Consider the following 119,159-nt stretch of genomic DNA (forward strand, 5'->3'; position numbering starts at 1 on the left):
AAGATGAACGGTCATGATTTACCTCTCTTTGGTGGACCCATCACCCATGTTTCCTTATGCAAGTCCAAACCCGTATAATAAGGAATTCAAATGGATCCGGTTTTGGATATAAGTCCCCTTAAACCAAAACCAATTCAAAGGGACCATCTTCTTCTTATAAATACCACGGCGTCTCTGTCTCTCTTTCTCTCTCTGTGAGAGAAACAACCTAGCAAGAAACAAATGCCTCCCCAACAAGAGTGTAACTCTTCTTCTTCCTCAGAATCAGAAGAAGAAGAAGAAGAAGAGAGTGGAAATGCTTCCACGATAATGACTTCCCTGCCTAAACCCTCATCGTCGTTGGAAGAAGAAGAAGATGACAATGAAGAGGAAGAAGAAGAGTCCGAGGATGAGGCTGAACCAGTGAAAGCTAAACCGGACCCTCTGGACGAATTACAGAGCGCTTCGCAGTCGAAAGCAGCTGCCTCGGGGCGGTCCTCTGTCGAACCCTCGAATTCGAAGCTTATGGACGGGAAGAACTCGAAACCCTCGGCCGCTGCCTTGAGGCCGAGGCCGAAGCGTCCCGCAGGCGACGATCGAGCGGGCAGCAGTAAGAAAAAGAAGAAAGATCGGGATGATAAGGTGGTGGGTTTGGCAGCAGACAACGAAGCGGACCAAGAGAAGCGAACTGGTAATGGCAAAACGGGGAAAGATCAGAAGCAGTTATTTCAGAGGGTTTGGGGGGACGAAGATGAGACGGAGCTCCTTAAGTTGCTTCTGGAATTCTCGCAGAAGAAGGGAGGGGCTTGGAACGACAGTGATGGCTTCTTTAAGTTCTCAAGGGAGAAGATGGGGAAATTCACCAAGAGGCAGATTTCTGACAAGGTCCGGAGGTTGAGGGGTAGGTTCCAGAGCAATGCTGGGAAGGTACGTGAGGGGAAGACACCTACCTTTAAGACACCCCATGAACGAGAGGTGTTTTTGATCTCAAAGGAGATTTGGGGAAAGAAGAAGGAGAAGGGAGTAAAAGGGGAGGGTAGCTACGAGAAGGAGAAAGGGGCGGTATCCGGTCGGAAGTCGGAGGTTCGTCCTCTGAAGGGTAAATCTGAGAGTGGTAATGGAGAAGCAAAATCGTTGAAAAACAAGACCAAGAACCCAGATCAGAAGCCAGATGAACCTGTTGTTTCTGTTCCGAAGGATGAGAATCATGTCGGAATCTTGAAAAAGTCTGAAACCAGGTTAGGAATCACAAGATCATGGCGATTACCGGATGAATTAGGGTGTACGTTGTTGGGTCTCGATGAGGTGATTGAGAAGGGGCTCAGGTTGGCGGAGCAGTTGAAAGTGAATGAATTTAAAGAGAAACGGAGGAAATTGGAAGCCATGATGTCAGAGGTTCATTTGGGATGCCTGGAACTTGATTTTGAAAGGGCTAAGCTTGCATTGGAAGTGTTCAAGATGGCTAAATCAGGAGATGGGAAACAATGATACTGAGAGCGTTTGATGGATGATGGATTTTGTAGATTGAAACTCTTCTTTTCTGGGGTAATTCTCATCCTCGCTAATTAGATTCATTCTCAAGCATTCTTCCCTTAGGCTCGGACATTGGTCTACCTCTTCCAAAAGGTCCTTGCAAAATAAAACTGCTCAGCATCCATTCGATGAGCAGCATTTTGTATCCTTATCCTTTATAGCTCTAGCCACCCATACAAAATGCTGGCAACATTCCAGGTAAATGAGATAAGCACTGGCCATGTGTTCCTCCAAAAATAAATGAATGATTCCCAAGGTCCGGTTGAATTCTCTTTTTCAAAGCCTTTAGTGACTAGATCTTGATCTGGATTTCCTTCAAGTATGACTCATCCCGTTATCATGGCCAACTATTCAAGTCATACTTTGGCTTTAAAACTTTGCCTTTTTCATGACAGAAGTTGCCAAGCAGTGCAGGATATCAGTGTTTTATACGTTACCAATCTTCTAATGCCTAATCCTCCAAGGTTCATAGGTAGTACTGCTGTTTCAATGCTACTAGTTTCTACCTTTTCCATTGCCATTTCTTTGCTACGTGTAACTGAAAATTAATTCTCAGGCCGTTTCCTCCATTTTCTTTGAAGTTATGAAAAACAGAAGATAGGGGGCTTAGTACCTATCACATGCTTAATCAAAGTCAGCTTTTCTGCCATCAATGGATACATTGTCTTCCAAGTCTTTAGTTTCTGTTATCTTGTTCTCTATTGCCAACCAATATGAAAAAACCCCTAATGTTTCATTGTGATTTCCTATTTCACACCCAAAGGTACCCTCTGTAATGGCCTCTGAATGCAATTGTATATCTTGTTGTTTCTATCTTAGCCTGCTGCTTGCTACCACAGCTCCATGTAAGAGAAGTCACTCTTGTATCATGCTTAGTCTGCTTATTCATGGGGGTGCCTAGGAAAGCCACAACCCAGTCAATCAGTTGGCATGGCAATAAATAGTTGATAGTAGGTTTTTTTCTAGGGTCTTTTTAGTCGAAATAGGTCCACCAAAGTGCAAGAATGGCTTCAGGTTTGTTTGCAGTTCTATTCAAGAGCAATGATACATAAAGGAATGGGGAAAACATTTTACTTCATTTGCATCAAAATAAGCAAGCAAAAGAGAAGTTGCTATTTTTTCTCAGCTTTGAAACCTCAGCATTTAGGGTTTCTCTTGGTAGGTCATTGCTTTCTTTTAGCACTTCCAAGTTAAAGGAAGCATACTACAAGAGTCCACTGAGATGATCCTTTTCCACATTTCAACTTGTTAAAGAAGCAGTAGTAGCATCTGAAGGGAGAAGAAAAAGAGGCCGTCTCAACATTTAGGGTTTCTCTTGGTAGGTTATTGCTTTCTTTCACCTTCTTTTAGCACTTCCAAGTTAAATGAAGCATACTACAAGAGTCCACTGAGATGACCCTTTTCCACATTTCAACTTGTTAAAAAAGCAGTAGTAGCATCTGAAGGGAGAAGGCAATGTCAAAGCTATAGCTTTTGAAGAAGAAAAAGAGGCCGTCTCAACATTTAGGGTTTCTCTTGGTAGGTTATTGCTTTCTTTCACCTTCTTTTAGCACTTCCAGGTTAAAGGAAGCATGCTACAAGAGTCCACTGAGATGACCCTTTTCCACATTTCAACTTGTTAAAGAAGCAGTAGTAGCATCTGAAGGGAGAAGACAAAGTCAAAACTATAGCTTTTGAAGAAGAAAAAGAAGCCGTCTCAACATTTAGGGTTTCTCTTGGTAGGTTATTGCTTTCTTTCACCTTCTTTTAGCACTTCCAAGTTAAAGGAAGCATGCTACAAGAGTCCACTGAGATGACCCTTTTCCACATTTCAACTTGTTAAAGAAGCAGTAGTAGCATCTGAAGGGAGAAGACAAAGTCAAAACTATAGCTTTTGAAGAAGAAAAAGAAGCCGTCTCAACATTTAGGGTTTCTCTTGGTAGGTTATTGCTTTCTTTCACCTTCTTTTAGCACTTCCAAGTTAAAGGAAGCATACTACAAGAGTCCACTGAGATGACCCTTTTCCACATTTCAACTTGTTAAAGAAGCAGTTAGTAGCATATGAAGGGAGAAGGCAAAGTCAAAGCTATAGCTTTTGAAGAAGAAAAAGAGGTTGTGGGCTCAGAAGAAGACTATTTGGATGATGATGTTGGACTTGCATTGAGGCTCTGTTTGGGAGCCTTGAATCAGCGGTTTGTTGTGGTTTCCCCAGGTTCTCACACTCCACTGTTTGGGAGCAGTGGTGTTGCCAAAACACTGCGTTGGGAATGAAGTTGACAGCCCCAAAATCATTTGCAAGAGGATGTTTTTGGCAACTCCATCATCAATATCACAACGACAACACATACAAATGGTGTTTCACATCTCAATGCAAGGCTCCCAAACAGAGCCGAAGTGGCGGTGGTGCTTCTCTTGAGTGCGCGATTAGTGATGGCTATAGATATTTTGTACTCTTCCATTGGGGTTGTACAATTTTTTCTCAAGTGCAGTTTTTGTTATTAAGTAATATTGTTGTAATAATTGTTACTTTATGCTTACAATGATTTTTGCTTTATATTAAGTAGGCTATAGTGAGAAAACATAATCACAAATGTCGGCCGTTTTTTTGAAAATCTCATGATCATGAGAATTTCAAAAAACTGATATAAATCCTGGAAAGCTCTTATACTTAAAAAATTGCTTATTTTTAAGATATCACATTTGCGTCATCATATTATTGTGTTATTAGCATGATATTTATATTTTATATATTCTAATGTCTTTCTGATTTAAATATATCGATATTTTCCCAATTTATTGTGATTTTTTTTGTCAAGGAAATCCTGATAACAAGATTTGCTGAGATGATGTGGAAGGATGACATAAAGATGCAGCCATTGTAAATAAAAGGACATTAATTGTCTTTTCCTTTTTTTTACTACTTTTTTAATTTTAAGCTTGTTAGGTAGTAAGAAATATATTTTACATTTTTTTTATAATTTTATTTCTTCCAGCTCTAAAACAATGTATTTTTTCTATAGACAAGCCAGCTTGAACTCAGCTCATTTAACTCGGGCTGATTACGAGCTTGATCTTGGCTTGGCTCGTCACAAGAATGTGCCAAGCTTGAACACTTAAGCTCCTCTTGTTCAACTCGTTTACCAGCCTTAAATTTGGTGTATGTTAAAATTGAAATCTGCATAGGATGTTTATGGAAGTAGTGACATTGTGGGGATTAAGTCTGACGATTGAGAGTTTGGGAAAATAAGCAGTTTACTTGTAGCAGAGTTGCCAAGAGTTGGTGTAATTTGCTCTATTAACTATAGTAGCCAAACGGCAGGCCCATATGTCAACTTTTATTAAGTCAATTATTTGAATATCGTGATTAATGAACTATACGGTAAATCGTGAATAAGCAACTGAATAATTGTTATATTTTATATATAAACAACACCAACCACATGGGCTATGTCTGACCTCACATCAAACTTTTTACTGTTGAGACTTATGAAACTCTTCCCATATCTTCCTTCTCCTTATTTGTAAAAAGGCTTTGCTTTGTGCTTAACTTATGGTGTGTAGCAAGATGAGAGCTAACCACCTTAGCTTTGTTTATATTGATCCTTTCGAGTATTTTTCTAATGTACAACTCCTGTGACATATACAACTTCTTGACTATTTTTGTCTCGATAAATTTGGATGCCAAGAGTTTGCTATGCTGGCCTTAAATCCTTAATAGCAAAGGATTTATTCAACTGCTTTTTCAACATGTTAATTCTTGAAGAATTTGTGTCAATAATCATGTCATCAATATAATGTAATAATATAATAAAAATCATCAGCAGAGAATTTTTGCAAAAAAACACAATGGTCATAAGTTGTTTTTTGATAGCCTTGCTCCTCCATAACTTACTCAAACTTTGTGTATCACTATCTAGGTGCTTGCCTCAAACCATAAAAGCTTTTCTTCAACTTGCACATAATTTTTTTTCTTTTTATTTTAAAACCCTCAGATTGCTCCATATAAATTTCTTTGTCTAAGTTACCATGAAGGAAAGCAGCCTTCACATAAATCTCCTCAACCTACAAATCAAGACTAGTTGTTAAACTCATAGCCATATGAATGGATAACATCTTAACAACCGGAGAAAATTTTTTATCAAAATCAATACCTTTCTTTTTTACTGAATTCCTTTACAATCATTCTAGCTTTGTATCATAGTTGTGAAGTGTATTCATCTTACTTCACTTTATATACCCACTTGTTTTTCAAAGCTCTTTTACCTTTAGGCAACTTCACCAACTCAAAAGTGTGATTCTCATGCCATGACTTCATCTCATCGTGCATAGCATCAACCTACTCATTTTCGTGTTCATCTTCCATGGCTTCTACATAACATTTGGGCTCTCCCCCGTTAGTCAATAACACATGCTCATCAACAAGATACTATGTGGAAGGTCGTCGGTCTCTGGTAGACCTCCTAAGTGGAACATTTGGTGAAACCTTTGGTATTGGCAGTTGCTCATGGATATTATCATTTATACCCTTTAGGCCAGCCTGAACTTCATCCTCAACTTATGTCGACACGTGTCAAATGAACTGGATTCAAGTTAATCAAATCGTCACTACATTGTGGCATTGACTCATCTGTTTTCTCAATACCTTGTATGGTCTGATTTTTCATAAACACAACATCTCGATTTCTCACAAGTTTCTTCTATGACGAATCATAAAACCTATAGCCGAACTCATCCTGACCATAACCAAGGAATACACACTACCTCGTCTTGACATCAAGCTTAGACCTCTCATCTTTGAAAATATGTATAAAAGCCCTGCACCCAACGCAAGTGATCATAGGAAACTTCCTTTCCTAACCAAACCCTATTTGGAAGATCGAGATCTAAAGGAACACATGGTGTGAGATTCAACACATTTACAACTGGACTCAAAGCCTCACCCCAAAAAGAAGTTGGCAAATAAGCCTATGAGAGCAAACATCTCACCCTTTCAATTAGTGTCTTTTTCATCCTCTCAGCTAGCCCATTCAACTGAGGTGTCTTTGGAAGTGTCTTTTGATGTTGAATCCCCTATTGTCTACAATACTCATTAAAAGGTTCAGAATATTCACCCCCATTATTAGTCCTGATGCATAAACTCATCTAACACTTGTCTTTTGTCTTCAAGGTATAAACCCACTAACTTTCTTGAATGATCATCTATAAAAGTCACAAAATAGAGAGAAACACCAAGTGTTTTTGTTTTTTAGGACTATAATCATCATAATACACTAAATCAAGTATATCCGACTTTCTTGAAGGAGGAGAGGTCTTGAATGCAACTCTGGTTTGTTTTTCTGCCAAGCAATGAGTATACTTTTTGAATGATGTACTATTCATTCTCGAAAGAAGATTCTTTTTTGCCAAAACCATCGAGCCCTTCTCACTTATATGACTAAGTTTGTTGTGTCATAACTCTATTGTATGTTCATTTTTCACTGCATTAATAATGCCCTTAAAGATTTTTATTAAAGATTTTTATTTGCATGAAGTACAAAGAACACTTTTTATCCCTAGCAGATTTCATAAAACCTTTAGTGAGCTTCCATTGACCATCACTAAAAGTGTTACAAAACCCTTCCTCATCAAGCTTACCTTAAGAAATCTTATTCAGGCGAATATCAAGAATATGTTTAATATTTTTAAGAACCAACGTTGTGTCGTTATTGGTCTCCAAGCACACATCTCATATGCCAATGGTTTTAACAGTCATTATTTTTCATCTTAACATTCTCAAAGTCACCAGATGTATATGATGTAAAGAAATTCTTTCCAGATGTAACATGAACGGAGGCATAGCTATCAATCACCTAGTTGGCCTCATAGCATGCACGGTTCACAACATCATCATCATACACAATAAGAAGGATGTTACTTGTGACGATAGCAACTTTGTCATGAAAATTGTCATCATCATTTTTTTTTCCTTCCCATTATTTTTGTTGTCTTGTGCTTCTTTATATGCCTCTTTAGACCACAGTGATAGCACTCAATATTTGCAAACCTGTTGAACTTACTTTTATTTCTATCTTTGTTTTTTTGACCTTTGCTCTTACTCTTTTGTCTCTTTTTTGTGACTAAGACATCTGATTGTAAAGAAAACCTAATGATTCTTCTCATAATACTACTCTTAACCAAATCCATTGTCATGATGCCATCTTCCATGAGTGTACCAAGAAGTCACAATCCTTGTACCACATCTTCAAACTTACAGCTGGCTAATTAATAATTCTTTAGAATGCATTCAAGTGATCTATTAGAGAAATTCTATCCTGATATTTCAAAGCCATCAGCTTTATTAAAAACACTTTATTATTCTCAGTCTTTTAAGCATATAACTGCTCAAGCTGGTTTCACAAAGAATGTGTGTCTCTTTGCATACATGGTCCAAAACATTAATATCATCTACCTACTTATGATATACCCACACACACTTGAGGGTGAAATAAAGTTCGATCTTTCATTTTTTCTTTTCAAACATGGTAATTTGAACCAGTCGGAATGAACAATTCTACTTGTATTAGTTTTTATTGTTCAACACAAGACACAATATTAATTATTCTGGTATCACTTTGAACTAAACTGGTTATCCCCTCTTGTGTTAACCTAGTAGGAATCAAAACAAACAAATAAAGCAACAATTTGGGAAAAATTATAAAACCCTAAATTGGGCAATCAAATCACATCAACCACAAGCACAAAAATAACAAGCAAAAAAAACTCCTCTAAGTGAAGAGTAAAAACCAGCAATTTTAACTTGAAAAACCTCTTCAAAGTGGAGTAAAAATCATGGGACCTTAGTGTTAGAGTCACCCACGTATAAGGACTCTCCTAAAGGTGTCCTTATCGGATAAACCTTACCATTTAGAGGGAACAATTATCTTAATTGTTTCCTAATAAAGGTTAATGCTATAAAAGAAGTATTGATGAGAAAACCATGTGCAGAAAATAATCAATACAGTTGATTGCTCTGGGATTGGGATCCTGCTCATCGTTGTTGGAGGGTTTGCGCTCATCAAGGGTTGCGATCGGCTGAGGAGACAAACACCTCAGAGACGATAGATCTGGTTCACTCATCGACCATTATCAGACGAACATGACTGCTTCAGGTATTTTTCGTCTCATTTTTGCGCAGGCACCAACATTGGGTTATGGGTCACGGTGCCTGAAAGGGGTTAAAAACCCTATTTCTTTCCCTGTGTTTCCTCTGCCACCGGGTCAATAATGTTTTCACCGATCGCTGGCGGGCGACGTGGGTCGTCGGCAAGCGATGAGGGTCATTGGTCGACAGTGACTATCACCGTGGGGCGACTACTATTTTCGGCAGCCCTATGTCGGTGGCGCTTGCAGCCCTGGCGACCCTCTGTATAAAAAAATAGAGGATCGAGGGTTTGACCTGTGGTCGTAGGGCTGTAGGGGAATATGCTTGCATCGTCACCTCGACACGTCGTCGGTAAAGGGGTGTGGTCGCCGGGTTGCAGGTAACTGACCGATCATCGCCGTGGAGCGATGTGGTTCATCGGTTACCAGCCGATCATCGTTGGAATCATTAAACCCTTTTACCCCTCTTCTCAATTTTCCTTTGTCATTGGGCAACGAGGTTCTTCGTCGTCGGTGAATGGCGACAGCGAAGTCACCATGGGGCGACAGACATCGACAGGCGACGATGGTCGCCATAAGGTGTCTCACATCCTCAGTGGCAGATCAGATCAAAAAATAAATAAATAAATAAGAGGGGTTTTACCTACGACATTGGGTTGCAGGGAGGCTGACCGACACCGGGATCGTCACCTGGAGCATTGTCGTAGATGGGAAGTAGGCGACCCTTTCGTCGGTCATTTTCCCTCAATCGTCGAGCTCGATGGGGGTCTGTTGTCACTGGAGAGACTGAGGGTTGGTGGGGGTCTTTGACACCTGCTACTTTTTGGCCTGTCACCGATGCTGGTAACCGCTGGTGGCGGCAGTCGTCGTGGGGCGACGTGGGTCACCTAAATGACAACGTGGATCGTCATGGGTTCAGATGGGTGGTCGTCGGTCGTTGTCTGTTTCGCCAGCGCTGTTGTCAAGTGGACGAACGCCGGCTCACGGCCGCACTGGCAACGTCTGCTGACGAGCAACGGCCATGGCTCCATGGTGCCTTGTCGGAGGTTGCTGACTCCGGTGAGGTTCTTCAGAACCCCCTAATGCGAGTGGCGATTTTCGATTTTTTGATTTTTTTTTCAAAAACCGAAAATCGCTTCAGTGTTTTGTTTTAACCCTAATGGGTCTGCCAATGCATTTTTCGGGTCGGTCCTCACCCAGGACCGAACCCAGACCCATTTAGAATCCAGGTCTGAGTCTGATCCGTTGGGTCAGGACCAACAAGTCTGACCGACCCGGATCCGGTTTAGGATCGGGTCCAAACCCAGGTCCTATTCGGATCGGGTTTGACTCGGGTCTTGGTTGGATCCAGATTCATTTGGGGTTCGGCTCAGTGATCGGATCCAACCCGGTTGGATCAGAACTGGACCCATTTGGTTCTAGATCTGGTCCGATCATGTTGGATCGAGTTATGATCCGGACCCATCAGGTATTCGGGTCTGGATCTAATCCGAAGGACTCGAATCCCATTTGGATCAGGTCAGGCCCAAATCCTCTTTGGATCTGGTCAAACTTAGATCCTATTTGAATCCATAACAGGGTCCAGATAGCATTTGCACCTGAACTAGATCAGGAACCGATACGGCCCTTTCCGGGACCGGTTTGGAGCCGTTTTTGATCGGTTCCTTCCAGTTTTTCATCGGTTCTGAGATGTTAAGACCCTATTTTCATAAATATAGGAAGATACAAGGATTTTGACATACAATTATAGGGTTTTATGAACTTTTGTTCATACTTGGCACCGGTTCATAAGGTTTAGAACCGGTTCAACCCCTTTGATGATCGGTTTGGGGCCATTTCAGATCGGTTTTAGCTTGAGGACCCTAGGTTTTACCCATTTGAGCTTGTTTTTGTTATTTTTCATGCATTTTATTTATGATTATGCATGCATTATGTATGACTAATATTAGAATCAAGGATAGTTAGATAACTTAGTGAATTCGTGTTACCAAAGTAACTGGATGCATGTATGTTGTCAATTTTTATTTCTATCATACAGTTTTATTCAATATTAATGTTGTACTTAAATTCATGAAATGATGAAGTAACCCAAAGTGAGTTTCATCATGTTTAAAATTTAAGTAGGATAAAATAAAGCAAGTGTGTTTAGATACATTGCACATGTGTATCCAAAGGTGTCATGTGTTGATGGTCTAGCTTCACATGAACTTTAGTTTTACCAACTATGGTCGGTAGGCGTAGTGATTATGCGTGTCGTAGCTCTTACAAAAGTAGGACTCCGGTGACCCCTACACTCACCCAAAAATAAGCATATCAAGGGCCTTTTATTTATTATTTTTTTCCATCAGGTTTGTCTCGTATATGCTTCCTTTTGATACATGTCTTTTGCCATGCAGTTTCTGGTTTTGTGATTTTAGATGGCTCGAGTACTATCCATTTTCTTGATGGATATAATTTTAGTAATTAGAAAGAAATTGTCATTTTCACGTTAGGGTATATGGATTTGGATTCGACCTTAAGAATGGATGTGCCTGCTGGCCTGACAGATCAAAGCACTACTAAACAAAAAAAGTATTTTTGAGAAGTGGGAGCACTCAGATAGACTTAGCATGTTGCTTTTGCAATCTAAGGTGGCTAAGAATATTCGTAGTGTTATCCCACAATGCAGGATAGTGAAGGAATTTCTGAGTGTCATTGAAGCACAATTTGTCAGTTCGAATAAGGTCAGGGTAAGTACCCTAATGTCAAAACTCACATATATGAAGTATTCTAGAGGGGGTAATATTCGCCATCACATTTTGAAAATGAGGAGCATAGCGTTTCAGCTGAATAACATGAAGTTCACAATTTCTGACTTATTCTTAGTGCATTTAATTTTGGCATTCCTACCTATGGAATATGGTCCTTTTAAGATCTCTTACAACACACATAATGATGAATGAATGTTCAATGAACTTATGTCCAAGTGTGTTGAGGAAGAAGAAAGATTGAAATGAGAGAATGTGCAAAGTGCACGTATGGCTTCTCATAGATCCAAGGTAAGACCAGAGAAAAATGCATTTAAGAAGTCAGCAGAAGAAAAGTCATCTCAGAGCAAGCAACCCGATTTTGCTCTCATAAAGTGCTTCTTTTGCAAGAAGAAGGGACACAGGAAGACAGATTGCATAAAGTACAAGAAATAGTTAGAAAAGAAAGGTAATTTATCGTTTGTTTCTTATGAATGTAATTTATTACATATTCCTGAAAATAGCTGGTGGGTTGATTCTGGTGCTATTGTTCATATTGTCAACTATTTACAGTCGTTTCTAAACAGAAAGAAACCAACAATGCATGAGAAGAGCATCTATTCGAAGAACAAGATGTATCAACATGTGAAGGGTGTTGGGACCTGCAGGATCACTTTAGATACTGGCGTAGATTTGGATCTTCGTGATATTTTTTATGTTTCATCATATAATAGAAATTTAATTTCAATTTCAAGGTTGGATATTGTTTTAAATTTGAAAACTCCAAGTTATTCATATACAAAAATTCAATTGAAATTGATTCTGCTTTTGTTTATGATGGTTTGTACAAATTAAACATGAAGATCCAAACTCAGGAGTCTTTGACTTTTGAATATGCATTGGTTGAGAATAAACGTAGCATGATTAATGATAAGTACTACATGCTTTGACATCGAAGATTGGGTCATATCTCTGAAAAAAGAATAAAGAGACTCGTAAATGAAGAGATTTTGAAATTCCTGGATTTTACTGACAATGACCTGTGTGTTGATTGTATAAAGGCTAAGCAAATAAACATATATAAAAAGGGTGTCAAACATAGTAGTGAGATATTGGAAATAGTTCATATGAATGTATATGGACCATTTATCCCCTGTTACACATGCAAAAGATATTTTATCATATTTATTGATGACTATTCTCAGTATATGTTTCTCTACTTGATTTATGAAAAATATGATATTTTTTAAATGTTTAAAGAATTTAAGAAAGAAGTAGCGAAACAAACTGATGAAGTTATTAAGATAGTCAGGTCTGATAGAGGTGACAAATATTATGTTAGGTTTACTGAGATGTGGCAAAGGGAATGACCATTAGCGTGATTTCTCAAAGAGAAAGGCATTGTGCCTCAGTATACCATGTCTGGTAGTGCCTACCAAAATGGTGTAGCTGAGAGAAGAAATTGTACGCTCAAAGAAATAGTCAGGGTCATGTTGAATTATTAAACACTTCCTATTAAGTTGTGGGGTGAAACCTTAATGATTGTTGTGCATATTTTGAATAAGGCTCCTACGAAATTTGTGCCTAAAATTCCGTACGAATTGTGGACAGGTAGGAAACCATCGCTATCATATATGCACATATGAGAATGTCCTACAAAGGCTAAGTTGTATAACCCCCACATTAAAGCATTTGATCCAAGAACAACCAACAAATATTTCATTGGTTATCCAAAGAGATCAAAAGGATACATGTTTTATTGTTCATCTCATTTACAACAGATTGTTAAAACGGATAAGGCAAAATTCTTTGAAGATGGTTCAGTCGGATTAAGTGCACTTCAAAATCTTGGTTTTGAGGAAATACAGGATTCAGTCCCACTATCTGTTGAGAAAAACACCGAGAGATACCATATTGTTATTTCTAATAATGATGTGTTTGATCACCCGGTTGTTGATGCACAAATCCAAAATGAACCTATTATAGATAATGTAGAAGAATATGAACAGGATGAACATGTTCAATCTGAACCTGTAGAACGACATGTTTGGAGATTCACAAGAGTTAAGAAATCTGCCATACATCCTGATTATGCGGTATACCTTCAGGAGCCTGTTGATTTCATAGATATAGATGATGACCCGCTGATTTTTATGGAAATTGTTAAAAGCAAATAATCTTCGCACTGGATAAAAGTTATGAAAGAAGAGTTGGACTTTATGACTAAGAATCAAGTGTGAGATCTTGTCAAGTTACCTAAAGGAGTAAAACTCATAGGGTGTAAATGGGTCTTTAAGACCAAAAGAGACTCCAAAGGTGACATAGAGAGACATAATACAAGATTGGTTGCTAAATGATTCACTGAGATGAAGGGCATTAACTATAATAAGACATTCTCTCATGTCTCAACTAAGGAGTCAATGAGGATAATTATGGCCATCGTAGCTTATTATGACTTAGTGCTATATCAGATGGATGTGAAAACAATGTTTCTTAATGGGGATCTGAATGAAGAGGTATACATGGATCAACCTCTTAGTTTCTCTGAAGATGATCATTTGGTTTGCAAGCTTAACAAATCAATATATAGACTTAAACAGACCTCCCAACAGTGGTATATTAAATTCTCCCATGTCATCGTGACTTTTGGGTTTACAGAAAACATCATTGATCGATGTATATACCTTAAGGAAAGTGGGAGTAAGTTTATTATATTGATGTTTTATGTAGATGATATACTACTTGCAACCAACAATATAAAGTTACTTGCAGAGACAAAACAATTTCTTATATTACATTTTGATATGAAAGATATGAGTGAGGCTGCTTATGTACTTGGCATAGAGATCTACCGAGATAGAGCAAAAGGTTTTCTATGTCTCTCCCAAATATCCTACATAAATAAAATATTAAAGCGATATGGGATGGAGAATGGTTATCCTGATGCATCACCCATATCAAAAGGTGATAAACTGAGTCTAAAGGATTGTTCACAAAACGATATTGACAAAGCACAGATGAGTGCTTATCCATATGTATCAATTGTTGGTAGCTTTAAATACGCACAGACTTGTTTACATTCACATATTTTTTTCGTAGTAGGGATGCTTGGTAGATTTTAGTCTAACCCAGGCATATCTCATTGGAAGGCTGCTAAGAAAGTCATGTGGTATTTGCAAAAGACAAAAGATATATATGTTGACGTATCATATGGTTGATCACCTCGAGTTCATTTGCTACTCAGATGCGAACTTAGGAGGGTGCTTTAACAGTAGAAAGTCTACTACTGGGTATGTCTTCCTACTTACGGGGGGTGCGATCTCTTGGACGAGTCAGAAGCAGATGACCATTGTTGCTCACACCATGGAGACAAAGTTTATAGCATTGTACGAGACTACTTCGCAGGTCATTTGGTTGAAGAACTTTATATCACAGTTAAAGGTGGTTGATTCCATCGAGAAGTCACTAAAGGTCTACTTTGATAATGAAGTTGCAGTGTCATTTTCAAATAACAATAAAAGTACTACATCATGTAAGCATATGAAATTAAAGTATTTTGTTGTTAAAGAAATGACAGAAAATCAGCTAGTGCATATTGTTAATATTGGTACCAAAGATATTATTGTTGGTCCTCTTACTAAAGGGCTAGCACCTGGATTGTATTCTGAACATGTATTGAGGATGAGTTTGTTAAACTCTTTTTGACATATGCATATGAATAAAATGATCACATACCGTTTGATTCTCATTATGATCATTTTTTGTAATCTCATAAGGATTAGAGATTCAACTAAGGATCCGTAGAATATATTTTAAAGGGCAATCTATTCATCAAGTCATTCTCATAAGGTATTCAGTTAAGGGTTTATCACTCGGAAAAGTAGGAGAATGTTGGAGTCACCCACGTATAAGGACTCTCCTAGAGGTATCCCTATCGGATAAACCTTACCATTGGAGGAAAACAATTATCTTAAGTGTTTCCTAATAAAGGTTAATGCTATAAAAAGGGTATTGATAAGATACCCCTATATAAAAAATAATCGACATAATTGATTGCTCTGGGATTGGGATCCTGCTCACCGTCGTTGGAGGGCCTGCGCTCATCAAGGCCTGCGATCGGCTGAGGAGACGAACGTCTCAAAGAGGTTAGATTGGGTTCACTCATCGACCATTATCAGACGAACATGACCGCTTCAGGTATTTTTTGTCTCATTTTTGCGCAAGCGGCAACACTTAGTTAATCCAAAAACTCCACCATCACACCTTAATGGGTATACAAAAGTTCTCCCTATCTAAAAGTAGAGACTTACAACCACAACTATCTCAAGACTGAATAATCTTGGAAAACAAACAGCTTCTACAAGAAGATTAGAGAGAGTTTGAGTGATCTCACCAAAATAGTGGCTCGAGAAACAACCCCAGAAATTTGTTGACAGATTGCCTCAAAAACAATCTCCACCGGTCAGATTGAAGAGTTGTGCATGCATCATACACGCGCTGATCAAGATTCAGCTCAATCGGACCGCAGATCAATCTCCAAACAGTCTCTTGATCAGTAACTAGCAGCACCTCGCAGTTTCTCTCTCTCTCTCTCTCTCTTCTGATTCTCTCTTTTGTCTTGCCCAAAGAGACGATGTTGCGTCTTATCCCAAGGGCCTCACTCAGATGGTTGCACGAAGTGGGGCAGTTACTCGGGAGTAACTGCTCGTGCAGCGTTGTAGGGGACATCGCCGGATTGACGGTCGGCCGGTGAGGCAGGTCACCGTCCGGTGACTTGGATTTCTGCAATTCTGGGCTGTGAGGAGCGTCATGACGCTCTTCTCCTTCCGGGAGGGGAAACACTCTCCATCGTGCAGACTTCCAGTTAAATAAAACATAATAAGATGAAAATATACAACTTTTTATCAGTTTAAATCATTTTTATTTTCATTTAAAATGAGTTAAAATAATATGTGACTCGTCTCAAATCAAAATCGAGTTTAGACGGATTGCAAACAAGTCGGATACGGGTTGGTTGAGGGTGGACCCGACTTTCAATGAGTGGTTCTGGTTTGGGATACAGATCCAACTCAGAACACATGGTAGATTCTTGATCCATTTATGGTCCGACCCTCTTTATTAATACTGGATTATGCGAAAAGCTGGTCAAGTATATTGGCTTTCATGTGAAATAGATAATATGCATCGGGATAGATCCAGTTGTAACTCAGATCCACACCTATTTATTTATCGAATTCTGACCTGAATCCGACTGAACCAACGTTATTTGTTTGAATCCCATCCAGATTTGAATGTGAACTATATCGATCTAATAATATAAAGCTTTGATCCGTTTGCACCACCTCTACTGATTCGACCTTAAGTCATAATGCGTCCGATACAGGGTTGGGTTTTGAAATCTTACTAAATTTTACTCAACCTGAATAAGGGTATAACTGTGTCAGGTATACCTGACCTGACATGACATCCCAAACTGATTATACCCGACCCAACCTGATTTTAGTAGACCCATGACTTCAGATCAGGTCCAAAATGTAACTATGTAGCAAAAACAAATTGGGTCTTGGGTATTGTAAATGAAGACCCAAACTCATTTAGACCTGACCCGTGTTTTATACCCGACCCAAATGGTTCCACATAATGTAAAACTGAACCAACCTGAACTTGACCCGATTATATATCCTATCTCGTTTTATTCTTGAACCAACCCGAACCTGAACTCGCTTTGTACCCGAACTGGACCCATTGAAGCCCCCACCCAATATTAGAAGCCAAACACGTTTTTGAATATGATATAGAATTGATGTATTTTTATTTGAACTTCAAATGATTGGGTTTGGTATCACGATATTCTTTTTATATTTAAATTTTGGCATTAAGTCCTCATTTGTTAGCATATAATCTTCTTAATAAATAGTTGTCTATCTAAAATACCAATCATGTCAAGACGAGCTGAAACCTGATTAATACCTAAACCTTTTTAACCATAAGGGTTTACATTTTTCTGCCATACACAGACCCGAACCAAAATGGGTCAGATTTGTGTCTAGTTCTTAGACCCAATTAAAAAGCAGTCTATTGAAGACCCAACCTGATAAATACCCAAACATGTTAACTTATACTGGTCCACAATTTTCAATTGTACCCAATCCGAATTAGATTGGGCCAGGTTTAGGTCTAATTTTTATACCCAATTCAAATTTAAGTCTGATAAGTCTCGACCAAACCCAACCGGTTTACACCCCTAAAGATGAAGCTTTGTGGGTGTAGCCTCAATCCAAACCAAACCCGACCCTACCCATTTTTTTTCATGAACGGAGAAACCACCCATGGAGTATCATACTCAAAAGTCAATAGATAACCTTGTACCCAAATGGTTGTCTTGGGTTGGACCCAAATGGTTGGATTGGGTCATCTTACAAACATTTTAAACGGGGACTTTCCGCCATGAAAATATCGTGGCGTTGTTAAAATGTTTTGTTTTTCTCACTTCTTTATGGGAAAATCATATATAGTCAGGATACATTCGTCTAAGCAATGATATCTTGTTATTTTAAAAATATCACGATACATTGACTGTAGTAGACTGCTGCCAAGATATTGCATTATTTTCACAATATTTTTCAAAATATTGCCCATATTTGTCTTACTTGTCAGCCACATCAAAATGCGCACTTGAATATTATTTGGGTCCACTACAACTAGGGCCGAAGCGCCCACCCTGACCCGCTGAAATCCCTTAAAAGGGATATGGGTCACCCTGACCCGCAGATAGCATGGGCAGTGCCCACCCTGACCGGGTCCTGGTGGCCACTGGTGCCCAACCCAAAAGGGGCTGACCCCGTTTGGTTATACATTTTCCCCAATCCTGCATTCCCTCCCCTGATTTTGATCTCTCTCTCTCTCTCTCTCTCTCTCTCTCTCTCTCTCTCTCTCTCTCTACGGTCCTCCGCCCTCCCTGCAAGGTTATGTCGACTCGTGGTCCCCTCCTCTCTCTTTCTCCAGTCGTTCGCCCCTGCTAGGGTTTTCTATGTGTGAGTTTTTTTTTTTAATTGGCATTAAGCATAAATAATGAATGCTTGATTTTTGTTAGAATATTAAAGTTTTTATTTGTTCTTTTCAATTAGCATAAATCTATTATTTCTTCTAGAATTTTAGGTATTGATTTGTTTTTTTAAAATTGCATGATTATACAACGAAGGTTTTATAGTTTTTTTATCTAGTATTTTCTTTTTAATTACCATTAGGCATGATTCCATTAATAAATGCTTGATTTTGGTATCAAACCCTTAAATCTTTGTTTTTTTTAAGGATTTATGTCTTCTATTTTGGTTTTTTAAATTACATAAATATTTAATTAAGGTTTTATTTTTTTAATTAGCATATCTATAATGTGATGTTTGTTAGGATTTATGGTTTTTATTTGCTTTTTTTTTTAATGAAGTAAATGTTTAGTTTATGTTTTTAAGGTGTGCATGTGTCTATAATTATCATTAGTCATAATATGATTTGATTTTGGTTAGAATATTAAAGTTTTTTTTATTAATTAATCATAACCATAATTTACAATGTTTGTAGGGATTAGGATTTTTTTTAATGATATAAATGTTTAATTACGGTTTAAGGGTTTTTCTGTGCTTTTTTTTTCAATTATCAAGATGTGATTTTGGTTAGAATATTAGTGTTTTTTTATTACTCGGATAACTTATGTTGTTTATAATGATTAGTTTTGAATTATTTTTTAAGAATGATGTAAATGTTTAGTTTATAGTTTTAAGGTTTTTGTGTTTTTTTAATTACCATTCAACATGAATATGTGAATATTGTGTGATTTTATTTTGGTTAGAATATTAGAGTTTTATCTAGCATAAATGAACCATTTATAGTGATTGTAGAAAATAAGGTTTTGATTTGGCTTTTTGCAACATTAATAATTTTCTCTAAAAAACATATTGTTAGTAATTATTTTGTTTTTACTTTATATTTGTGCCCACCCTAGGTTAGAACCCTGGCTCCGACCCTATCTAGAACCCGACCCAAGTAATATGCAGGTTGGCATTTTGGATATCCAACACGACCTGGCATGCTCGAGTATTTTATGTATTTTTGGTGAAAATAAATTATTTAAATTATATGAATTTGGGTTTGAAATTTCATTTATATTGTTTTGGGAAAACACAAACCTGAACAGGAATGAGACAACTGGTTAGGGATGTCAATGGATCAGATTTTATCTTATACCCAACCGAATTTCATTCTGTTTAGTGGCATTTGGTAAGCCAAAACCATATCCTTGGATGCAGATATGGAATTGATTTTTTTGCTATTGAATCCAAAAAATATTCGAATATTTTTACATGTAAAAAGTGAATCTGGCATGAGCTTTTCACAATCCAAATCCAAATTCAGATTTGAATTTATTTAGGCCGATTAGTTGAATATGGTATTGGTCACATCCAATCCAAATCCAAACTGTTTGCATCCATACTATTGACAGCCCTACCAAAACCCCAACTTTTATTTGATGTGTACAATTACGGGTGTCAACGGGTTGAATCTGGTTTGGATCTGGTAGGTTCAAACCCGGATTTAACTTTGAAGTACTGGTACCGGAACGGGACATGGATCTAATCGGGTTTATCATAGGAAAAACCATACTTGGATCCTATAAGGATTACATGAACGATACCTGGTCCAGGTCCAAAAGAATAATATTTTTTTAATAATTTTTACATTAAAAAATCACGGATCTTAATCAAAACTCAGGTGGACATAGGTTTGGTATGAAATTTCAAAAACCATACCCGGATGGGGTCCGACCCGGATTCGCTTTCTTCTTTATTACCAAACCCTAAACCTATAAGATTTGGTAGGGGTCGGATCAGAATCAAACCCGATCCATCGATAACACCGTACGATGGGATATACCAAAACCCTGAGCAAAGGATAAACATCAACAAAGATGTTAAGAGAGCAACTAAAGAGGAAGAGAGCCGCTGAGCAAAGATGGGGAAGTACAAGGCTCCACTGCCAAACAGCCTCCGGGAGAAGAGAGCGGCCATTCAAGAGTTCAAACGCAAGGCCCATGGAGACCCCAACTCTCGCAAACTGAAGATCAAGAACGCCCCTCTCTCCATTTCGGGCAAGCGCAAACGGAAACTCTTCAATCGGATGTGGAAAGTGAGCAATCTTCTGTTCTTATTCTTTTCTTTTGTGGGTATGAGTTTTTCTTTCTGATACAGGAAAACGAGTGACACCCCTTAATGAATTTTCCGTTTTTTGGGTGTCTTTGGAGATTTTAGGAGCACAAGGATGCGGTGCTTAAGGGTTTGGAGACGATGAACGAGATGGAGATGGTGCCCGTCGACGCCGAAGGTATCGTTTCTTGTTGGTTTAGTGTTTTTTAGGGTTGTTTTTAGTTTGTGATTTCTTGAAGTGGGTGTGGAACGGATATCGAAACTTCGGTGGTGATGTTTCATGATTTTCGAGTGTTACTTTGTGATTGTGGTAATTTGATCAAAAGTCTATGCGTCAGGAGGTGAGAATCAGGTAGCTTTCTTCTCGTGGCTGTATGCGTAGACCTTCTTTTTTAGATTGTATGAAAGCGGAGCGAGAGTAAAAGTTGGAGATTCTTGGATTATTTAGTATTTATAATGTACATGAGGGCTTGCGGTTTTTCATTCATGTGATATGATTTTATCTATGTAGTCAAAAGCGCTAAGCCATGCCTAGTCGGTAGACCCCTAAAAAGATTACCGGACTGGTGGGTACCCCTATTAAAATATAAAAGAATACACAAAATATACATAAAAATATATTTAATTCTTTTACTAATAAGATGTTTTCATTACACAAGTACAAAATTACACATGCTTTCATAAGATATATTAATATACATAACCACAATATACATATATATAATTGTACACACACAAATATATATATATATAGAGAGAGAGAGAGATAGATAGATATAATTTATTCAGCATAATCAACAAAATATATTTTCAACCTTTCACAGAAACACAATAGCACATACATATATAAATAACATATTACATAATTCATAATACTAAACATGCTTTCAGGATTTTATAGAAAAAATTATCAGAAACAAACATACACATATAAAAAAACATAATCAATTAAAATGAACTGTGCATGCTTTCAATGTTTCAAAAAAAAATCCCAAAAGCAAAGTAACACACACACACACACACACACACACACACACACACACACACACACACACACACACACATATATATATATATATATATATAATAACTAAGCATTTTTTCATGATTTCACAGAACAAATCACACAAAGACACACACATATATAGAATTATATATAAAAAAATAACAACATATAAGAATAATAAATGGATAAACTGCCCTCGTGCCTAGGCGGAGGCAGCTTAGTCGCCGACTAGGCACTTTAGTCGGTTCCTAGTCAGCAAAATTGGTACCTTTTAAGGTACCCACCTAAGAATTGCAAAGCCTAGGCATTTTACTTACGTCTGACTGACTAGGCAGACTAGTCGATGCCTAGTCGGGGCTTTTGACTACATAGGATTTCATTTTGATGTTTCAGTTAATCTTTAATGGAATTAGTTTCCCTTAATGTGTTGCAATGAAGTAAATTTCATCATACCTATTATCAATGTTGTGAAAAGCGTTAAGGTGTAACGAGGCGCTCCACAAAAAACTGAGGCAAGCCGTAAGCCTCAAAAAAAAATTTTGAAAACTTAAAAAAAACTATAAAAAATTTATTTAAAAATACAAATCAATAAAAAATGCTTTATTGATGAAGCAACAACTAACAAAGAATAGAAAATCTCAAATAAATACTAAAAAATATGAGATTAACATGTAAAAGTAACTAAGAAACTGATTATAACAAGATTAACAACAAAATATAATGTCCTAACGTGTATATATATTTATTTTCTACACAAATACACACAAATTTATATAATTGTTTAAATATATAACATATATAATTTAAAAACTTCTTCTTTTTCTTCTTCTTCTCAATTAATTAAATATATAATAAGAAATAGAAAATCTCAAATAAATACTACAAAATCTGAGATTAACATGTAAAAGTAACTAAGAAACTGATTATAACAGGGTTAACAACAAAATATAATGTCCTAACGTCTCCGTATATCTGTTTTCTACACAAATACACACAAATTTATATAATTAATTAAATATATAACTTATATAATTGAGAAAGAGAAACTTCTTCTTCTTCTCGCCTTAGGTTGGCGCCTCAAGGTGCGCTTTTAACAACACTGCTTATTATTCACCATCAAGAACCCCAACGTAAGGGTCTGCACTCACCATTTTGCTCTAGGTTAGTGTCACAAAAATATTGCCATGTTTTACCATGTTTTTTTATTCTGTTGATTGGGTTTGTGGTGTGATTTGATTGTGGTCACATGAACCACAAATAGATTGGTCGATTCTTCTCAAAAGATAGATTGATGTGGTAGGTTGTGTTTCATGAAAAGAAAAAGAAAAGAAGGAAATATAGATTGATATGAAAAGTATGATCTTGAGCATATGCACTCTAGCAGTACTGATGGAAGTGGTATTTATCCTTTAAAAAATACATTGGATGTATAGTACCATTTTCTCGTTTCATTTTGGTATAATTGCCTTTGACCAAATAGTTTGGTTATGATGATCTGTTCCTTATGAAAGTGGTGTTAGGGCAATCTAGATACTGTCTGTTCTGCTCTTCTATGAAGGAATATTGTGGCATCCAACTTGTAGTACCTGATAAAATTCAGATTTGGGGTATGGGGATGATTAGTGTGCTAAAGTAGCCTTGATCTTAAAATGATGATTGCCAATACAACAACAACAACAACAACAACTACGCCTTCATCCCAAAACAATTGGGGTCGGCTATATGAACCAAAAAAGAAAATCATTCTGGGTCTTCCACATGAATCCTTCTCCTCCAATCATTTCTATCCAATGCCATGTCCTCGGTGAGGTTCAAAGCATTCATATCCTTTTCTATCACCTCCATCCATGTCTTCCTAGGCCTACCCCGACCTCTTTTAACTAATATATTTTCTCATTTCTCCATCCTTCTAACTGGAGCATCATTAGGCCTTCGCTGAATATGTCCAAACCACCTTAAACGATTCTCTCTCATCTTATTTTCAATGGGTGCAACGCCTACCTTCTTACGTATCTCCTCGTTCCGAATCTTATCTTTTATTGTATTTCCACACATCCATCTCAGCATACGCATCTCAGCTACACTCATTTTTTGAATATGATGTCTCTTGGCAGCCCAACATTCCGTACCATATAGTAAAGCGGGCCTAATAGTTGGTGTATCTAGCCTTGAAGGAGAAATCAGTATCTTGGGCTTATGTACTGGACAGTATATTTCTAAATGCAAATGTGATTTCACCATTTGGAGGAATAAGATAGTGGAGACTTGGACACATACAAATGCCTGAAGTTTGTGTCAAATTCAGCCTTCCATTTCAAATTTCTGTATTTATAAAATTTATTTGTCTCCAATTCCAAGTATTCATGTCTAATGAGCCATAGCAATTGCACCAACTAATTCTATCATCTTCCGTGTCAAATATCTGAGCGTTCAGCACAGGGTGGCAAATTTATGGTATCCTTGACTTGACCTTATAACTTAATTGGTTTAAACTACCTGTAAAGGTACATTTCACTTTTCTGGTTGTTTGAGTTCAAATAAGCATTTGTACAGCTATGTTACATGGACACTTCTCCTAGGCTGAAGTGTCTGTGTCAGACACTTCTCGACACCGGTACTCCTGGACACGGCACCAACACGTCGTTTTTTAAAATCAAGAGTGTCCAAAAATTTTGACACGTGTGTCGAGTGTCTGACACCTTAAAATCTTACATACTTATATTATGTCATAGACATTTGTGTAAATCATCAAGGATCAGATTACAAATGAGAAAGGAATGTGCATTTTATATTTTATGGTTTTGTTTGCATAATTCTTTAAATCTCTCTTTTTTCTTTATATATATATATATATATATATATATATATATATATATATGAAGACCCGCCATGTCTGACACTTCTTTCCGTGTTCTGACACCGATACCCATGTCATTGTCCAATTAACATAGCATTCAAGTGATGAACTTTCATAAAAGGATTTCTTCTCCACTTGATACTGTCCATTCTGATGCTCGGGTTCCTTTTGCAAGTTTTTGATTCTTCATGTAAATAGTAGTTTTTCTTGAGCATAAGCCAGGTGATTCTCATGTCATATCACCAACCTTTATACCTGATGGTGCTCAATTCAAAGCATTGTTGAGTGAGTCCCATGTCATATTACAAACTTTTATATCTGATGGTGGGGAAGAGCATTCTGTCAACTGTATCTGGTTTACTGTCTCATCTAATACATATGAGGGGATGCTGTTAGAACTTAGAAGCGTCACATCAACAGCTGATTTTAGTTTATGTATTTGACCTGTTTTGTCATGTTGTACATTTAGTACAACTTCATGTTTCATAAGAGGCTAGGGTTAAAGGTCTGATTGCCCATACTTTATGTAACATGAACTCTTCTATCAGGGCACCGCACCCGCACCCGCACGACACTTGGACATGGATTCCTTTGTGTCAAGTGAAGTCAACCACACTGAGGTCTATTTCTGTCCAAAAGTAGATTCAGTTAACCCTAACCAAGTCTAATTTTATCTATATTATATATATAAATACATAAATGCACACACATACACATAGTGTTAACTTAAAAACTGTTAAAATATATATATATATATATATATATATATATATATATACACACACACCCGCATCCGCACACACAAGTTTTTTTAAAGTGCCATATCCACACCCGCACCAATGTGACATAGCCCATACTCATTTAATGAAGAGGAGATATGCATATTAGAGTGCAAAAGAGATCCCAGCATGTAAGGTGATCTAACAATGCATCCTCTGGAGGTTACCCTTTATTCCCATCTCTTTTTTTGAGAAAATTTTCCTGCACTTTGGCTGCTTTAGTTAGTGTGTGACATTAACGAAAGCTTACCTGCAGGTGCTTCTCATGCAAACAACTAATGCCCCTATTTTTTATGACGGTGATGTATATTCCTTTCTGGTTTATGCAGTCCAGGTGTTGCTACTAAAGAATTCTTCAATGCAGCATTTTTTCATTTGATTTTATATCCATTTCTTTTTTGCATACAGCTGCTAAGAAGTGTTTTCTATTTTAGATTCCAATCCAATATTGCTTGTAACTATTAAATTAGCAAAACTTTTGAGTGGTCTGCACCAGAGTTACCAGAAGCGCCTAGGCATGTGGGGAAGCGCGCTTCCCCGAAGCGCGTTTCGGAAGCGCGAAACGGCACGCTTTCGAAACGTGCAGCGTCTTTTTTGTGGAAGTGTGCTTCCCTCTTTTTTTCATTTTTTTTCCCTCTTTTTTCGCTTCTCCCTCACTTCCGAGACGGTTCGTGATTAGCTTCTAAGTCGTCCCCCGCTTTCCGCTTCCTAAAATTTTGAAAGTGCCTCGCTTCCCGATCCCGCTTCCTCAACTGGCAACCATGGTCTGCACATTGTTGCTTTTCAAGTGTTCAAACTTCAAATTCGTTTAGCATGTGTTTCAAACCCCCGTGTTCCAGATGTATGAACTGGTTTCTGATTTGTGAGGCAGGTTTCAATAAATATGTTTCAGATGGAGATTTGTTTATCGATGATCAACTGCAGACCTGCAGCATGAAATGTTCGACATAAAAATTTAACCTTAAACTTGATGAACTTGTGTCACAGGGACTTCTCAAGATACCAACAAATCTTCAATGAAGATTCTCATGAAGAAGAATGTGAAACTTAAGCTTAAGAAGAAAAGGGGAAAAGGTAAATAATCCTATCCTCTGTTAGCACTTGACTTTATCAGAGTGGAATTGGCATATACTTTTCTTTCCTGAAATAAATGTGCAGGTAAGGTCCTAATGGAGGACTCAGAACCAACTGTTGATGCCATGGAAGAATAACCTGCAACTAGATGCTTCTGGAGAGTCCGTGTAGGACTACTGACGTTTAACAAACCTTTGGGAGAAAAAAGGTGTGGGTTGGTTAGTTCATTCCTTGTGCATGTACCTAGAACATTTGACCAAGGGTTGTTTCTTTTTTGTAAATGTAAAGAACGAAACTAGTTTTGTTTTGTGACCTCTAATGTGGCCTGAAAATGCGGTTGATGTGGCAATATTGGTTAATGTTGATTCAAGACTTTTTCCTCTTCTTTCTTTCAAAAGCTAGCCCTTGAATGTGTTTTTCCTTTCATTTCTACTCCCTTTTCTTTCTTTTCTTTTGTTCTTCAGTAGCACTTCATTTTTTCGGTCATACGCTTCTCTGTCATGATACACCATGGAAATGCTTTTTAGATATAAAGTTGGACAATCAAATATGTGCATAACCTTGCTTGCAAACAAGCTTTAGGAGTAATATTTCCTTTTCTCCCTTACATATTTGGCTGGCATTCTCTTTTAGTATTGTCTCTCTTGCTTGATATCGATCATGAAATTATGGTAGTTTTGTTAGCACAGGAGTTGCTACCTGAGGTTTTATGTGTGGTATACGGCCTCATTTGGAGCTTGTAATTCAAATTGCTATTTCATATATATGATGACTAGAGCGTGAACCGAGACTTTTATGTTTCTTTTTCCCTTAAATCTGACGGTAAGGATGTGATCTACAGCTTGGTCTAAAAGGGACCGGCTCCTGAATCATTTGACTGCGAACTTTTTAAGGCTAGAGAGTCAGGATTTTCGTAAATATTTAAGCATCCAATAAATAATGTTTTTTTGTCAAAAAAACATGATGCCACAATTGATTATTAGCAAATTGACCATATTGTACACATCTGCAAAGTCATATTTGCAAAAAAAGTATAAAAATGCTTAGTTAACAATCTAGGATCATATTAAACACATCTGCAGGGTCAAATTTACAAAAAAAAGTATTAAAATCTAGTTCTCAAATTCTAGTGCATATATATATATATAGGAAAATGGGAATTTACACGATGCCATCCATGCCCGACCTAGCTTCCCACTGCTCTCTCTCTCTCTCTCTCTCTCTCTCTCTCTCTCTCTCTATATATATATATATATATATATATATATATATATATATAAAAGTAATGCTAGGTGCTCTTGGAGTACCTACTCCCACGTACTATAAATCATGGTTGTAGGTTGTATCTTCTCAATTAAACCTTGTGGATGTACTCAACATAGTTTATTTGATAGGAAGCATGCTTTGGATCATGTTTTTTTGGACATAAAAGTATGATTTTAAGTTATGAATTTTTAAGTTATAAAAAAATTGATACATTGTGAGCCATTGATTTTAAAGATCATAAAAAACATACATATATGCTATAATCACATGATCCAAAACTTGTTTTCTACTAAATAATACTTATAGATCATATATTAGGGTCTAATCAACTAAAAAAGTTCATTTGACAATCTAAAGCTTCTATTAGGTGGGAGGAGGTACTCCTAAGCACCTTATCATTACTCTATATATATAGTCACTAGAATAAGAGAATTGAAAATATGAGGAACCATGATTATCATGGATTGCTTGGTCTTTTCTCTTGAATCTAATCTTACGAGAACCCGCTCTTGAATCATCCAATTTTATGCATAAACATGATTTTTTTAAGGCTTTAAAATCATGGCTCATAATCTTCATAAATATTCAAGCATTCAAAATTCATATTTTTTCATCAAAAATACACAATCCAATGGTTGATTCCTAGCAAATTCACCATGCCAAGCACATTCACATAGTTGGATTTGCAAAAAAAAGTGTTGAAAATACACATATTTTTAGTTCTCATATTCTGATGACTATATATATATATATATATATGTGTGTGTGTGTATGTATCAGATTTTTCATGATTTTTTTTTATAAAATTTTACCGTAAGGATGTGATCTAGATGCATAGTTTTATAAAAACAGACTCTTAGATCATCCAATTACAATGCATAAAAAGATCTTTTAAGGTTTGAAAATCAACAACTCAAAAGTTTTATAAATATTCAATCATCCAAAAATCACATTTTTTTGTTGAATTCATCTGCAGGGTTGGATTTGCCAAAAAGTGTCAAAATGCCTAGTTCATAATTTGGTTTTCGTATTTTTAGTTAACATTTTCTAGTGACCCATATATATATATATATATACTAAATGACCTATTCAGGATTTTTTAATTTTATTTTTAAATTCTAACCATATAGATTTGATCTATGTACTTGATTTTAAAGGGATCAGATCTTGGAGTGTTCAATTCCACGTGGGTGAGATTTTGGTGAGGTTTAAAAGATCAGTAGTCCAAAATCTTTGTAAATTTTCTAAGCTCCAAATATATATAAAATAGAAAACACGTTATTCATATGTCAATTTCTCATATGACAAATTCTAATAAATTGACCATCAATGTTATGCATTCATGTGCTTTTAGTAGGATTATCAAGGCATTGCATATTCCACTAACCAGACGCAGTACAAGAGAACATTCATTATCATAAGGAAAGTCATCTTACCTCTGCGGGCAAATTTTACAAGTGAAATGTGAAGAAAGAGACCGGAACAGGTAAAACGTTTTACGTAAAACATCTAACATGAAGGACGAAAGTGGGTGGGTCGGGCGAACCTCAAGGTTTTTTTTTTACCAATCAGAGTCCTGTCAGCGCGCGGTTGTAAAATAACATTTTACAAGTTGTTTTCCTTAACCTAACCAGTGATGTGGGACCCACAGATACTTTTTGAGTATCAAACTGTACAGATGTCAGTTTTTGTGTTGGCGCTACATTAATGTTGTAATCCACCGTTTTACACGATCTGCTCTGGTGAAGTGCGCCTGTCTCTTAGTCGAGTAGTTGAGCTAATCATTTTGATCCATGTTGTCAGTAAGGTTGTGAATTGGTACATTAGTATCGTGAGCTGATTGGACATATTTTTTAATATTTTTAAAATAGCTTAAATAAATTATTTATTTTTAATATTGTTTTAATATTTTATTGACACATGTTTAGGGATGGCAGTGGACCGGGGGAAAGCAGGGCCCCGCCCCGCCTCGCCCCGTTTGGACCGGGTATGAAACGGGGATGGAGGCGGGGACGAAGGTTAAAATCCATCCCCGTCCGGGGGTGGAGGCAGGGATGGAAGTGCACTTTTCCCCGCCCCGCCTCATCCCCGTTTGAACCGGGGATGGAGGACATGAAACGGGGATGAAGGCAGGGGTGGAGGATAAAATCCATCCCCGCCGGGGATGGAGGCGGGGGTGGAGGATAAAATCTTGAGGCGGGGCGGGGGTGGAGCCATCCCTACACGTGTCATCTGCTGATTAAAAATCGGCCGTATTCAGCTCTTGTGGTTCAGATTTCTAATTAGCCGATTCTTTGATTTGTTTTGAAAATCGATTCAAGCCCGATACCGATTCTGATAACATGTCACCTTTCATTACTTCTTACCAAAAATAAATTGTTATGTATCTGAAATGCCAATGCAAAGCATGAAAAATATCATGTCATTGTTAGATTCATGTGGAGATAGTAAAGGATTTTATTAAAAAATGATACTGAAAGATGATACATTTTTTTTTTAAAGGCAAGTTGGGGTTAGGCAGACCCCCACCAGTTAACTATACCATTGGGTTTTGAACGTGCAACGTCCCAACACAAGGTGACGTGCACTAGCTGCTCCTACCAAACAAGGGGAGCTCCTGTTGGTATGATTACATGTTTCTTATGACTGAAAGAAAATTAATAGTTTTTAAAAAATTTAATGCTGCATAAAGAAAATTTTAAATTTATTTTTAATGTCGCATAAAGGGAAAATTTAATGTCCATGAGATCTGAGCCATAACTTTCTCGTATTTACTAAAGTTTAATTTCACCAAATCAACCAATTTATAAGTAGATCAAAGTAGCCCCAAAGGGGTTTGGCATAGTGGGATAGGGCCTAGGCTGCTAGGCAGGTGTTCAAATCTCATGGGTGTCACCCCTTACGCAAGCCGAAGTGTGATGACTCCCTTAGGGTAAGGAATAAGCCCATGGAGTTTTAAGCTGACAGGACAGTGACCAGGCAGGCAGAGCCAGCACAGTTAGGTCTCTGATCTTGGGTGGTTTCTTCGCGCGCATGTGTATATATATATATATATATATATATATATATATATATATATATATATATATATATATATATATATATATATATATATATATATATATATATATATATATATATATATAGGTATATCGAAGTGAATGATGTGTTTTTAGCAAACTGTCATTAGTTGAGCATTTTAAAAAAAAACATTAGTATTACACTACACAACTCTAAGGCTTCATTATCTCCCCATGGTTTGGATTCTATTTAACCTTACAATATTGCAAAGACCGGGGCAAGATATGGACTTTGAGGATGATTAAAAATTCGTCTACTTTTATTTGGTATTTTGAGTTATAGCTTCTTTTGGTCCTTGATACTCAATCAAACCTTTTTATTTTTTTATTGAATCAACTTCTATGGTGCTATATTTGGCAATTTCCAAACTGCTTTGAGGGAAATTTGTGAAAACACACTTAAAGAATTGGTGATAACAAAAAACACACTTTAAGTTTTTTATATATAAAATCCACACCCATTTTTTTCTTATGTTGATAAAAAACACACTTTGGTCAATTTAACTTGAGTTATTATTAACCCAAAGTTGACTTAATAGGATAAAGTTGTTGATTTACACACAAAAAAATTGAAAATATCGAAAAAAACACCTAACTTTTAGTAATTATAGCAAACATTTAATGAAAACTTTGACGTAATTAAATCCTGAGTTTTTTATTAAACATTAAAAAGTTTAAGTGTCTTTAATATTAGTAAAAACTTAAGTGTGTTTTTTATCATCTCTTAAAATATAGGTGTAACTTTGAGAATTTCTCATGCCTTTTTTATTAAAGGAAACATGGACTTTTGTTCACACTTGGAAGTTCATCAAGGGCAAAAACTTGTGTGTTTTTATCTTTTTTTTATATTTACACGGAGAAACCATCCCCTATCAGAGACCTAACCGTGCTGGCTTTGTCTGCCGCACTCACAGTCGTTGTCCTGGCAGCCTAAAACTCTGTGAGCTTACCCTTTAATAAACTTTTCAAAAATTCTTATATTCTAACTTTCTGTTGTTAATAAACCTCCTAGCATGCTAAAGATAAATCTAAGGAACATATCCCATGAAAACTTGGGTTTCATAACATCTATTTTATAAGATCAACATAAAAATAGAAAGTATAATATATGAAATTTATTCTAGTACCAATATGCTATAGCATATGGTGTATATGTTACAACTGTAAGGGAATGTAAATTTGATAAGAGTATTCAGCAACTTCTTGCATTTTTTAGCTTTTTACTGATGAACTAAATTCAGATTCTCTTAAGCTGTGAAATAATCTTTTAAGTGCATCTTTGACCATTAGATCTAATGTGGTACTTTTTTTTTTATTTACATAGGCAAACCGGCTCCCAAGATCAGAGACCTAGCTGTCTAGGCTCTGCCTACAGTACTTAGGGGTTGCTGTTCTAGCAGCTTAAAACTCTTTGAGCTTACCCACTTGCCCCAAGAGAGTCGTCATGCTTAGGCTTGCCAAAGAGGTGATGACAATGGAATTTGAACCTAGATAGGTTCCATTCCACTAGGCCAAACCCTTTTGGGGCGTGCTCCTTGTCACTTGAAAACACAAATCAACTTGTAACGGTAACCAAGCCCTTTTCAATATTGAACCCATATTTCTAGCATATCCCAAATGTTTGATCATTTGAGTTTATAGAAAGTTCCAAATGGTAGTGGAGTAGTACCATAGTGACAAATATAGCAAGATTTAAGAAAAATCTCCAAATTGCCTGAAAGCAATGGAAATTTTTTGCAAGATTTTCAAAATATCATGAGGTTTATGAAAAAACATAAATACCATAATTTAAACATGATATTTACTCTTTAAACAGCTATTTATCATGAAAAATCCATATATTTTTTATTTTTTAATAGTTTTTATTAATATTTTTTTATAAAAAATATTTTTTAAATTTTTTAAGTTTTTTTTATTGCCCAGATTTTGCGAACAAAAATGCAAGATTTATGAAAAATTTTCAAATTCTCGCAAGTTTTTGAAAAATGAGGTTTTGCCGTTTTTAACGTTTGTCACTATGAGTAACACCAACCAAATCCCCAATGTAGCCACTGCTGTCCCATTATCAGCATTCCCTTGTTTGAATTATATGGCTTGGAGTTGCAATATTTTGTTGTACCATTAATTCCAATGAAAAAGCTGAGTCTTACCATATCATGACACTCCTCTTTATCTTTCAACCTACCAAGGGTTTATTTTCATCCCACTTTCTTAGAATCTTCTATTGATAGACTTCATTTTCGCGTGAGACATTCAAATCGCACGGATACGAATACGAATGCAACACTTTCATGAAAATAGGGATGGATTTACATGTATTTTTAATATTTATTTTAAAATATTTATAGTATCATTGTTTGTATATACGAAAATATTTTGGATAAGAATATAACACAAGACACCAAATTGTGATAGAACAATACGGTATTATTCATATTTATTTTCAAATTGTCATTGATAAGATTTTTATAAATAAAATTACTTAAGTTATTAGATAACTTCCATTTTAAAGCTACATATACAAATCCCAGCTAAACTCAAAATTCTTATATCATAAAATTTATAAAATTGCAAAAATAACTTGAGAATATACACATGGTGTCTGGCCGGTCGCGTGTCATGTGGTGTCAATGTAGCCATAATAACTATGGGGATTTTTTTTTCTAAAGAGAAAGAGGGACTGAACAAAGATGGTAAATTTATGATACCGGCAAACATTTCTGACATTTTATGAATGGAAAAATTGGAATCAAACCAACCCAAGTGTCCTATCCGTGGGTCCCATCCCAAAAATTATAAGCAGATCTTCCGAGTCCCTTCCCCCACCTAAAGTCAAATCTTTTTGTAAAGGAGTGTGGAAACATAAAAGAATCCTTGGAGAGAGAGAGAGAGAGAGGCGCCCACGATTGAAATTTCAGTCTTCAAATCCTCTTACCAGATTTTGGAAGCAACCAGAAGGGGTTTCTCGATTGGAGGTAGGCTTCTGCAGCTCAGATCTGAAGTAATTTCTATGAATTCTCACTTGGGTCGTCTTGAAAAGTTCTTGTTTCTCCGCACTACTCTCCATACCCGTCTTCAGTAATCATTCGGGTGGTCTAAAAGAGTAGGGTTTCTGTTGATGGGTATCGGTAAAAGATCGGGCTTTGAACAAGTTAGCAACTTATTTCTAGGTTTGGCTTTTTCTTAATCCAAATTTTCTCCTCTAGTGGATCATGTGGGCACGCTAAAAATGGGACCCTGTTGGCGTTTCTTGTGCAGGATAGCAAGGCGGGACCGAAAGGATAGCTTTCATTATTGGCAATGAAGACGATGGTGGGGGCTTTCCTGTTGGTAGTTTTCATTTTGTCTGGTCTAAGAGTTGAAGCAGACGGGTCAGATCATAAGTACAAGGAGAATGATGATGTTCCCTTGTATGTCAACAAAGTTGGTCCTTTCCATAATCCAAGGTAATTGTAAATCTCACTCTTTAGTCAACAATGTTGGTCCTTTCCATAATATCCAAGGTAATTGCAAATCTCACTCTTTAGTCAACAATGTTGGTTCTTTACATAATCCAAGGTAATTGCAAATCTCACTCTTTAGTCAACAATGTTGGTCCTTTCCATAATCCAAGGTAATTGCAAATCTCACTCTTTAGTGGTCCTTTCCATAATCCAAAGTAATTTCAAATCTCACTCTTTAGTGTTATCATTTCTGGAAATTATGGATCTTGTTAGCTTGTTTTCTTATCTGTCCTCTTTTTGGTGTTTTTTTGAATTTCTGTAGCTAATTGTATGTAGATCCTCGTTTGCTTGTGTGGTATGTTCCATTCTCAAATTTGGGCACGCTGGACAGGACCTGTTTCAAGTTATTTGCCTTTCAAGATAAAGGACAATCGTCATGGATTTTTCTTTTTCATGATTGTTCTGTGTGCAACTTGCTGTCCCTGCTTTGGTTACCATCAATTCTATAGCACTCATAAGTAGTACTCCGATGAGTTGCAGACCATTGTGTGCAGTTGCAGGACTGTAATCTGTATCTTGCGCTGTCTTGGCTTGTTCGTTAAAATGTTCTATTACGATGAATTTCTAAGAGGAAATGTAGTTTTTCTTAGTAAATTCACAATTCAATCCCCAATCGACCATGGTTTCAATGTTATTTGCAAGCGGCTTGGCAGCTATTGGCTGGTGGGGCTGGTAATCAAGTGCTCGTGGCAGTTAATTGGAAATTTTGAAGCAGCATCCTTTCATAGTATCTCCTTGTGTATGGGACATATTACTTCCGATATATTTACGACAAGCCAAGGTCTTATAGGATCTTGCCATGAAAATCCATTTATGGATGCGTTTGACTAATTGAGTATCCAAAATTAGGTTACCCAAGAGAACTTCACTTGATAGATCCTCCTGTTTGGAGGTTTCTTGTTGATAACCTGATGGATCTCAATATATTGGTGGCGTTGATTCTTGACTTTTTCATGCTTTAACTAGTTTAAATATCAATCTGAAGCAAGCTTATAGCATGCGTGACTGCCCGTCATAGTTTAACGGCCCTTTTCATGGACATGATTCCTACATGTCAAACTGTTTCTTTTTCTTTTTTTGCTGCTCTCATTAGTGTTGCATATAAGTGTTGAGGACCATGACTTTCACTGAGCTCGTTTAGTTTTTCTTCATTGAGTGCCCACAGCAAGTGAAACATAATAGTATTCTTATTCCTTGACAGTGATTAAGTAAATGGTTATTTTATTATTGGGTTGTTTTCTCTCTAGTTTTGTCATTGTAAATGTTCTGTATCAGCTGTGATAAATATTATTTTATTTCTGATATCTGCAGTGAAACATACCGCTATTATGATCTGCCATTCTGTGTACCAGGTTTGCTTTAGATTTTCCTCATTCAGAGTGATTTTTTGATAATTCGTTGTTTGCAGAGATGGTGCTTTGGTAGATCTACCATCTAAGGTTTCTTTTAACAAAATTGCAGAGAACGTGAATGAGAAAAAGGAAGATCTTGGTGAAGTTCTGAATGGTGATCGTTTAGTTGATGCACCATATCAGATGAACTTTCGAGTGGACAAAGAATCAGAAGTCGTTTGTAAGAAGAAGTTCACAAAAGAAGATGTTGCAAAGTTTAAAGACGCTATCCTAAAGGACTACTACTTCGAGATGTACTATGATGATTTGCCTATTTGGGGATTCATAGGGAAGGTGGACAGAGATGAAAAAAACAACCCGAGCAAGTTCAAGTATTTACTTTTCAAACATATCCACTTCGACATTTCCTACAACAAGGATCGTGTGATAGATGTTAATGTTGAGACAGATCTCAATTTGGCTGTTGACATATCAGAGGAGAAGGAAATGGAAGTGGACTTCTTATATTCAGTGAAGTGGAAAGAAACTGATATCCCATTTGAGAAAAGGATGGATAAGTACTCAAAGTCTTCTTCATCACCTCAACACTTGGAAATTCATTGGTTCTCTATAATAAATTCATGTGTGACAGTCCTTCTCCTAACTGGATTCCTTGCAACTATTCTCATGCGTGTGCTTAAGAATGACTTTATCAAGTATGATCCATCTCAATTTTCAGTCATGAATACCTTTTTCAAATTCCTGTCTTTCTTTTGCTGATGTCTTATTTTCAATGCTTTCCCCAAAGATACTCCCATGATGAGGAAGCAGCTGATGATCAAGAAGAGACAGGGTGGAAATATATCCATGGGGACGTGTTTCGATTCCCCAAGCACAAATCATTATTTGCTGCAGTTCTTGGATCAGGAACTCAGCTCTTTGCTCTGTATGTATCAATCACTAATGTATACCCTTTTGTCTTGGTGAATAGTGCAGATTTCAGGTTATCAAAGAACATCCCACTAATACTCATGCTATGTGTTAAACAGAGCAATTTTCATCTTTATCCTTGCATTAGTTGGGGTCTTTTATCCATACAACCGAGGAGCATTATTTACAGCATTAGTTGTTATATATGCCCTTACCTCTGGAATCGCAGGTTACACAGCAACCTCCACTTACATGCAACTAGAAGGAACAAACTGGGTACTTGTTTAAGCTTTTCTTAAGGTGTAGTCCTCTGGAGCTCCGATATTATACTATTGGTATAATTGTTTTTTTTCTTTCTTTTCAGGTTAGAAATTTATTGCTGACAGGATGCTTGTTCTGTGGACCTCTCTGCTTAACCTTCTGTTTCCTTAACACTGTAGCTATTGTATATAGTGCAACTGCAGCTTTACCATTCGGCACAATCCTGGTGATTCTTCTTATATGGACACTGGTGACTTCTCCATTGCTTGTATTAGGAGGGATTGCTGGTAAGAATAGCAAGACTGAGTTCCAAGCTCCTTGTCGTACAAAGAAGTATCCAAGAGAAATACCTCCATTGCCATGGTACAGGGGAACCATTCCTCAGATGGCCATGGCTGGGTTCCTTCCTTTCAGCGCTATCTATATTGAGCTGTATTACATATTTGCAAGTGTATGGGGGCACAAAAGCTATACCATTTACAGCATTCTATTTATAGTCTTCATTATTCTCATCATTGTCACCGCATTCATCACGGTGTCATTGACATACTTCCAGCTTGCAGCTGAGGACCATGAGTGGTGGTGGAGGTAAGATTTATCGTCTTTTTATGGAAAAGTATATAAACTCATCTTCTTATGCATCGATTGGTGTCCAATGTCCATCCTTAATTAGATAGCTCAGTGTTATCTTCTAAAAGTTTTACCTTGGAACCATCTGTTTATGATGATCACCAGAAATACCTCTATGAGTCTATTGTTAAAATGTAATATAGATATATATAATAATATATTATTAATATATATATATATTATTTTTATTTTTTATTTTTTATTTTCTTTTAATTTATTGTACAATAAATATTATCTAGTTCGTATCGAACTAGATAATATCTAGTTTGGTTAAGTTCCACTTGGAACTTAACCAAATACTAGCTGTTGGAACTAGTCCAATAGCTAGATTTGTAGCCGTTGGACTAGTCCAACAACTAGAAGGGAGAGCTCTTTATGAGCTCTCCCATTAGCTCTTGTATAAATAGGGGTGCAGCCCCCTTGTAAACTTCACTTCTTGTAATGCTTTTCAAGCATCCTTTTTACATAAATAAAATTATTTATTTATGTGTGTGTTGTTCCTATTTTACCCTTTTTAAGGGCTTTGCTTAAAGTGGCCTATAGACACTTCGTTCGATCATTCCAAGGGTGTTCGTGGAAGACCACCATTTCATTACATGGTATCGGAGCTACGGGAATATTAGATCTTGGAGAAAAGCTGCCTCGGTTTCCGTGCCCTTTGCAAAAGTTTTTGTCGCTTGAAGGGAAGTGTTTTATCACTTCATTTGAAGAGCTCCCACATCTTGTATCCCTTTCCTTTTTCATTCTTTTATTGTTCTTCTCTTTTATCCCTATTCTTTCTCTCCCCTTGTAATCGATGGATGACAATGATAAAGTCACCATCATTCCCATGAAGTTAAGTGATACGAACTATGTAACATAGGCTTCTATCATGAAGCACCATATATGGGGAAAAGGTTTATGGGGGATTGTGGATGGTTCCGATTCAGAACCTAAACTATCTCTTACCAAAAAAGCGAGAGATAAAGTGGTTTCTCTATCGGAAGAAGAGAAAATCATGGTAGTAGCCGCTTATGAAAAAAAATGGAAAGAGTGGAGAATGGCTCATGCAAAAATAATGTCATGGCTTATTAATAGCATTGACATTAAAAAATGTTCAAGCCTTGCCAAATTTGATCATGCCGATAAGGCATGAGAATACCTTAAAAATATGTATTCCCTTAAAGATATTGCACATGTGTGCAACCTCCAAAAAAATGTTCGAATAATGATTCAAGGTGATCAAACGATTCGTGAATATTACAATGAGTTGTCGGAACTTTGGGAGGAACTTTGTCTCTTAGAACCAAAGTGGCATTGTGCCGAAGACATTGAGCTTCGCCAAAAGCAACTTGATGCTGAACACTTTTACCAATTTATAACTGGGTTAAGGCCGGAATTTGAAACCACCAAATCGGCCCTCCTTCACCGGGGAAAGATTCTCTCTATTGTTGAAACTATTGAAGAACTAACAATGGAGGAAAATCGTCTCCGAAAAGGTTCCTCTAAAACTGATGATGATTCGGTCCTAGCTATATCTAGACCTGGGAATCACACTCGCACTTACAAGCTATTAGAATGTGGAATATTTATTGGATATGGATCCGATATCGGATCCATATCCATCCACGAGTTTTGCTTTAAGTTGTATCATAATGTAACATGTGTTACTTATAAGGGGCAATGTTGTCCTTGTAAAAGATTTTTGTAACCCTATACTAATGAAGGACTAGCGCAGCAACCGAGACAGATTGGGCTGCCGATTTCACAAGAAAGGTTCTCTCTTTCTCTTTCTCTCTCTCTCTCACGTGTTTTCACATGGTATCAGAGCACGCTGTATTCCTGGGTAGAAAAAAGGATCTTCCTCAGGGACGTGAACAGCCAAGCAATAGCCGAGTTCTCCCTCAGGGACGTGAACAGCCAAGCAAAAGCCGAGTTCTCCTTGTTTTTTTGAAGTTGTGAATCTGGTCCTCCTCAGCAACGTGAATTTGTTCACGTGAATCAGGTTCTCTCCCCTCTCTATCAACGTGTTCTTCTTGTTTCTTTCAGAAGTCGTGAATCTGGTCCTCCTCAGCAACGTGAATTTGTTCACGTGAATCAGGTTCTCTCCCCTCTCTGTTAACGTCTGCTACCTAATTTGTCTTCTTCAATTTTCCTTTTCCAGCAATTGGTATTTCACCTTCCTTTCTCATAGTTTTTCTTATTGATTTCACCTTCTTTTCTTATAGTTTTCCTTATTCCTCTTTATTCACACACAACAACTGGTAGTTTTTTTTTTATCCACACACAGCCTGCTGCAGTTTTTTTTTATTATTCCTCTTAATCCACACACAGCCTGCTGCAGTTTTTTATTCCTCTTAATCCACACACAGCCTGCTGTTTTTTTTTTATCCACACACAACAACTTGTCATAACTGGGTTAGTTGTTGCACTTCTTTTTCTTAATTTACCCACAGCAACTGCAGGTCATTTTTTCTTCTTCATTCATTCTCAGTTTACACAAAAAGGCTGAATTCGTTTCTTCTGGTACCTATTTCTGTCATAAGCTGCGTCACTCTATTCTTTGTTTTCAGTCACATTTCTGTCATAAGCCTACAAATGGATTCTTCAGGCAATTCTAGTCTTTCCTCCAACTTCGTGGGGCAGCTGGTTTCGGAAAAATTGAATACAAATAACTATTTGACTTGGAAAAGGCAGATTACCCCTTTTATTCGCAGTCAAGATCTTTCAGGTCACTTGGATGGCTCCACTCAAATACCTTCGGAATTGTCACCACCGAAGAAAAAGGGGATGGAGCAATGTCAAGCACCATTCACAATCCTGTATTTACTGCTTAGATGAAACGTGATCAGGCTCTCGTTGCATATATCACTTTCACACTGTCGCAAGAAGTTTTGGTTTCTATCCCTGATGATTGCACATCTAAAGTATTGTGGGAAACTTTAGCTCAAACCTACTCTCAGATATCAGAGGCTAAGGTGTTGTTTCTCAAGCGTGAATTTCAGCTTTTAAAGAAGGGAGCAATGACCATTATTGAATTTTTAAATCAAGTCAAAAGCATCACAGATCAATTAGCCCTTGTTGGATATCCAGTGTCCGACAAAGAAAAGGTGCAACAAACACTGAATGCCATGGGATCAGAGTATCATGTACTTGTCACTTCTTTATTATGCTTGCCTTCGTTGCCCAGTTTTGAGGAATTACGTGCTAAACTCTTCCAATACGAGATGTCATTGAAAAGCATATCTGACGCCTCAGCAGGGCAACCATCTACGCATGAGATTCTTGTCACAGGGACGTTTGCTGATCGTACACGGGGAGGGCGTGGCAGAGGCAAGGGAAATCCAATCCAGGGTGGACGTGGGTTACTACCTACACCAAATTCTAATGCCAATTTTTCAAAGAATGTTCCCACATGCTATCAGTGCAACAAGCGAGGTCATATGAAGGCCAACTGTTGATTCAACCCACAAAATCGGAATAGAATGCAAAACACCAGAAATGTTGGTACATCAGGAACTGCAGGTATGTTCCGAGTCAGTGAAGATGCTAAGGATCTCCTTCTATCTGTTATGGCCAACTTGAATCTGAAGCAAAATGATGATGGAATATGGTATGTTGACTCTGGGGCAGCAACCCGTGTCACTGGTAATGCAGGTAAGTTCTCTACTCTGACTCCCTATTTTGGAAAATCTAATATTGTAACCGGAGATGGGACTCACCACCCTATTTCGAACATAGGCAATGTCGTCATTCCTTTGTCTAAGTCATCTATTCCTTTATCTGATGTTGTTCATGCACCAAATATAAAGAAAAATATTGTATCTGTTTTCAAGCTTGTTGATTCTACCAATTCTTCTGTGGAATTTACTCCTACTTCTGTCTTTGTCAAGGATCTTCAAACGAAGGAGATGTTCGCTAAAGGAGAGCGACGTGGAGACATGTATGTCTTTAATGAAGATCCAACTTCCAGTGTCCTGAAGCCCCAGTCTGATCTCGTCTCCAAAAGTGTCCTAAGTACATCCAAATGTAATAAGTCAGATCTCTGGCATTCTCGTGTTTTTTGCTTAAATGTTCAGAAATTGGAAACGAAATTGTGGCACAAAAGACTTGGCCATCCTCATATGTCTAAAATCCAATATTTTCCAAATTTGGGAAAGTTTTGTAAATCTGAAAATTTTGCTTGTAAAGACTGCATTCTTGTAAAAATGAAAAGATTACCTTTCTCTATTAGAACTTTTGTCTCTTCAAAACCACTTGAGTTAATGCATTCGGATGTTTGGGGACCCGCACCAGTAATTTTTAAAGGTGGTTTTGCATATTATGTCATCTTTATAGATGATTTTACTAGACATACTTGGATTTATTTTCTTAAACATAAATCCAAAGTTTTTACTCATTTTCAAATATTTCATAAAATGGTCACAAACAAATTTCAAAGTAATGTCTCCATTTTTCGCACTGATTCAGGGGGAGAATTTATGTCTAGAGAGTTTAAAAACTATCTTATTTCATATGACATTATTCATCAACGATCTTGCCCAAACACTCCGCAACAGAATGGTCTTGCAGAGCGCAAACATCGTCACAATATGGAGACCACTCGGACTTTGCTAATAGCAAGCCAAGTGCCAAAAGGATTTTGGGCAGAAACAACTTTAACTGCTACTTATCTCATAAAGCGAATGCCATCTTCTTCTTTAGAAAACATATCTCCGGTTGAAAAACTTTATACCTTAGCTCCAGACTAAGAGTATTTGGTTGCAAATGTTTTGTATTTACAAATAAAAACGATAAATTCTCCCCTCGTGCAATCCCATGTGCCTTTTTAGGATATGTCGAAAACCAAAAAGGGTACAGATATTACGATGTTCAAAATAATAAATTATATGTGTCAAGGAATGTGACATTTTTTGAAAAGGAGATTTTTTTTGAAAGTGAAAAACACAAGGATATTACTGAATATTCCTTTTTAATTGACTTAACTTCTAAATTCGATGAGGATTTTGAATGTAGTTTTGACAATGACCAAAGCCCTACTAGCTTTGATCTTGATACTGAAGATCAAACTAGTAGGGATGTTAGTCTTCAGTATTCAAGACGAAGAATTGGAGAGCAACGCCCTCCATGCTTGTTAGAAAGATTTTCTGAAGTTCCTCCTCGTAGGACTTTTAGAATCTCTAGACCCCCCGGGAAGTTTGTGTCCTATGAATCTTTTTCACCCTTATATAGGGCAACTCTTGCTTTAATTCAATCCTATGTTGAACCTTCCTCATATTTTGAAGCAAAAAATCTTGCAGAATGGATTGAAGCTATGAAATTAGATCTAGATGCTTTAGAAAAAGTCAATACTTGGTCCATCCAAGACCTACCTCTTGGAAAGAAACCTATAGGTTGTCGATGAGTCTATAAAGTCAAAACCAAAAGTGATGGGACCCTAGAAAGATACAAGGCACGTCTTGTAGCCAAAGGCTACGCTCAAGAGTATGACATTGATTACGAGGAAAGCTTTGCTCCTGTAGCTCGAATGACCACAGTTCGAACTTTAATTTCCTTAGCCTCTATTAAAAAATTGCCTATATTTCAAATGGACGTTAAAAACGCATTCTTAAATGGGAGCCTTGTTGAAGAAGTATAAATGGAAGCTCCTCCTGGTATTAGTATTCCTAAGGGTAAAATTCTTCGTCTTGAGAAAGCGCTTTATGGTCTTAAACAGGCACCAAAAGCCTGGTATGACAGGTTTAGTCATGTTATGACTAATATTGGTTTTCGTTCTTGTTTGACTGACGCTGCCTTGTTTATTAAGCAATCTGATGCATGTATCATTATCCTTCTTCTTTATGTGAATGATATGATCATCACTGGAAGTGACAAACAGGGAGTTGCTAATATCAAAACTCTTCTTAAAACTCATTTTGAGATGTCTGACCTAGGACTATTACGATATTTCCTAGGCATAGAAGTTGCTTATTCCCCTAAAGGGTATTTGATTTCTCAAACTAAATTTGCTTTTGACATTGTTTGCAGGTCTGACATCTCAGATGAAAAGAAAGTAGATACTTTAATATGAAAATTGATGATGGAGAACGACTTGAAGATCCTACTCCATTTAGACAACTTGTTGGAGCTCTTTCCTACCTTTCTATTACTCGGCCAGATATTGCACATGCTGTCCACACAGCTAGTCAATTTCAACATGCTCCCACCTCTGTTCACATGAGAGCAGTCTTACGCATTATTAGATATTTAAAGAGTTCTCTTTCATGAGAACTTTTCTTGTCTGCATCATCTTTTTTAGATTTAATTGCTTATACTGATGCTGACTGGGGAGGTGATCCTAATGATAGACACTCAACTATTGGTTTTTGTGTGTTCTTAGGTGAATCTCTCATATCGTGGAAGTGCAAAAAGCAGCAAAAGGTCTCTCTTTCCTCCACTGAAGCCGAATATAGAGCCATGACAACCACCATAATGAAAATTGTTTGGCTCCGAAGATTGTTAGCTGACATGGGAGTTGAAGCAACACAGGCCTCGCGCATGTGCTGTGACAATAAGAGTGCAATCTACATCACAAGCAACCAGACCTTTCATGAACGCACCAAACACATAGAGATGGATTGTTACTATGTTCGAGAGGAGTATCTACACGGCACCATTGATCTGCCATATGTTACATCTGAGTACCAACTATCAGATTTCTTCACCAAACCTCTTGCGGCTCCCAGATTTCACTTCCTCTTAAACAAACTTTCGCTCATTAAACCGTAAGTTTGAGGGGGAGTGTTAAAATGTAATATATATATAATAATATATTATTCTCATTATATATATCTATTATTTTTATTTTTTTATTTTTTTATTTTCTTTTAATTTATTGTACAATAAATATTATCTAGTTTGTATCGAACTAGATAATATCTAGTTTGGTTAAGTTCCACTTGGAACTTAACCAAATACTAGCTGTTGAAACTAGTCCAACAGCTAGATTTCTAGCCGTTGGACTAGTCCAACAGCTAGAAGGGAGAGCTCTTTATGAGCTCTCCCATTAGCTCTTGTATAAATAGGGGTGCAGCCCCCTTGTAAATTTCACTTCTTGTAATGATTTTCAAGCATCCTTTTTACATAAATAAAATTATTTATTTATGTGTGTGTTGTTCCTATTTTACCCTTTTTAAGGGCTTTGCTTAAAGTGTCTTTTAGACACTTCGTTCGATCATTCCAAGGGCGTTCTTGGAAGACCACCATTTCATTACATCTATGACATGATCTGTTCAGCATTTGTTATTGTTTCATTTACAAGTTTCCATTTGTAAACTACTGAAAATGCATCTTTGTTTCAGTCAGCCTTCCATGATATTTGAGAATGGGAAATTTTGAAATCTATTCAAGATTATTGCCCATATCTGTCTGCTGTTGTCTCACTATTAAAATCTCCATACTTTCATTTGTGATCAAATGGTTTCTTCTAATACTAGCTGCTGCTTCGATTCATCCAGACTGTTGACTTCATTTTGCTGCTTTGATTCATCCAAACTGGTGACTTCATTTTCCATGAACAAATAAATGATTAAAGATGTTTTTGGTTGTCTGCGATTGTAACACGCGCTGCTATAAGTCATTTTTGAAATCTTAAGATCTCCAGTGAGGTTATAAAATCTGAAATGAAAAACTGGAAGTTGAATACACGACTATAATTCCAAACAAGATATCATTCTTATTTTTAAAGTGCAAAAGAAAGAAAGAAGAAAAACTTAAATACATTACTATAATGTATGATACACATCAAATAACAAAAGGAGTCTTAATGTTGTTTATCACTTTCAAGAGAAAGCAAGCCTCCCCTTCTTCTCCCTCTTATGTTGGTTCTTGCATATGCACTGAGTTAGGGAAAAAGTTCTTTAATTTCCATTTATGAATATGGTCAATAATAACTCAGTAAATAATTATTGTATTTAATTTAGAAATAGAAAGAAAATTCAAAAAGTTTCTTGATCCAAATACCAACAGAGTACCATGTGTCTCATGATGTGGCTTCTGTTTACATATGATATGTTAAGGTCATATTGTATGATACAGCATGATACACAGAGTATCATGTGATATGAAAGCTCAATTTTACAATAGATCATATAGTATCATATGATGATTTTTGTACTTTGACTAAAGCTTTGATATTAATTTGCATCTTTTGTCAGCATAGCATCAGTCTCTAGAGTTTTCATTATCCAAATCTGGAATCTGTACTTGCATAAAGTTCTCTTAGTTTCCTGTCTGGGCAAACTCCCAATTTTATTTGGCTACATTGCAGTGTACATGCATAAGAAATAAAGCCCCCTTCTTGACCAGTCCCTACCAGATATCATTTTTATGGTCAAATTTTGAAAATCTTGTCTTGGCCTTGTCTATCTGATGCAAATGAGATTCTTGCTGTCGTTGAGGTTCATCTTACACGTTTCACAAACCATTATCATATTTAGGTTCACGATTCTGAGATAAAGAACTGTTTATTGAACACTTGTTCACAACATTCCAAGAAGCTTCTATGAACAAATATTATTGAAAACTGAAGTATCATGGCATTTAGTTCTTCATGGAACTTCAGTTTGGCAGCAGAGTAATGTTCAATTAGTTTGACTAAACTATTTCAAGGGAGTAATGTTTGTTATTAATTATGGGCAGTTGTGGTACGATTTGTGTATTGGCACCTATTTACCTTTATACAGAATTAAAAGAAATTATGTCAATTATTAATTCCAAAATTGAGTGTACATTTGTATAACGTGTGTAATACTGTAATACCTTCTTGCTTGGCATGAAAATTCTCTCTTTGATACATAACTAGAACATGTCTGTTAGTAGGCCATCAACATTTTCTAGAGAAATTCTGATGCTTTTTTGTATGGGCTGTTGCATTTTTCTGAAACAAAATGTTGAACAGTTGCATTTGAGGTCTTTTCCTCTAGCATTTGGAAGCATTACCACTTCAAATCCAGCATGTCAAACACTATTTGGTCATTTTGTGTCACACGACATTAGGTGTATTTAATGTGAAAATCTCATTAGGGTTGTAGCCTGTATCGGGTCTAAAAGTAAGACCCAAACCCAACCCAATCTCATTCGGGTTCAAGTACACCTAAAAACTGTGGACCCATATGGGTTAATAGGTTCGGGTTGTAATGAAATAGCACAGAACCCAAGACATTCCAAATTGTAGTCCAAATGCCAATCAAAATGTATTTCGATACTAACAATACACAAACTTGATACAAGTTATATGAATAAATGATTTCATTTATAATGAATAGTAAAATACATAAAAGAAATAAATACATAAGAGCCTCACTACAATACACTCTGAAAACACACAAGAAACCTAAAACTACTCATCACTCTCTCAACTCTCTCTCTCTCACACACACACACATTTATAGAGAGAGGAGGAGAGAAGAGGGAATAAAGAGGAGTCCCTTCTAGCCATTGGAGAGGGTCCAACTGGTAGAAACCTAGCGTTGGACTAGCCTCCAACGGCTAGAAGTAGTCAACCTAGGATGACTTTATAGTGACTCACTGTAAGTTTGCAAATACAAAGGGAATCTCATTTACACAGGATATCATCATGTTCTTATATAATACAAATTCTTTAAGGGGTTTCTAGATCTTCCTTGATATGCTCGAAAGGTCTCTAAGATCATCAATAACGCCAATACTTTGAGAACCTGTTTAATAGACCAAAAGAGCAATCCAACTAGAAATATATATATATATATATTGGAGGCAAGATGGTCAAGCATGCCAAAAGTATCAATATATATAGAACATTCTTTATAAGTCACTTTAACATTAATCATTAATTTTTCAAACACAATAGACATTGAGAGACTTACCTCAATAGATAATTTTTAAGAAATCATAGTTCTTAATTCATAAGAGAACATAATTGCATACTATGTCACAGGGATTCGGCTAGCATGGTGCCGCACCCGCATCGATGCGACTCGACGCGGGTGCGGGTGCGGCACCGAGTGCGATCAACCCGACCCTGGGTGCATTGACCGCACCCAGGGTCATTTGTGTCCAACTTTTTTATTAAAAAAAATTTGTGTCCAATCTGCAGAGTGAGGGAGCTGAGGCGGCCGAAGGACTCGATCATGACGCCGGAGTAGGACGTGGACGAGCCGGAGTCGGTGAAGCGCAACAGGAATTCGATGGAGACGTCGAAGAGGAGGGCAAGGAGGAGGGAGGGGACGACCCCCAGCGCCTTGACGGTCGCCGAGATGGACATGATCCCCACGCCGATGATGGTCGTCGACACGTTGAGCACCGCCCCGGGGAACGACGCCCCACCACCACCATGGTCCACCTGCACCGCGGACGTCATGGCTTTGTCTCCCCTCGACTTGGGCAGCAGCAAAAGCCTCTCCTCCAGCTTCCCATCTTGCTAAGCCGGCGCCATGACCTCTCTCTCTCTCTATATATATATATATATATATATATAAATGGTTCCTTATTTTATTGGGAAAATGGTTGGCAACTGGGGTACATGTTCTCTGCCGTTTCTTTTTCCAAAATGACTATCGTATACCAAAATGCTTATCGCTGCGAAGACAATCGTGTCTGGATGCTTCTGCCGGTGGACCAATCACATGGCCTTGTGTGTTTTTTTATGTGGGACCTGTTAAAACATATGTAATAATACCATAATACCCGATAGGGGTATTATGGTCATTTCACAAAGTACCTCATAGGGGTACTTATTTTGTTTCTCTTATTTTACTATTTTTTATTTTTATTTTTATTTTTAAAATTGTATTTTTTGGATACCGAAAAGGGGCCCCACAATGGAGTCGTTGGGGCCCCCAACGGTCACATATGTGACCGTTTGGGGCTCCCAACGACTCTATTGGGAGCCCCTTTGGTCTCCTTTTCTTATAAATAGGGGGAACCCCCCATGTATGTGGTATTGCTCTTGAGAGCTCCTCTTCAATAATAGTGATATTATTTTTCATGTGTGTAGCCTTTTTATAAGGCCCTTAGTGGATTTCCTCTCTTGTGCTTGTTGCACTTGTCCGTGTGGGACATTGTGAATGCTTTAGCATTCTTGGTTTCTTCTGCTTATTTCATTACATGGTATCAGAGCCATACGATCTTCTAAAGGTAAAATCTTGTCTCTCTCTACTTCCTTTCTTTCTCACATCTTCATTGTGTAGCAATGGAAGTCAAGATCGATCTATCATTCAAACTCAATGGAAAAAATTACATGATGTGGGCATCCGCAATGGAGAATAATCTCAAAGGCAAGAAGTTTTGGGGTTATGTCATGGGAACCGTTCCGGAACCCCAACTTAAGCTCACAAAGATGGAAGGAGATCAAGAGAAGGCACTTGAAGGCGATGCTCGTCTCAAGGCCATTGAAGACTATAATCATCAAATGGAAGATTGGGAGAGCAACCATGCAAAAATCCTAGCATGGTTTATGAATAATGTCGAACTCAAGGTATGTGCAAATATTGCAAAATTTCGCCGGGCAAATGAAGCTTGGTTTTTTATGAAGGGTATGTTTACCCAAAAGGATCTTGCAAGAGCCTATTTCTTGCAAGAAAAAGTTAAAACCACAAAACAAGGTGACATGAGCATACAAGATTACTATAGTGCTCTAAATCCTTTGTGGGATGAATTGGCTCTTTTAGATCCTAAATGGGTATCTATGGAGGATGTGGTTCTAAGACAAAAACAAATGGAACAAGATAGATTGTTTCAATTTTTATTTGGGCTTCGTCCCGAATTTGAACAAGTGAGATCTTCACTTCTCCATAGATCCACGTTTCCTCCCTTAGAAGAGGCTATTGCCGAGATTACTCAAGAAGAGACTAGGCATAGCATGGGTAAAAGCATAGAGGAAGTTCTTGCTGTATCTAAACCCGGCAATCATGTTAAAACATACAAACCACCTCATTTTGGTAAGCAAGGGAGTGGTGGAAGAAAAATGATTATATGTCACCATTGTTATGAGCCGGGACATATTAAACCCGTTTGCCCAAAGCTAAATGGGGCATTCAAGCCAAAGGTGGCTTCCGTTGAAGAATCCACCACCAAAGAAGATGACGGCAAGAATGGGGATCTCAAAGATACTCTTGGACAAATCTCCTTGGCTCTTCAACAAATTCTCAAGGTCACTTCTTCTACCTCCGGTGCCGCCATTGCCTCATCATCGCCTCCCGGTACGTATTCTTGGATTTTAGATTCCGGAGCCTCTTTTCACATGACTCCTCATGAAAATGCATTGACCAATGTGCACGCCAATTCAAAATTATCTTGTGTCTCTACGGCCGATGGAACTTTTCTCAAAATAAATGGTATTGGAACTCTTGATTCTAAAAATACTCAAAATTTTCTTGTTCCAAAAGTTAGAATAGTTCCTAAATTAAATCTTAACCTATTTTCCGTTTCTCAAATAGCCGACCATGGATGTGAAATATCTTTCTCATCCCAAGGGTGCTTTGTGCAGGATCTTCAGTCCGGGAAGCGGATTGGGCAAGGCCATAGGAAGGGAGACCTTTATTTTATGGATGACTTAACACTTCCAAATACCTCATTTTGTACTTATGTCCAAGACAAAAATATTGAAACTTTGCATAAAAGACTTGGACATCCAAGTTACTCAAAAATGTATTTTTTTCCTTTTGGAAACAAGTTTTGTAAAGAAAAAGATATCAATTGCAAAGATTGCATTTTTTGGAAAAATGAAGTCTACTCCTTTTCCTATTAGAACCTTTGTGACAACAAGACCTTTTGAATTGGTGCATTCCGATGTATGGGGACCATCTCCGGTTTTATCCAAAGGTGGTTATTCGTATTATGTTACGTTTATTGATGATTATACTAGATATGTATGGATTTATTTTCTTAATGCTAAATCGGAAGTTTTTAACTTCTTCAAAGAATTTCATGCAAAAGTTCAAAATCAATTTCAAAGTCAAATATCCATTCTTAGATCCGATTCGGGTGGAGAGTATTTATCAAATGATTTTCAATCATATCTAAAACAACATGGCATTTGTCATCAAAAATCTTGCCCAAGGACTCCTCAACAAAACGGTCTAGCGGAGAGAAAACATAGACATATTTTAGAAACCACTAGATCCTTACTCATTTCTAAAAATATTCCTAAAAATTTTTGGGCCGAAGCCGTGTTGACCTCCACCTATTTAATCAATAGGATGCCATCTTCAAAATTGCATAACATCTCCCCTTATGAAAAACTTTTCAATATGACACCCGACTACAATCGTCTTCGTATTTTCGGGTGTAAATGCTTTGTTCTTTTGCATAAAAGAGATAAATTGTCACCTAAAGCAATAGAATGCGTATTTTTAGGATATGGTGAAAATAAAAAAGGATATAGATGCTTTGATCATAAGAACAATAAGTTATTTGTCTCCAAAGATGTAACCTTTTTAGAAGATGAAAATGGATTTGACATATTGGAAAAATCAAATGAAATTGATTATATGTTTATCAATGATCTTTTAGAATATTCCAAAGATGACTCTTTGAGTCATCCGGAAGTTTTAGAAAATACTCATGATTCTCATGATAATGATGTATCACCAACTAATGGTGACAATCTCCAAGTATACACTCGGCGTGAGGAAGCCCAACCTATTAGTGCTTTAGAAAAATTCTTGCGGCTTAATGAACCCCTAGAAGAAACCTCCCTTAGGCGTTCTTCTAGAGAATCGATTCCACCTAATAGGTTTGTCTCATATGAAACTCTTTCACCTAAATATAGAGCTTGTCTAATAGCCTTGCATTCTTACTATGAACCCTCCCATTATAATCAAGCAAAAAGTATACCTCATTGGGTTGAAGCAATGAAAGTTGAACTAGATGCTTTAAATAAAGCTAAAACTTGGGAAATAGTTCACCTTCCTCCAAGTAAGAAAGTTATAGGATGTCGATGGGTCTACAAAGTCAAAACAAAAAGTGATGGTTCCCTAGAGCGTTATAAAGCTAGATTAGTTGCTAAGGGATACTCACAAGAATATGGCATCGATTATGAGGAGACTTTTGCTCCCGTGGCTCGCATGACAAGCGTTAGAACTTTAATTGCGGTAGCATCATCTAAGAAATGGCCTATATTCCAATTAGATGTTAAAAATGCCTTTCTTAATGGTCAGTTGAATGAAGAAGTATATATGGACCCTCCGCCGGGAATCAGTGTTAACCAAGGTCAAACCCTTCGGTTATTAAAAGCCTTATATGGTCTTAAACAAGCCCCTAAGGCTTGGTATGATAGATTTAGTGCTATCATGTTACAATTGGGATTTCGCTCATGTTATACTGACACTGCTCTTTTTGTTAAACATGCAGGTAATAGTATCATCATCCTTCTGCTTTATGTTGATGATATGATCATCACTGGCAATGATGAAAGTGGTATTCTTAAAGTTAAAAATATGTTAAAACATAATTTTGATATGTCTGATCTGGGTTTTCTCAGGTACTTTCTTGGTATAGAAGTTGCATACTCTTCTCGAGGGTATATATTGTCACAGATGAAGCTTGCTGCAGACATATGTTCCAAATCTGGGATTTCAGATGATAAAAAGGTGGAGACTCCCGAGGTTATCAATGCTAAACTACGACTGGAGGATGGAGTTCTGCTGGATGATCCTACGCCCTACAGGCAACTCATAGGCTCCCTCACCTATCTGACTATCACCAGGCCCGATATCGCTCATGCTGTGCACTCTGCAAGCCAATTTCAGCATGCTCCTACATCTGTGCATATGAGTGCTGTGCTCCGGATCATTCGATATATTAAAAATACTTTGACTAAAGGGCTATTCCTATCCTCAATCTCTTCCTTAGATTTACTAGCTTATACTGATGCTGACTGGGGAGGAAACCCAAATGATCGAATCTCAACTACTGCTTTTGTGTGTTTCTAGGAGATTCGTTAATTGCTTGGAGGTGCAAGAAACAGCAAAAAGTCTCATTGTCTTCTACTGAAGCAGAATACAGGGCTATGGCAACCACTACAATGGAGCTTGTGTGGCTTCGAAGTCTTCTTCAAGATATGGGAGTCGAAATTACCGGTGCTTCGAAGCTTTGTTGCGACAACAAAAGTGCCATCTATATTGCCAGCAACCACACCTTTCATGAAAGGACTAAACATATTGAGATGGACTGTCATTATGTACGTGATGAATATCTTCGTGGGACAGTTACACTGCCATATGTCACTTCAGAATATCAACTTGCAGATTTCTTTACCAAAGCCCTGCCTGCTCCTCGCTTCTTGTTCCTTCTTGGCAAACTTTCGGTCATTCCCCCGTAAAGTTTGAGGGGGGGTGTTAAAACATATGTAATAATACCATAATACCCGATAGGGGTATTATGGTCATTTCACAAAGTACCTCATAGGGGTACTTATTTTGTTTCTCTTATTTTACTATTTTTTATTTTTATTTTTATTTTTAAAATTGTATTTTTTGGATACCGAAAAGGGGCTCCACAATGGAGTCGTTGGGGCCCCCAACGGTCACATATGTGACCGTTGGGGGCTCCCAACGACTCTATTGGGAGCCCCTTTGGTCTCCTTTTCTTATAAATAGGGGGAACCCCCCATGTATGTGGTATTGCTCTTGAGAGCTCCTCTTCAATAATAGTGATATTATTTTTCATGTGTGTAGCCTTTTTATAAGGCCCTTTGTATATCCCTTAGTGGATTTCCTCTCTTGTGCTTGTTGCACTTGTCCCTGTGGGACATTGTGAATGTTTTAGCATTCTTGGTTTCTTCCGCTTATTTCATTACAGGACCCACGTAGAACGAAGCGATGTGATTGGTTTGGTCCCCACCACAAGCCATTACGGATGGTACTGCAGTTTTATGCAAGAAGGGGCTTTATGGACATTTTTCTTTACACTTTCCATTCACGGTTCAGTCACAATTGTCATTGTGATATTGGGTCGGACGACTCTATGCGCTGGATGAACTTGGATGGAAAAGATGGCCAAGTTAAGAGTCTCATAGATGAGATTTCTTGAACGGCCCACCCTAACGCCTGCCTTGTGTATAGATCCTAACAATACAATTGGGTCAGACAGTTTCGTGGTTTTTTTTTTAAGTCCAGCTGGGGTTAAGCAGACCCACCATCTATTATTCAACGTACAAATGAGGTTTTGAACATGCAACGTCCCACCACAGGGAGAAGTGCTCCTACCCCCATTTGGTGTTGGGTTCCGTAGTTGTGCTTGCACCCGCACCCAAGGTTTTTGAAAGTGTCGCACCCGCACCCGCACCCATGTGACATAGATTGCATACTATAAAAAATGCATAAAATATCTCATAAATCATTGATCGTTTTAAACGTTCATGAAAAACATACATTATTCAAAGACAATACACACACATATTTATTAAAAAACACATTAATGCATAAACTGCATGGATTTTCAAACAACATCAATAGCATGAAGAAATAACTCACAAAAGATTTTAAATCACAAAGTCTCACAAAGGAGAGTAAATTACTCATGGTTAGATTTTCTTTCAAGAACAAATCATTTTTACAAAGCAGAAGATATAAGAAATGATTTAAGTCATTCAATAAGAATTTAAGATGATACAAATAAACATGAATTAATTAATTATTACATTTTAGAAGCAAGATTAACCCCACAACTAATGCATATATGAACGAACCATGCAATAGCTTAGAATCAATGAAAAAAACACTTATGGAGCAATTTTAAGAGATAACAATAACAACTTATAAGAAATATGAAGAGATTTAAAATTCCACAAATATCAATAAATGATATTTTGCAAATACCAATATATATGCAAAACATGCAAGGAAACCAATCATGAAACAAATTTAAAATATCCTTAATCATGCAATTAAAACATATATAATGTAAATATTTCAATAACTATTTACCACACAAGGATAAATTAGTAAAACTTTAGAAATTTTGAGGAGAGATTTAAAAATCCCACACAACATAATGAATAATATTTGCAAGTCTCAACAATAGTTCGACCACCACAATCACCTCAATAGACCTCCAAACCTCAAAATTCAAGTCTATCAGTGACTAGAACATGAGCATAATTACAATGCCACTAATGGGCTAAAAAACTCACAAGTATGAATAACCAACAAATTTTTTTGTCTATATAAAATGATACTTAAAACAAGTATATCAGCGACCAGAACAAGAGCATAATCACAATGTCACTAATGTGCTAAAAACACACAAAAAGTGTGAATAACCAATCAACATCTCTTGTCTACCTAAAATGACACTTAAAACAAGTGTGGCAACAAATAGAACAAGAGCATAATTACAATGGGTGCACATAACTCACCACATTAACAAAACAACATCTCTTGTCTATATAAAATGAAACTTGAATAAGTGTGTCATCTACTAGAACAAGGGTATTATATAAAGACACAAAAAAAGTGTGAGTAACCAATGGTTGCACGTAACTCTACACAAATAACATCTCAAATTGTCTACATAAAATAGCACTTAAATAAGAGGCATAATAGGAGAAAACATACAAGTTAAGAGAGTTTGTAATAGAAACAAACTAATGTCACCAAGAATAATAAAGATATTAATTTTAATAATATTTTGAAACACCATGATTTCAAAAATAGATAACTATCATAGATAAATAAAATTATAAGCATTCATAATAACAATGGTCAAATAAGCAAATGAGTGATATAACACACTCACGGAACTAGAGATCAAACAACCGTCAGTTCGATCCAAACTATAAGTCGATAATCTAAACTTGACAAAAAACTGAGGTGCACATAACTCACCCCAACAAGCATCTCTAGTTCAACAAAGGCAACATGGATCCAGAGGCCAATGAACTATTAATTAAACTCAATACAAGTGTCAACACGATACTCATAAACTTGAGAATTTAGACTAATAAGATGACATGAGGTGCACACATAACTCACCTCAAAGGCTTACTCTGACACAACAACAACAAGGCCAAAAGAAATGATGCAACATATAAAATTTTGTGATGGACAAAACCAATGCCATCAAAAGGCAAAAAATACTCACTGAAATCAATTTTCAAATAAGTGAGTTCATATATAAAAGTACCGATTTGAAAAAACAAGGTGTCAAATCAAATCCAATAAAGGTAGATGGAAACTTAGAATGAATATAGTGCAATCATATGCACAACAAAATGTCAATTTATGCAATCATATACATGGTCAATATAATAAGGCTATATATAGATATAGCTCAATCTAGATTATAAGTCTTCTATGAAACAATCAATGGAATATAACATTAAAGAGGGCCAAAATCTATAGAGATTTCTCAAAGAATTATATAGAAAATCAAGAGCATACACAAGTACAACTAATCATGGATACTCACAAAAAATGTATGTATATGCAATAATCTAATAACTTTAAAGCCACATATCCTATACAAAAGCTTACGAAGGATCACATAAGATATACATAGGAATATGCACAAATAATCATAAAGATATTAACATACCCAAAATATATTTTTTGAATTATCATGCTTACGCAAAAATCAATAAAACAATAACTCATTGTTAAGAGAAAATGTTAATTTAAAACACGTCTAATTTTTCAACAAAATACCAAACAAATTTAAAATGCACATAATTGTTAATGGCACATAAAAACATGCATAGATATATGTGTATGATACATGAATATGTAGATGATATGCCGATAGAGCAATCTCACAAGATTATATAAACCATCCATGGCATGACTAATGAGAGCATACATACACGAATTTAAAAATTCTTAAGTAGCATATCTCAATGAAAGCACCACATAAAATTTAAATAACATGCTTTGACATGTGGATAAAGTCACCAATGATCATTACGATAAAACACAATACATCTAACAAACATTAGCATTTTTGTAAGCAACATGAAAAACATATAAGCATAGTATTTAAGATTTTAAGAAACCACATAATCTTGCAAAATATAATTTTTTATTATGATATATTTTTTTAAATATATATTCTTAATCGAAATATATATTTCAAGTAAACATACGCAAAAACTTATGTCAAAAGACAATAATTTTCACAAATTCTAATTTTAATTAATTTAAAAAACATATTCATTTTTAATAAATAGCCATAATATTTCAAATATATACCATAAAAATCTAAAGTAGAGAATCTAAAGAAAAATACATACCGGAATACAAGAGTCTTGAGTCCAAGCCGTACATCAATTCAAATATTTCTTTTAAAGCACAAACACGATAAAGCACAAACACGAACAAGATGCCTTGCTCTGATACAATGTAATGAAATAGCACAAAACCCAAGACATTCCAAATCATAGTCCAAATGCCAATCAAAATGTGTTTGAATACTAACAATACAAAAACTTGATACAAGTATGAATAAATGCTTTCATTCATAATGAATAATAAAATATATAAAAGAAATAAATACATAAGGGCCTCACTACAATACACTCAAAAAACACACAAAAAAACCTAAAACTACCATTACTCTCTCAACTCTCACACATACACACCCACACATTTATAGAGAGAGGAGGAGAGAAGAAGGAATAAAGAGGAGTCCCTTCTAGCCATTGGAGAAGGTCCATTCTATAAATCTAGCCATTGGACTAGCCTCCAACGGCTAAAAATAGTCAACCTAGGTTGAATTTATATATATAATACATGTAATAATACATAAAAAAGTACATTTATCTTAAAATGGGTATGCATTGGGCCGGTATAATCGGTTTGGCTCTTTAATAGACCCGTTTTAATTCGGGTTTGGGTATGGCTGGAAAAAGTAGACCCATATGGGTTAATGGGTTCGGGTTTTAGTTTGGATCAGAGTTACCGGAAGCGCCTAGGCAAAAGGGGAAGCGCGAAACGTCGCGCTTCCGAAGCGTGAGGGGAAGCGTCCCCCTTTTTTAGGAAGCACGTTTTCCTTTTATGGGAAGCGCGCTTCCCCACGCTTCCCCCTCGCTTCCCCCATTTTTTCATTTTTTCGCTTCCCTCTCGCTTTCTGTTCGCTTCCTAGGTCGCTTCCGAGACGGTTCAGAATTTTCTTCTAAGTGGTCCCACGCTTCCCCGCTTCCTAAATTTTTGAAAGTGCCTCGCTTCCCGCTCCTCGACTGGTAACTCTGGTTTGGATCAATGTTGTGAAAAGCGTTGAGATGTAGCATAGCGCTCCACCAAAAACTAAAGCGAGGCGTAAAGCGTAAGCTTCAAATTTTAAAAAAACTTTAAAAATATCTACAAATGCAAATAAATAAAAGAAATGCTTTATTGATGAAGCAAACACAATAAAAAATAGAAAAAATCATCAATATAGAAAAAAACATGATTCATATTGCAATAAACAACGACAGTGAAAAAAATCATCAATACAAAAAAAATGATATAATTACAAAAAATCATCAATATAGAAAAAATCATGATTCAGCAGAGAGAGAGTCGAGCTCGAGTTCTTATTCTTCTTAGAGACGATACTTGAGAGAGAGAGAGGGCGAGAGATGACAGGCGAGAGAGAGGTAGAGTGAGTCATGAGGCGAGAAAGTGAGATGCAAACAAAGAGGAGAGGCAAGAGACAAGAGGGTGAGGCGACAGAGAGAGGGGGAGTCGACAGGTGAGAGAGAGGGAGAGTGAGTCGAGAGGCGAAAAAGAGGGAAAGGTGAGAGGCCCAACCCTATTTAGGGTTGGGCTCAACTCCAAATTTTGGTCAAATGGGGGCCTTAGGGACTTTGCACTATTTGCATGCGCCTTAAGGCTAATAAAAGAAATATGTAAATGGTGCAGCAATACGAGGTTCTCTTTAGATGCAAACCAAAGAGATATGTAACTAAGTTGTTATTAGTTGTCATTCCCTGGTTTCTTCCTCTCAAGTCTCAACTTTCAAAAGCTGCAACCAAGAAATAAATTAGAGAGAAAATGCGATAGAAGCCAAGAGAAGGCAGGATTTTTGTTTTTTGGGAAACAATGAAGTGATAATCTTCATGGAGAATATCAATCAACCATATAACTAGTTTCCTTCTCCAAGGAAACTTTCTAAATTCCAAGATTAAAAAGCTTTCCTAAACTCGGTCTGAATCGGCTAACTCGCCAACTCGTCCGAGTGAATTGGTTCAGGTATATAGTTGGATTGGTTCAGGTTTGGGTTCGGGTACATAACAGTTGGGTTTGATTCAGGTCGGTTCGGTTTTAAAATATGGAGAACCATTCGGGTTAAAGTACATAATTGGGTCGGGTCCGTTCGGGTTCAGGTCTTCATTTACAATACCCAAGACCCAATCTGTTTTCACTACAGGTCTAAATTTTGGATTCAACCCAAACCCACATGTTAATTAATATTGGTTTGTGACATTGGGTCGGGTCGGGTATAAAACGACAGCATTTCTCATGAGATTTTCAATTTTTTTTATTTATCTTGAGTTATTATCACAAATTCTAGGTAAAAATCTATAAAAACAAATAATTTCTCAAAAAAAATAAAAATTGAAATAAAACAAACTAATTATACAATTAAATTTTACATAAAAAATAAAATAAAATCTACTTTGAACTCCAAAAAATCATATCTAGAAGTATCGACTATCAACCATCAAACATTAAACATAAAATATGTAAGAAATATCAACCATAAACCATCAAAGATCAAATAACAACCATCAAGCATCAAACATCGAATATATAGGAACTATCAAGTATCAACTATAAATCATCAAACATCAAGTATCAATGATCAGGTGTCAAAACAAAAAGAAAATACTTGCAACAATGCAAACATAATGATGTTTTAAGTTTACACAAAAAAGTCACTTGCTAGTTGCTACTAGTTAAGAAATCAACTCTTCGTTAAATTCTTGGCCTTTAATGTTGTTATCCTCATCCTTATCTTCTATTTCTTTTTCTTTATTTCTTTCTTCAATTAAGCCATGTGCAAATGCTTCAATGTCTTAATGCATAATAGGACGAGAATCTTTTGCTTCCTTTCCAACTGAAGTTTTTTGCACGTGCATATTCACGCACATATACATTAAATCAAAAAGAGTTGTTGGCTCAAGACGGTTTCTCCTTTTGGTATGTGCCGCTTCAAATGCACTCAAATTTCTTTCACATGCGGATGTGTTGCATGGTTGACTAAGTATCTTGATTGCCAAATTTTGCAATATAGGAACATTTGCTCCACTCATTTTCTACCATATCCCTAATAAAAATAACATGTTATAAGAAATTGAGAATATATTCTAAAGTAAAAAAATTTAAAAATGCAAATAAAAATTAAAACTTATGGGGATGGGCAGTACGAAGAAAATATATTGTAATCTCATTGAAGATCTTTGGATATTTGGAATGATAACAAGTCAATTCTGAAGTATGATTATCCTTTTCTTTATTCTCAACCATCTTTTTCACTATTCCCTTCATTCCTTACATGATTTTACTATTCATCTTCACATGACCATTATAAAAAGGATGTGGATTTAAATATCCAACATATAAGTCACTTTTTAGGTTTACTTCTCATCTACAATAAATGATGTCCCATATTTGCATATACTTATCTATTTGACCAATCTTTTGGTTGCTTCTTTAGCACAATTTACACCTTCATACAAATAACCTATGGTAGAACCATCTCCATCTACCATCCTCTAGAGCTTTACAAGTGGTTTATTGCTACTATTTCTCTCTCATTTTTTCAAAAATCTCCTCATTTTCCTTCTCTTCCTTAACTTTTTTTAAATTTCTTCGTTCTTAAGAAGCAACCAAAAGCCTCAACTTATCTTCCATGTTCAATATAGATTATAAACAAAAAAATTAGTAATAAAACGAGTAACCCCAGGCCTTTGTATTTCTCTATCCTTTAATTTTTCATAAGTTGCAAAATTGATTATGATTTATACATGAGATTGACAATCCTTTTTGCATCAAAAAATATACGAGAGAAATTAAGCAATCTTTCACAATCTTTAAGCATTAGATTAAGACAATGTGCAACACAAGCTGATGTAAAAATATGAGGAAATTTCACCTCAATTGCAACCCTTGCTTTCACATAATTTGACCCATTATCTGTTATAAATTGAACCACTATGTAGTCTGATTTCCTTAATAACAAATTGTATATACTGTTAAAATATTGTGTCTCTTTTATATATATATATAACCCGATAAGGGTATTTATGTAAATTCACATGTTTTACGCATGTTCTTGTTTGAGAATATGTTGTATTTGTTTTTTTTTTTTTTGTATTTCTCTTTTTTTATTTTTTGTTCTTTTCCTCTCATTTAATGAGATGTCACATGGGGGCCTCCAACACATAGGTTGGAGCACCCTCCAACGGTTACTTTTCTAACCGTTGGAGGGGCTCCAACATATGTATGGGAGCCCCCCCATTGCTCCAAAGTAGTATAAATAGGGGTGACCCCCTTGAGCTTCTTTAAGCTTTTGTAAAGCCCCTTTTGGGACCCAATATATTCAAGTTGATATTTTTTACTTTTGTGCATTTGTATCTGTGCTTTTGTGCACTTGTGAGAAGTTCTCCTTTTGTGCCTTTGTGCACACCTCATGTTTTTAGCATTGTGTTTTTACACAAAATCTCCTTTTATAAAGATTTTCACATGGTATCAGAGCGAGGTCACTTGGAGAAAGAAATTGGTGTGGCTCTTCACAAATATTGAATGCCTCGAAAAGCGTGCCTTCATCATTTTGGAAATTGGCGTGAAGACTCTTCTTCATCCAATATTTTAGAAGATTACTACAACAAGTAAGATTTAAAATCTTATTATGGTACGTATTCTTTTATCTCATCTTATCTCTTTAATGGGTGAAAAAAACTCATTTTTCTCTTGGTTTCAAGCTAAATGACTCTAACTATCATGTGTGGGACGGAAATATGGAAGCTCACATTAAAGGAAAAGGGCTTTGGGGTTACGTTCAAGGCTCAATTCCGGAACCGGAGCCTAAAATCACTTTGGTCGAAAGAGGGGAAATAAAAATTCTTAAGGGAGATGAACGAACCAAGACTCTTGAAGAATATAGCAAAAAACATGAGTGGGAAATGAAGAATTTCAAAATCTTGTCATAGATCTTCTCCTCGAGACGAGAATCAATGCCAATATTATAAAGTTCAAAAAGGCATCTCAAGCATGGGAGTATCTTGAAAAGATGTACACCTCTAGGGACTTGTCCCATAAGTATTATCTCCAAAAGAGGGTGTTAACTCTTCTCCAAGGAGAAATGACTATAAGGGAGTATTTTGCCGAACTCTCTTCCGTTTGGCATGAGCTTGCTATGCGCGAACCAAAGTGGAGTGAAGAGGTCATAGAGCTTCGTCATAAGCAATTATAAGAAGATCGATTTTTTAATTTTTTGAATGAGCTAAGGCCCGAGTTCGAGCAAATTAGATCTTCTCTTATATCCTCCTTCACCTCTTCTTCTCTAGAAAACTTCATTACAAAATTAAGTGGAGAGGAAACTTGGATGGGCATTAGCAAGCAAAGTCTAAGTGTTCTTGCAATGCCCACAAATCAAGAAGAATGTGATGGGGTGAATACGGTTTCTAGGCCCGGAAACAACTTGAGGACATATAAGCCTCCACATTGTAAAAATCAAAATCAAGGATCCAATAGAGGACATGGCGGAAGAAGGGACTATAACAAAATTGTGTCACTTTTGCAAGGAAACCGGGACACATCAAACCGGTTTGTCCCAAATGAAAGAAATTATTGGCTATGGCTACCACATCCCAACATCAAAAAGAAGAAGGTGCATCTACTTCTACAAATGGAGCTCTTTATGGAAGCTCTTCAACCTCTTTTTAAGGGAGTCATTTCCGGTGCTGCCGTATCTACTCCTTCCCCTCCAGGTAAAACTTCTTGGCTTTTAGACTCGAGTGCTTCATTTCATATGTCTCCAAACATTTCTTCTCTTTTCGAATATTCTAAAAGTTTGTCACAATCTTTTGTTTCAACCGCGGATGACACTTCTCTTGAAATTAAGGGGATTGGAAACTTTGAAACTCAAAATTTCTTTATTCTCAAAATTAGATTTATACCTAAATTGAATTTGAACTTACTTTCCGTCTCTCAACTTTAGGACCTTGGATGTGACATTCAATTTTCATCTAATAAATGTTTAATACAGGATCACCGGTCCAAAAAGTTGATTGGGGAAGGCTCTAGGAAGGGAGACTTGTACTATGTGAATTCTCTTCAAATCCCTAAAACCCCTTTTTGTAATGTGGCCCAACATAAAGACATAAATGTTTGGCACAAAAGACTTGGCCATCCCAACATCACCAAGTTATCCTATTTGCATTTTATTAAAAATCTTCGTAAAAGTATTTTCTCTTGTAATGATTGTATTTTTGGAAAAATAAGAAGTATGCCTTTTGAACAAAGATCTATATTTATCACAAAACCTTTTGAAATTGTTCATTCGAATGTTTGGGGACCGACACCCATCATATCTAAGAGAGGCTTTGCCTATTATGTGATTTTTGTGGATGATTTTTCTCGATATTGTTGGATATATTTTCTTAAACATAAGCATGAAGTGTTTTCATGTTTTAAATCATATCATATGATAATTAAGAATCAATTTAATAGTAATTTAAAGATATTTAGGACCGATTCCGGAGGTGAATATCTTTCCAATGAATTTAAGAAATATCTTGAAGACTATGGTATTGTCCATCAAAGATCGTGTTCTAAGATCCCACAACAAAATGGGTTAGCCGAAAAGAAGCATAGGCATATCATTGAAACCACTAGAACCCTTTTTATTTCTCAAAGTATTCCAAAAAAAAATTGGGCCGAAGCGGCTCTTGCTTCAGTTTATCTTATTAATCGTTTTACATCCAAAAATTTAGATAAAATCTTTCCTTTTGAAACTCTATATGAAAAAAAAACTCGATTATAATAGATTGAGAGTTTTTTGTTGTAAGTGCTTTGTCCTTACAGATAAGAGTGATAAACTCTCACCTAAAGCCATTCCTTGTGCCTTGGCTATTCCGAAACCCAAAAAGGGTTTCGATGTTATGATACTAAAAATAATAAGTTATATGTCTCAAGGAATGTAACATTTTTGAAAAATGACAGTGGTTTTGAAAAGAATGAATCTCATTTAGAAAATGTTGACTATTCCTTTCTCTTTGATATTTTATCTAAAGATGATGATATCTCTAGTGATGATGAATCAACATATAACAGTGACAATGAAGTGGTTAAAATCAACAATAACTCTAACCCTACTACCTCTCAAGAAGAAAATATAACTAGAGATCCTATCACCTATACTCATAGAGATAGACGCACTTTTAGAAGTGCTATTGAGCAATATAGTAAACCTAGCGAATCTATCTCCTCACATGATTCAAACCCTAGAAGAACTAGAAGAACTTCCTCTAGATTCCTGTCTTTTGATTCTTTCTCTCCTAAATATCGGGCTTGTTTAAGTGTCATTCACTCATATTTTGAACCAAAAAATTTTGAAGATGCCAAACGATGTATTGAATGGAGAGAAGTCATAGAGAGTGAACTCAAAGCGCTTAGGAAAGCCAACACTTGGGAATTTCAAACGCTTCCCAGTAGAAATAAAACTATAAGATGTCGATGGGTGTTCAAAGTCAAAATCAAGAGTGATGGATCTCTTGAGAGGTATAAAGCTCATATAGTAGCTAAAGGATATAGTTAAGAATACGGGATTGACTATGAAGAGACATTTGCTCCAGTAGCTCGCATGGTTACTGTCTGATGTCTCATCACCATTGCTTCCATTAAAAAATGAAATATTTACCAAATGGATGTCAAAAATGTTTTTCTAAATGGTGATCTTAATGAACAAGTCTACATGAATGCTCCACCTAGTATGAAAATTCCTAAAAATAAAGTTCTTCATCTTCGTAAAGCTCTTTATGGCTTGAAACAAGCTCCCAAGGCTTGGCATGATGGGTTTAACAATGTAATGACTGAAAATGGTTTTACTTCATGTTATACTGACACTTCATTGTTTGTTAAGAAATCTGATGTAAGGATTGTTATATTACTGACATATTTTTGGGGAATTAAGGTTGCCTATTCTCACAGAGGCTATTTTCTGTCTCAAATTAAACTTGTTTGTGAAATTCTTGACAGATCAGGAATCACAGATGACAAGGTCTACGAAACTCCTGAAATAGTAGGTTCAAGGATGAAGATTGATGATGGAATTCTCCTAAAAGATCCCACACCTTACTAGCAACTGGTTGGATCCCTAACGTATCTCAGCATTACTAGGCCTGATATTTTTCATTCAGTACATGTTGCTAGTCAATTTCAACATCACCTACTACTAGTCTTTCGCATCATCAGATACATAAATGGTACAGTAAACAAGAGAGTATTTTTATCTTCTTCTTTTGAATTAAGTTTAATTGCTCATACTGACTATGATTGGGGAGGTGACCCAAATAACCGTCACTCCACCACTAGTCTTTTTATTTTTTTAGGTGAACCATTAATCTCTTGGAGATGCAAGAAGCAATAGAAAGTATCGCTTTCATCCACCGAAGTTGAGTATAGAGCCATGACATCTACCACCATGAAGATTGTTTGGATTTGCAGCTTGTTGGAAGATATGAATATTCAAGTTCAAGGGCTCACAAAATTATGTTGTGATAATAAAAGTGCAATCTACATTGTCAAAAATCACACATTTTATGAGCGCACGAAGCATACCGAGATGGACTGTCACGGCGTTCGTGAAGAATATTTAAGAAGAACCATTGACCTTCTTTATGTTACATCAAAATATCAACCGGTAGACTTCTTCACCAAGGCGCTGTGTTCTCCAAGATTTAACTTCCTTCTTGGCAAAGTTTCGATTGTCACCCTAAGTTTGAGGGGGGTTGTTAAAATATTGTGTCTCTTATATATATTCATATATATATCTTTAACATGATAAGGGTATTTATGTAAATTCATATGTTTTACGCATATTCTCATTTGAGAATATGTTGTATTTGTTTTTTATTTTCTTTTTTTGTATTTGTCTTTTTTATTTTTTGTTCTTTTCCTCTCATTTAATGAGATGTCACATGGGGGCCTCCAACACATAGGTTGGAGCACCCTCCATCGGTTACTTTTCTAACCGTTGGAGGGGCTCCAACATATGTATTGGAGCCCCCCCATTGCTCCAAAGTAGTATAAATAGGGGTGACCGCCTTGAGCTTCTTTAAGCTTTTGTAAAGCCCCTTTTGGGACCCAATATATTCAAGTTGATATTTTTTACTTTTGTGCATTTGTATCCGTGCCTTTGTGCACTTGTGAGAAGTTCTCCTTTTGTGCCTTTGTGCACACCTCGTGTTTTTAGCATTGTGTTTTTACACAAAATCTCTTTTTATAGAGATTTTCAATATATTACTCAATATATTCAGATCCTTTAGCACACTTAGATTCAAAAAGCACTGTGCATTTAGGACATGAAGCCAAAATATTTATGTGGGTAATTTTTGTTGTCAGTCCATATATCAAACATCAAAGTGCATCATGATATATACCAAGACTCTTTCACCTACAACTTGCTCTTTTAAGTCTTAAAGTCATTTTATTCTAATTGTTTCACTAATAGGAGAGGTATAGTTGGGTCTACAATTTACACTGGCACTAATCATCTCCTTAAATGCATCATCTCTAGCTAACCTAAAAAATAAATTGTTCATGACAATGCATTTCATAACACAGTTATCCACATGTTCTTTCTCCTTGATTATGGCAACCTTAATTAGCTCCTAATCATAAAATTTAGAGCTAAAACTGAAAACTTAATCAAAACTCAAAGAAAAGCAACAAAATTATCAGGTTTCCTTCTTTTTTCTTTTGGGGTGGAGGTGTGGGGGGCGGGGGGGACGAAACAAAAAGAACCACAATATTATCACAAGTTTTTTTTCTCGCAATAATATTGCTGTACTTTGTCAAAAAGTAATTTTTGCAAGAAATACTATTTCTCGTGAAAAATATAATGTTTTTATCATTCACTCAAAATCTCACAAAATTTTCATGAGAAATTTGTTTTTTTCGTGAGATTTGTCACTATGGTTACACCCCTACCCCCCCCACCACCACACACTTATATATATATATATATATATATATATATATATATATATATATATATATATATATATATATAGAGAGAGAGAGAGAGAGAGAGAGAGAGAGAGAGAGAGACCTAGCTGTTGGTTAGAGAAGGGAAAGGGAGCAGAAGGTGAGAGCCCTTACCCATAGTGCCAACTTGCCTGCCATTCAGTATACATTATTTTTTTTTTTGCTTGATTTTGTTTATTTATTGGGAGTATCAAGCACACTATCCATAACATGAACAGGTGATGTTCTTGCGAAAGAGAGTAGTAGTAGTTGTTAAATTATGTAATCAAACTTGTAATTTCGCATATATATTTTATATATATAAGGTAATACATATACATATATATAATATATGTATATGTATTTACCAATTATATATATAAAATATATATATTCCTAGTAAGGGTAGTTTAGGAATTTTACACATATTCTTTTTCGAGAATATGTTTTTGTATTTATTTTCTTTTTCTTTTTCTTTATTTCTTTTTCTTTTTTGCATTTAATGCATTGTACTTGCATTGGGAGGGGCCCAACCCACTAGTCGTTGGACCCCTCCAACAGTCACATTTGTGACCGTTGGAGGGGCTCCAACGACTATGTGGAGCCCCTCCCAAGGCCTCCTCCAAGCCCTATATATATGGGCAGCTCCTCTTGTATTTTCTCAAGGGATTTGGGATTATAGCCCAACCTCTTTAGTTGTTTATGAAACTTATGAGTGCTTTTGCACATTTGTGATTCGGTGTGTTGTGCTTGTTGTGCACAAGTGTTCTTGGGTGTGTATGTTCACATGTTTGTTCTCAAGGTTGCTGCGTTATCAACTAAAGTATCTTGTTGAAGATACTTTTACAGTAGTAGTATGTGCATATACAAAAATTAAGGTATGTTAAACTCTATTACGGTGACAATACTGTAGGGGAGGTCTTGCGGAAAAATATGACTCATGGAGAGTTTAATCCTGGCTTAGGATGAACGCTGGCATCCTTATAACTGGACTCTCTTGTCATTCTTTATATATATATATATATATATATATATATATATATATATATGATTCGACTAACCTGGCAAACTGGGCTAATCTTTGAATGGGAAAAAGAATTGATATGCAGGGTTTGTTTGATGTGGATCATGTGTATTTAAATTACTTATTTATAGTATATTTCTTGGGGTAGCTTTAGCTTCGAGAATGACTTTGGTCAGATATATCACTAGAGGGTTTCTACTAAAGTCATTGTTATTGTGTAATTGTTAAATGCATACTTTGTTGTCCTCCAAAATGGATGACCGGCAAGAAAAATAAAATGCCTCGGTTTGTTATTTAAGCTAAATTTTGGTTATTTGAAACCAAGTAAAGCCTGGTGTTGCAAGAAAACTACCAAGTTTTCTGGTATGAATCGACTTTGGATGTTCCAAGTAAAATTTTTGACTCGTTGCTAATTGAAGTGTTTATTTTACACTTGCCCACAAGGGCTCCACTCATCTGGTAGGAGCGACTTGCAAATATCACCAAGTTCAAAACCCACAGGTGGCGTCCCTTCCTGCTTGATCGAAGCTGGGTGTACTCCTCTGTGGGCAGGGGGACCTCAAGGGTTTTACCAACCGGAGGCCAGTCAATGTGCAGTCGGAATGGGGGAGTTTTCCCTTGGATTATTAAAAAAAAAGTGTTTATTTCACACTCTCCCTGCATGCAGAATACATATTCATATCTTATCATAAAGCCTGCGGATAAGCTGATGACTGTTTCAGCAATACATGGAATCATCAAAGATTCATCTATTTAATAAATAGTTCTGAATGATGAATAGTGCTATCTGAGTTTTTAAATTTTTGAAACAGGAACAAATCAATCTTGATATTTTAAGATATCTCATAGGGTGATCTAATGTGGTATTGCAGATCTGTTGTCTGTGGAGGATCAACAGGAGTATTCATCTTTGGCTATTGCCTTTACTATTACTATGCAAAATCAGACATGTCTGGTTTTATGCAGACATCTTTTTTCTTTGGCTACATGGCCTGCGTATGCTATGGGTTCTTCCTCATGTTGGGCACTGTTGGTTTCCGTGCATCATTGATATTTGTTCGCCACATATACAAATCAATCAAATGTGAGTAGATGACTTCGTCAAGATGGGCTAAGTGATTGCCATCTCCCAGCTTGCTGTGGGTGGTGCCATGAATGACCATGAAGTATCCGATGGCCATCTTTCATCATTTCTATATTAGTTCCATAAGTTGTAGCAAAAAAACTTGATATTAACCTTGAATCTCATTATCTTTTTTATACCTATATTATATTCATAGGTTCAAATTTCTTTCCACCATCCAATTTTGTGATTAAGTGACGTTCTACATTATGTTTAATCCATTTGGAGGCATTGTGATACTCTTTTGATCTTCAAGAAAGTTATACTAATTTTAGATGGGCCAGAAGGCCCCTCTAATTTTGAATAATTGTTGATTTAGAAACATCGGTATCCAAAGTCTAAGGGCCTCATTTGAAACCTACTACTTGGCTGCAACGTAAATTAAAGCTTAAGAGACGTTGGCCACAATTTGGATCCATCCATCCATTGGCTCAGATGGTATAACCTGAAGCCTTGGGATATTGAGAGTCCAGTTCTGCAGGCCAAACACATGAATTTTGTTTATGGGCAGCACAGAAAGCTCAATCCAATAATCCTGCATTGCAGTTTTAGAAACAAATATATCGGTGGCTACACCAATCAAAAAGGAAAAGAGGATTTTTCCTTCTATGAAGCCGAACAGTTAATGAAGAAAATTGTAATAAGAAATATCTGAGAGCAGCTTTCCTTGTGAAAAGCAATCCACAAGTCCACAGCAAGCTTCCAACCCACATTGCCAAGTAGGACTTATTTTTTGCAGGAAGGTCCATGCAGGGATCAATGCAGACCTCCTCCTTTGGGACCTGACCCATACTGAACCCTATAGGGTCAAGGTTTGGTGATAAATAAGAAGGCCTGATTAGAATCTGGGTTGGATGCAAAGGATCCTATTAATATATGGAGCCGGGTATGGATTGTGAAATTTCATACCCAACCCGAGTTCTGATTAAGATCCGCAAATTTTCAATGTAAAAATGATAAAGACATATTATTTTATTAGGTATGGTTTCTCTTATGGTGGGTCCGACTAGACCCAGTACCATCATCTCAAATCAAGTTTGGGTCTGGTTCTACCTAGGACCGAACCAAACCCGAACGATCGATACCCCTACTTCACAGATTTCTCCTGTAAGTGCATTTTGCTCGTAGGCCTTGGTCACTAAGGGCCTGTTTGCCTGTCATGAAAAAGGGGGGCTTTCCACGGAAACACATGCTACCCTGTGCATTTCCACAGGCTCCACAACAGTGACACAAACACGAGCTCCCCCCTTTTACACAGTAATGGTTCCAGTGGGAGGGGGACTCATCTTCTGCGGAAGAGAGCTCCATGGAAAGGTTACCATGGAGCTCTCTTCCGTGACACACAAATGCCCCATAAAGAGCTAAGTGCAGTAGCCTAGCTTCTTTCGGCCACCAGTGGAAGGCCTTGGCCTCCCCCGCCTAGGTCGAGTCCCTGCAGGATTCCACCAGCGCTGTCATTGACCACCAATGCGCCAAGCCGTTAGTCAAACAATATGAGCCAACAAATTTCATCAGCTCGGGCTGATGAAATTTCAACTGTATAGTTCAGTGTGATCTAGGAATAATTTTGGAGATTGGCCCCCTGGAAGACCAAGGTTGTCCTGGTAGGTGGTAGAGCAAAATATTGGGACTGAGATTCACGTATCCATGCAAAGTTTCCACTTAGATTTGAGTACCCAAAGAAAACAAATTGAATGCCTAATTGCTCACTGATCGAGCGCTCTTGCGCCGAAGATGAACAGGGCTAAGCTATCTGCCAAAGCTGTAGGATGCTGTCAAAAAGACATTTTCAGCCAAGTTGGCCCCATGTGTAGACATGCCCATGCCGAGCAACTTGTGACTTGCATTCTTTGTTTACTGGATACCTGCCCTGCACCTACTCAGGCACTATGTTCACCCTTAATAAACCTGAAATTTAAAATCGGTGTCACATTGAACCTATCAGAAAGAGATTAGGCTATGTTTGGGAGCCATGTGTTGGGACGGAAACATGGCTTTCATGCCTTGCCAAAACAAGGAGTTGGGGTTCATGGTATTGCCAACCCCACAAGATGATTGGGAGCTCATTGTGGATTTCAAGTGGTTTTGGTGTTGGCTCCCAAACAGGTGCATTCGCATTTTGGAAGAGGCAAACCACAAATTGTCTATGCAAGCCAAGAAGAGGAAGAGGCAAACCAGCAAAATGTCTTTACAAGCCAAGAGGATGAGGCAAAAGAAAAAGAGAAGATGAAGAAGAATCGATTGATTAGGGATTTTTTAGGGGGAGATAGAGGGGAGGAGAAAGAGGAAGAATAGCAATCGATTCATTATACCTGAGTTCCAAAGGTGCTCGAGAGCTGCATAGCAGCAGCGTTGGAATTGAGTCCTGTCGTTGTGTTGTCAACGACTACCTCTCTGAGAGAGTCAAAATGTTTGTAATGGAGACGGAGTTGTATTACCAACTCCAACCCCAATGGATTGACCACACAATACCTCCCAAACACCCCAAGCATGCAGTGGAAACCACAATACAACACCAAAACCATGGATTCGATGTTCCCAAACATACCCTTAGACTCCCTTATCTCCAAAAGGCCACCATCATGATTGTGGTATCAACTGTCAAGTACCTCAGGTTTTTTCAAAAGTAATCCAAATATCTTTGAACACTGACATAGACGTTTTTTATTAGCTCTTTTTCAATTATTTTTTTAGTTTGCTGTTCTATTTACAGTACATCTTTTAAGTCTTACGTTATATCTTTTCATAAAATTTGCCGTGTGGCCATGCCAACAGCCAAACCAAAAGGAAATAATACATGAAGAAGACAACCATGAAACAGAAGAAAAACAGATTTCCCTTTATATGAATCAAATGCAATTTCAGAAGGCAAATAAGCAGCCTCTTGGGCAACATCCTCTAGAATTTGTTAAATCGTGCTCTAACTTAAATAAAGAATGGCAAAAGTATCACTTTATCATAAAAAAACACCATAATCCTTTTGTTGGAAACAAAATAATTTAAAGGCAAAAATTGCATATCATTTACAATGCCAGGGTGGTTGACAACCTTACAAAGATTGATTCAACCTGAAGAGGATGAACTAAAATGTTTTGTAAGGTGTGCACTGTACAGTACTTTAAGAGTGAAAAAAAAAAAGAGTGAGCAATAGTCCCCGATTTGCATGCTTCAAATTATGCACCAATGATCATCTCTATTCCTCCATATCCACACATTTGTGGTGGTTCCATGGAAAATTAGGCACCAACCAATTCATCTAGAGAGACTGGAGAAAACATTCAGACCAAATTCCAATTGTTTACAAATATCTCTTACTGAAGAAGCGCTCGTTAACTCATGAAATCGATAATAGACTAAAGCATAAATGAGTTTATATACAACGGTCATATATCATATGGTTTCTTGTTTTTGCTGGTACAGAAATTCCAAACGAAAATAAACAAAAATAAATAATAAAATGTCGTGTCCTTTTACATTCATGTCTAATTAATGAACTTTATGGTTATTCTAGTGAAGACGAGCCCATAAAACAGATCAGCTTAGTAAACGGTCAATGATCTTACCTCCTAAACAACCCAGAACTGAGCAGCATCTTGCTGTAATCAGTGATTACAGCAGATTTCTTCACTTTTTCCCAAATTCGTGCAGAGTTTCGCAACCAGTCACGTTCTGATATAGGTTTTCCAAATGGTCTACCCCGCATTGATAGTACCTTCAGCAAATAAACACAAACTTGATAAGAGATACCGCAGAAACAAATTTTAGCACCAATTCATCTGATACAGAATATGAACTGAATAACCAAGAATGAAGAACCAGCAAAAGTTCTTAGCCTCGGATAAAGGCATAATCATGCATTTTTAACCTTCTACAAAATAAGAGAACAATTAATTAGTACCATCAGTTCTCTTGGATATTTTTTAATTATGTTCCAATTTAGAGATGGATAAACATTTAATTTCTCGTGTAATAAAAGATTAATCTTTGACAAACACATGAAGCACAAATTCCTGACAATGTTTGTTGGTCTTTCCCTTTGAGCACTTCATTTTGTGAATGGTTGCCTCACGATTTCAGGGATCCTAGACCATCTAGTCATATTTCCTAGGCACAAAGAGGTCTAACCTGCCAACCAATTACATTAATCAAGATCTTGCTGTGAAGAACCTCACAAATAATCAAGTTTACAAAAAACTTGACAAGAACATTCACTCATCAAATGCGCTAAGGCAAAAATAATACAAAGTGCGCTAAGGCACAAATACCGAAAAGTGCACTAAGACACAAGAATACCGAATATTATTGAGAGAGAAACCGCAGTAAAAAGATGATTTACAATGGAAAAAATAGCCCCTTATTTATAGATTTCAAGAGAGAGCAATAGCTGTTGGGCTACTTCCCAACGGCTCTAATTAGGGCAGTTTGACACAAAAGAAAAAGTCAAAAATAACAGTAAAAAAATAAAAATACATATTACAAAATTATGTTTCATATGTATATACTTTATATATATATATATATATATATATATATATATATATATATATATACTTGAATATATATATATATATATATATTCAAGTATATACATGTATATGTGATTTTCTAACAGTCTCCCTCAAACTTATGGTGTAATCACCGAAAGTTTGTCAAGTAAAAAGTTGAATCTTGGTGAGCACAGCGTCTTGGTGAAGAAATCAGCAAGTTGATATTTTGATGTCACATAAGGAATATCAACGGTCTTCTTTAAGTATTCTTCACGAACGAAGTGACAGTTCATCTTTATATGCTTAGTCCTTTCATGAAACGTATGATTTCGAGCAATATATATAGAGCTCTTGTTGTCATAACATAATCTTGTAGGATTCTAAAGATGAATTCTCATATTTGAAATTAATTGTTTGAGCAACACGATTTTCATGATAGTAATCGTCATTGCTCTATATTCAGCTTTTGTAGATGATAGTGACACATTTTGTTGTTTCTTGCACTTACATGAAATCAAGGATTCACCTAAAAACACACAAAAACCAGTTGTTGAGCGACTATTATTTGGATCTCATCCCCAATCATCATCTGACGAGAAAGAAGAAGATAGAAAAACTCCCTTATTTATTATGCCTCTGATATATTTAATAATTCTCATGACTGCACCCATATGAGCTGATGTTGGAGCATATTGAAATTGACTGGCTACAAGTACAACATGAGCTATGTCTGGTCTTGTAGCACTTAAATACATGAGAGATCCCACGAGTTCTCTGAAGGGAGTTGAATTGTTCAAAGGAACTCCATCATCAGCTCGCATTTTCATTCTGACAATCTCTGGAGTGTCAACAACTTTGTCTTCTGATAATCATGACCTGTCAATGATATCTAAAACAAATTTTGTTTGTGACAATATATACCCTCTCTTAGAATATGATACTTCTATAACAAGAAATTATGTTAGAAACCCAAGATCAGTCATTTAAAAAAAAATCCAAAATTATTTTACTTTCTTGATTCATTCTTTGTCACTTTTTGTAATCAACATGTCATCAACATATAAAAGTAAAAACTATAGATACTTCGAACATGATTCCCTGGTCTAGACACGGCTAAAACGGAATCATCTTCAATTTTTAAAGAACCTTTCCGGAGACGATTTTCTTCCATTGTTAACTCTTCAATAGTTTCAACAATAGAAGGAATTTTTCCCCGGTGAAGTAGGGCCGATTTAGTGGTTTCAAATTCCGGCCTTAATCCAGTGATAAACTGGTAAAAATGTTCAGCATCGAGTTGTTTCTAACGAAGCTCGATGTCTTCGGCACAATGCCACTTTGGTTCTAAAAGGGAAAGTTCTTCCCAAAGTTCGGACAACCCATTGTAATATTCACGAATAGTTTTGTCTCCTTGTGTCATCATTCGAACTTTTTCTTGGAGGTTGCACACGTGTGCAATATCTTTAAGGGAATACATATTCTTAAGGTATTCCCATGCCTTATGAGCATGATCAAATTTGGCAAGACTTGAGCATTTTTTAATGTCAACGCTATTGATAAGCCATGACATTATCTTCGCATGAGATATTCTCCATTCTTTCCATTTCTTCTCGTACGAGGCAATAGCCTTGATTTTCTCTTCTTCCGATAGAGGGACCTCTTTATTTCCCTCCTTTTTAGTAAGAGATAGCTTAGGTTCCGAATCGGAACCATCCACAATCCCCCATAAGCCTTTTCCCCATATATGGTGCTTCATGATTGAAGCCCATGTTACATAGTTCGTATCGCTTAGTTTCATAGGCATGATGGTGACTTTATCATTGTCATCCATCGATTACAAGGAGAGAAAAAATAGGGATAATAGAGAAACAAGGAAAATGAAAAAGAAAGAAAAAAAAAACAATACAACAAGATGTGAAATCTTCTTCAATGAAGTGATAAAACACTTCTCTTCAAGTGGCGAACACTTTTGCAAACGGGCACGGAAACCGAGGCAGCTTTTCCTCAAGATTTAGTACTTCCGCAGCTCTGATACCATGAAATGAAATGGGGATCTTCGAAACACGAGCTTAGATTAACAAGAGCAAGTGTCAAGAATGACACTAAAGCATAACCCTTAAAAAGGGTATAACTGGAAACAAAATAAAAATAAAAATGTATTCTTTATTGATATGAAAAACCAATTGCTTAAGAAGCATTGGAGTAAAATACAAAAGGGGCTGCACCCCTTTATATACACAGCTGAAAGAGGACTCAATAGAGCTGTTGGGCACAGTCCAACAGCTCTATTAAGAGCTGTTGGACTGTGTCAGTCCAACAGCTCTATTGCTAGTCAAGTCTGGACAGGACTTGACTAGCAACAGTCATTCTAGTTCAAACTGAACTAGATGACATAAAGACAAAAAATAAAAATAAAGGAAACAAATTACAGAAATGAAAGAAATGAAAAATGTATTTATATATATATATAATAATAATATAATATTATTATATATACATATATGTACAGTTTTACATTTTAACAATGACAATTATGACAAATTATTTTTTACTCTCCTCTATTTTTATTAAAATGAAGAGGTTTATATGGATTGATATAATGTCCCAGTTTGGAGGCGGCAAGTGCACAATCCGCTTCTTAACCATTGCTAGAAGTAGCAAAAAGACTATCACTCTTACTCATGTTTAGCCTAGTCTTTTTTCCACTAAGTTTAGTGAGAATCTCATGAATATGAGGAGGCGATGAGGATGATAACAAGGAAGCCCTAGTTTGTTCAAACCCGGGTCTCAATCCATAAAGAAAAACAAAGAGTCTATCTTCATCAACTTGAACTCTCCGCATCTAAATATGCTTACCTTCCCATTTGGGTTCAAATTGATCAAGTTGAGTCCAAATGGATGATAACTCCATAAAATAATCTCTAACATTCTTATCTCTTTGTTTAATATTTTAGCTTTTTCTTTGAGATAATACTTGTGAGCCATATCTTTTTCGGTAAACAAACTTCTAAGATATTCTCATGCTTCATTTGCCTTTTTGTAACACAAAAGATTTGAGGCAATTTTTGTCTCAACTCCACTTAGCATCCATGAAAGAATCTTGGCATTTTTTATGTCCCATTCATCTAATTTTTTGTAATATTCTTCCATTACTTTGTCTTTTTCTTCAAAACTTGTCTCAACACTATTTTCACATATTGTAATTTTAGGAGTGGGTTTAAGAATAGTACCTCTCATGTATCCCCACAAACCTTGACCTTTTATGAAAGTCTCCAAATGTTCTGCCCAAATGATGTAATTGCTTTCATAAAGCTTAAATGGCGAAATAAAGTTGAAGTTGCTTGTATTGTGCGGGAAGAATTCACCCGTGATGAACAAAGAGAAGAAGAGGATTACAACCAAGGAAGGATTACGAACACACTTCATGAGGCAGCCCACCAATGCAGGCTTTACGAGTGATTATAAACCAAGCTCGGATACCATGTGAAGAACCTCACAAATAATCAAGTTTACAAAAAAAATGACAGCGAAAATAACAAAGTGCGCTATGGCACAAATATCAAAAAGTGCACTAAGACACAAGAATACTGAATATTATTGAGAGAGAAACCTCACTGAAAAGATGGTTTACAATGGAAAAATAGCCCCTTATTTATAGATTACAAGAGAGAGCAATAGCCGTTGGGTTACAGCCCAACGACTAGTCAATTAGTCAAAGTTTGACTATTGACTCTATGACACAAAAGAAAAAGACAAAAATAACAGTAAAAAATAAAAATATATATTTATACATATACATACTCTTGCATTACGAAGAGTGTGTATATATATACGTATATATATACATATACGTATATATGCAATCTTCTAACACTTGCTCCCGCTAAGAAAGCTTAATTATTTTATTTTTGGTTTTCTACATAAAAGCCATGGAACATGACCACAAAACAACACATACTTCAGCCAAATCCAAATACAGATACCTGATCACGGAGCTTGCCAAGCATCAAAGAATAACTATCATACTGATATTTATGTGCATCTTCTTGAACCTTGAATGGCAAAATAAAGATATTTTCTACAACCCCGTTTTGTTCATCTTTTTTCATCTCTGCCGTTGAAGAGCTCCCATGCTTTTTGGTCTCGTCCTCACTTTTCATTCTTGTTGGATGTGACAGATCCACCCTGAATGATGAAGGGCTGAAATATTGTGACAGTGTCTTCCTCAACAGCATAATGTTGTTGGGGGACAGGTCCTGGTCTCGCAACCTGCATATCAGAGGTTTAGATGAAAATGACTCAAACAAAGTTTTGCAGGTCTCCCAAGGCAAAATACATTCAATTTCAGAATCAGTTACACGATCCACTCACCAGATGAGATAAAAATGTATCATTGTCAAATAGTATTAAGATAAAGGATGGTTGATTTTCTTTCTGTTTAAAGAACAGTTGATTTATCTTTTTTATTGACTTATGCTACTGTTTATACAATCAAAAGACAGTTATGGTGAGGCAAGAGGTAGCTAAAAGCCGTCTGGTTTTCCCAGTTCCGGACAACAGCTCAAGTTTCCAGAATGAGAAAACCTAAAAGTTCAATTTTTTGTTCAATAGCATAAAATATTTAACAAAAACACATTGTATGTTTCAAGAAACAGTTGAACTTTTTCTTGTAGTGCCACTCTGCAGAGTTGTAGCAAAGCCAGCTAGAAGTCTGCTCTATGTACAATACGTGTATGAACTCAATATGAGTACTTTAACCAAACAGTGAATTTGACAGCAATAACTTCCATAGAAGTTTCACACTTTAATACGCAAACAAGCAATATTAATAACAACAGCAACGACATACATTCTGCCATCATGTAGCCCTGGCACTTGTATATAGATGTCAGTTCTTCAGGAAAAACACAGACATCAACTCACGTAAGATTGAGAGGCTCCATAACAAAAATGAAACCAATAGTAGCTAGAGCTGCTAGATGCATGAACTTCGCTATCTCCTCAGCCATAAAGGGAAAGAACATTTCATTTTCATTTTCATTTTCAATCTACAGTTTGTTATTTTAGCGAAAGACTCAAAGAAGGGAGACAAAATTGTGTTTTGGATAGTTATCACAAATAATAACATCCAATCCCTGTTTTTGGCTGATTGGTCAATATAAACATCATCAATGGCTTTTCCTTTTTTCTCCACTGGTCCGAAATGGAAAGAACAGACTGGCAAGTCACACAGATGAGACATGTCAAGATGAGGAGAGAACTAGATGAGAACAAAAATAAAAGAGAATACCAACTTTGAGTGTACAAACACAAGATCAGCCAAAAACTCTACACTGCTGTCCTGAAAGTTCTCCCTATCTTCCTTCTCTTGGCCTGGGTTGGAGCCTTGAGAATAACCTGCTGCAGATGGTATCATAGAAGGATCAGGTATGCCCTGTTTCAACAAGTCCACCTGTGAAAAGAAAAACAGAAAAAGGGTTATAGCCGATGGATTGAACTTTTCCAGTTCCCAGGATTCATTCCCAAGAAAATCATAAGGAATAAAGAAACCACAGATGGCCATAATACCTATTCAAAAAAAAAATATGAAAAACACAGCTTATAATGGAAATAATAAATGTAGTCTATGTTTTGCCACATCTTGCATGCTATCATGGAAATGGTGGAATTTAGAAATAATCATGAATATCAGGCATTCAATTAAAACAACACTGAAATTCTCTTCCTCAAAAATTAATTTTGACAAAAAAAAAATGAAGAACCTATTACTGTTTTCAGCAGTAGCCACCACTCTCATTGTGCAGGTGTTTATATATATGTACACATGAAATCCTGTGTGTACACATTGTCTCTACGAATGTGACTTAGGGTTTCAGCCCTATTGATTCCTGTGTAGTCTAAAGCATTAACGCTTTCTTTCATTTTTTAAGAAGATAAAGCTTGTTATATCAATATTAGCACTGCCAGCATGCTAAGTTAACTAAGGTCTTGAATTTGTATTGCTCATGACGCTATAATTTGGTTTAAATCATGTTCTCTAACAAACATTTGTTCATCTGCATCATACCTCAATTGTCACCGGCTTACTCTTGGGGTAAGCCACGTGAGGCACCCAAGTGCATTGGGAACATTGGACAAGCCTTGAGATGACGCACATCAGGTTGTTAGCAGGCCACTTTCATGTGTCAGGCACCAAATAATGCACAAGTATAGCAAGAGTCCAAGGCTCCAAAAAACCTAGTGGCCTAATGAAGCTCATGCATCCAAACGCAGTGGGCAAGGGGCACACAATTGCAATGGTGGGGGAGATGTGGGCAAGCAAATGGGCCTGATGGGGCTAGACATACCCAGACATGGGGCAAGCACTAAAAAAAAATGCCAGCACAAAATTAAACCAAAGGCAAGATGCTAAGAAAACAAACAAATAGAAGACATGATTGCAGTAATGCTCATTTCATTAAATAAATGAGCCAAGCCATCGGACAATATTGCAAGAAAGCACCAGACAAGATGCCTTAGCACCATGGTGTACGGAGGGGTCTAAACATGACCAAGAAGCTAATTTACACATTGATGGTGATAATAAAGTTATTACAAGTCTGAATTTTAGAACTAATGCTTTTAGTGGAAAATACAGCTTTGCATGTTTCATGATTGATAGAAGGTAAAAGTGTATGTACTTCACATACCATCAAGTGATATTGAAAGGAAACAAGCTTCTCCAAAATATATTCACAAGAGAACAAGGTGGACACTCAAAGAGTTCCACCAAAGTACCAAAAGAACACTCACAAGCCACAAAATGGGCTGACACATAAACGCCCACTAAAGGTGCAAACACAAGGAATAAAAAATAATATTTTATTGATCAAGACCATGCAAAAAGCATACATAAAAGAGGGCACAATGAGAAGGAGATTCATAATGAGTCATTGGAACCAACGACTCCCTATGTTGACTAGTTCAAAACTAAAGAGCAAAAAAACTAAAAAATCAAATCCTAGTTACAATCTAGTTATATATATAGATATATATATATATATATATATATATATATATACACACACATTCATTTTTAACACTCCTCAAAATTACGTTGGGTAACCGAAAGTTTGTCCAAGAGAAACTAAAATATAGGAGCAGCGAGAGGTTTAGTGAAGAAATGCGTCAGTTGATATTCTGAAGCAACGTAGAGAAGGTCAATAGTGTCATGTAGAAATTCTTCTCGAACATAGTGACAATCCATCTCAATGTTTTTAGTTCGTTCATAGAAGGTCCGATTGCTGGCAATGTAGATGGAATTTTTGTTGTCACAATCATGATGCTCTTTTACTCTAAATGCCCATGTCAGCCAAGAGTCTCTTTAGCCAAACCACCTACAAAATAGTTGTAGTCATGGCTCGGTATTCAGCTTCAGTTGAAGAAAGAGAAACTTTATGCTGCTTTTTACACCTCCATGAAATCAACGAATCACCTAAAAACACACAAAAATCAATGGTTGAATGTCTCTTATTTGGATCACCCCTCCAATCAGCATCAGTATAAGCAAATAAATCTAAAGAGGAATAAGCATATAAGAAAAGTCCTCGAAAAATAAAAGTTTTGATATATCTAATAATATGCAAAACTTCTCCCATATGAACAGTGGTGGAAGCATGCTGAAAATGACTCAATGTGTGAACTGTGTGCGCAATGTCAAGTCTCATAATTGAGAGATATGATAGAGCCTCTGAAAAAGGTGCAAAAGGATCTGACCCAGGATCCGACCCGATCCATGTATGTGTACAGTATACATTATACGTCTTTTTCTTTTTAATCGGGTCTGGATACACCAGACCCGGATCCATACCTGTGTAAAGTAAAGTTATAAATGAATTGTTTTAGGTCACGATTTCAATACAGAAATCATGACAGTCGCAAACCCCTTCTTGCTTTCTTCTCTTCGTCTCTCTCTCTCTCTTTCTCAATGCAGGTACAGGTGGATTTCTAACATGGTATCAGAGCCAAGATCTATCTAAGCACAAAAGAAGGTTTTCGGCAGGTGCGACAATCGGAATTTTGAGGTTTTTCGTTCCTCCCCTTTTCTACTCTTCTTCCTTTTCTTCTCTCGTTCTTCCCTTCTTTTATGAATTTTTCCTGTGTACCCACATCTCACGTGGGCTTGCTTCTCTCTTGGATCTAAGATTCACGTGAATCCTGTTCACGTGAACCCGAACCGTGAAAAACGAGTGGTTGTATTTCACGTGAATCGCTGAAATTGATTCACGTGAAACATCAGACCAATCGCGTGCCCCATTTCAGTTTTTTGTTTGATATTGCTTGCTTGACCCCCTTTATTGCTATCGTCTGTTCGATCTCCCTTTGTCTAATCCCCTCCACGCATCTATTTCTACATATTCAAATATACATCTGCTGTGTAGTTTTCTTCATGTTTCTCTCTTTGCTACTTGTTTGAAAATATATTTAACGTGGGAAAGTTTTTTTTACGTCAATATCAGTTTTCTGGAGTGCATAGAAAAAGGTTCAGTCTCTCTATTCTCTGAATCTGACAGGCGCAAAAAAAAAACCATTTCGTGAAAACTATTGCACTTTGTGAACACTCTTGCTGAATTTCACTCTCTATGGATCCTTATTCCTCTCAATCAAATATTTTTTCAAGTTTTCTCAACCAACTCGTTTCTGAAAAGTTGAATACCTCAAACTTCTTGATTTTGAAGAGACAAATCATTCCTTTTATAAGGAGCCATGGTCTCTTAGGTCACCTGGATGGAACCACCCCAGTCCCACCAGAATTTGTTCCGAGAGAAGAGAAAGATGATCAAGGGGCGAGTTCGATCGTGTATGTCAAAAATATAGAATTTCTCAATTGGGAAAAGAAAAATCAATAAGTTGTTGCATACATCACCTCAACTCTGTCATAAGAGGTCCTTGTTGTCATTCCCGACAACTGTACAACACTACAACTCTGGGAACAACTGGTTCAGACATATTCGCATGTTTCTCAAGCAAGGATGGTTTTTTCTGAAAAGGGAATTTCAGTTGTTAAGAAAAGACTCCATGACCATCATGGAATATTTAAACAAGATAAAGATCATCACAGATCAGCTTACAGTTATAGGATGTGTCGTAAGTGACAATGACATGGTGCAACAAACTCTGAGTGGATTCGGATCTGACTACAATATGATAGTCACTTCACTATTGTGCCTTCATGTTCTTCCTACCTTTGATGAGTTACGAGCCAAATTGATCCAGTATGAAATGACTCTGAAGGGATTCTCTGAAGAAACGCACATTCACCCAAATTCTCAAGAAGTTTTTCCCACAAGCGTGATTTATGGTAGAGGACGGGGACGAGGAGGATAAGGGCGAAGTGGATACGGAGGGCGTGGTCTGCTTCCCTCTCCAAACATGTTAGCCCATGGGCAGGGACCAAGATCCATCCCTACTTGCTTCCTTTGTAACAAAAGAGGGCATATCAAGGCGAATTGTTGGCATAATCCAGAGAATAAAGGAAAGGGTCTACAGACAGAAACCAAAAGAAGATTCACAAATACCAGAGACAGTGGTGATATCTGCCTTGTCAGAGTTGAAATTGAAGCAGAGTGACGAAGGCACTTGGTTTGTCGACTCAGGGGCAGCAACTCATGTGACAGGCGATGCAGGTAAAATTTCTAACCCTATTCCTTATTTTGGAAAAAGTAAGATTGTCACTAGAGATGGATCCCACCATCCTGTTTCTCATGTTGGAAAAACTGTTATTCCCATGTCATATTCCACTTTTACTCTTTCTAACGTTCTTCATGCTCCTGACATCAAGAAAAATATTGTTTCTGTTTCCAAACTTATTGATGATAATAATGCTTCAGTTGAATTCACCCCCTCCTCTGTGCAGGTCAAGGACCTATGCACGAGGGAAACATTCGTTGAAGGAAAGAGACAAGACAATATGTATGACTTTGAAGAAGCTCCATGTCATGTTGTCTGCCCTGTTCATCTGAATTCGAAGCTTCATTAGAGTCATGTTCATCCTCTTATGCTAATGTTTTTAGTATTTCTGAATGTAACAAGTCATTCTTATGACATAATCGATTAGGACATTGTGGGAGTCATTTTATTGAAAAACTTGTCTCTAATAATCTCATTCCAAAAGAAAGTCTCAATGGGGATGAGAGCAGTCATAAGTGCTCCGGTTGTCTTTCATGCAAGAGTCATGTATTGCATTTCCATTCCATTAATAAGAGAGCTTCAAAACCTTTTGAAATAATTTGTTTTGATGTATGGGGACCCGCCCTGATTGCCTCTGGATCTGAGAGCAGATACTATCTAATCTTTGTTGATAACTATTCTCGATACACTTGGATATATTTCATAAAAAATAAGTCGGAAGTCTTCTCTTTGTTTAAAAATTTTCTTTCCTTGGTCAAAAATCAATTTTTTGAGTCCATTCAATTTTTCCAATGTGATGGGGGTGGGGAATTCTCGTCTCGTGATTTTATTTCTTTTCTCTGAAATAACGGAATAGGAAGAAGGGTGTCCAACCCTCACACCCCTCAACAAAATGGGATTGTTGAACGAAAACATAGGCATATCGTTGAAAGTGTCATGAGTATGCTTCATGACAGTAATCTTCCCATCAACCTATGGACAGAAGCTTTCCATTCTGTCGTACATGTGATAAATAGACTGCCTATGGTTGTTCTGGAAAATAAGTCTCATTATCAGTCTTTTTGGAGCTCATCTTAGTTATCATGATCGGCGTGTTTTTGGATGTGTTTGCTATGTGCATGTTGATAAGTCCCTGAAAAACAAGTTTCAGGACAAGGCCCAGAAATGTAGGTTTGTGGGATATGCAGATGACTACAAAGGATATAGGTTTATGATCCCACCAACAAACGCATTAGAACCTCAAGAAATGTTGTCTTTGATGAACAAAATTTTGACCACGAAGCTGACGCAACGAACATGCCAACTGAAGTTTACTATCCTTGGCTGAGTTCAGAATTTTTTGTTGGCTCCAATGAAGCATGTTCCTCAAATTGCGTGCAACAAGAAGAAGAGATGTTTGAGAACACTGGGACGTTGGGATCACAGAATGCAAAGGAAGTATCGGGCAGATACAAAGGCATTGTCTATTCTAGACAGAGACCGACAGCATCAAGCCATTCAGATCATGTCTCAGTCGCCAATCCAACTCCTTCTCATACTTTTGAGGTCAGAAAATCAAATCGCATACGACATCCTACTGACAGGTCGGTTAGCTATAACAACTTCTCCTGGGATCTTCAACTCTTTTTAATTGCCCTCAATAAGGAAGATGAGCCCATTATGTAATATCAGGCAGTCACTTCTACCAAATGGGTAGAAGCCATGAATGATGAAATGCAAGCCTTGCATGATGTGGAACCTAGAAAGTTGTTCCCAGACCACCTGACAAAAATGTTGTCGGATGTAAATGGGTCTACAAAATAAAGTACAAGCCAGATGGAACCATTGAACGATATAAGGCAAGGTTTGTGGCAAAAGGATTCACTCAGGAAGCAGGGCAAGACTATGATGAGACTTTTAATCTGGTTGTAAGAATGGGAACAATTCGAATTATTATTTCTCTGGCTGTTGAACATGGATGGAAGTTGAGTCAGCTTGATGTGAAAAATGCATTCTTGCATGGAGATTTGAAGGAGGAAGTATACATGGAGCAACACCCTGGATATCAAGAACAAAATTGTAAAACTCGTGTGCAGGTTAAACAGAGCTATCTATAGTCTAAAGCAAGCATATCGCTCTTGGTTTGATAGCTTCTCGCTAGAGATTCAGAAACATGGATTTTCATGTTCCGTGTTGGACCACTCATTATTTATTTTTCAGACTGTGACCACCCTATTATTAATTTATGTCAATGATATTATCATCACAGGAAACTCTTCAGCCCACATTCAAGAAGTAAAAGACTTACTAGGTCAGAGGTTCAAAATGAAAGATCTTGGAGTTCTACGTTATTTTCTTGGTGTAGAAGTTGATAACCAGGCTCATGGCTTGACACTCAGCATAAATACACCGTAGACGTTCTCAGCAAGGCAAGCATGAAAGACTGCAAACCTCTAGGAACTCCGAGTGTGCTTCATCAAAAACTTAGCGCTGATGATGGAGATTTGTGTGATGACCCCACTAGGTATCGAAGCATAATAGGAATGTTACAGTACCTCACATTCACTAGACCTGACATCGTTTATTCAGTCAATCAAGTGTCTCAATTTATGATGCGCCACGTACAGGACATATGGAAGTTGTCAAGGAGATCCTTAGATATCTGAAAGGGACTATTGGGGATAGATTGATATATTCACCACAGTCATATGGCAAAGATGAGCACGAATTTACTGTATATTGTGATGCAGACTAGGCAGGAGATCCTGACGAACGAAGATCTACATCAGGATATTGTGTCTTCATTGAAAGAAATTTAGTCACTTGGAGCAGTAGAAAACAAAAGGCTATCTCTAGATCAAGCACTGAGACTGAGTATAGATCCATGGTTGTTGCTACTGCCGAAGTCACATGGATCAGGCATCTACAAACTGAAGTAGGAGAAAAGATCTCTCACACTACCTTGCTATGTGACAACCAAAGTGCTATCAACATGTCATTCAATCCAGTACATCACTGTCGTGCTAAGCACATTGAGATTGACCAACACTTTGTGAGACAGAAGGTTGAAGAAAAAGAGATTGAGCCTGAATTCATCAGTACTGAAAAACAAGTTGCAGACATATTTACCAAAGGGTTAACAAAGGATCGTTTTTGGATGCTTAAAGGCAAGTTGTTCATGGTCCAAAACCATGATCAACTTGAGGAGGGGTGCAAAAGGATCTGACCCGATCCATGTATGTGTACAGTATACGTTATACGTCTTTTCCTTTTTAATCGGATCTGGATACACCAAACCCAGATCCATACATGTGTAAAGTAAAGTTATAAATGAATTGTTTTAGGTCACGATTTCAATACATAAATCGTGACAGCCGCAGACCCCTTCTTGCTCTCTCTCTCTCTCTCTCTCTCTCTCTCTCTCTCTCTCTCTCTCTCTCTCTCAATGCTCTAATAGCCTCGACAAATTGTTTACATGGTGTTGGATTTTTAAATCGTTCCCCATTATCAATCTTCATTTTGACATTTAAAACTTTGGGAGTGCCAACCTTCTTATTATCTGAAACACCTGACCTGACAACAATATCTAAAGCAAATTTAGATTGAGTCAGTAAATAACCTCTAGAGGAATAAACAACTTATATACTAAGAAAATACTTTAAAAACCTTAAATAGTCATTTCAAAATGTGTTTTGAAAAGCCTTTTAATATTTTCAACTCCTTGTTTGTCACCTCTTGTGAAGATCATATTGTCCACATAAAGAACAAGAAGAATAATACTTGCATCAAAAATCTTAACAAACAAAGTTATGTCAGTTAAGCAAGATTGAAACCGGATATCAAATATAACTTGACTAAACTTGTCATACCAAGCCTTTGGAGCTTATTTAAGGCCAAACAGAGCATTATCTAACAAAAAGTTTTTTCTTTAAGAATAAATATACCAGGCGGTGCTTTCGTATAGACTTCTTCAATAAATGTATCATTGAAAAACATGTTCTTAACATTCATTTGGTATATAGGTCATTTCTTCACATAGGCAACGGCTACTACGGTTCTAATTGTGGTCATCCTAGCAACATGTGCAAAGGTTTTCTCATAATTTATTCCATACTCCTAGGAGTATCCCTCGGTAACTAACCTAACTTTGTATCTTTCAAGGGTGCTATCACTCTTGATTTTTATCTTATAGACCCATCAACAACCTATGGGTTTCTTTCCTAGGAAAATATATTGAACAATCCAATGTTCGCCTTTTCTAAAGCATCTAATTCTACCTTCATGGCTTATACTCATTCAAAATGTTTCTTTGCTTCAGCATAGTTTGAGGGTTTTATGTAGGAATGTATCAATGCAATGTAACCTTGATACTTAGGTGAAAAGGACTCATAAGATACAACTTTCCCAAGGGGTTTTTATACTCTCGATGACCTTCTAGTTTGTATTTCTACATGTTTTTTATTAGTGTATTTTTTAAGGGCACAAGGATGTTTAGAACTACTGCCCCTGGAATACTTCGAGATTGTTCTTCACTTATCTCATTGTCATGAGATTCTTTTTCACTCACCATATCATTTCTGATATCCTGATCTTCATCAGAATTAGATCCAACGGGAAAGAATACTCAGTTATGTCCTTAGGATTTTCAAATTCAAAAAAAAAATCTTTTTTCTAAGAAAGACACGTTTCTTGAAACATATAGTTTCTTATTTTTAAAATCAAAGCATCTATAGCCTTTTTTTGTTATTTGCATATCCCAAAAAGACGCAAGGAATAGCACAAGAAGAAAATTTATTAGTTTTATCAGTGAATACAAAACATTTGTACCAAAAAACCTTCAATCGAGAATAATCAGGAGTAAGTTTGAAAAGTTTTTCAACTGGTGATATATTTTTCAAGATAACATATGGCATTCTGTTAATAAGATAAACTGCGGTCAAAATGACATCAGCCCAAAATTCTTTAAGTACTTAATTTGAGATAAGAAAAGTTTGTGTGGGTTCTATGATGTGCCTATATTTTCCTTCGGCGAGGCCATTTTTTGTAGAGTGTAGGGACAAGATTTTGATGTATAATACTATTTGATTTTAGGTAATCTTTAAAATCTTTTGATAAAAATCTCTCCCTGAATCAGTGCGAAAGATAGAAATATCCTTTTAAAATTGATTTTTGATCAATTTGTGGAATATTTGAAAATATAAAAAACTTTATATTTATGTTTGAGAAAGTAAATCCACGTGTATCTTGTAAAGTCGTCAACAAAGATCACATAATATGCAAACCCAACCTTAGATACAACAAGTGTTGGTCCCCAAACATCCGAATGTATTAACTCAAGCGATCATGTATAGACAAAAGTTCTTTCTTGAAATGACAATCTTTTTATCTTCCCAAGAATATAATCTTCACATGTAAAATTTTCAAGATTACAAATTTTTTTCAAATTTGGAAAGTGCTGAATTTTGGATACATTAGGATGGTCAAGTCTTTTATGTCATAAATTTAAATCCAATTTCTAAACATTACAACTAAAGGTATTTTTAGGTATCTCCAAAAAAATCATGTAGTATAAACCTCCTTCCCTATGGCCCTCCCCAATCAGTTTCCCTGACTGGCGATCCTGCATTCGACAACCAATAGAAGAAAATGAAACGTTATACCCATGGTCAGATAGTTGAGAGACAAACAAAAGATTTAGGTTTAACTTAAGAATATATCTAATTCTTAGAATAAAAAACCTTTTAAAAAAAATTAAAATTTTTTATTCTCTTTATCTCAAGGGATGTCCCATCAACAATAAAAACATGACCTGCTTGAGTTATGACATTTGAATAACATATCACTATTTGATGTCATATAAAATGAGGCACCTGAGTCAAGAAGCTAAAGAGTCTTACCGGAGACAGATGCCAACAGAAGAGACCGTGGCTCAAGTTGATGAAGCCTCTTTGAGAAGAGGTTGGAGAGCTTCTACAAGTTGAATCAAGGATATGCTCCCAATGTTTGATTCTTGTGTAGCTTTGAGCTCACTTGACTCTTGTGCAACCGATGCTACCTTCTTTTCATAGGGCCTCTTTAATTTAGGACAATATGTCTTGACATGTCCTGATTCACGACAATAATGATAAATATTTTTTTCTTCTCAAACTCATTGTCTTGTTTTCCATAGTTATCATTGCTTGGTCTACCATAATATGGTGGTTTGTAGGCATAGATATGGTTTTCCGGTTTAAACACAGCTATGACTGTCATCTTCTTTAGATATCTTTTTTTTTAGTCTATTTTCCTCAATACTTAGCTTTTTAATAGTATCTTCAATAGAAGGAACTTTTCTTCTACGAAGAAGAGCCGATTTGGTAGACTCAAACTCCGATCTTAGACCATTAATGAATTTATCATCAATTTGTCTTTGACAGAGTTCTATGCCTTCGGGACAATGTCATTGTGGCTCAAGAAGATTCAACTCATTCAAAAGGTCAGACAACTCACTAAAGTATTCTCTAATATTTTTTCCTCTTTGAGTCATAGTGCATACTTTATCGTGTAAGTTGCAAATATGAGCAATATCTTTAAGAGAATATATTTTCTTGAAATAGTCTCATGCTTTATTTTCATGTTCAAATTTAACTAGACTCGAGCACTTCTTGATATTAACACTACTAATGAGCCAAGATATAATCTTGGCATGCCCCATTATCCATTCTTTCCATTTTTTCTCATACATGACCATAGCTTTGGTTTTTTCCGCCTTCGTAGGAGGTACCTCTTTTTCTCCTTCTATCTTAATAAGGATTAGTTTGGATTCCAAATCCAACCCATCCACTAATCCCCACAACCCTTCCCTCTATACAAAATGCTTCATTATTGAAAACCATGTTACAAAGTCTCTGTCAATGAGTTTGATGGGTTTTAGGGTGACATTATCATTGTCATTCATGTTTACAAAGGGATAAGAGAAAAAATAGAAGACAAATAAGAGAAAGAAAAGACAAAGATAATAAAAAAGTATCACAAGCACTCCACCATCAGGATAGCACCTCTAATAAAGAACACGAACACTCCATCACCAAGAGAGCACGAACACATGAGCACTCCACCACCAAGAGGACACAACAATCTCGCAAGCACTTAAATAAATTTTGCAAAAGAGACTTTTATCTCTTCAAAATCTTGAGTGGCACGCTTCCCAAAGCATCAAAATCAGCTTAATCTCAAATCTCGGAAAGAAGGTTCTCCAAAATATATTCACCAAGATAACAAGGTGAACACTCAAAGAGTTTCACCAAAGTACCAAAAGAAGACTCGCAAGCCACAAAATGGGCTCACACACAAACACCCACTAAAGGGGCAAACACAAGAAATAAAAAATAATATTTTATTAATCAAGACCATGCAAAAATCATACATAAAAGAGGGGCTTTGCCCCATATTTATACACAATGAGAAGGAAACTCTCATAGAGAGTCGTTGGGAGCTCAATGACTCCCTATGTTGACTAGTTTAAAACTAAAAAGCAAAAGGACTAAAAAATATAATCCTAGTTGCAATCCAGTTATATATATATATATATACATTTTTAATAGATATGACATGTACAGTCATGGAAATTCACAAAACATGAAGTCCCCTTAAATTTGTGACAGTTTGCATTAAAAGCATGACATATTGAACAAGGTGATAAACCAAATTTATCATGATTTTATCAAGAATTCGCGTCTTGTGAAAATTTCTTATCACTTGGAAGTGGGGTCAACAAGAAAATTACCTACAATTTCCACATAGCATATAGGTCACAGCAATTATAAATTCACATTAACAGTATAAACTGATATCAAAAGCATGTATTTCATTCTCAAAAAGAAGGAAGTTATTGCTTAGGGCCTAAAATCCACCTCTATGTCATTTCAGTTACATGGTTTTGTTATTATGAGTGTCATACACAAGAAGGGAATAGGAACAGTCTAAAAAGGGAAATAAAAAACCCGGCAAATGTCAGCTGCAAAGAATACATACATACCGTTAACATAAGATGCCACATATCAACATCATGAATTCCTTCTGATACCACCAACAAAACGTTACAAACAGATGCTAGAAAAACACCAAGCTAGAATGATTCCTTGCAACATCACAAGAAGGTAAATAGAGGATCAGGTATACTTCAAGCACTTCATATATTTTAAAAAAAGTTGGCATCAACAAAAAATCAAAAGACAGGGCTGCAGCCTCAACATCAAATAACATCAATTACGTGAATGTTCATCAGCTCATGAGCCATCTCAGCTGACAAAGTTTCACTGGTTAGCACGGATATTGCAGAGGAACCATCCGGTCTCATCATCTCAGCCAAGACTGAAGGACTGAACACAGGCTGCATAAATAAAATGTCACAAAAACCTTTAAGGTGTCTGATATGCAGAACCTCCCATTATTAAATAACATAAAAAATAATTTAACTTGTAAAGAAGACCATGAGAATTGTTTCTTATAGCAGTGCTTCCATATCTAACAGGTAAAATATATAGATATATGATAAGTTGCATACTCCTCACCACCACTAAAAAAAGGACTCACATTGTCCAGAACACATCATAATTCATTCATTTCGTGCATTCAATTAACCCATTATTAAAGTTATTTTTTTCTAGCAGATAATAACACAAAAAATATACAAAACATTAATTAAGATTTTTTTTCAATTATCAAGTGAGAGGACTTGGACTTGAGATCCATTAACCAAGATACCAAACATTCAGCTACACTTTAATGCAGAGTTGTCAGTCGAGGAAGCGGGAGCAGGAAGCGATACGGGAAGAGGAAGCGGGAAACGAGGCACTTTCAAAATTTTAGGAAGCAGGAAGCGTGTGACGACTTAGAAGCAAACCAGGAATCGTCTTGGAACCGACCTAGGAAGCGAACCGGAAGAGATCTAGGAAGCAAACCGGAAGAGACCTAGGAAGCGAGGGGGAAGCGAAAAAAGAGAAGAAAAATATAAAATGAAAAATAAAAATATAAAAAAAAATGAAAAAAAGGAGAAAGCAAGCTTCCCAAATTTTTTTGTGCTTTCCAGCGTGTTTCGGAAGCACTACGTTTCGCTCTTCCCTACTGCATATGACACTTCTGGTAACTCTGCCTTAATGTACCAATTCAGGATATCAACTGCTGCTTATATGTCATTAAGTTTTAGAATTGACATGTAGTAGGATTTTCTTTTCCCTGCACTTCATATAAACTAGCTTATATGCATACCAATCACTTGGTAATACTACTATCATAGTGGCAAACCAGGGGATTCACAGAAATATGTTGGCATGATAACAAGAGTCAACGATGTTTCCAATACTTATGCCGTAATGTAGGTCAACAGACGAGACCTGGGTGTCAAGAAGTACAAGCCGTTCAGAAGTGATCCTAACTTCAATTCCAACAGTGCAGTGTCGTGCCATTGCTCTTGTTTCCTCTGTTTCAATTGGAAATGGCGGAAGCATTCCTGTAAGCCAGCAGAATTGAAAGCCATGTTTAGTGATACTCCTGGGAATAAGGGGAAATTGTTAACTAAGGCTAATAAAATTACACGTTTCTCAATTTTTTAATCTGCTATTTCTGCCCTCAAAGTATTACAAATAAAAGATAAACCCATATTTCTGACCAGATCATTGGTGATATATTCAACATATAAGTACAGAGAGCCCCAGTTTTAACTTTTAAGTGCCTCTGTGAACCATGATGTGGAGCTCAGGTCTCCAACACATCAACTTGGTATCTCTGCTGAACTGTGTCACCCATAACCGATGTGTCTGTGTGTGTTTAGAGAGAATTCCACTTCCTGCTTAGTAGCATGAGAGAAAAGCTATTCTACTGCAAATTGCCATTTTACCCTACCAGAAAGACCTAATAAACAAGGAGATTGCTCATTGGAAAAGCAACAAGCATACATATTCCTATCCTTGCAATTTTAGAATAAAAAATTACAAACCACAGATGATGTCGTAGTGGTTGCCATTCTCAAGGACCAAAAAGAAAGAGAAAAGGCCCAAAATTATTATTGCTTCTCGACAATGTATGTGACAAACTCATATATTTCAATGCAATTTCCTTTTAGTTGGCATACACTAACACCTGCCACAAACTGGAAGGTCAAAAACCAGCATCTAAAGTGACCAAATGTATCTCCCCAGAAGGAAAACAGGAGGACAAGATTGGATATACAGTACATAAGCCACTCGGATTTTCTCTAGACACCATGATATGAGTTTGGTCTTACATTTCACATTTGCTTCAAGCCAAATCCATGACCTGACCCCATCCCTAGTTGGTTCAACTAGACAAAGAGAAACCTATATTTGACAAAATGCACCTCAGCCTAAAATACCAGACGAATCCACCAAAATCAATCCACATGGACTTGGGACAAATCAAAATCTGAGCATGGTATTATAGGATCGACTATAATCCACCCAAAACCAACCTTAACTCACTTGGAAAACATGATATGATCTGGAGTCTGGACACATTTGACTCTAACCCCACATGTGGCCCAGATAAGGACCTATAACACCTGAATCCGCTCCATGGCCCAGGCCTATCAGTGATTGGTATGATCCACCATGTGATGTCTCACTTGAAGCACATCCACTTAGAAGCTCTCTGCACCAACTCTGGCTCATGTAGATTAGAATGAACTCAGCTGGGTCAAAACTCTATAATAGACACAATAACAACAAAGATGAATCCACTTAAACAGTTTTGTATAATCATGCTAATCATAACACTACTCTTTCAAGTCAGAAGTTCAATAATTATCTGAGCCATTCTTGTTCCTATTGTAAAAAAGGATATACAACCAAAAGAAAAGAATTCACAATTTTGTCCAACAATATTGGTTGGACAACTGGTAAATGATTTAGTTCTGGACTAAAAGCATATTTTTCAAATACAAATCCAGTTTTTCACTCGAAAAAGTGATGATGCTTACCAGGTGTGCTGGCATCAAAACCATAAAGCTCATTCAAAATGGTTGATTTGCCGACTCCAGGGGGACCAATAATCCCAATAACTGTAAACTCAGTGCTGTCAGACATAAACTGCAAAATGCAAACAGGAAATTGTAAGACAAATTACTAATTATATAATACAGTTTACATAGTCCATTCTGAATACTTCTTTTTCTCTCGGTGTGATGTTCAAAGCAATGGGTGGTAGCATCTAGCATCTCAACCAACCCTTTCAGTGTAGCGTCAAATAGAACAAATAACAAGTTGAAGATATAAAATACAGCCAACCACGAAATGGCCAAATATTACTCCCATCCAGCTCAATAAAAACTCTGATTTAAAGGGCCGATACTAATCATGTTTAATGTCCATTTCTATAATTTCTTTAAAAAGTAACATGAACATATTCAATCTTATTAAACTCAAAGGTCCCCAATTCAGTTAAAAGATTAAGTCAAGGAAGAAGTATTCAAGGTTTGCTTCTCACTGTGAAAGCTTTCACAATATTATGTACATTTTTCATATAATTCATAAATTTTAGGCTAAAGTTAACATCTTCTAATTATTGGTTATTCTGGCATTAATTTGTGTAGCGACTAGAAGGAGGAACACGAGAACCGAGGCAGGAGAGAGAGAGAGAGAACTCTTTCTATTTTGATTAGGGCTAATCTCTATGTTAAATAGAGAGAGGCCAATATAAAAAATTACATACAAGTCCCTTATTAAACAAGAAATATCAAATAACCTACTTTTAAGAAAACTTAAACTTAAAACCTCTCAATCTCAACACTCCCCCTCAAGCTGGAGCATAGATATCAATCATGCTCAGCTTGTCAAAGCATTTTGAGAAATTTGGTCTAGCAAGAGGCTTTGTAAACATATCTGCAACTTGCTCCTCCGACTTTAGATATTTGGTAGTGATATGACCAGCTTGAACCATATCTCTTACATAGTGGCAATCAACCTCAATATGCTTTGTCCTCTCATGAAAGACAGGATTGTTCGCTATATATGTGGCAGTCTTGTTATCACACATCATGGTCATAGGAGAGGAAACCTTCACCTGAAGATCATTTAGAACAGTACGAACCCACATTAATTCAGCAGTTGTTTGGGCCATAGCCCTATATTCTGATTCTGCACTCGACCTAGCAACCACATTTTGCTTCTTACTTCTCCATGAAATTAGGTTATCTCCCAAAAACACACAGAATCCTGTAGTAGATTTTCTATCCACTACAGATCCTGCATAGTCAGCATCAGAGTAAGCCACTATCTCCAGAGTTCCACCTTTCTTGAATAATAACCCTTTTCAAGGAGAAGATTTTAAATACCTGAGAATCATTATAGCTGCATTCCAGTGTACCTCAGTTGGTTTGTCCATAAATTGGCTAACTTTGCTTACTGCTAAAGCAATATCAAGCCTGGTCACAGTTACATATAGTAGCTTCCCTACTAGTGAGCGACAGCTTTTGCTATCAACCGGTTTCGACCCTTCTTCAAACAACTGAACTTTATGGTCCATGGGAATATTTGTTGGTTTAGCTCCCAACATTCCAGTTTCCTTTAATAAGTCAAGAACATACTTCCGTTGAGACAAAACCATCCTTTCACGGCTTCTGGCAACTTCTATACCCAGAAAATATCTAAGTGAACCAAGGTCTTTTGTAACAAAGTGTTTTTTAAGATGAGCCTTTGTAGCTTCAATATCTTTCACATCATCTCCTGTAAGAATGATGCCATCCACATATATCACCATAACAATTATGTCTGAGTTAGTTTTCTTGATAAATAATGTATGATCTGTCGCTGACCTATTAAAGCCAAAACTTGACATCACTTTAAACAACTTTTGAAACCATGCACTCGGACTTTGTTTCAAGCCATATATCGCATTTCTCAATCTACACACCTTCTGACACTCCCCCTCAACCTCGAATCCAGGAGGTTGTTGCATGTAAACTGTCTCAGATAAATCCCCATATAGAAATGCATTTTTCACATCTAATTGACACAAACTCCAACCATGGTGAACAACTACTGAGAGAACAAGACGAATGGTGCTCATCCGTGCAACAGGAGAAAAGGTTTCAAAGAAATCAATACCATAAGTCTGAGTATACCCTTTTGCTACTAATCAGGCCTTGCACCTTTCAATAGAACCATCTGATTTGTACTTTATTGTATATACTCATTTTCATCCAACAATGTCAGCATCCACTGGGGAATCAACTAGATCCCATGTATGCTGAGACAATAAAGCATCCATCTCTTCTTGCATAGCCAGCTTCCACATGTTATCTAGCTCTGCCTGTTGATAGTTCAGAAGAATAGTTTCAGCAGATAAGGCTGAAATAAAAGTTTTCATCTGATTTCCAATTCTGACATCGGACACAAAATGAGATATGTGATATAAGGTACATTCTTGTGTCCCCTTTCGTAGAGCGATTGGCATGTTATCATCATCATGAACACCATTGTTGTCAATAGTACTTACCTCAGGAGAAGAAGAAAATGAAGGCACTGGAGGAGGTGGAGCTCTACGCACATATACCAATGGAGGATTATTAAATCGTGAAGAGGATGAAGTTTGGTTCGGTAATAAGGGCACAAATTCCAAAGGAAAAGGAGGTATAAGTAATGGAAAAGCCTCAGCTGGATGAACTTGCATCTGGGAACCGGTACTAGAGTAATATGGAATGGATTCCAAGAAAGATACATCCGCACTGGCATACTCTCGGCGAGAAATTGGATCATAACATCGATATCTTTTTTTATTTTTTGGATAACCTATAAATATGCATTTTGTAGCTTGAGCAGCTAATTTATCACGGTCAGGGCCAAGTTTGTATACAAAACAAACACATCCAAATATTTTAGGTGAGAAAGAGAATAGTGAGGCATTAGGTTTTAGGATATGTAATGGAATTTGATCTCCCACAGAAGATGAAGGCATGTGGTTGATCAGATAACAAGCAGTGATAACCGCATCACCCCAATATAACGCAGGAACATTGGATTGTATCATAAGGGTCCGTGCGACATCAAGCAGGTGTCTGTGCTTTCTCTCAGCCACACCATTTTATTGAGATGAATAGGCACAAGTAGTTTGGGGTTGAATGTCATGATCTTTGTAAAATTGTAACAGGGTTTTTGATTTAAACTCAAGAGCATTATCAGTGCGAATAATCTTGACAACAGATTCAAACTGAGTTTTTATTTCAAGAATTAAGGATTTGATAATACTTGGAACTTCAGATCTTTCTTTTATTAAAAACACCCACGACAACTTAGAAAAATCATCAACAATAACAAGATAATATCGACACTGAGTCATAGTAGGAATCTTACTAGGACCCCATATATCTGCATGAAGAAGTCAAAAACTTTATGACTGGACTGACTCTGACTCGAAGGGAACGAACTTCGATGATGTTTGCCCAACTGACATGCTTCACACTGAAATGATGTAGTAGAAGGAATTTGAGGAAAGACATAACGAAGCTTTGACAATGAAGGATGACCAAGACGACGATGTCACTGAACAGGACTGGATGAGTGTTTCATTGCATCATAAACATTACCCACTGGATGATGTAGGTAGTAGACTCCATTTTCTTTATAGCCTCCACTAATCTTCTTCCCCGTCAGCAAATCCTGAAAATGACAACCCATCGGATCAAATATCACTCTACAGTTTAGTTCTTTGGTAAGACAACTAACAGAGAGTAAACTTTGAGGAAAATTGGGAGCATGAAGAACATTTTTCAACTGTAAGGAGAAGGATATAGAAATATTTCCCTGACCAACAACTAGTGAGGAACTCACATCGGCTAATGAGACTCCTCGATGAACAATAATATCCTTTAGATCTAAAAAGAAAAGCGAATTTTCACACAAATGTTTGGATGCACCAGATTCAATAATCCACTTACTATCATTCAAATGAAGACGATTCCCTGTTGAGTAGGTCACATCAGCTACAGGAGAGAAGGAGATCGAAGGGCGAAGAGCTATCAGCTCATCATATTCTGCTCGACTGAGGGTGATACTGTCACTTGCAGAGGTATTGTCATGTGCATTTGTTACCTCTAGTGTAGTAACATTTGCTTTTGGAGCATTTGACTTTGATGAAGAAGAAGTTGGTCGGCCATGCTTATCCCAGCAACGATCTTCTAAATGTCCAGATTTTCCACAGAATGTACATTGAAGTTTTCTTCTGCCACGACCTCATCCTCTGATATTCTGAATATTTTCACACCCATAACCAGATGAGACAACTAGAGCAGATGATTGGGACACAGCGTGAGATTGTGGAAGAGAGATCGCAAGTCTACTCAGACGATTGTATGCATCAGCAAGAGTAGGTACATAGGATCCAGTCAATATTTGTACTTTTGCAACCGAAAATTCTGAAGATAAACCTGTGAGAAATCGAGCTACCATGGTTTGTTCTTGATGATCCTTTTTCTGCGAACAGCACAGAGGCCTGTGGGCATTGAGTCTTTCAAACGCTGCTTTGACGGAGGCATAATACTGAGCCAAGGTCTGATCTCCTTGTTGCGGATTATATATCTCATGTTCGACTTGCAAGATACGACTCACATTAGTTTCTTGGGAATACGTATCTCGAAGATTATCCCGCATCTGTTTTGCTGTATTGTAGTAAATTAAACCATCTGCAATATGCAGTTCGACGCTATTCATGATCCATGACATAACTATGTCATTATCTTCGTCCCAAGTACTGTATTTTCCCACCTTTTTATCAGGTTCAGTTTCCAGTAAAATATGTTTTCTACGATGTCCAGATACCGACATCATAAAAGTTCTGGACCACCTGGCATAATTTGTTTTATTCAACCTCACACATGAACCATACGAGAAGGGGTTTGCAAACGCTTTATACTCCCCAATAGCCTCAATTTTGGAATCAAATTTTGAAGCTTCACCCATACTGAATAGAACTAACAGGATATGAGATATTTGATGGTAATACTGCTGCAAAAAAAATTTAATCAGATTCAAACTCTTAGACAGCATGTTTTATGAGCACACGTCAACCACGATCACGACAACACACGGCTGTTTCACCACATCAGGCATAAATTCAAGATAGCTGACAAAGAGAGCATGTTTCACGATCATGCATCAACAAATTCCACGACAACACACAACTTTTCAACCCAAATCACAATAGCTGATTCAGAAAACAGCATGTTTCACGATCATGTCTCAGCAAATTCCACGACCACACACAACTATTTAACCCACATCAGACACAATGGGAAAATCAGATCAGAAACATACATTCGAGTAAACCAGAACAGCGTCAAATACGACTTCCTTTTCATGATCAGATTTCGGCAACTGCACTCTACACATATTCCCGCAAAGAAAATTGCTTTAACGAAACAGAATATTTACAGTCGCTCCCACGAAGAATAAAATTTTTTTTCTCGCATAACAATAAGAGGAACCACTCTGCCGTAACACCCAACCACGCTGCAATCAATCCAGTTGCAACACTATCATCGATCTGTAGATCTGATTACAGATCTATGTCATGACTTTAGTCAGACATCAGATCTGTGATCAGATCTATGCACATAAATAGATAGAACAAAAAAAATATGACCACACCTGTTTACTCCACCTGTTTACGTTATCAGGCTCCAGAGCTCCGGCAGCTCGGATACCATGTAGCGACTAGAAGGAGGAACACGAGAACCAAGGCAGAAGAGAGAGAGAGAGAGAAAGGAGAACTTGTTCTATTTTGATTAGGGCTAATCTCTATGTTAAATAGAGAGAGGCCAATATAAAAAATTACATACAAGTCCCTTATTAAACAAGAAATATCAAATAACCTACTTTTAAGAAAGCTTAAACTTAAAACCTCTTAATCTCAACAATTTGTATAAATTTAAGGCCTCTTACCAATTTTTATCTTTACATCTAGTACATGTGTAAGACATTCTATAATGTCATTGTTGAAATTTTAATATTTACTTATTTATTTATTTAAAAGCCAAAAACATTCAGATAACTTTGAATGCAATAGCAGCACCATTTAGTTTCACAAATTTGACTGTAAATTCTAATGAACTCATTAATTCACATCCTGAATAGTTACTAGTTACTTATTCCGCAAACGGCTCATAGTTACTTATCACTTCCTGCTCCAAACGGGCTAAAAAGATATCTTTCCAAAAATATTTCACTTCTTGCTTATGCTTCCCGTATTGCATTTCAATTCTTTTTGTTTGGCAACCATGATCAAAATCAATTTTCTGCTCATTCTATTGTTAGATAATTCCTACTGATCCTTTTCTATAATCCTATTTATACACACATGCAGTGAAGATAGCTGATGAACTGGGTAAATAAGCACAAGATATAAACTCCAGTAATATACTGAGATTAATTTAATGAATAGTGACAGTAAAATATGCATTTTTGCATGTGCATGCTTGAACAATAAGACACGAAAAGGAAATTACTGATGCATGTCATCCATGTAGACAGAAAATAGAAAAGAAAAACATGTTGAGAAGCATCGAGAATGTATCTAGGAGAGAATTTGGTATATAGACGGCATAGCCTTCAAAAGGGGGAATGGGACACCAGGCCGATATAAAAGGCCAAGCTCGTCTAAACATGAATATGTGCCTGAAAACCAAATCACCTCATCTCATGCATCCCATAAACGAGAAGAGCTAACAAAACTACACGAAAGAACCTCAAAGTGTCAATGTTACATAATCAACACTTCACATTTTTCTATAGCTGCAGCAACGAAAAAACCCCAAAATCATGGGTCAGCATTAGTCCCATTGAACACAAGCCCATGCTCAACAAGAATTACTCAAAATGACAAAGCTCATCTAAAGATAGGCATATATGCCACAATCACAATGAACCGCTGATGCACACAAACGACAAATAGCAAATGAAAGAATCAGTTACAGAAAAACTGCATCTCCTACCTCAAAACTATCTTCTTTCTCGAGTTCTACTACATACAGTCGGGGCGGCTCTCCTACAAACGTTATTATCATCCAATCTTTGGATAAAGAAATCAGAAACGTAGTTTTTTTTCTTAATCTTTTCCGTCATTAAGATTCATATTTCCATAAACAACGTGTTTCGTTTCTGGCTTAAAGATAGTAATCAACAAGTGAATGATTTCGTTCTGAACGACCGAACTCCAATAATACTGACCATGACAATCAGTACCAAAAATCTTCAAAACAAGAGAAAAACACAAAACTCAATTTGCGATCTTGTATAATCGATTACATCATCATAGTTCACCTGCAAAGCAATTGTAAAACCCTAAAATCATCAGGAACGGACAGAACTCACCGGCAATAGACGATCCGGGTGAACGTCCCACGAGTCGGAGAGGAAACTGAGGGATCCGGGAGGCAACCGCGATCGGGCATAGGGCTCCTCATCTCCCCTGCCGAACTTCACGACGGATCCACCAGCCGCCCCGCTGGGCTTCGCCAGAAGTATCTTCGGAGGCGGCGCCGATGCCGGACCGCCGCCCCCTCCCACGGAATTGGAAGCGGCACCCATCCGAACAAACGAACCACAAAACCCTAGAAATCCGAACGCCTAATCACCGAGCGATCACCGTATCAAGAACTCGGAATCGAAAATCAAAAGCGAAATTTCGGATCGAAATAGAGGGATCGAGAGGGAGATCTTACAAAATCTGGAATTTGAAGGCGGAGAAGGAAAAGAAAGATCCCGTTTGGCCGAGCGTCGGAGAATTGCGCGCCCCCAGTTTGAAATGCATCACTCTATTTATAACCCCGGGAGTTGGGTATTGCTGCTGGGTAGGGTTGAAACGGGTATGGATCCTCAGACCAATACCCTCATGTAATGTGGTTACGTGGGTCGGATATGGGGATCTAGGGCCATCAATGGTTCAGATCTTATCCGTACATTAAATGACATGTTTCTACGGTGTCCACGTCAATGTTGTTAAAATCGGTTCACTAGGTGAATCGGTTTCTTATAAAAAACAAAATCCAATCAAGCTAAATCGATCAACTTTTTAGCATTAGATAACACATCATTCCCTTAACAACATTTTAAAAATGAATTGAATCGGCCTTGAATTCATCCCTTTTGAGTTGTATTTGGGTACGGGGATGACATGATTAGTGAGAGATGTGTTTCCTATTATGACACCTAGGGTCCATTTGCATTTCACTCGCACCTCTTTAGGGAAAAGAGAATCGGACTCTATCTAAACCTTTTTTGCGAAAAGGGAGTGTAATGTCATCCATTTTCATGTCAATTTGAAATTTTTGAAAAATGTCTAAGTGTTAGAAAAAAATTGATGAACTTTCAATATTAGGAATACGTTAGTCTCGGCTTGGCCCAGATTTCATCGACAAGGCCATTATGAACTAACAAAAAGGTAATAAAGAGTTTTATTTTTTACCTTTAAATGCAAGCAAATGGTGGGCGAGATTTGAGTTAAATTCGAATGAATTTTGAAAGCAAAAATCGAAGTATATGTCGTTTGATGCGCCCTCAAATTCTGAGTCCAACGATATTTTACTTTTTCCAATCCAAGCTATGATTGGCCCAAAATTCATTTTTTTTTTCAAAAAGGGACCGCCTCAACAGGCCGAGTCTGAATTTAAATCTGATTGAATCCAAATCTATGTGATTCAAATTAATATGAATCGGGACTTAATCCAAGACCCATATTAATTAAAAATTGATCTAGTTTAGGATCTAAATAGATTTTGCTCATGAATTTAGATCTCAGATCTAGATTCATATCTAAAATCCAGATTCAATTAAAATGCAGCCTTAAATTCATTATACAAGTTATAATGAAGTAATTTTTAAAGTTAAAGAGACTCATAGAGAGATAAAGCACCCTCTAAAAGGTTTTGGATATTTAATTATTAATATATAATTAATAATTAATTAAATTAATATTAAAGGGCAATTAATTCCAAAAATTAGTAATTACCTAATGATAACCCTCTAAAAGAGTCCAACATAGACATGAGGTAAGGAGACTCAAAAGGTAAGAAAATTTTAAAGAAAGGTAAAAGTTTGAAAAAGTTACATCGAAGGGGTTAGAGAAAAAGTACGAAAAGTGGGTTTAAAGATAGAGTGAAAACTCTATCTCGAGCCCCAAACGAGGGAAATCCTAAAAGAGCATTACCTCTAGGGGCCCTCTCTACTTAAAGAAAAAAAATTTGTATTAGAAAAAGAGAAAAGAAAGAGAGAGAGAAAGAGGGAGAAGAAGAAGATGAACGATCCATCATCTTTTTCGATTGTCTATCGTTTTTATCCATTCTCCTTTTCGAACGTCAAGAAAAGGTATGAGGTTCTTTCTTGTTTCAGATGAAGAAAGAGAGATTAAATAAGCTTTTAGGCAAGATTTTTGAAGGAAGACCATAGACTTTATTTTAGTTTCACCGTTTCGATCCATGAAAAATGATGTGTGCATGCTTAGAATACGTAGTTCTGATTTCTATGCTAGTTAAATGTCTATTCTTGTGTGTGTGTGTATATATTTGTGAAACATATGCATATAGATATATTTTTTGATAGATCTGGACAGATCTGTCCCACATGATAGGCAAACAGATCTGGATAGATCTGACCATCATGATGATAGGCAGATCTGACTAGATCAAAGCCCCTGTCCATCCTGGACAGATCTGTCCACCGAACAAGTGTATGTATTCAGACAGATGGACAAGGGGTTTTTCTTGGAATTGAACCGGAACCATGAAAGAAAGAAAATTGCATATTTATATTTCTTTAAAAAAAATGGATTTTTTATGCTTTTTGTTCGAGATGTGATAGACAATTGTCCAGTCCCAGCCTGAACAATCTGTTGGGACAAGATAGTTTGTTGTTCGGTCCCAACTGACTGTCTAGACTAGGACTTGACCCCTGTTAAAAAATGTTTATATATATATATATATAGAGAGAGAGAGAGAGAGCAGGTGGTCTTACAAAAAAAAAGTATGGTAGTGGGACAGACTAGGCCTAGCCAATTGGTTTGACTGGGCTCTATCAAGGTGATGTCTGAGCCTCAACCGACTGGGTCGGCTGGGCTTAGATCAGAACCTAGTTTTATAAAACAAAAAAAAAGAGAATTTTTATGCTTAAAGTTTATAGCTGACTCGGTTGGCTGGCAGTTTAGTCCCAACCAACTAGGTTTGGTTGGGATGGACCATGTTCAACAGAACACAGACCCAACCAACTTGGTTTGGCTGGGCCATGTGCCTGGTTACCTAGAATATATATATATGTACACACAATAATAGTTTTGGTCTGGTAGGCAGTCCAGCCGAACTGGGTTCAGCTTTCGACTAGGCAGGTAGGCAGTCTATTTCAAAAAAAAAGGGCCTTGAGTTGAGTGAGAATATGCTCATATATTTAATACAAGATTTATTTTATTGTGATCATATATATTCAGATTTGATCATTTATGAATGTTCATATGCACATTTAAAAATATATATACACCTATGTGATCGGATTTACATATACATGTGTATGATTGTAAATGCTCATGATTTGGTTCAGAATTTAATATGTTTGATGCTCGTAGATATGTCCAATTTTACATATTTCAATGCTTATATTCATGGATAGAATTACATATGCTAAGATTACAAATTTTATACATGTTAAAGGGTGGATTAGTATGTGTAAAAATGCAAATTTTCATGCCGGTACATGTGCAGATTGTTGTATGGTTGTTATTGGACTATTAGGTATGATTGGATGTACAAAATGTTGATTACACACATATACCTTAAATAAACATGTAAATCCTGAGATCTTGGTTTTTATTATGCATTCGCATGATCACATGAATGGTTGCTTATTAAGCATTAGGAGAATCATGTAAATAAACACATATCTTTGTAGTAACATGTGCATGTGCAAACCTAGAAATTTTGTTGTTGTTTTGTATATGTATATTTGTATGAATGATTGCATATGGAACATGTGATTATTCATGAAAAGAAGCATATATTTCCTATAATCATGTGAACACAATCATATGAAAATTGTTATTCATGTACATTCTTATTTAGCATGTGTGGATGTGCATTTGAAAACATGTGAAATGAATGCATAAGTGACATGCCTATTATGGGTTTTGCATTAGACGCATCGATGAACCAAAGTGGGCCATCATAGGTTTTGTGAGCCTTGAGCAAGTGATGCTCCATGTTTAGCTTTATGTTATGCATAACAAAAATCAAATTAATGTTTATTTAATTAATTACACAATTTCTTGTGTCATGGGCTTTGGTCTTGTGAGGAGTTTTACATGTTGATTTACAAAATGTATGATGTTGGTTTTTGAATTTTGAATTGCAAAAAATAAAATAAAATAAATCATTATTTGAAATAAAAAGATAAAGAGGAAATAATATAATTAATGTTTTTTGGGATGTCTCTTCTTTAGTGTAGGAATCCTGGACTAGGGTTTTGAAGAACCGTGAGGATATTAAAACTCAATGTGCATTTATGCCACTGAACCCAACTAGGTGGTTCACCTCTCGGTCACAGTTTTAGAGAAATTCTATCACTTTGCCTGGGGGTGGTGTGTAGACACAATTGTTGTTATTGGTATACCAAGAAAGTGTCATTAGTGGATGCTAAATTCTCTAATATCCCAACATTGGATGCTGAATTATAATGTCTTCATGAATGGTGTTGAATTTTGAAATCAGTTTAGGGTCAAGTAGGAAACCCAATATTAGAATATAAATTACGTGTTAAGATACAACTGGAGACCCAAATTGAACTCAGAAATTTATTGTGCCCATTTTGAGTATCTTCATGTGTTAATGAAAGTGAAATTAAATATTGTGTGCATTTAATAGGGACATGCATACGAAAGGAAAACTCTCACAATAACTTAATAAGTTATTCATGCATATGCATTAAAAGCATGCATATTTTTTGTATGCATCAAATCATGCATATTTACTTGTTCTCTTGTGCCAAATTAATAATTGCATAATATTTGCACCCTAATGCATGATAAATATTCTCTATTGCTTAATAGTGATCCCTATTGTTTAATAATTATTCTCTCTTGCTTAATAATTATTCTCTATTGCACGAATGATTAAATGAATTATAAATTTATAATATTTGCATCCCTCTAAAATGTTGCATGAATATTAATTTTATTTTTTTTACTTATTTGATTAATTAGAGGGACTCATACATAGAATCTTTGATTATGGCGCCCTACATTTTGTGTTTTTCATAGCCTTTGAGATCTAGTGATGGGACCATCTACTTTGAGAGCTACAAGAATGCTTGACGATTTTCACTTTGGGATAGAGTGACTCCATTTTGGCTTTTATGTTATTTATTTATTGTTACTGGACACAATAATTTGAATGAATAAAGTTGAGCTGGTTTAAGTGATGGTAGTGTATGATCCCTTGTGGTTGTATTTGTGGTTTGAACTGTAAGACCACGGGTCTCTAGGAATTATTTTTGTAAATGTTTAAAAAAAATTCTATTTGTTTTCGAGTATGAGTTGGGGTCATTACAAGGGTCCAGCATTGAATCTCGAGTACCTTTCTTCGCGAAAAGAGGAATCCAGTTTGTTTTGTTATTATGAGCCCATAGAAACACACACTCAATGATGTATTTTCGCAAAACCGCCGACTTTTCATGACATTCCAATGAGCCCCTAGTCTTATACCCTTGGTCCAACTATGGGTAATTAGTGTACATGAGGTTGGTGTTTTAATATAGCAGGATTAACTGGCCTAATCATGGTTTGTCTCTAAGATGGATTATGGTAACAATATTGCCTATTTATATCTATTTTATGATGATAAATATGCAATCTATATTGAACATGTATACTTCCTAACACATCACATAAAAGTAGGTATTGTGAGCTTTTTGAGTTAATATCATGTTAATTTACCATTTTATTCTATTTTTTTGGATTCTAATATTCAAATGATATGGACTAAGAGGCCAAACTTTGAGGGATTCAGTTATGAGAGTCCACAAATCCTCAAATAGCTTGGCATTTTTTTTTTATATTTACACTGATAAACTATCCTAGGTATTAAAGACCTAATCGCATTGGCTTTGCATGCCTTACTTATGGTCGTTGTTTTGACAACATAAAACTATGTGGGGTTACCCCATGCTGTCAGGGAGTCGTCAGGCTTTATCCTGCACAAGGAGTGATGCCCATGTGATTTGAACCTAGACCACCTGCCTAGTGGTCTAGGACTCATCTCATTATGTCAAACTCTTTTGGGGCCAAATTGTAACACCCATGTTTTTTTAATGCAATTATGACTTAAAATTGGTTCCCAATTTATTTTGATTTAATGGAGAATTTAATTCAGTAATTTTAGTTAATTTAAGGTGAAAATTGAAGTCGAATTTGTGCCTAAGTTGAGTATAAAGTGAACGCAAAATTCAACATGATTTTAAAGGTGTAATTCAATTTGAATTTGAAATTCAAATTGAATTTAACTTAAATTTAATGCAAGTTTAATTAGAATTTAATTAGTACCCAAGTTAGTTAGATTTGGATCTAGATTGAATATATAAAATGGAGCCAATTCTGATATGGATCCATAGGGAGAGTCATCCCTATATTGGGCCCCGCCTATATCTAATTGCCAAGTTACACTAGAACCTAATTATATCTTAATTCAGATGAGCATGGGATGAGACATCATTCACTCACTCTCTCTTAAGTGAAACTTAGATGAAGTAAAAAGTAGAATCCTAACGAAGTTCTAAGGTAAATTTATAATTTGAATTTTTGTGAATTAATGTATGGCTAAATTCACCACGAAGGTAAAAAAGAGAAACAAATAAGCTATCTAGGAATTTAATCACTCACACACGATATTTGAGTGGGTCCCATCTTGGGAGTGTGGATAGGCTAGATGGCATGAATTTTTAAGTAACTATCAAAAAAGTAAAATTGATAACTAACTAAAAGTAAAACTACCTAAATTCTAAAAAATTAAGTAAATCCCTAAATAAGTGGGTAGTTAGAATTATTGATAGACTCTCTCTCCTCTACACAATTTTGGAGAGGAGTCCATGTTTATAAAGATAAAACATATCATAGTTAGGCAATATAGTATGTATACAACAAACAACAACAACAACTACGCCTTCATCCCAAAACAATTGGGGTCGGCGATATGAACCAACAAAGAAAATCATTCCGGGTCTTCCACATGAATCCTTCTCTTCCATTCATTTCTATCCAATGCCATGTCCTCGGTGAGGTTCAAAGCATTCATATCTCTTCCTATCACCTCCATCCATGTCTTCCTAGGCCTACCTCGACCTCTTTTAACTAATATATTTTCCCATTTTTCCATCCTTCTAACTGGAGCATCATTAGGCCTTCGTCGAATATGTCCAAACCACCGTAAACGATTCTCTCTCATCTTATTTTCAATGGGTGCAACGCCTACCTTCTTACGTATCTCCTCGTTCTGAATCTTATCTTTTATTGTATTTTCACACATCCATCTCAGCATACACATCTCAGCTACACTCATTTTTTGAATATGATGTTTCTTGGCAGCCCAACATTTCGTACCATATGAATATGAACCAATATAGTATGTATATTATATTAAATTATTCTTATAAGATCCATAGAATAGTATATTTTCAGGGGAGCCTAGAGATAGACTCCAAACCCCATAAATCTGGAGCCTTCTCTCTCTTGATTGCATAAGGGATTTGCCAATTGGCATGATTCAATAAAGTTTATACTTAATATAATTTAAATTAGATAAATTAGGAGAAATATTTTATTTGAGAGAAGGTTGGGATAGAGCCCCAACTCCTCCACACTATTTTGACTGGGTCTCATTTCTTTGTGTAAGTTTCATTATGGTTGCGCCAAGTAGCACTTTCTTTATGATTAAATAATTTCTAATTAATTATTTTGAGGTAACACTGGATTAAGAGAGCTGGCTGAGATGAAGGGTTGAGGTTGAAAGAGAGGTATCCTAGGGTTTTGAAGTAGCTTATTTAAAAAAAGAAAGGAGACCTCTTGAGACATTTTTCCATAGTGGCTCTCTCTCTCTATTCTCACTCCTCCTTTACGCCACCTCCTAGGTAGACCTCTATTAACATTCTTTGAGGCTTCATTGTATATTCGTGTTTATTGCATTGTAGGAACGGTTTGAACCATTAAAGAGAAGTTGAAAGCTCCACCCATTGGTGGAGTTTCGAAGCTTTGAACCTCAAATGTGATGGATACCTAATCTCTATATACACCGAAGCAATGTTTTTCTAACATTGGACGCATGTATGGCCTAGCCTACATGATCCATGTGGGGAAATCTATTCTCTACACATCATACGAGTGTTAAATGGTCTAGATCCAAGTTAGATATGAGATTGAATGCTTTTCAAAATATTTTAAGGTTTCAAAACCTGTTTCATGCTTCAATATCCGAGGGATATAGCGTAGATCAATTCAAGTATGGGTTTAGACATACAATAAACTTTTTTTTGATATATGTGTGTTTGGGCAGATCGTGGGTTGAATTAAGAATCTGTATTTTTATTTTTTATTATGAAAACCAGTTTTGGAATTTATGTTTTAGTTGGTTTTAGTTTCATTATAAATTTTGTTCAGAATATGCGTTCATATTTATTATTTACACATGATCTTTATTTGCGTTAAAATGAGGGCTTATTCGTGATTGTATTTGTACATGATGCTTCTCTTTTACTATTTTTTACTTTTACTGGTCAAGGACTTGTACAACTAGCATCTACCTTTTTCCTCATTGAATTCCATAAAGAAATTTTCACAATTTTAGAAGCATAATTGTAATTTGTGTGTGGCTTATGGCAGTCATGTTTGCCAATTTTTGGGGGTTTATCATCTAAGAAGTTTTACCTGAGAATTTATGGTTTTTAAATTTTCTTGGTAAAGTCTATGCCATTAACAAATATAAAGAATTAAGTGATGTAGAACAAAGAAAAGGGAAAATCTTATCATTTTCTAATTGTGGAAAGTGGAATAACTAACATAAATTGTGATTATAAATCATCATGTAATTTCTTCTCTTAGATTTCTTTCGAGCAATAAATCTGTCAAAAACCCATTTTGTTTCTTGACTATTTTCAGTACTAAATCAAGATTTATTTCTTTTTATTAAAATTGGTGTGAGTGGGGCTGACGTTAGATCATGTCCGACAGCTAAGCAAATTTGATTTATATATATACAATGGTGTTGAGCATTGGGGCTTAATAGACATTGTTAAAATTGTTAAATCTGATATGTAAAATGTATTAAAAAAATCTGATTTAGAAATTGGTTTGGAAATCTGAAATTTTCTTATGTTGTAAAAAAATATGATTTCCATTAAAAAGCGTTCAATGCTGATCTGTTTTGAATATTTAGCCAAATTTGAAATATATAGAAGTTAAATTTGGTTGGTTATAAAAAAAAATGAATATTTTGCTATTATGATAAATCGGTATTGTGTATTACAATATACAATGGTTCATGTGTCATGAATATGCATTGATGTGGTACTCTGAATACAAATTTGGATATTTATTTGTTATTGTTATTCACCAAAAATTTGCAATGTTATTTAAATTACATTAAATTGTGTAGTGGTTATGTGTGAACCACTGACGGACCTTTGGGAGCGAGGTGCATATGTTGCACTTGAAATAATAAGTTTTAAATGCATTGCAAAATTGTTTTATACACATGCACATGTATGGGCGATTTTGTGAAACCTGTAGTATCAGTAGGCACAAATTGTAAATAGTATTGTGGTGCATGTTTCATGCTATAAGACGTATGAAAGATACACGCACATGTGAATGATCTTGTTATGGGCAATGAGTGTCAAGTGCACCAAGTTAATAAAATATACACATGCAGATAACAAGATTAATAACCTTAATGGAGGTTTTCCTCAAAGCAAGTATGGTGCACATCCAGTTTAAATGTACCAGGGCACCAAGAATAGGTTTTGTTTGTGAGCTTGTATAAATATAAATCTATCAAAGAGTAAGTAGTTTTGTCTCATACCAGTGGCATGGTATCATATATAGTTACTTGGGGTAATACACCCTCTTTTTTGGTGTCGAATGATAAGACACTTGTGTTTAAATGCACTGAAATTATAATAACATTTCTTATAACTCATTCAGACATGTCTTACCTAGAGATGGTAAGGGGTACAAACTCTGTGAGATACAATCGTAACCTCGAGAGCCATGGACGTCTCATTGTCCTTAGTCCTAGGGGTTAGGAGACTCAAATTGCTTTGAATGAATTCATTGTGGTATGTTCTAAGACACTGCAATGGTCATAAGTTGTACAACCTAGTTATTAAATCGCAACAAATCCGAATTTTCTTCTGGTTGTAGACCACCTATGGTGGATCGCATAACACTAAGCGGTGTCATCAAAAACATGCCTTGAGGCGCAAAAGGTGCACCTCGCCTTGAGGCGCAGCCCTCTGTGCCTTAAGGCGCAAGCCTGAGGTGCAAATTTTTTATTTATTTTTACAACAAGACTTTTGAGACATAATCAAAGAGATTTTTTTAGGTTAATCTCATATATTTTTCAGTTATTTCAGTTATGTAATGAGTTTCTTAGTATATTACTATATTTTAAATTTTGTTGGTTAATCTCATATATTTTTCAGTTATTTCAGTCATGTAATTAGTTTCTCAATATATTTCAAATTTTGTTGGTTAATTTCATATATTTTTCAGTTATGTAATCAGTTTTTTAGTTACTTTTATATGTTAATCTCATATTTTTTAGAATAATCTCATATATTTTAACTTTTATAGGTTAATCTCATATATTTTTCAGTTATGTAATCAGTTTCTTAGTATATTTTAACTTTTGTTGGTTAATCTCATATATTTTTCAGTTATGTAATCAGTTTCTTAGTATATTTTAACTTTTGTTGGTTAATCTCATATATTTTTCAGTTATGTAATCAATTTTTAGTTACTTTTATATGTTAATCTCATACTTTTTAGAATAATCTCAAATATTTTAATTTTTATAGGTTAATCTCATACATTTTCCAGTTATTTCAATTATGTAATCAATTTCTTAGTATATTTTAACTTTTGTTGGTTAATCTCATATATTTTTCAGTTATGTAATCATTTTTTTAGTTACTTTTATATGTTAATCTCATATTTTTTAGAATAATCTCATATATTTTAACTTTTGTTGGTTAATCTCATATATTTTTCAGTTATGTAAATGGTTTCTTAGTATATTTTTTCTTTTATTGGTTGATCTCATATATTTTTCAGTTATGTAATCATTTTTTTAGTTACTTTTATATGTTAATCTCATATTTTTTAGAATAATCTCATATATTTTAACTTTTGTAGGTTAATCTCATATATTTTCCAGTTATTTCAGTTATGTAATAAGTTTATTAGTATATTTTAACTTTTTTTGGTTAATCTCATATATTTTTCAATTATATAATCAGTTTTTAGTTACTTTTATATGTTAATCTCATATTTTTTAGTACTTATTTGAGACTTTCTATTTCTTATTGGTTGTTATTTGATCAATAAAGCATTTCTTTATTTATTTATATTTTTAAATTTTTTTTTTATAATTTTTTAAAAGTTTTCAATTTTTTTTAAGGCTTACACTTTATGCCTCGAGGCTTACTCCACGCCTCGATTTTTGGTGGAGCGCCTCACTATGCCTTAACGCTTTTCACAACATTGACACTAAGTAACATGCGATATTTAAAATACATAGAATAATAAACCCCCATATGATTTTCTCTTGTGCTAGGGCCTGCAATACCCGACAAGTTGGTTAATTGAAAGAGAAACAAAAGCCTTAAACTTGCATAGTTTAGTTGTGGAACGTGTGTAAATACATACTCTAATATAAGAAACAAATTAAGGGTCTTGTTCATGCACTGAGTTGTTTGCATGCTTCAAGTTAGTGTGTGCTATGGACTTGCATGTTAGTTTACATTTGCTACATTGTGCTACCTCTATATTGTAACAATTACATGTAGATTGTTTTCTGTTACTTTGAATCTGATATTGATTATGAATTACTTAGTTAGTTGTTTATTGATGGCATGTTGATTGTTCAAGTCTAATGTTAACAAATGCATGTATCTTGTATGTTAGTATGCATATGCGTTCTTTGTTAGCCTTATCTTACACATGCTTGGAATGAGTATGAATCCAACATTTTACATGAATGCAGAATAACGTGCTTACACATGGTGGGATGCTACGGGCCACTTACCTATCCTTAGTCCTGGAGAACATCATTTTGTTTGTCCTGGATGCTTTGAACATTGATACAATTATTTGTTAATGACTTTTTAATTCAATTTATAAGTGATTTGTTAACTCTGATTCAGATTTATAATAACGGATTTGTGGTTGTTGTGGACCTAGACCCAATGTCCAGTATAGAAATCGGGATTCAACTTACCTGTAACTCACCCAAAGTTTATATCCAAACTTTATATCTTTAATTCCGTTGTGATTTGATTTAGAAATAAAAACCTTTCATTATAAGTTGTTGAAAAAAATGTCTATATTTTTGGGTTAGATTTTTGGTGCTAGATGGACGGATTTAGAGCAACACATGCAATTCTTTTTTTAATATTTCTTTAGTAGGTTTTTCCTTAAAAAAAAATTTAAAGGTTTGATGTGGTTAACTGGTTAGGGTGATCTTTGTCTATATATCTTATCTATAGGTAGATTATCTTAATTTTTATGTTGCTTTTTTTAAGATTTAATTGATGTTTTGCAGCCAATAGAAATTATTTAATTACTCAAATTTATTAATTTATGGTTATATTTCAATAGTAGTTGGTTGCCGATAAATTAACGATAAAAAGGTTATAAATAGTCGATACTCTATATGAGTGTCAAACGATAAGTTATTGATGTATTAACTTGTGGTCATGGTTTCAAATAGGTCCCATATTGTTTTTATTTAATCATGGTCCAGTCCAATTATGCTGGAAATTGAAGTTGCAAGTGGAGTTTCAAGTCTCTATATTGATCCATTTAGCCTATATCTAATTAGCAATATTTAACATTCAATCAGAGTAGAATCTGTAATAACCAGCATAAAGTCAGTGCGAAAAGCATATTTACTGGTAGCATTTTGCTACATGGGGAAGCGCGCTTCAAAAGTGAAAAAACTCCTCGCTTCCCTAAAAGGAGTGAAAGTTTTGGAGAACCACTTCTTAAATATGGGAAACTTGATTCTCTTTAGTGGAAAGTCTGGTTCCTTCTAGTTTCCTAAATTAATTCTTTTTTTGCTTGTTTAATGTTTCCGTCTTGCTCTCTATTACATCCAATCTGCTTGTCCCTCACTTCTTATCTTTTCACATTAAAAAATAATATATATTTTTATAGCAAGCTAGTGTTGATTTTATATCATTTTACACTTGTTTTCATGTCATTTTTTTTTGCTTCTGCACGCACTTATATATGTTTTCTTTTAGTTTTTTATATACTTACACTTCATATTACTTTCACAACCGTTTTTGGCTTTCCACTTCATATTACTTTCTAACACTCACTTCCCAGCTTTTGCTTCACACATCACTTCTTGTATCAACTTAGTTTCCTAGTAAATATGGTGAGAAGTATTGCTCGAAGCTCGAAGCATGAAGCATGAAGCATGAAGCATGAAGCATGAAGCATGAAGCATGAAGCATGAAGCAAGAGTTTAAGAAATGCTTTGATGTTTTAATGAAAAATGAAGCATCTAAGAAGCTACAAAGGAAGTGGGTAAGTGAAATTTGGAGTGAATATGAAATGGCATAAAAACTAGGTATCCAAAAAATACCCATCATGAATGTAGATTTTATATTAAATAATATTTAAAAAGAAAATACAATTCCCCAAACATAATGCATTTGCAATGTCAAATAGTCTAATTTTATGTTGAAAAATAAACATTATATTTTTTAAAAAAATGAGTTTTGGCCAAGTTTTAGGAGCATGAAAGGAGCATGTGATTGCATCTAGAGTTGTTTTAGAAGCTTCTAATAACTATGATTCAACCCCCTTATTTGATTATATCTTAAAGTGATGCTGGACCCAAGAGGATGTCAAGGTGCACCAAGATGCCGCTGCCATGCCATTTACCCACAAGCATATCCTTACAAGGACTTAAAATTAATTATTTAATTATGTTGTCCGATTACTTTATTAATTAAAGTGATATGGACTGCTAACCAAACAAAGATAAATTATTTAGTGTTTTTGTTTTATTATGCTAGATATCTATTGAGCTGAGATTTCATCAAATTGTGCTATTTTTTTTTTCTATGAAGGACAAGAAAACTACCCTCCCAGGATCAGAGACCTAGTCGTGTTCAGCCTATTATACTTACAGTCACCTTCCTGATGATGTAAACCCATGGTGCACCCCTGCCCTCAAAAAGTCCCCTGGCTTTTGTTGAGCAAGGGCTTATCCATTGCCCTCAATGCAAGGGGTTTGACACTTATAAAAAGAAAGCGTGTACCACCAGTCTAAGTAGCCAAGGAGAGGGTGCTACGTGTGCACCGTCGAAACACGCACTGTAGCTACAGTGCATGTTTCGGGGTCCCCACTAAGCACCGAGTGACGCTCAGTGGGGTGTATGGGGGAGCCGTACATCAGCCTGCAGGATGTACAACAATGTACATACACCCCACTGAGCGTCATGCGGCACTCAGTGGGGACCCATGAACACGCACTATAGCTACAGTGCATGTTCCGGGGGGAAACATATAACCTGCCCGCGTAGCCAAGACCCCCTCCACTGCACCAAAACCCTTGGGGCAAATCTGTACTAGTTGTTCCTTGAAATAGTTTTCCACTCTACATACGTAAAAAATCATCAATTTAGATCATTTAAGACCCACTAAACCACAACCAATATGATAGGCATTTCACAATAGCATTGGTTCATCAGGAGTGCCACATGTAGGGCTGGGAAACTTCGGCCCAGCTCAAAAATTGAGCTCAACGAGCCGAGCTACGAGCCAGCTCAATTAGGTAAATGAGATAGTTGATCTTTATGAAAATTTTGCGTTGTCATGCTGTTTTCTAATTGTTTGCAAGTTTTTTCTTTTTTGTTTGTTTGTTTGAATATGATTTTTCTATTTTCTTTTTAATTAAACTGTCTGCTCTCAATGGTGCATGTTCTCCTTTCTTAGTGCATTCCTTTCAATGAAGACTAGTGGCCACAACTTACAAGAACTAATTAAAATCCAACTTAACTGAATGTGATTTTGCCTATTTCATGTGATAGAAGTATATAATTTGTGAAGTTTTACGGATTTTCTTTTTCTCATCCTAGAAATGCCTGTGTTGCATCACTGATTTGCTATCAAATCATTCCTTCAGGGTTTTATTCCTGGACTAGAACTAAAAAATTTCTTATATTTTCTCCCTACAATCTTGATGGTAATGTCTAAAGTTGAAGGCCATATCTCATTATCGAAGCTAGAAAGAAAAGCAGCAGCCAAATATTATTATTTCATGTTGGTGAGAGAGAGAGAGAATCGGTTCAGAGCTCCAACTAATTGTACCTTGCATTTATATTGTATTAATGTATAAAAATGCAATGCAAACCCTAAAGGCAAATTTTGTCAAACCATCCACTTTTTTTTTTTTACTCAAAGAAACCTCCCCAGGCGCAGAGACCTAGCTGTGCTAGCTCATCCTGCTGTAATTGCATTCTCTGTTCATGTTGGCGTAAAACTCCGAGGGCTTACCCCTTCGACCCAGGGAGTCGCCAATCTTCGGCTTACACAGGAGGTGACACCCATAGGATTTGAACCTAGACTGCCTGTCAAACCGTCTAAACCCCAAATCACCAAACCATCCTACTTTTCTCATCAAATATGAAACCAAGAACTTGCATGGAGGTTGTATTCGTACCATGGTGGTATGTGGGTTGTCCTTATAAAACCAATCCACCCCTGGATCCATAAGCATCAGTGGTCTATCCAAAATGCATCTTTCCAAGTCTCCATTCATGCCATGTGTCACACTCTGTGTGGTGTTCACCACGCACTGCCGACAAATCTCTCACTTTGTTGTGGATCGGATCAGGTACAAATCGGACCTACCTGCCGGCAGCTTCTATATTTACACACTGTAACTGAAAGGGAATGGGATGCAATGACAGGAGGGTCGGTTTCAAACCTGATTATGAGTGGCTTATCAAGTTCAGATCCAGACCCAGTGAAGTGCCCATCTTGATGAGGTCATGGACCCACCTCGATCCTGACTGCTTACCTGCTTGGTCCAACAAGGATAATGACTAAATTACAGTCACAGTTTTCATCCTTGGAATTCTTTCCTCCTTGAAAGTAAAATCTTGAAAGTTATTTATAGTGTATTTTCTAGGGATATCAATGGATTGGATTTTATCCGCCATAGGATGCGGATATGGTTTTGATTTTTTGCTATTGAATCCAACAAATATCTGAATTTAGCAGATGTTTGAATCTGTTTCCGAAACCAAATTCAAATCCGTTTAGCCAAACATTTGTAGTCGAACATGATATTTGGTCACATCCGATCTGAATCCGAACCGTTTACATCCCTAGTTTTTTGTCCATGGAAAAACAAGTGATACGTGTCGAGCTAGAAAATTCCGTCGAGTCATGTATCACCATACCTGATGGTGCAAAACCTCTCAAACTGACCCCTTCATCCACCAAGGGACCTTTTTTTTTAGTCACCTGAGCAAACCACGTCTGGGATCGAAGAGGGGTTCACCAAGGAATCTGTAGTTTTGGCCTTGTACCAAGGGATGCACAGTCTGAATCAAATCGGCCAGCGAGATCCATCTCACCATCAAGGACAAAAACAAGAGCAGGGAGGGTGGAGCTTGCCGGAAACCACCTCCAGCAAGCTTCACCCTGCCTCAACCCACCCGAGAAAATAGGAGGGTGGAGCCCGCCGGCGAGCGCCACTCACGTTGCCTGAACTGTTGTGCCACCACCACCCAACGTTTCCGGCTGCCTTAAAAAAAGGCGGTGGGTCAGAAATCTCCTTCGTATAAGTGAGAGAATAGAGGAAAGAGAAGAACCCTAACGTTGAAACGTGATGTGATTCGACATCACAACTTCACCACTGAGATTCGAAATCTGATTTTTCAACCTCAAATCTGATGTTTGGTTCATGAGATTTGTGGTCACGTGAGAAATCAAATGAGAGATGATTCTACCTAGGTGGTATCCCATGTGGTAAGTGGGGTCCTGTGCCAAGGTGAAGCCTCAGGTTCGAATCCCGATAACGCATGGGGCTTAAGAGATATCTGCTAGGGGTCCGCTTAACCCTAGCTGAACTATAAAAACTAAAAAGAAATGAGAGATGATTCTCATTTGGCACAACCAAACATGCCCTAAGACTAAGCCATGCGTTGGGAATTTGGATTTAGCTATTAGGCAAAAAAAAAATTCCATGATGACGAAGAACTTTGGGATCTGCCTTCCCCATAAATTAAGCCCAGTTGGTCATGGCCAACTCCATACCTTTTGGGGACTGAGCTAAATGTGAACCATAGCAAAAAGTCAAGAACAGTGACTTTAGGGCCCCTTTTTTTCCGTAAGGAGAAAAATAAACTCTTTCATGAGCAAGGGCACATTCGCACCTTTTTTCTCGCAGGAAACCCTGATTTTCATAGGAAAAGGCACGCCATGTGGGAAAAAAGTGGTGCCCACCGCAAAACCAAGTCTATTGCTAATATTGTTGCCATAGTATATTCCACATGTTCATTGGATTGTAATAAAAGTAAAACAATAAGAATAATAAAAAACTAAGCATTAGAAATAAGATTTGAGTAATATCTCATTGTGGCATTTGTCATGGGGCAACTTTTTTGTCGTTGAATCTACTTTGTGCAGTTTAACGATCTCACGCTAGTCAACCTTTCACACGTGTGCTCACTCTCACAACACACTCACACACTGCTCTCTTAAACACATACAAGCCCTTTTCTTTATTATTCTATCACTGTAATAACATTTGAATTTTTTAAGGGTTTTTTCAAAGCTTTATATAATAATTAAAATCTAAACATTATGCATCCACCAACATGTAATAATTAAGGAAACAAGTAAAATATGCATGTTCGAATGCATAGTTAGAATATGCATGATTTATATGCAATGTATGAACATTTTATTATTATTTTTATTAAAGTTTCTTTTTTCATATTCATGCCCTATTAAATGCATACAATTTAAGTTTCTTTTTTTAATTACTGTTGTACGCGGATACACCAAACGGGTAAAATCCCCGAGGTCAAGTTAGGTTCTCAGGGTAGCTTAACATATAATTTGTATTTTATATTGGGTTCCAAACTTAGCCCTCGACCGATATCAGAAAACAACACCATCAATCAG

At 36.4% G+C, this 119,159-nt stretch overlaps 3 protein-coding genes across 9 annotated transcripts; 2 read left to right on the forward strand and 1 right to left on the reverse strand.

The window, feature by feature from the left end:
• The first annotated feature begins 20,308 nt into the window (after positions 1–20,308).
• On the forward strand, positions 20,309–26,696 carry LOC149822040 (uncharacterized). The gene is made up of 4 exons (XM_089980694.1): positions 20,309–20,537; positions 20,660–20,732; positions 26,184–26,270; positions 26,355–26,696. Exons 1-4 carry the CDS (start codon positions 20,364–20,366, stop codon positions 26,405–26,407), a joined length of 387 nt encoding a protein of 128 aa, XP_089836820.1. The 5' UTR covers positions 20,309–20,363; the 3' UTR covers positions 26,408–26,696.
• A 6,744-nt stretch (positions 26,697–33,440) lies between these two features.
• LOC149822041 (transmembrane 9 superfamily member 2-like) lies at positions 33,441–68,827 on the forward strand. Of its 5 annotated transcripts, none has more exons than XM_089980846.1 (8): positions 33,441–33,591; positions 33,875–34,062; positions 35,431–35,471; positions 35,581–36,166; positions 36,259–36,396; positions 36,500–36,656; positions 36,745–37,229; positions 68,333–68,827. In XM_089980846.1, the coding sequence occupies exons 2-8, from the start codon at positions 33,917–33,919 to the stop codon at positions 68,550–68,552; spliced, it is 1,773 nt and encodes a 590-aa protein (XP_089836972.1). In that variant the 5' UTR covers positions 33,441–33,591; positions 33,875–33,916; the 3' UTR covers positions 68,553–68,827. The 5 variants fall into 5 exon arrangements, with proteins under 5 accessions (XP_089836972.1, XP_089836968.1, XP_089836969.1 ...); XM_089980845.1 differs by lacking the exon at positions 33,441–33,591 and adding an exon at positions 33,610–33,786; XM_089980842.1 differs by lacking the exon at positions 35,431–35,471 and having other exon boundaries at positions 35,528–36,166.
• Positions 68,828–71,929: 3,102 nt separating this feature from the next.
• LOC149822042 (uncharacterized) lies at positions 71,930–101,493 on the reverse strand. Of its 3 annotated transcripts, none has more exons than XR_016425927.1 (9): positions 101,425–101,493; positions 101,075–101,329; positions 93,691–93,799; positions 92,090–92,205; positions 90,967–91,086; positions 90,733–90,822; positions 78,358–78,519; positions 77,051–77,336; positions 71,930–72,295 (listed from the first exon to the last, which is right to left on the reverse strand). XR_016425927.1 is itself a non-coding variant. In XM_089980698.1 (9 exons), exons 2-9 carry the CDS (start codon positions 101,288–101,290, stop codon positions 72,143–72,145), a joined length of 1,248 nt encoding a protein of 415 aa, XP_089836824.1. In that variant the 5' UTR covers positions 101,291–101,329; positions 101,425–101,493; the 3' UTR covers positions 71,930–72,142. The 3 variants fall into 3 exon arrangements, 2 of the variants coding, with proteins under 2 accessions (XP_089836824.1, XP_089836825.1); XM_089980698.1 differs by having other exon boundaries at positions 78,362–78,519; XM_089980699.1 differs by having other exon boundaries at positions 78,362–78,519; positions 101,075–101,313; positions 101,425–101,441.
• Positions 101,494–119,159: the final 17,666 nt, after the last annotated feature.

This window comes from Nuphar pumila, chromosome 11, assembly GCF_984573655.1.
Source record: "Nuphar pumila chromosome 11, dmNupPumi1.hap1.1, whole genome shotgun sequence".
Classification (NCBI taxonomy): domain Eukaryota; kingdom Viridiplantae; phylum Streptophyta; class Magnoliopsida; order Nymphaeales; family Nymphaeaceae; genus Nuphar; species Nuphar pumila.

Coding starts and splice junctions, on each gene's coding strand:
- LOC149822040 (XM_089980694.1), top strand. CDS start 20,364: ATGGGGAAGTACAAGGCTCCACTGCCAAACAGCCTCCGGGAGAAGAGA. Junction 20,733..26,183: donor GGTGCCCGTCGACGCCGAAG/GTATCGTTTCTT, acceptor CTTGTGTCACAG/GGACTTCTCAAGATACCAAC. Junction 26,271..26,354: donor TAAGAAGAAAAGGGGAAAAG/GTAAATAATCCT, acceptor ATAAATGTGCAG/GTAAGGTCCTAATGGAGGAC.
- LOC149822041 (XM_089980842.1), top strand. CDS start 33,917: ATGAAGACGATGGTGGGGGCTTTCCTGTTGGTAGTTTTCATTTTGTCT. Junction 34,063..35,527: donor GGTCCTTTCCATAATCCAAG/GTAATTGTAAAT, acceptor CGTTGTTTGCAG/AGATGGTGCTTTGGTAGATC. Junction 36,167..36,258: donor CTTAAGAATGACTTTATCAA/GTATGATCCATC, acceptor CTTTCCCCAAAG/ATACTCCCATGATGAGGAAG.
- LOC149822042 (XM_089980698.1), bottom strand. CDS start 101,290: ATGGGTGCCGCTTCCAATTCCGTGGGAGGGGGCGGCGGTCCGGCATCG. Junction 92,206..93,690: donor TTTTGATGCCAGCACACCTG/GTAAGCATCATC, acceptor GCTGGCTTACAG/GAATGCTTCCGCCATTTCCA. Junction 90,823..90,966: donor ATGAGCTGATGAACATTCAC/GTAATTGATGTT, acceptor GAATCATTCTAG/CTTGGTGTTTTTCTAGCATC.